This window comes from Lagopus leucura, unplaced genomic scaffold (genome assembly GCF_019238085.1).
Source record: "Lagopus leucura isolate 7727_CA_CO unplaced genomic scaffold, USGS_WTPT01 Super-Scaffold_100001, whole genome shotgun sequence".
Taxonomy (NCBI): domain Eukaryota; kingdom Metazoa; phylum Chordata; class Aves; order Galliformes; family Phasianidae; genus Lagopus; species Lagopus leucura.
The window spans coordinates 98,793,813-98,923,373 of NW_024962262.1; the positions used below are offsets into that span (position 1 = coordinate 98,793,813).

The 129,561-nt window shown below is 47.2% G+C and overlaps 4 protein-coding genes across 5 annotated transcripts in view; all 4 read right to left on the reverse strand.

Moving 5' to 3' along the window:
* GSK3B (glycogen synthase kinase 3 beta) overlaps positions 1-15,313 on the reverse strand; it is a 141,469-nt gene extending 126,156 nt beyond the window's left edge. Inside the window, exon 1 of the mRNA XM_042866578.1 lies at positions 15,093-15,313. Coding sequence (XP_042722512.1) covers positions 15,093-15,180 — 88 coding nt within the window. The 5' untranslated portion in view covers positions 15,181-15,313. The remainder of the gene's footprint in view (positions 1-15,092) is intronic.
* A 17,662-nt stretch (positions 15,314-32,975) lies between these two features.
* GPR156 (G protein-coupled receptor 156) lies at positions 32,976-41,071 on the reverse strand. 2 transcript variants are annotated; one of them, XM_042868039.1, is made up of 9 exons: positions 40,799-41,071; positions 40,047-40,183; positions 39,710-39,845; positions 39,468-39,578; positions 39,248-39,373; positions 38,680-38,775; positions 36,066-36,302; positions 35,034-35,192; positions 32,976-34,775 (listed from the first exon to the last, which is right to left on the reverse strand). In XM_042868039.1, the coding sequence occupies exons 1-9, from the start codon at positions 40,904-40,906 to the stop codon at positions 33,588-33,590; spliced, it is 2,298 nt and encodes a 765-aa protein (XP_042723973.1). In that variant the 5' UTR covers positions 40,907-41,071; the 3' UTR covers positions 32,976-33,587. The 2 variants fall into 2 exon arrangements, with proteins under 2 accessions (XP_042723973.1, XP_042723974.1); XM_042868040.1 differs by lacking the exon at positions 36,066-36,302.
* A 12,378-nt stretch (positions 41,072-53,449) lies between these two features.
* Positions 53,450-69,100, reverse strand: LRRC58 (leucine rich repeat containing 58). The gene is made up of 4 exons (XM_042867921.1): positions 68,607-69,100; positions 61,324-61,452; positions 59,784-60,061; positions 53,450-58,423 (listed from the first exon to the last, which is right to left on the reverse strand). The coding sequence occupies exons 1-4, from the start codon at positions 69,098-69,100 to the stop codon at positions 58,215-58,217; spliced, it is 1,110 nt and encodes a 369-aa protein (XP_042723855.1). The 3' UTR covers positions 53,450-58,214.
* A 1,985-nt stretch (positions 69,101-71,085) lies between these two features.
* On the reverse strand, positions 71,086-114,290 carry FSTL1 (follistatin like 1). The gene is made up of 11 exons (XM_042867923.1): positions 114,172-114,290; positions 114,011-114,070; positions 85,143-85,247; positions 83,879-84,008; positions 82,802-82,834; positions 81,127-81,257; positions 78,352-78,470; positions 77,430-77,542; positions 76,146-76,256; positions 74,488-74,585; positions 71,086-74,223 (listed from the first exon to the last, which is right to left on the reverse strand). Exons 1-11 carry the CDS (start codon positions 114,172-114,174, stop codon positions 74,179-74,181), a joined length of 948 nt encoding a protein of 315 aa, XP_042723857.1. The 5' UTR covers positions 114,175-114,290; the 3' UTR covers positions 71,086-74,178.
* Positions 114,291-129,561: the final 15,271 nt, after the last annotated feature.

Consider the following 129,561-nt stretch of genomic DNA (forward strand, 5'->3'; position numbering starts at 1 on the left):
TTAAACCAGACCAATTTTCAAGTTTATCATTTCCACTTGCCCTTTAACCTCAAAAATGTCTTTTTTAATATTTGTAAAGCACATTTGCATAAAATTGAAACCCATACACAATGTTACAGTAAAATCAACTAAAATCTGGCATTACAAACCATGAATACAACATTTTCAAGAGCTGTGGTTCCATGTGACTTCAAGCAAAAATATAGAAAAATTAAAATAAGAAAGATGCAATTACAAGCAAGTGATACACGACCATTTAAACCTACAGTCTTTATGGATAGAGAAGTTTCTACTATTTTGACAAATACAGAAGCTGAGGAATCAGTGCTTCTCTCTCATTTTTCCTCATCATGTTGCTTCAATAACAGATGTGCACTAACTTATGAATTTCAGCTAGCGTACCAATTCAACTCAGCTGCTGCACTACTAACCCCAATGAGCTCAGGGATGGGAGAGTTCTGTTGTTTGCTTGCGTTACAAACCCCACTGGTTCTCAGAAAGCTCAATTCATCCAAGTGATTCCCATCAGGAAAAAAGACCACTTGGTGAGGCTGTGCCACACTTCTCTTCTCGTGGCTGTTTCTGATGCCAGGTTACTCTGACAACTTGACACCATCACAGTTCCGAAGCTAAAGAGTATCCACAGAAGCGCCCCAGCCTCTCACAGCTATCAGCAGGGAAGAGGAACAAATTTTCCACAATACCAAAGTTGTAAACTATTCCATCGTTCATAAGATGACAGCTGCAGACAAAAAAAGATCTGCATGCCCCTGATGCTCTAAGCCATCTAAGAGACTGACTATTTTGTGCATGTCAAATTCAGAGCAACCGCTATCTAGAGTCTTAAGCAAAGTACTGCAGTCTCGAGCAAGAGCCTCAGCTCTTACAGCTAAAGGCCGGATCCTTTTATCAGCCAAAGATTTAAAGGGGAGGGAAAAAAAGGCATTCTGCACTATTACTATACCATAGGAGAAGCCCTGCATAAAGCTTCAGGGTTATCCTATCTCCTCTTCCATTTGAGCAGATTAAGAAGGAAAAAAAATGAAAATTACATCTACGTGTTTCTGAATATTAAAATCACATGGAATAAAGACGACATCAGTTTTAAAAAATGAAATAATTGTAGAAGCTGTACTAACAGTAGTTCAGGATTTCAGCTTTCCACAGTAGCCTGGTATGTACACAGCCTATGACTGAAGCTTGGTGAGGCACAGGAGAGGAAGTGTTTGCCTAGTACAACTCCTCGAAGTTTCAGCACCAAAGTGGAAGCCGCTTACCACTAGAGATAATCAGTTTTACTTTGAAGCATCTTAAGCTCTCATGAGAGAACTCTAGAGTTTCATACTTTCCTCTTGTTTGTATAACAAGTAGTTAGGTATAAGCCAAGTGAAAACCCTAAAAGAGTTAGGATTACAATGGCAAATGACAATGCTTTGATTTTCAAAGTCCACATCATATCTTCTACATTTGAACTAGAGAACTCTAACAAAATTGGAAGAATGTACACTGCACGTTTACAGCAAACCAACAAATTCTCTCCTTTCTTGGCTTATATTCTAAGCAACATCTGGTTTCAACACAGAATTTTCAGACATGCCTATTTATTTAGTAGAAACTGAAGTGACAACTGCAATTAGAAAGCTATAATAGGACAAACGTTCTTCGTGCACTGGCATTAGACACCAAAGTTATCTGCTTACACTCCAGCTCTCTCGGGCATATACCCCTATCATAAGATTGATACTCAGATAGCTACTGCAATACAGTCCCGGTTTACATTTGAAGCTCTGAGCAGTTCTTTATTTGCACTAAATTCTTTGGTGTTGAAGCAAAAACCACAAGACCAAAACTTGAAGGAAAGAATTGTTTTCCTTAGGGACCATACAAAGCAAGATGGAGATCCCCTGTAGAAATTCCGCGGCTCTCGACTGCAGTGCAGGAGGCCAAAACTACAGCAAACTTTCAGGTGAACAGAACTTAAGTCAAATACAAAATTCAGAGCTGACTTAAGCCTCTAGATAAACTAAAAACCTTCCCAATCAGATTAAACCCTTCCAAATCTCATACACTTACCTCAACTCCAAGGGTAACGAGATTCTTTCAGAATGAGTTACGTGTCAAGGGTAAGACAAAGCACTGCATACAGTATGTTCCCAAACTGAAACAACTCTAAGACGACACAACCATAAGTGCTGTAAGTCTGAAAGCTATGGCACATTTCACAGACCCTTGCCTCCACATCCATCAACTTCCAGCAAGCTGCCAGCAGCACTAGCCTACCCCAGCCCAAACAGAAGAAATGGGAACAGGACCAGTGGGCTACAATTGAAATCCATTCCAAGACCATGCAGAACTAACCAGAACGATAGAAAATATGGCTCGAATGGACTACCAGCTGCCTTAATTCAAATCTATGCAAACTTTATATTAAAACTACTGGGAAAACTTCTCAATTTTTAAGACAGCCACTGCTGAAAATCTAACAGGTTTCCTAGTAGATCACAACTGAATGCGCATTTGCTGCTGAAGTTTAAGCCTATAACTTGTCTTGTCTGCAATGGAGAAGAAAAGCTTGACGCTTAGCTGCAGGTCTTCTTTGCAGATCTCATGCCTTCCCAGGTATCCTCACCTTGTCATTTGCACAGCTAAGTCTCACTAAAATCTGATAGACCGCATCCGTTCATGCTAAACTGCATCCTACTTTACATGCCATGCTTTGTCCATTTGTCAAGAACATTTCAAACATATGAGCTGAAGTATTTGGAGTTTCTCGGAAGGGAGTGCAACCTGATAATCTAGAAAGTTTGCTCAAATTAGCTAAAAACAAAATAAAACAAAAAAACCCTACTGCTAAGAAAACCTTCAGAATCCCCCTGACCCATCCTCCTAGTTTGATCACAAATTTTAACTGATCTCAAAAAAACCATTTATTTTACAATGGTTACGTACATCTGTTAGACAAACAAAAGCCCGAGGCTCTGTCCAGATACACAAAAGAGTTAACAGTATGAAAGTGAGCACAGACAACAGGAAGGCTACATTTCACATGTAAGAACTGACCTATTGGGTTAGGTAAGGGTCTCATCTCATTGCCTTCTCTATCTTAATATGCAGCTGTAAGTAAACACTCAGAAAAGAGTAACATCACTCATAGGGTACATACATACGCAAAAAACATGTATTATTATACCATATTATTGTGTTTAAAGCACATCAGTAGCTTTACCAAGAAATAGAAGTGCTGGAGAACAGCTTAATTATCTCACTGCCCATGTCCAGTTTACGTAAACAAAGGGCTCTCAGCTGCGTAAAGCCAAAAAGAAATGAAAACAATGCTGTGACTGAATTACTGGAGGAAAAATTAACAGCCTTCCATAGAAATACACATTTGAATATTTTTAGCAGACGGTATATTTTTAAATGAGCACTTTCATGCTCCACAGTTGACTCCATTTACCAACACGTTCCAGGGCTGATTTCCTTTTAAGAGGTTTTAGTTCTGCGGTCTACATATTCTTTTCTTCAAAGAGCAGCCATGGGTGGGTCACTCTTAAGAATCTGAACATTACCACACTTTTTTGTTTTGTTTTGTTTTCTGAAGAGCAGTTCTGAACAACTTCTAAAGGATTTCAGCAATTTCTCTTTTATAGCACAAAGGAATATTTTCCTTAATACTACAGCAAGATGAAACAAAAGTGATTTATAATTGCACCAGACTCATTGCATTCTACAGGAGAAAATACACTCTTGAACCTTCAGGGGTAGCAGCATTGACTCCTCAGTCAGGTCATCTCGCTTTCATCCATCACTGCAGTTGAGCTCCATTTTTCATGCCATTGGAAGAGCTGTATATTATGTACTTGGCTGCAGGATGTCCAAAGAGGTACAGTTTACATAAGAGATCAGTTTGCACATAATTTAGAAACTTGGTGAAATGCTGGTACCATTGCATTAGCTTTTCACATATTTGTTTTAAAAAAATAGGGAAAGGGCACAATGCCATACTTGTATTTAACATTCAGTGACTTATTTTCCACCAATGTATGAAAACTAGCAATAAAGAGCAGAGCTGCTTTCATACAGAGAGAGATTTCGTACAGCAGGGTTTAAGCAAGTGTCACAAAACATCTGCCATGTTGCCAGAGAATCATGGAACGGCCTGGGTTGAAAAGGACCACAACGATTATCTAGTTTCAACCCCCCTGCTATGTACAGGGCTGCCAACCACCAGATCAAAACAGAGGAGATGCATCTCTACCTAACTCACTGCATGGTTTTATACCAACAGAATTATTAATTGAAGAAAAACAGCATAACAGGTGCCTAGGGAACTTACTAGAATTCAGGGGATTTCAACCAACAAATCTCCAGAAGTTCAATCTGCTTTCTTTAGGGTCAGATGGAATTTCATTATTCCTCTTCACATGTAGACAAATTCTCCATCTTTTCATTAACTGATTTTCCTGGAAAAGTCCAGGACATTACCTGAATTTTTATAAACATTTCCTTTTGTTTCCTTCTACATTCAAAAATAACAGGTCTTTCAAATATGCTATAGTATTAAAAAAAAAAAAAAAAGGCATTCATAGCCTCAATAAAAAACTGTAGTACCTACAAAACCAACCTACCCAAAACACCAAATCAGTGATAGCAAAGGTACAGTAAGAAAGCTTCACTGTAATGCTCGAATATTTTCAGATAGTGAAAACAGTGGCATAGACTGTAAGTTTTTCATAAACATGAACACCTACGATAGGTGTAAGTTTGTGACTGGTTTGAGACTGGCTTTTCCCTCCGTTCCACCTACCCCCCACCCCAAGTCCTCTAGACAAATAGTCCTCTCGTCCTATAGACAAATAGATCCTGAAAAATCCTCAGGTGTTGAATCCTGCCCCTCAGAGCACATTGTTATAGCGACTATATTCTTACTTGAAAATTCATTTCTTAAGAGTTTTAAAGAATACTCAGCTTTACAACCACATGCGCAAAACTGACAATTCATCAATGTGAGAACTCCTATTTCCTACCTTATCATAACGTTCTTTAAGAATTGGTTTGCTGACCACCTAAGGCAAAAGTTTACAGACAGGTGGTTGGACTCAGTGACCTCTAGAGGTCCCTCCCAACCCCTACAATTTTGTGAAAAGCCTCCCATAGTCACCACAGTCAAGGAGAAAAAAAAAAAAAAGCTATCTGAAATCACAGAAGGCAGCACACTAAATTGCAGTGCAGCTTCTTCCAGAGTTCCCTTATCAGCATCAAAATTAAGTGCTAATGCCAGTGGGATAGGACATTACCGAGTCTCAAAATGCATTCATGAGAAGTCAAATGAGAAGGAGAAGCAGGTTCACTATTCCTGACAAAACAATTATTGTTCAAGTATTAAAATAGTACTCCCAAACTTGGCCTGCAGAAATGTACTTAGTTGACCCAGATTTGACAGGATGTTTTACAGGAGTGTTTAAAGGCTTTAAAGCTGAAGTGCTAAAGCAAAGCCTTCACACATGGTCTAGGTTTAAAGTCCAGATCCCAGAAGCACAGACTATGGCCTGCCCTTCCAACCAAGTTTCTGACAGTGCATACACGCCTCTTTTCTCTGGTCCTCGTTCTACATCACAAATACATGTAAAAAGTAATAAAGTACTACATTTCATTGAATTTTAAATGCCCCTCAATGCCTAAACTAAGAAGTATATATAACTACAACCACCACCTCGGAATGAAAATTAGATTTTCACCATTCATTTTGAGATGTGGGGGTATCGTTCCCTTGATACGAGCACCTCTTATGTATCATAATTACTAAAAGTTACGGATGTAGCATAAACATACCTGCACCATCCTTTTTTAGAATTGGTCCTCTATCAAAGTGTATAGCAACAACTACCTGCTCAGACATTGCCACTGAAAAAATAATACAGTGGACTATAAAAATTTCCACTGGTTGTTGCATAAACCCAAAGCACTAACACCACACAAGAAGTATTGTTTCTCACCTCATGAATATCTGGCTTCTGTAAAGATGAGGGCTGCTTCATTCAAGGCTTTTCCACCTGTCCTCAAAATCCCAGACATATGTCATGGACGCCACTTGGGAAAATAGCCACAACACTTTTGCTGTCACAGATCCCTGCAAAGCCCTTTTCAGCACCCACAAATACTCAAAGACAATACCTCCACATGAAGAGAAGTCCATCGCAAAACACAAAAGACTTGCCAATTCAGTTACGTTCGTTTCCCTAAAATGAACTTCTATTAAGCCAATTAAATTTCCTAAAGCACCGACCGAATGACACGCAGATAATCTGCTGGTGAACTCTGTTGTTCAGACATGTCAAGAATCCAGCAAACACACATAACTGCCAGCCCCACGCCACACAGTCTTCAAAGTAACCCAATAAGGAGCAGCAGGCTCAAAGCTCAACTCAACCAAAAAATAGTCCGCTACCTTTACTTCTGTTGTCCTGAAGCTCAGGCCCCAGATTTCTGGAAAAGCAAAGCTCTTCCATTCTGTACAACCTTTGTGCTTCTGGCTCAGTTACATTCACCAGCTGATACTCCAAAACAAAGAGGAAACAAACATCTGACTTTTAAAGCGTTTCCCAAGATTCAAACCAACTCCTGCAGTTGATACATACTCCAAAACCAACAGTTATGGGAAACATGTTTCAAAGTCACTGCAATTGAAATTTGATTATTAAGATTGTTCTACTCTTAAAGCGTTTCAAGTAGACTCTGTTTCTACTACACTGTATTATGCTTTATGTAGCTGCAGCTGCCAAGCCAGCACATATAACTTGGGAGCAAGATTGCAAGACTGGAAGTGAAATGGCCAACAGATACAATCTTCTCAAGGACAACATTATTTTCCACTTCTGCCAGTTTCAATTGCGCAATTGGACATGTAGAGAAAAACCATTCCAGAAGCCTTACATCTACTCACCTGCAAAAAGCATGCCTTGCCAGAAAGCCTTCATTCTCTCAGCAAGGCACGAAACATTCTTTCTGATGCTGATACTCAGCCTCCCACAAACGTGTGGAAATTCACTTCGGCCGCGGACTTCATTTGTGGGGGTACATATCTGTGCCAAATGATTCATGTTTACTTGGCCAACAATCAAAGATTCTGTTCATTTAGACTGATGAGTTTGTGTCCCCTTCCTCCCTCCCTCAAGGAAACCCACTCATACAGGTCAATTCATGGTGCTACTTTTTTAAAACACCTAAACCACATGAAGCATGTGAGGAGGTGGGATACAAGCAATAACATAGGCTCTGTGCAACTGTTTACAGTAAGGCGTGAATCGAGAAAACCAAAGGGATTAACTCTATCAACTGCAGCTATGTGATTTCTCTTTTTCTTGTGCTGCAAAGACAATCGAGCCTTGCTTTGCAGCAACAGTCAAATTTTAGTTTATCTTTGGGCAAAGCATATTCTCAGCCTGTCTAAAAATTAAACAATTGCTTGCATTCCTGGCAAAGGACAGTTCTTTGAAGCACAGGGCTTGTAGCTGACAAGAATTATATTCCTACTAAAAAAGTCAAAACAGATGATGTTCTATAGTTGCAGCTCTAAGAAGTCTGCCTTGGTTGGAAAAATTCAGTTGCTGTTTCCCTTCTGGTTTGGAAGGGAACTTTGGAGCCAACACCCAAATTCTATCTAAGAGCTTGGATCCAACTCCTGCAGCTACATCAGATACTTCTCTTTACATGTGCAGAGTAGTACCTATCTCATACACCCCTGTTGGCATTACTTATCCAGTGGGGCTGATCAGGAGCATCCTTCTTTCCCCTTCTAATCAGAACGGCTCCTTGAATAAGCTGTAGCACTCCTGCTGTCAGACAACAGACTGCTAGCAGGGTTCTCCAAATCTGCTCAACTGCCTGAAGAGACATGTCAAGCAACACAACTATGCCACTTCACATTCCTGCCATGAATTACACGTTAAGAGTTGCCTTCCACGTACATACACACACAATCAACAGAAGCTACCTAAACAAAAATATATTAGTGGCTATCTAATCTCATCATAATACTTGCATAATAGTAGTCCAGTACTTTCAACACAACTTCATAGGTCATTATACGAAGCAGAAGGCATTTGGCCTCATTCAGGCCAATTACAAAGTTAGAAAACTATTTTTCATAGCCTCAAGTTTTCTTACAAGCAAGAAAGTGAATTTGCTATCACAGACACCAAGGTGCCCTGCAAACCCAGTGCCACTCCCCTTCAGCTGAGCTGACTCCACATCATTCCATGCAGAAACCCAGCAAAACACCAAGAAATCGCTCAAGTGGAAAAGAGCTGCAATGGACTTTGTCTCACTTCACATCAAGTGGAGGTGTGCAATGCCCACATTAAGAGAAAAAGCACTGATGCCAAGCACACAGTGCCTAAGATGGTGAGGCTACATCAGAAAATACAGAGCCCACTGCTGCGGAGAAGTAGCAATGCTCACAAGGAGGACAGGTTAGGGTTAGGATCAGGAATATCCGTTGCTGCTCCTTTTTGTTTAAGGAAAAAAGCTTTTGGTGCTCGACATTGAAAAGCTATCATAGCACTGTCCTTCCTTCCACTGTAAGAAAGGCAAGAGTGAGAACACAAATTGCAGTAAATGCTTAGATTTACTTCCTGTCTGCACAAGATGAAAGTACAGAATGAACTGCTTTATTTCCTTTTCTGAACAACAGACAACACATCTGTGGCAAGAGCACCTAATGAAAAGATTCTTTGATAGCACTGATCAGACAAAAATCACTGTCCACTTCTTTTAGAGGCATGTCAGAACAACTTCTGGGCATTCAGGTTTTTGATAACTCTCAGAGGCTGATGTAAAAATGCTTTCAGTAAGATCTCCAACGCGTGTTTTTTTGTTGAAACCACTGTCTCTCCTACTACACAGCCATAACTTTAAAGGGTAGCACTGCTACAGCATATAGGATCCAGCTGAACTCGTGCTGCCTCATGAACTACACTAAGACGATTTACCCCCTCTCTCAATACAACAAGCCAAAACCAGTGCGAGCAGAAGATTCTGTGAAAATAACGTCTTTTCCCTATGGTTGCTATCCAAACCTTGCTTGAAGCAGCTTTGGAAAGAGTTTAGGCTTCTGCTTATCCAGCTACTACAGCACTGACCAGGAACACTTCATCTAATTGTGACTGATGTAGCTGCATCTCACGGGAGTGCACCTTGTTACCACCACTCACCTTTCTCACCTTCACACTAGCTAACTGCAATGCACCCACTACAGATAGCTACACTATAAATCAATTAAACAATACCAGCTGGCATTGACCATCGTGACTCCCAAACTTGTATCTTCTCCCAGTACGTAGCACTTCAGGTTTCATCTCCATCAAATGCCAAAGGGAGTCCTGGCTTTTTATCTAAAGGAATAGGTTTTGGTCTGTCCAGCACCAAATGGATTTGAGTCTTTCTGCTTACAGGATTATCTTTTCTCACCACACTGCAGAAGTTGTAATTAGCCCTTACTTTCAATGCACATAACTAAAAATAAATGGGAATCTATACAGAGAGCTAATCAAAGGAAGTTGTGACAACATGAAATTCTGGATTTGATAAAGGCTTGGGTGAGGCCTTTAAGCTTTCAGTGAACTCCTTTTCACAGCTGTTTCACCTTAAAATGTGTTGGTCTTTTAAGGCTGAGATGGGCTGCTTAATGACTTCAAGAAGCTGCCAAGTGCCCCACCAGCCATAGAACTGCAGGAGATGGCCACCTCGGCGCACAGCACACAAGTTACAGCTGACCAGAAGTCCTTAAGAGTAAAGATTTTTGTCAAGAACAAAGAGGAAGGCAGTCCAGAAAAGCACTCAATGAGCAAGCCTGCAGAAATTTCTGGAAATCATCATCATCTTTTGACTTAAAATGGGAGACAATAGACCATTTGAAACAAAAAGACTCCAAGAGCTCCAACAAGAAGGCTGCATGTGTTCTCCAACCACCTTGAGTGTTATTAGCTCATGTACAAATAATAGCCAATGGAAAATGCTGGAATTCTTCCAGCACAGAGCTTCCACTGCAGCCTTTTTGTGGACATGGACTCCTCACTGATGTTCAGAGCCTGTATCATTCATCCAGGCAGTTCAAGGAGGAGCACAGGGTAGAGGGGCAGCAACAGCCAATAACCCAAATTTTGGAATTATGAACTGTGATGAGTACATTAGACATCAATACTGGGAAGTCATTTAAATAAAGAGCTATTTAAAATAGCACTTGCAGATACAATACATCAAAATTAGAGAGCTTTAGGAGCAGTAGCGGAAAACCCTTCAGCCAGGGAGGTGGTCTTTAGGTACAGATCTCAAGGAAATACTTGTCTTATCCTTCAAGAGATCAAAGTATATAAACACATACTGTGTGATACCTACAAGACCCTATCAAGTTCAGGGATGGAGTGGAATAACAACTTCCAGAACCAGGATGCATGTAGGTACGAAACACAGCCATAAAATCTCACAGGGCATAAGAAAAAGGTGAATGAGATGGTATTGCTAAGAAATAGAAAAGGTAAATCGAGTGATAATACAACAGGAAATCACCTCCAGAATACAGTGCAGGGAAGAAGCAGCGTGCAGATTAGTGACAGAAGGTTAGTGATACAAGAGGGGAAAAAAAAAAATGAACCCACACACCTAAGACGTGGGGACACAGAGGAAGAATTAATGAAATTATTATTTGGCAGGTTCCATTGGGCAGGCTTCATTTTCGTAATAGGTTCTTCTTCTGCTCAACTACCCCTAACAACAGGAGTAAAGAGAAAATAGCCAGCGTTAGAATGAGGTACCACAGACAGCCGTCAGTCTCCTGGTCAGGCTGCAAGGCATGACTTTGGGGCACCGCAGTACACGTGGCCATCAGCAGACCTCAGCTGGTCCCATTTTTATTGTTACCATTTCTAAGTGTCGGGCGGGAGGAAAGCCACTCCTGCTGCAGCAGCAGCCAGAAAGCTGGACAGGGCTAGGCACAGCCGCACAGCTCTCAGCAGGCTTCTGGAAGGGAGTGCTCTTCCTCTCTCCAGCAAGGAGAGCAGGATGGGCGGCTTCCAGTTTCAGAAACCAATTAGGCAGAAACTGCTATCAAAGCAACAGAGAGGGCCCTACCCTAACTACGTTGAGAAACAAGGCAGCGCTATCCCAGCCATTGGGCCAGTTTCATCAGTCCCACTCGTTCCTCTCGCTGGAGCTGCCCAGGGTGCTTTTCCAACCTATCTTCCTACAGCTCAACTTGAGCATCGTCTAGTATTAAACACCACATTGCACCTGAAAAAAGCAGCCAAACATTTATGTACTGGTTTACGAGTGGAGTAACCAATTCCCAGGCTTTAATCCTTCAAGGGAGTTTCTGAAAGCACCACTGTACTGAGAGATGCATCAGGTTCACACATCAGCAGTTCTACCATGTACAAATGGAGGGTTACCATCCTACTGTCCTGTTGGAATAGCATACAACACACACACACACACACACACACACACACACACACACACACACAAATAGAACAACAACAAAAACAACATGGAATCTAGAAGGAATATAAAAATGTCAGCAAAATCCTTTTTGGGATCAGTATAACATTCTTCTAGAGAGTCCAAAATGAGTTACTGCAAAACCGTCCTTCAGATTTTGCAACTAAAATTAGGCATACAACGTGAGAACTAACTAAAGCAAATAAACTTGTCTTCCTCACCTTCTACATTAACAAATTCTGCATAAACTGTTACAAAGCCATGGTACTCAAACCATGGAGCAAAGAGGCAAGGTTAGCCATGAGCCTTTAAGTCATGCCTAGCAGATAACAGTACTTGTAATTGCAGCAGATTTTGTTGGTCTGCAGTAAACACTTTCCAGAAGCTCAAGAAAAGGGGGAGGGGAGGGACAGGGAAAAAAAAAAAAAAAAAGAATCAATTCCACGGTCATTAGATGAAAATTTGCAAACCAAACTTTGGGACTTCTATTTTTATAGATATTTTGGGTCATGTGTTGCATGACTACCCTTTGTTTCTCAGTATTATTTTTGTCCAATTTGGGAAATGACATCCAATGCAAGAACACCTAGATGAGGAACAAAAGCAAGCTTTAAGTTCATACCTCTTCTCTTATGCTATAATAAGCAGGTAGATAGCATCAGCATGTGGAGAACTGCAAGCTTCTGATTTACATATTCATCACCTGATTTTGAAGTTGATTTCTTACACTATTAGACATTAAGATAACAGCTACACTCTCACAACCATGATCTTTGCCATACCACGCACTTCCTACGGGCTCAACCTAAAAACACACATTTTTTTTGTGCAAAGAAAAACCTACAAAGCCAGCAACAAAGACTTGAACAGAGAATAAGCTACTTGGGAATTACTTCAGCACAGAAACCCATATGGTGGGGTGCAAAGAAACACGGAACGATTTAAAAACCACCAAAAATATAAATACCAAAAAAGAGGCAGATCTCATAGGGACTCTTGATGCTGGTACACCTTGAAAGAGATATGGTAAGGCCACGGGGTTCCTATTCTTGCAACAACTGTAAAATACTTATAACTAACAACTATTACAGAGCAATGAGAGCAGCATGCCTGGGTAGTCACCTTCTTCAGAAGCCAGAGGACAAGAACCTGCTGGGAATCCCCTCCCATTCAAGGCTCGGGCTTCTCATCAACTTCTGAGCACAGAGTCTAATAAGATGGGAAAGACAATGCCTGCTCATCCCTTCCCCCTGCATACCCTGAGCAGAAGAGCAACCACCACACTCCGGGCACTCCAACTCTCTCAACACAAAGTCCAGCAAGCCCTCCTCCACTCCTTCAGCAGTGCTTCCACCTCATCTTTTGAGTCCTTTCTTCCTAGGGAACTACTGCCAGGCTCAACCAGAAGGTTATCACCAAAGCAGGCATGACCTCACCGCATCATTTCACCACTACTCCAGCCCTTACAAAGGAGAGCAACGAGGTTGGCATCGAGCAGCCTAGGTTTTTGCTTCCTGGTGATCCAGAGAAGGTCTGAACCAAGATGGAGATACAAAAGCTGCCTACAAGACTCAAAGAAGAGCAATCCATCCATTTCCACCTGCTTCACAAGGAATCTTTTATCCCAGCTTTCACTCAAAAGGGTACAGAATGTTATTAAGTATCGGTATGAACACACATTAAAATGAAAGAGGCCAGCAAAATCTCTGTACACCACACCAGGCTTTTTTTCAAAGCAGTCAACAGCAGTAACAATGGCTTGCTCCATCATTCCACCAGGTGCTACCGAAACTCAAGAGAACAAGAAAAATATTTCCCTTTCTGGCAACCAGCAGGGCCTCTCTCTTACAAAGGGAAAAAAAAAAAAAAAAAAGTTTAAACTTCCTGCACTGTCTTACACAGATAGATTAATTGAAAATATGAACTGCTTTTCCCACAGAGTCCTTGCATGTGGTTCTCCTGCTTTGTTCTGACATTTTTTTCCAGACAGCAGAAGGACCAGGAGCACATGACTAGAGCGACTGGGGGGGGGGGGGGGGGGGGGTATCACAAGTGCGTGTGCTTTATGCTACGGCCTTTGTTTCTCCCTCAGTGTTATACACTTGGGATCAAATCGTATTTGCAAACTTGTTAGTCTGCATCAGTTAGCACCCGCTTTACAGGCAAGCATCTGTCTAGTCTCTGACCTCAAACAAACAGGAAAGGAGCATCAATGACCTTTCAAGAATTGAGCCGTAGAACCTGAATAAGGCAAATTCAGCTTCGGAGCATGGCAGGGCCAGGTCTGGCTAGCGTTAGACAGCCACCTGCAGAAATACCCATCAACAAAACCTGCTTCCTATTCCACATTCACACGAAGTAAATCAATAAATTAAAATGGAGTCATACATATCTTTCCCCCCAGTGTGAATTAAGATCTTTAATACACTTTAACCAGATCATACATAACCCATATTAGCAGCATAGGAGTATAAAGGGCACTCCGTGTTTTTCAGAGTGCAGCAGGCACACCGATCATGCAGATACAAAGCAGCTCTAGAACCTCAGCCCAACATTTTCTTCAAGGCTTCAACCGCAGCGGAAGTACATTTCGGTGCAGAAAAACGTCAGAATTTCTCATCTGTCAAAAAGCCCACAGCCAGGCAGAGTCCCGGCGTGAAAAGCCTCCAACACCAAGAAACACACACACACACAGCAGTGTCAAGTGTGATCAGATGCGATATCGAACCATCGAGCCCTCCAGGTCCCATAAAGATCCTGCCCTATGTTTCCATAGAGAAAAAAAAGGGGAATATTACTGAAAACAAAGCCCATAGCACGAATTGGCAACGACTGGGCTGTTAACAGGCACATATTCAAAAGAGGCCTTCAGAAATCATTTGCCATTCCGGATACATAGTTAATCATAGGTGACCCAGAGCCGGGCCTTTCTCCGGTCATACAGAGAAGCGATGCCCATTCTCCATTCACATAGCATGGCCGAGCCCACCAGCTGCGACACGATGGATGGGCACGTATCAAGCACTGATCATTTCCAGCATGCCCATGCAGAATAAAGCACAGGCCTCATTCTCAAAAATATTCCCCTCGAGGAAACCTGGAGAAGGCATCCTCAGCCCCAAACAACCACTCACATGCAACAATGAGGATCTCCCTATTCCCTCCATCGGGGATCGTTAGCAGCGTACCAGACAGCCTTTGTAACCCCCTCAGACAGCCTTTGTAATCCCCCCCTTTCTCTCCCCAGCCATTTCTTTCCCTTTTAACAGGCCGGGCCGTGGCTCGCCCACACCCCATACACAGCTCTCCCCACACCTCTCCCATCTCCCTCCTTCAGAGGGCACAAAACACCTCAACGGGGACGAACGTCACGGCCGTACCCGCGTGCCCCGTCATTCATCCCCTCCTCCCCGAGGCACAAAGCCCAAACGGGGCGGCGGGAGCCCCGAGGAGCCCCCCTCGCAGGCACGGCCCGCAGGGACCGAGGGCAGGGCCGGGAACGGCCTTTTTACGTCCCGCAGGCCCGGCCGAGCCCGCGGCCCACCCAAGCCGAACGCGGGGCAGGGCCGGAGGGCGGCTGGGAGCGGCCCGATACTCACGGCTGACTTTCATGCTGCCGAACGCCGAGGGCTGCTGCACCGGCTTGCAGCTCTCCGCGAAGGAGGTGGTCCTGGGCCGCCCGGACATGGTCTCCGGTTCCGGCTGCGTCCCGACGGGTTGTCCGCCTCCTCCGCTCTCCTTTGGGGCTGGCTGCGGGGCGCTCGGCTGCGGGCTCAGCGGGAGGCGAAGGGCGAGCTGTGCCACATGAACCGCCGGCCCCTTCCCCCCCGGGGAAGCCCCCTCCCCTCGCTCTCTGCCCCGCCGGCCTTTCCGCGCGTCTCCTTTCTTCTCTCGCCGCGCTCCTCCTCGCCGCCCGGCGCTCACAGAGCCATCCTCCCGCCGCGCCGGTGAGCTCCGAGAGCCGCCTCCGCCCAGCCGCAGCCCCCCGGGCCGGCCGCGAGCAGCGGGGGTGTGCTAGGCCTCGCTGCCCCCACCCTCAGCCCAGTCACATGGGGCGGAGGCTCGCGGCCCGGCTCCTCCGATCCTGCCGCTCGGCTTCTCTTCTTCTTCTTCCCTTCCTTTCCCCTTTCTGTCTTTTTCCTTTTTTTTTTTTTTCTCTGTTTTTGTGTTTTGTTTTGTTTGGGCTTTTTTTTTTTTTGTCTCTCTCCTTTCTTTCCCTCCTGCCCTCTCCTCTCCTTCCCCCCTCGCCTCTAAGGGAGGCGGCGGGACTACTTTTCCCCCGGCGGAGGGATCTCGGGGCTCCTCGATCTGCCGACGGGAGGCGATGCGACCGCGCGCAAGGGGATCCGGCAGCGGCGGCGGGATCCGCGGCGGGAGGAGTGGGGTGAAGCGGTGCGGGCGGCCTCGCTCCCTCGCTGGCTGAAGCCTCTCAGTGCGGCGCTGAGGCGGCGGCTTCGGCGCGGCTCCTCATTGCGCCCGCAGGGGCAGCTGGCGGCGGCTCAGGCTGGACAGGCTGCAGTGCGGGTGGTGGCCGGCGGCGGCGGCGCGGGCCATGGCGGCGGCGGCTCCCAGCTCCTCCTCGGCCGGCTTCAGAGCGCCGGCGGCTCTCGCTGTTGCTTTCCCGGGCGTCCGAGGCGCATGGGAGCCGTCCGCCCGGCTGAAGGCTCCTGCCGCTCCCTCCTGGCGCCGGCTGCCTCTCGCCGGGCCCCCCTCCCCGTTTCTGTTGATCGGTCCCTTTGTCCCCGCTGCTGCCTCCGCTGCGTGCCCGGCTCCCGCTGCTGCGCTCTCTGTGTGCGCTAAAGCCGCGCAGCCGCCTATGCCCGTCGCCGCCCTACGCTGCGGAACGGCCCTAAGCACCTTCTGTGAATAGCCAGCCGAAGCGCCCGACGCACTCGTTAGCCCCCAGCCCGAGGCCCTTACGGAAATACCCGAGCCTCGTCGGGACCAATCCTAAGGCCGTTACGGAAATGCCTGTGACGGGTCGTAACCAATCGGGAAGCCCTTACGGGCGCACCCGAATCTCCCCGAAGAGATGCACAGGCCCAATCGGAAAGCGCTGCCACCGCCCTAGCAGCGCGGTCGGGCGGCCAATAGGAAGAAGGTCTCTCTTCCGGCTATTACCGGGCCAACCCGAAGAGTGCCGAAGCGGGAGAGCCAATCGCGGGGCGTTCTGTCTCGATTACACAGCCCTGGGACGGTTTCAAGCCGCAGCCCGAGGCGGAGAGCGGGCCCTAGCTGCGATTGGCTCGCGCGACGGAGAGCTGCGATTGGTTCACGGCGATGAGGCGGCCCGAAGACGGCAGCTAGCTGCCAGCTCTCGACCAATCCCCAGGCCGGGCCGGCACCAGAGCCGGCTCCCATTGGGGCACGGCAGTGGCGGGCGCCGCCCCTCTCACCTTCATGACCTCACCGGCTGCGCAGGGCGGGGATGCGGGCCGAGGGCGCATGCTCGGGCCTGTGGGGCGGGGGATGGGGTTTGATCGCCGCCGCCCTTGGGCATGGGGGTCTGCGGTATCCTTCGCGGGACTGAGAATTGCGAGTGGTGGCTCCTTGCGTGAAAACAGCCGGGTGACCCTCGGGAGCTAGTCACGGCTCCGGGAGAGAGGCCGTTAAGTGGTGCAGACGTGGTGAACACCTGCTTAATGGGCGTCGGGCGGCCCTCGCCTCAGGGGCTTGGCGGCACCGGGGTTCCAGTCAGGAAGGGGCGGCGGCGCCGGCTCCGTGCGGCTGCTGTGACCGTTCAGCCGCTGTGACCAGGTGTCCTGCCCGTGCAGTTAGAGCGAGGTGTGAAGCTGGATCCAGACGAGCTGTGCGAAAAGAGAGCCTTGAGAATGCCACTGTGCTTGTAAACCACCAGGTGATATGCCATCATCCTCCGGGTGGGAGCACAAAGCTTTCCCTCGTGGTTCTGCTACGCATGTAAAATGAAAAGCTTTACACCCTCCCGAGTGCTGTTGCATTGAGTGTTGTGGCTTTAAGTCTTGGGTACGTTTGGCTAGAAAAATCCCTGGCCATGGAATATAATTGCTTCTTTTAAAAGGCGGTTCGCACCGTGACTGTGTTAGCAAGGCCAGAAATCACCTTGAGGTTATGAACAGAAAGGACGCGTGGTGGTAAACCTGCAATAGCAGAAAGCCAGTTGAGGGAAGGGGGAAGAAGGTGAGGATGTGCAAAGTCCTCTCAGCTCAGCCACCGCTAGCAAATAGGAAACACAGTTTACATCAGAGCCACTAAAATGGCCCTGTGTCCATGTCTTGGTGCCACCATGAGAGGGTTTTGCTTGGCGCTGGCCAATGTCCAGGCAGTGCTGTGACCTCTGGAGAAGCCTGTCCTTCCTCGGGGCCTGGGGGCTTCCACAGGGCAGCAGCTGGGGCAGAGCAGGAGCTGGAGTGCTGCTACTGCTGTGACCTCAGTAAAATCACTCGGCAGCCCTCAGCAAAAATTGAGTCCCACTTGCTTATACTGTTCTAAAAAAGCGTGTTCTTGCCAGAATAGTTTGTACCACAAACAAAATAACTTGGGCTAGCAGCAGCACTTTTTGCCAGAGACTCTAAACAAACTGCTCCTTTCTTTTCAAGGTATCAACATATTGCCAGATATTTTTTCCCCCCAGTCCCATTTTAAATGACATCGCTATGTGAGAAAACAAAGATCTGGCCAATAGCAGCTAAAATTTATCCTTTAAAACAGCTTTGTTCCAAAGCAAAAAAACAACTTAGCCTCTCAAAACAGCCCTGTTCAGTGCTCTGCTCACCCTGGCTAGAGCCTTTTTCCTGCCTGATAGGCGATGAATTATTTTACCTACTACAAAGGACTTCGGACTTTTAAGGTTTGATTCATTGTGAGCTTCCAATGCAGCAGGGGAACTGGAAGCAGAGAGCGCCATGCCCTAGCAAAAAGTAGACTGTCTGAAATGAGAGTTCTCATGGTACTGCCACACCCCACGGTACCTTACTGTACTCATTATGCATCAAATGTCCCTGAGACGTGGTCTCAACAAGCTGCCAATGTCCACAATGGTATTTTTGGCCCATTTTAGTAGAGCTGCTTACCCCAGCCAAAATTAGTCAGGGAGGGAGCTTAGTTCTCTAAAGAGCGATCTTGCATAAGATGATAAAGAGGCCATGGAAGGAGGCAGCATCCAGCCTTCCTCTATCTGAAATGCACCAGCAGGCATTCCAGTCATCTTTTAGAGCTGAGCTTAAAATTGGGGCTTTTTTGGTTTTGAGCACCAATGCCAACGCAATTCTCTCTTTCTTATTTACTGACAAAATTCTTTAGAAAAACCATATAAATGGTGGCACTGACTTAAGAGAGATAGCCAAGCTTTGTGTCTTGACAAAGTGGGTGGGCAGAAAAATATCATGAGGAGAAGGAGCTCTTTGTAATAATAGTATATAAAAACCAAGCCCATGTGTACTTTACCCTGCTGATATCTATGTGAAAAACGTCCTTTTTATGGTGAGTCTGCAAGCTGGTAATACAAATGGAAAATCAACTTCATGCACATGCAGAGAACAAGGCCAATTCTGGAAAATGCTTCATGTTTACACTCCTTTGTGTGGCGCAGCCCTTCACTAAAACCACCCATCTCCCTGTACCAAAAACAGACCACATCAAACCCCAACTCCCAGTTAGTGGTACTCCTGCTTTTCTAAAACACCAACCCTGCCCATCCACTTGGGGAATGCACTACTGATATCCCAGTAGTTCTTCTTCCTTTATAGGCAGTCCTGCCCATATTTCACTGTAATAGCAGTGAACTCTCAAAACCCTATTTCAGTCATATTGTCTTCTCATCTAGAATGAAACCACGCATGTATATTTAACAGTAGGATTATTATTTATTTGAAGAGACAAAAAGCTATTGGCTATCTCCAATTTCTGTTTATCTTTTCATGGATTATCTCCTTAGCTAGGGCTGCTGTCAGAAAAACCATTAACACATAAGGAAGGGTATCTGCTAAGCTTTCATCCTCAATGTCAGAAATGCACTGAATTAAATTCGTTTGGGGAAGTCATGAGTGAGCTAGTGGCTTTTTTAGATTGAAAGATTCTCTTTTGATAACATTGCAAAGTTTGTATTTATTTTTGGCCCCTTGGCTGATGAAATGACCTCCCTTTAGAATCCGCAAATATAAATAGAATTGAAGCTTTAATGATCAGTTTTCACAAGCAAGAATAATCCTGTGTCTTAGGCATTAATATTGTTCCAAATCTGGATGCAAAGGGCGGTTTTACAGCTGCAGTGATTCAAAATCAAAGCGTTCCTGTCACATCCAAGTTCTCAGAGAGGGTGCCTGAAAACACGAAGCATCTGATGGAAATTATTGAAGTGTTAGCTCTCCAAAATGCCATAAGGTGGCAGTGAATTAGAAAATTGGTACTATTTGTGGGGAGAACAAAGCTTTTAAAAGCTCAGTGGCAATGATGGAGAGGCTTTTTTGTTTGTCTAATTTGTCTGCTTACATTTCATGTATCACCATCAAATTCAAATCCAATCACCTTAAGAATACGCTGCATAGATCTGCTCCAACATTCATGAGCAGCCAGTGGACATGTTCCTGCACGGGGAATTCCTGCTTTTTCTTTCTCCTCAGTTTCCTCTTCAATTAATCAGCAAGAAATTTTTCTGTTGCCTTTCTGTTTGCTTATCTTGCAGCTATTGCTGTGTCATTCCAACATCTGCCGTGCTAAGAGGGCAGGAGGGTAGTGTTTTATACTTCCGTTTGGCTGATAAGGGTGAAATCATTCAAGGTTTCTTTGCACTTTGATACACTAGTGATTGAAACTGATACTGATAATCTACCAGCTTCGCATCCAGTTCTTTAATATTGCCAACTGAATTATAAAAAAATAATGGGATATTGTAATGGTTTGCCTCTTGGTTAATTGGCACGGGCAGAGTTGATGGCTATAGTTGAATTTTAACTTTTTTTATTTTTTTTCTAGTGGAGAAACAGAGATTCTCTGACTGCTCAGGCATTAATTATTAGACAATAACTCCCAAAGATTGGTTCTGATTTTTATCCCGGAACAAAATCCAAATCCACGTGAATCTATGTTTAGAATGTACCGGTTACGTTTATTTTTCTGAGCAGAACAGCCACTTTCAGTCCCGAGAAGCCAGCATTTTGCAATGATTTCCTGTCACAAAACATGTCATCACCAACAATTGCTTCAGAGACCAGCCGATGTTTAGCTGATCTGGGTGTGCGTGGGTGCACCTAGGTCTTGTAGGACACCAGGTAGATTCGCTAGAATCAATAGAGCCAGGTGCTCTGAACATGGTGTGTATTGTAACAGGAGATAAAGACAGCTTCTGTTTCCCAATTTTGCAGCACGGCAGAACAAGACAAGCTGTCCAGTGAAGGTTCACAGCAACACTGCAACACACTGAAAACGGTGACTCATGATGCAGGCTGTTGCACCCATCTATGGAAGTCCTGTCCACCAATGCTCTGGAGAGGTTTAAGGTTGCTCCTATTCACTGAGAGAGACATCAGGTGTCACAGGGTGACAGAAAATGTCCAGCCACACCCTGTTCCTTGATAGCCCTGAATAAACAGCACCCAGAGCCAGAAAAGCCGTGTTGCTTAGATGAGCCTTTGACAAGCCCTCCAGACATTTGTTCTCTTGAAATCAAGAATGATGCACATTTCCTCAGCAGTTTGAAAAGGTTCAAATCTAGAAAATTATTGGGCCCTTCTCACATCTTTAGATTCACTCCAGCAGCCAAAGACATTCATCCATCTGCTTTCTATTGTATTTCCCAGTGCTGCCAGCAGACCTGCCTGTTTCTGCAAAGGGCATACCAAGGAGCAGATGGGGCACTCTCTCAGCAAGAAATTAAAACAATCTCAGTAGGATTGTGATTAAAAAAAAAAATTGTTCTAACCACTTACTAGGAGCTCTCTGAATGGCAGTATTTGTGGAAGGGCCCATGCATGCCGCACACTCACTGTTTTCCTACCTCCTCAGCCAACCTCCAGCCTAGCTGTCCAAATACAAAGAAAGACAGCATGCAATCCATTTAGGAAAGTCTTGTGGGTACAGTAAGCCTTGGCTTGATAACAGGAAGCCAGGCACAGACCTCTAGTGGCACAGAGTGCCTGGGATGCTGGCCTCACTATGAAGATTCTCTGCAAGCTGAGGTTGCCATCTGTAGCTGCAATGAAATGTTCACCCAACCATTGCTGTTCTTACTCATAATAGCACAAGTCTCCCTGTAGGAAAAAGAAGATTGCTTTTGGTGGGCTACAGGCACTCTTGATACCACAAGACAGGCTGTGGGGAGTTTGATGTACTTATGTCTGCATAAGAAGTGGTCACTGTGCACTGTACTTTGAGCAATATATAACAGGACAGTGATAACAACATGTGGCAAAATGGTGGAGAAGGGCCGTGAAGAAGCCTTGGTCACTGTGTACATCTGTCATAGCAGTGAACTTGCAATATCATTGCATGTACTTCCTGGGTTCTGAGATCTTTGACTTGCAGCCCACATTAAAGGTGGTGACTGTCCTCAGTTTTGTCCTTTTTTAAAAGGGGACAGAATGGAGAGTGAGTAGAACCTGTGAGAAAATGCATAGATAATTATGAAGTGGCTGAAACTGTAACAGTATTTCCATTTTGCTCACTGAGTTTTTGCCAAGCAGTCTAATTAATTTAATGATCCCTGTCCCTGGCTGCTCACTAATGACCATTGCATACTGCTTCCTTCGTATTTGGCTTGCAAATAGTTACTAATTGTTGCTGTGCCTTGCATTGTACGTCTGGTGTTGACAGCTGTCACGGGCCTGAAATGGGGACAGATGTTGCTAAAGAGAAGCTCCCTCCCAGATCTCTAAAACATCTACAAAAGTGTGGAATTGATTTGCATTGCTGAATATAAAAACTTATCATATACATGCATTGGGTAAAGAGAAGAGGTCTGCAAACACAAAAATTAAAAGTAGGCGGTGGAATAAGATCTGAAGAGGCTCACTGTTGTGTCTATAAAACAATGGATTTTTGCTATAAGAAATTCCTATTTCCCCTAATTCCACATTGACTGCTTGGCATAGCAAAGTCTTTTATACCCTTCACAACAGAGCACACCTCCTAATTTGATCAGAAAAACAGCCTGTATTGCTTTTGCTTCAGCTTATTAGACACAGTCCAAAAACCTTTTCTTCAAGAAGGGACTCAAGATCAGGCTTACAGATCTAACAGGCTGGGAACAAGAAACCAGCAGCATGAAAGCACCGAAAAGCCTTAGAAATCAATGGAAACAATTGCAATCCTTAAAAAAATAATAATCCAGAATCTCATTTCCTCCTGAACATTTTGTAACTGAGATTGTTACAAGCAACCTACTTTTTTTTTCCCCCTCCGTTTGTTTAGCCTATTTAGCAGCGCTGAGCGTCCAGGCCATTGTTTTGCTAAGGGCCAACAATGCTTATCTCCAGATCTCACCCAACTGGCTGGCTGCACTGTGAGACTTGGATGAGCTCTTGTCTCAGACCAAGCAAGAGGCTGCAAACCAGCAGCAGCAGAGCTGCACACAACGGGCAGCAATGAGCAAGCAAGTAAGGAAGCAGAAAGGAAATGGCTGAGCTCAAGCAAGGTTAGCGTGACTGGAGCAGCAGTCACTCCAAACAACTCTGAGAAAAGAGCCAACAACCATAAAAACCCTGGTGGGATTAACAGTGCCTTTCTGTAAAGGAGTCGTTTCAGGACAACTGACTTAAGGGAAGTGCTACAGTTACTTGTTTTTTAATTAGACTGGATTCAAGCCATATCTGGCTGATGATGCCATTCTGAGTTCACAGGGACCTTCCCATTGCCTCATGGCACAGGAGCAAGAGAACAATGCAATTGATGGGAATGATGGCACTTTTAAAAGCAACAGAAAGAAATTGTTTTAAATGTGGCTATTGTGCAGGCTGGGATATTTTTTCTTGTCCCTGGAAGGTGAAAGTTCCAGGAGATGTTTCAAGTTCTCAAATGGGGTTGCTCTAGAAGTTCATGAGGAGGAGACTCTTCTCCATAGCTAGTAAGGGAGCTGTGGGGTAAGAAACCTCCCTTTAGGTGACGGAAGACAATCTTTGTCTGTAGACAGCCTCTGAAATCACTGGTGCAAGATATCATGGATACAGAAGAATTTGTAGTAATAATGGTAGAATCTGGACAAGTACTGGGTAATACCTCTGAAGGAGGTAATGTTAAACCTACTTTTATTTTTTTGTGTGTGATGTGAAATTGCAGTTTGAACACAACCTTCTAATTCTACAGAGAGGACCATACACCAGCCTTTCAAGTATGGTAAAATTTATAAAACACTCTGAATCATCTTGCCCTGACCACAGTCGAACAAGATATTGGACTCCAAATCAGGGCCTGAGCAATTTGATATTCCAGGATCACCTCCTCTGAGCTCCTGAGTGATTCATCCTGCATAGGAGATCAAGCAAAGGCAGCAGGAAGCCTGTGTGGATGAACAAGAAGCCCCTGTCTGAACTCTGGCATGAAAAGGAAGTACACAGAAGGTAAAAGCAGGGTGAAGTGACCCAGGAAGAAGCTTTGACTTGTGGCACTGTCTTCTGGCAATTCCAGATCCCTGAGGGGGGCCCCATGAGTGCTGAGGAAGCTGGCTGATGTCACTGAGAGGCCGTGCTTTGAAAGATCATGGAGATCAAGAGAGGTTCTTGAGGCCTGGAGGCATACAAATTATGACAGAATCATAGAACATCCTGAGTTGGAAGGAAACAACAAAGATCAGCGAATCCAACTCCTGGCTCCACACAGCACCACCCAAAATCCAAATCCTATCTCTAAGAGTGGTATCCAAGTGGTCCTTCAACGCTGGCAGCTTGGGGCCATGCCCACTGCCCTGGCAGCCTGTTCCAGGGCTCTACCACTCATGGTAAAGAACCTTTTCATAACTTCCAATCTGGCTCTCTCCTGATACAGCTCCGTGTCACTCCTGTTTTCAGGATGGGCAAGAAGGAGGAACTGGGGAACTATAGGCCAGTCAGCCTCACCTCACCTCTGAAAAGGTAATGAAGCAACAACTAATGGAATCTGTTTCTAGACTCATGAAGAGCAAAGAAGGTGACTGGGAGCAGCCAGCATGGATTTACAAAGGTGAAATCAGGCTCAATCTACCTGACAGATTTCTAGAGTGAGTTGACTGGCTTGGTGGATAGATAGAGAACAGTGGATGTCATTTACTTCAAGTTTAGTAGGCCTTTTTACACTGGTCTCCCATAATACCCCTTGGACCACTCAGTGAAGCATGGGTTAGATTAGTAAACAGTGGGGTGGGTCAAAAAGTGGCTTAATATCCAGACCTACAGCACCATACTAAGTAGCAAGAAGTCCAGCTAGAGGACAGTCATTAGTGGTATGTCCTAGGGGTCAGTATCAAGTCTTTTACTGTTCAACATCTTCAGCAAAGATCTGAATGATGTGATGGAGTACACCTGAAACAATTTTGTACGTTATACAAAGCTGGGAGGAGGTGTGGGCTGTCATTCAGAAGGAACTGAACAGTCTGGGTACTGGGCAGAGAGCAACCTATGAAGTTCAAGAGTCCTGCACCTGGGGAGGAACAATTCCATGCCCAAATACAAACTGGCCACCAGCAGTCTGGAAGCAAGCTCTGCAGAGAGAGACCCATGTTCATGTGAACATCAAGCAGCTCTGCTACTCAGGAAAGAAGGTCCTACACAGTGTCAGTTCCTATGCATTTTGCTAAACTCTATTTTTCCTTGAGGTAATTACAGGTATTACTGATATTATTAGCTACACGGAATACATATACCTCTAAGGATGAGGTGATTTCAGTGAATCTTGAACTCAATAAAACAGACAGAACTGTCCTTAAAATACAAGATTTGGGGATCGTCACTCATGGCTGAGATTTGATACGTGAGCTTTCAGCAGAATAAGCAAAGTGTGGGCAGATGGAGGCTGGCAGAGCACACAGGGCAATGTCAGATGAGAAGTGGGAGATAAGTGACTTAGGACAGCCAGTGCTGAGTACTGCATGAAAGAACTTCAGTTGCATTTTCCAGTCTACGACAATATGGGCTGGGCTGGTTGTGTGGTGGAAGTAGTAAAGTTAAAGCACTGTATCGAGACAATGCGCCAAAAGGGCAATTAAGTCAGAGGCAATATTTTCAAGCTGAGCACCCCCATAAAATAGAGAAAATGGAATTAATGACTGCCTGGGAGAAGTCTGACTTAAATGGCCACCCAGGAACTTGGAAGCAAAGGCGGCTCTCCAGGGCAGAGGTCAGCAAGCTGAACCACAAACTGGCCTTTCTCTTGCTGAGTTCCCTGTCTCCTTCATGGCACGGTCCTGGTTTATTTTATGCACTGAGGCAGGATCCCATTAAGAAAAAGTATGCGATCATGTCATTAATGTCTGCCTTGAAAGAGAAGATTAGAGAAACATTTGTCAAGAATGGTCTAGGAATAATTGGTCCTGCCTCAGGGCAAAGAGATGGGCTGGAATCCCCAGCTGGCTCCTTAAGATCCCTTCCAGGGCTGTTTTCCACGAAATCATACATGCTCTAGAAAGCCAAATTAAGTTCACACAAATTGCTTAAATTCCAGGCTCCCCTAACTTCTGAGTTTTGATTTCAGAAACATTTTGGCATAGATTATGGCATGCTGTCTTTTAGGATCCTGGCTGGTTTGTTTTAAAGCAAACTCGACCTAGCAAGAATACCACAATGTGCACATCTACAAGGTCCCTCCAAAGCTTGTAAGAGTTAGATCAACCACAGGAATATCTTCCAAGGACTGGCTGGGGCAATTGTGCCCCCTCCAACTGTCCAGGGTAAGGGTGGCCGTAAGCAGAGGCCACTGTGCTGCTGGACAGCCTTGATGCCAAATCCATGTGCTGACAGCAGATGAGAGACAAGGGTGCCTGAGTTCCTTCCCAGACTGTAGAGGGCAACATGTGCCACCAGGAAATTTTTCTGTCCATGTTTCTCTCATTTCCATTTTTTTCCAGACCCTTGAAAACAAGCAGCCCGTCACCTTTTTCCCAGCAGCTCCTAGATCCAGAATCCTTGGTGGCTTAATCCATTCTACCCTCACTCAGAAAATGAAGTTCTCCATCCTCCCCCCTCCAGCTATTCCAGCCCAAGACACAACACATTCTTCAGTCAGATTTACCTCTTCCATTCACAACTGGCTTTCACATCTGCTACTTCTGCCATCTTGCTTCAATACTGGCATGGTGATCATTGCACGACTGAAAAAAACACTGCTTCCCTGCCAGCTCAGTGCCCCATTTCACAACGTGATGCAATGACTTGCAGGTGGAGCATGCTTGGTCACCACCTGCAGAAAGCCTGGCAGCTGCAAGGAGATGGAGCATGCTCTGAAGGGGCTTTCAAGGGATGATTTGGAGATGGCTTTTTGTCTGCTGAATCCCAAGACCCATAAAAATGTCAAAAGCCATAAAAGTTACACTTGCAGTTTGTGTGGTGTGAGGGAGATGAAGTGTCTCAGACAAAAAAGAAAAAAAGAAAAAAAAGGAAAAAAAAAAAGGAAAAGAAATCCTGGCAGATGTGCTGGAAATGAGGGAAAATACTTTTTTTTTTAGACTTGGTCTTGGAAACATCCTGAATCATATTCACTTTAGTTCTTCCAGAACACTCGGCATGAAAATTTTGGTATAACGCTTAGATTTTTAGGAAATGGCAGGCAAGTGAATCCAGGATATTTTTATGGAAAATGCAGCCTTAATATGCACTGGGATGTTAATGCTAGATAATGAAGTAATAAGTATTTCATCTTCTTTCGCTCTTGCTTTTCTCCTTTCCATTCTCACTCATTGTCAAAAAACTGCTAATTGCTGCACACTCTGGGCATCTTACATTTTAGTCTTCATTGGAGACCTTTTTGCTGCAGAACAAATTCCTCGTTATCTGGAACATCTAAATTAATTGATTCCGCTGGTTACTGCAGAGTCATAAAAACAGCGGTATTAAATTGGGGACAAAAGTCAAAGGCAGAGCAGCAGTGTGCTCAAGCAGCTGAAGTGTTCTGAGCACCATCCTTGGACTTCTCTTAAACAGATGGCTTTATTTTGTAAAGACAATATTCTGCCTTATTAAGTTAATTGATGTTATCCTGGGCTTGGGCACGCCTGCTGAGCTGCTGAGAAATGCCACCAGGTTTATGTTACAGGTGGAAGCCACTGTACTCTGTTCCACAGACACAGCTGCCAAGAGACGGCTATTGCTGCCTAAATGACATGAGCAAATTCATGTCTCATAGCTGTTTTGGTCATCCCAGCAGTTCCTTTTATACTCTACAGGTAGGTTGCAAACTTGCAAAAAAACAATGAGGCAGTGGAAATTTTGCTGTAATGAAAGCATGGCTCTGAACACTTCCAGACACGTTGCAGCAGAACAAAGCTGTGACCTGTTCTTTCATCTGTCACCCTAAGGGCAGGAAGATCTTTAAAAGTCAATGCCTCATTTCTGAGTGTGCATTAGAACAGCCTAAACTGGTCACAGGGGGAAATTATTTTATAACAATCCTGTAAAGGGAGAGACGAACACTCAGTTGCTCAGCTTTCAGCAACACGCATCTCAGCACCCATGCAGAAATCCAATGAGTAAGTTTTGGAACAACGTTGTCCCTATCTTTCCAGCTGCCCTGTGAGGTGGGTGGCCAGTGCAAAATCGACCTTATCTCCTGTTGCTGCTGCGGGACTGATGGCCGTCCGGACCGGGAGGAGAACGGCTCAGTGTTTCAAAGTAAATAGACCCCTGCTGGGACTGACTTAAGAGCATCTCCCCTTCTAGTAGGACAGCGCCCCCCACAGCCCAGCTTCTGAGTGCATAGCACGATGCCTTTTTTTTTTTTAAGCACTTCAGTGACATTGCCTCACTTGTGGGGTTGTTTCTAATGTTGCCATTATCTAGAAATATCTCCATTGAGTAGTAGAAATCTCATGCTTATTTCAGCAGATGTTTGAATTTCTGATGGAGAGAAGAATTCTTGGCTCTTTCTAATTTGCGACTGTCAAATTCCAGTTAATTCCTGGTGGGGTGTTTCTGGGAAATTGGGATGTTTCCTCTTTGTGGGAGGACACAAATATATGCAAGAGCATGCACAAAACTATGATTTGATTCACTAAAACCATCTGTTTGAACAAATCATCCAAATACAGCAAATACTGATTACTCAACAGCAACATCAGTCTTCATCACGTGCGTCGCAGACCATTGCCTGATCTCCTTCCTCCCTTCCCTGTCTCAACCATGTTTTCCAGAGGAGTTGGGATTCATGCTGGGGTTCAAGCCTTGCTGATTCAGAAAGCCACAAGGGCTGGAAGTATTGGCTCTCATTTTCCTGTTCACTGAACGGTTGACCCGCCTCTCTGGCCCTCCTCGGGAAGCACTCAAAGGCTTTTTGTAAATACATATTAAGGAAGCCTGAATGTATCTCAGGGAGGTGGCCCTGCGTCCACTTGAATCACTTGAATGACAGCTGAATGAGACCTCTCTGCCAGGGAGTCACAAAGAATGGGTCACAGGAAAGCACTAAATGTGTTTCTGTAACTGGTATGAAAAATGCTGTAATAGCGAGAAAACGAGCTGACACTTGTAAAAGCATAATCCACCATCAAACGAAAGATTCACCTGTCACAGGAATAGTCTTTATCCAGCACCTCTATTTGGGAACTGTTTAAAGAAACACAGCTGCTTTCAAACAAGAACTTGCATCTTCTGTAACCACTTACAGTATATCCCACTGCCCATGGATCTGCCTACAGCTGAGCTTTAAATGCAAGGTGTGATTGCATCAGCTAATGACATTCCTGCTGTGCTCTTTGTTTTGAAATATTGCCCTGATAATTGGAGCTAGATACAAGGTGAAACTGCCTGGAAAGCAGCACACACCTCTGGGAGGGTGTCTTGCTGGTTGCATTCACTGTATCCAATAAAAAGTGAATGACAATCATGGCTTGTGTTGGAAGGGACCTTGAAGCCCATGCAGTTCCAACCCACCATTGAAAGCAGGGCTGTCACTCAATAGGTCAGGTTTCCTTAGGTCCCATCCAACCAGACCTTGAATGCCTCCAGGCATGGGGCATCCATAGCTTCTCTGGGCATCTGGACAACTTCTTTGGGCAAACTGAACATTCTTGTGTCATCAGCGTCATGTCATCAGGACATTGCACAGGGTATGCCTTTGTTTTCCCTGACAGTGGCTCCTTTGAGAGGTACCAAGGGCTTCCTAAGAAATTTGGGTCCCTATGGGTATCCTGAGCCATGGGAAGCTCCAACAAACAAAGGCTCTTCAGGACCAGGTACAGGTGCACCTCCTGGTACTTGCAGGAGGTGTGCCAGAAGGAAACATCAGCATATGAGGGATAAACAGGCCTCCCTCTGCAAGTACATTGCTGTTGGTAAATCCAGCACTTGATAGGTACCAGCACCCCCTGGTCCATTACAAGACTTTAGAGAAAATGTTTCTGCTGATCCCCAGGAAAGCTGCCTGCCTCTGGCATGCCTTTCTGGTGCCCTAACTACTGATGAGTATTTCTTCTTGTCTTCTTTCTGAAAGGTGAGCGTGGTCCTGTTCTTGTGCTTGACAAGCTCTTTAGAGGAAGAGCAGAAGCCATGGGCTGCCAGAAGGAACTAGAAATAGAAGATCTATTGTCTGAGTAGACAAGTGATTCTGGGAAGCAAAGCCCCACTCTCTATCAGCATATAAGACAGTAGGTTAAAGAAGGAAGAAAAGCTATTAACAAGAAGGCAGCACTGGCATGAAAACAAATAGATAAAAATAGGCTCAGAAAAAAATGTGGGCTGGAAATCAGAACAAGTTTCCTCAGTGTCAGAGTGAGGCTATGGAATAACCTGCCAAGAAAACTCTTAGCGACTTCTGAGATGGACTGTGATAAATTAAAAAGAGGGACTTCATGACTCAGTGCTTGTCACAGCAAGGGAACATGACAGTGACTTGGAGAGCCCTCCTAGTCCCACATTCCTGTTGATATGATAACAGAGGAATCTGTGCAAGGCGCAGTAAATGCTGAATCACTGAGCGCTTTATATAGCTGCCTGGCAAACAAAGTCCCTTGCTCCCATCCTGTCTGCAAGAAGCTCTAGGACAAAAAAAGAGAAAAACAAATCCTTACGTAAATGGTTGCGCTCTGACAGCGAAAAGCATAAAGCTGCAGGTGCCTGAGCTAGAAGAAAAACAGCACAGCTCAGCTGCAGGCTCCTGCACAGTGGAGAGAGCTAGTGGTGTGGACATGAAAGCAAGAGACCTCGCTGGGAGAGGGCGTGCCTGGAGGTGAGTGTGCCCCAACAGCTTCAATCCATAACTTATAACACACGAAGGAAACTCAGTGCTTCAAGCTGTGTGTGCATATCCCGTGTGCTTCCTGCAGCATGTGCATGGAGGGGATCATTTCCACAATGGAAATGGTCATATAATGCAGTAGAAATTTATTTAACATCAACTGCTGAAGCAGCCACGTTTCTCCTACCATCTCAGGACCCACTGATTTTTGTATGGTGCTTTTTTATTGTCCCTTGAGTATGGGATCACTTTCTGAAGCACAAGGCTGTGGTCAGGGTGCTGCTTGCACCCATGGGTTTAATGCCTTACAGATGGACAGCTACAGCTTATCTGTCCTTGGCTTTAAGAGCAGACTATGGGATAAGATCAGCAGCTGCAGTTGGAGGAGTACATAGAGGTAGAAGACAAGAAGGAGGCATGTGTGAAGAATGGGGTAAGGTAAGAGACTGATCTGGTGTTTGGGCTCAGGAAAGCAAGAGTGTTCAGGAGAGAGCTTCACTGAAGCCCTCATGGCTGTTGGACATGCTTTCACAGCTTCTTTCAGACCTGTGGAGGCGCCCCTATGGATGTTGGTGCTCTCTCACCTTCTCAAAACCTCAAGCCCACTCTGTCTAGAGAAGCATCAGCTGTTGCTCCTCACATTACCACAAGAATGTCCCATCCTTAGCAACACTTCTTTTTCTCTCTGCAGATTGGGGAAAGGTCCTTCATGGGTCACCTGTGGAAGATTTCTTGTGGCACTGTCCATAGAAGGGCAAGCATGCTGGCTGAGACAGTCTCACTATCTCTTCCTATGAGCATTGTATAGTTTGGAGACAGCAGATGGAAACATGGCTCATGACTTGGAGACATAGATCAGGAAGCTAGAAACATTCAGAGGACATCACTGCTTGTGTGGGGACATTGATGCTACAGGCCCCGACATGTGAGATGGCTCTCACTGAGCTCTCTTCTGTAGATGCTGGCAACAAAATCCACATCAGGGATGTGGGCTGCCAGAGCTCTCAGTCTGCCTTTCCACCATGGCAGCATGTGCACCCCTGTTCCCACAATTGCTCAGAAACCTTGGGCTCTGGGCAAAGTCCTCATTAAGGTACTTTGAATTAGCTAACAAGGAGTCGGGCTCCTGCAAAGGCTGCGTACAAGGAGCTGTGGGGCAATGAAATACTATGTACTAAATACCAAATACTAAAGATAAGCAGCAGGAAGGCATGCAGTGCACAATGCCCAATGCAACAATCCCCATAACATTAAGGGCAATAAAAGGCAGCCCATCATCTCTCTCTGTTCTCTCCTCTCATGCGCAGGCAGCATGGTTCATCACACGGAGTTTTGGCTCTTCCCCTGTGGATTCAGCATGTGTTCTTTGCTGGATATGGGAGAAGGCTGGAGCTGGGATCCACCAAAAGCACTAGTCATTGCTCACAACACCCTCTCCACCTTGTTGGTACCCCTTTCCTTCCCCACACCCCACCCTCCCTTCAGGGATCCCATAGCAGGCAGAGCCTCCATCTCCCTGCATCCCACAAGGGCAACAAACCCCATAGAGCCAAGTCCAGCCCCTTCAGCACTGTCTCCACAATTGGCCGCCCTCTCAGCTGGGAAAGGGTCCACCAGGGCCTCAAGAATACATTGGCCTTGGGGATTGGGATCACACTCTGGAGTGTTTCCATTTCAGGACCAAGGTGGAGCTGGGGGAATACTGTTCCCCTCAAGATTATTAACACGGCCGGCTGGTGGAGGAAAGGAGTTGTCCTACTCCGCTCTGTGCTTTGTGGCTTCACCTTCTGCACTGAGTGCAGCTGTGCCACAATGTAAGAAGGACATAAAACTGTGAGAGAGCATCCAAAAGAAGGCTATGAAAATGTGGAAAGTTCTGGAGGGTAAAGTGTGTGAGGAGCAGCTGAGGTCCCATGGTGTGCATGGCCTGAGTGCCAGAGTGCAAGGAGTGTTTTGGACATCGCTCTCAAACATAGGGATTGGATTTTGTATGGTGCTTTTTGTGGGGCCAGGAGTTGGACTTGATCCCTGTGGGTCCCTTCCAACTGTGGATATTGTATGATTCTGTGATTATTGGGTCCAGTGATTTGTTCCCGAGCCATAACCTTCAGCAAATCTGGAAAAAGCAGGGAAGAAAAGGCAATGATGGTGAGGGGGTTCACCCTCAGAAAGGTGAAAGTTCACCCTCCAGCTCTCAGTGCTCCTTCTTTCTCCAGTGGTGGCAGCCACACACTGAAATGCCTTCACACGTATCCCAGCAGAAGTAGGAACACCACATTTACTGCGCATGGTATTTCTCAGATGAAAATTAAACAAACCGCATTAATTTAAACAAACCTAAACCATTCCAGACTATTTCACCCACCACAAAGGCATACATCAGGGCACAGAAGCCCCAGGAAAAAAAAAAGGGGGGAAAAAAAAAAAAAGGACCTTTTCAGATCCTCTTTTAAGGCTGTTTGTTTCTCCTTCCCTTCAGCGCTGACCTGAGTGTAACCTATGACCATGCAACCGAGCCACACAAAACACAGGGACGCATCCAGAAGTGTCACCTTTGGACTCCACGCTTAAATTCAGATACTACTGAGCCTTAACAACAGAGAGCCTCCAACATGCCCTGGGCCACAAGGCTCAGAGATGGGACAGGCTGTGAGCTCTCCTGCCATCCCCATCCCAGAGGGATGCACTTCTGCATTGCTGTGTTGCCTCTAGCATGGTGCGTTTTGGGAGGAAGGAGGCACTCGCCTTTGAGGCATGGGTGCTTGTGGTCACACAAACGTGGGTTTCAGATCTTCTTTGAAGTTCACAACAGGCTGAGTCTTGCCCTGGGGCTCCAGCCAGCATCCCACGGCTCCGCCAGGCTCCGTATCTGTCTCTGTGCTGCTGCTGCTGCTGCTGCTGCTGCCCAGAGAGCCACGGGGACTCTGCAGGCATAGCTGGCAACACGGCCTGTGGCAGCAGGGAAATACCTCCTCGGAGCTGCTGCTGGAGTCCGAGTCTGGGTAGTGGTACAGCGAGTGCAGAATGGGATGTGCCGGCACCCCCAGGCTACTCCACTGCCGCCAGTCCTGCAGGGAAATGTTGCGGCAACCCTCTAGTTCTGTGCCGCTCACCGCCCAGCCCCGCGGCCCTGGCCAGCCCTTGGCAGGGATGGAAGGAGAGGACAGCGATGGCTGGGGGAGCCCCCTGCCGGCCCCCTCACCTTCCCTAGCCGGCCCAAGGCCCGCTGGCTCCCCGTGGCTCCGGGTGCCCGGCCTGCTGCCCGCTGTGCACCAGGCACGAGGGGATGCAGGGAGGCCAATGGAGGTGGGAGGCAGCAGGACACGTCGCCGCCGTCGGGTCAGGTAGGGGCTGAGGGAGCTGCGGATGGTTGGGTGCCCTCCCTGTGCCCCACACATCCCGCCTGTGTGTGTAGGGAAGGCCGGGCTGCAGGTTCTGCTGTCCAGGCTGAGCTCCTGCAAGACTTCCTGCAGCTTCTCACTGCTTACATAGCTGACCTTCGGGGGATGCTCTCCAGCCACACCAGCTGAGGCATCCTGCTCCAGAGGATGCTTCCCAGCAAGCATTCCACACTCCTGGACATGTTCTGGGCTGCGTTCAAGGCTGTTTCCCGTGTCAAAAAACAGTGTTGGTGAACACTCAGGCTCCTCCATTAGTTCATGCTCGTGGCTCACATGTTTCCAGAGGTCCTGAGCGTTGCTGCTAAGGGGCATGGGACTGTGAGGCAGTGCACGCAGCACAGATGAAGTTTGCTGCCCATCTTTTTCTGTATCCAGGGGCCAGTGCTCCCTGGGCACATCCCCAGTGCTGCTGCACTTCTTGCAATGCTGCCCTGTGCTCTGGGTGCAGGGATTTGGCACTTCAGGGCTGCAGCCACCCTCTGCTGACATCAGCCTCATCAGCTTCTCCTTGGCGTTGTTCACTTGCTCCTGCAGGCTCTCAATCATGGCGTTTTTCTGCATCAAACAAACAAATGTGTCAAGCTTCTCTGCTCTCATTCCACCTCTGCGTTTCTTTCTTTTTCTTTTTTTTTTTCTTTTTTTTTTCTTTAAATAGGAAAACAGATTATGCCCCAGTTTTGACACTTCAGGACGAGGATGCAGAATGACAGAACAAAACAAACCAGCTTGTCCTCTCAGGAGGGGGGACGGAGGTGTAATGAGGGGCTGCCCACCCCACCAAGCTGGGAGTAGAGAGGCCATGAAGTCCTTTACCTCTGTCAGCAGCTGCTTCATGGAGTTCTTCTCCCCTATCAGCTGGTAGAGCTGCTCCTCACTGTACACTGAGTGGTAGCTCCTGCTCGGGCTGCTGAAATATTTTGCCATGTGGCTCAGAGTCTGGTTTTCTTCTTCAAAGGCCTTCCACTGCCTGAGCTGCAGGCACAAGGAGCTGTTACTGGGGGGAGGCAGCCATAGCAGGGAGAAGGAGACAATAGGACGGGGCATGGGGGACAAAGGCTGTGATAGATATGCATGGAGACAGGCCATGAAGTGATGCTGCTGGGAGCATCCTGCACAGCCGCACCCTGCCTGCTCCTTGGCTTTGCTTTCTGCTTCTAACAATCAAGACAGTCAGCTCCTGCCTGTGCTGCAGCCTTCAAGCATGCAGCAAAAGCCCCCTCCCCCCCCCTCCAACCCTGTAACAAAGAGAACTGCACACAGCCTTGGCCCCAAATTGCTGGTGACAAGCCATCAACTGACAGTGCTTCAGGTATGTTTTCTTGTCTAGTGCTCTGCACAGCCCAGTTCACACCACTCATCGATCTCAAGCGAGCAATAGAAGAGCAAGCCCATTAGGAGAAACAAGGTGATGAATTAAAAGACACGGGATAAATAAAATGCTTGAGGCTCCCAGGCTGCAGCGATGGAACAGCAGAGGCAGAAGGCACAAAGCAGCACAGCTCAGCCACTCGTCCTTGCTCAGAGAGCACGAGCAGGCGTGGAGCTCCTCAGGGGCTGCTAACACAGGGGTTGGGGCTCTGTGCTTACGTGGCACTGATCAGCTGCAGGAGGATCACCAAGGCAGGCAGTGACCTTTTTCCCCTCAGGTATTTGTACACCTGGATGAGATCCTTCAACTCTCGCACAGATCTGCTCTTTCTTCAGCTTCACCTCTTCCTCCCTTCCTCACCTCATTTCCTCGAGCCCTAACATCCCTGCAAACCCAACTCCAAGCAAACAGCTGTTTCCTCTCACTGTGACAATGGGAGCATTTTTTCCCATAATGGCACAGAGCTGGCACAGTACCTGGGGGACAAAGATGAAGCAGTTGATTGTCGTCGTACACACAAAGATGCCTCCAGAGGTGAAACCGAAGAGCAAGTTGTGCCAAGCGCGGAAGAAGCGGTGAATCAAGACAACGGTGCCGGCCACCAGGAAGATGAGGTTGACCCCCACGATGAGCGTTAGGGACTGGTTGACTGGCGGAGAGCTGACGCTGTCAGTCAGGCCGGCCAGGTACGTCCCATACAGCAGCAGCACGCTCTGGAAGCAGAAGCCAGGGCCTGCCTTCAGCACAGATGCTGGCAGAGCATGGAAAATGACATCCTGAGGCCAGCTCCCACCCCATGCCAAGACACTTGCTGCCATCCTGATTAAGGCTCCCTGATGCATCCTGCAGCCTGTGTGCGTGCAGCAGGTGCTCCGCAGAGAGCAGCAGCCGCAGGACAGGGATGCTGTGTCAGCATCAGCTGGGCAGGAAGGCAGCAGGACCTGTGGCAGCGATGGGACCGGCGATGCTATGGGGCAGGGTACGGCCTGGAGAGGGGGAAAAATTTCTCCAGCATGCTGCAATGGGAGCAGCCAAGGCAGATGAGAGATACAAGTCCCTTCAGGGATGTTCTGCAACAACATGGGGATGAGGCACTGGGGGACATTCTGCAACAACACACCTCTGATGGAGCAGAAAGGAGCCTCAGAAGGATGTGCAGAAGGAAACAGCAGGACGGAAGAAGAAGGGGGGTAGGCTGGAGAGGAGAGGATGTCCTTGGTGCCTCTAAATAGAAATCCGGGAAACCAGTCAGTTCAATTCTTTTCCCTTCCCTGCTTCCTGCCCGACTCCAGTGGTGGTGCTGGGGCTGGAGAAAGGCTCTGCACACAGCAGCCCCCTCCCTGCTCACACTGGCAGGCAGCACTGAGTGTTTTTGCCTTCCTCTCTATCTCAGGGCATGATCTGCCATAAGCATCCTTTGGAAATGCCATCTAACACATTCCTTGCTAATGCAAAGACCCAAACAATGGGAATGTGACTCCTACATTACCCCTGTGGCACCCAGCAAGTGCAGCTGTCAGCGTTTTGCTGCTAATAAATATTAAATTGTTATCTGGCCATCGAGAAGAGCTTTGTGGCCAGTGCTGCACATATTCTGTAGACTCTCAATCTGAGAGCACTGTGAATTATCACAGGGAGCAGCGGTGGTGATAGAGCATGGAATTAGGCAGATACTCAGACCTGCTCCATAGGAGCATGTGAGTCCTAACTGGACCACAACCACATTCACTGGATCGTAACAGCACTCACCACAGGGCACCTCCAAACATACATCCTGAGGGCAAGGACCAAAATGCCATTTAAAATTCACACAGTCTGCCAGGGACACAGACAAAAACATTGCCATCTGGTAAACTGGAACTTTAAATAAGCACAGGGCTAAGTTTTATTGTTGTTGTTTTAAATCCTGAGCCTAGGACTGCACTCCTCATTCAATTGATGACCTTGGCAAGCCATTGCTGCCTATTGCTGTGAGCCAGTAAAAGCGGGATAATTCACTGAGTGGCTTCACAAAGGGCCGAGCACAGTAATGCCTTGGAAGATAAGAAGTGCTACATACACATGGAGATGGAGCCTGCTCTCCCCTCAGTATAAGTCCTGATTAACTCCAAAGAAATGCCTGCTCTAGATAGGATCGGGGTCAGGCTGAAGGCACCGCTAATTAAGATTAACTATGAGCGAAAAAGTTTTATTGTGAATGGAGGAACAAAAACAGTCTACAGGTAAGGCGTTCCCTTAGCCCTGAAGAAGCCTAACTCTACTGGAGACAACGTCAGGAATGGAGACACAGCACTGAAAGTGGCTGCCCACAGGAGGTCTGAAGTCCACAGCACCAAAAGCCTTTTAAGGCTAGGCTAGGTAAGCTGATGTGTCAAAAATGGAGTGTAGGGGGGAGAAGGACAGTGTCTTGAGGCCTCTGTCTACTCTTTTTCCTATAGTTCCTGGTAGCTGGTCAGTGAGTCAGAAGCAGATGAAGCCATGCACAAGAGCAGGCTGTGATCTCACCAAAATCTTCTTGCTGAAGTGCTTCCAGCCTCTGCCAGAGACACATGAGACCATGGATAATTACAGCTATAATTACACTTACATAGTTACATCAGTATAACTAACTCTCCTGGAATATGAATGGCCACGTACAACAGTGAAAGTGAGCTTCAGTGGTATAATTAAGCCGATAAACATCCTGTACAGGTAGGCACCAAGCACCTGTCGTCAGCACCTCACCTCCCTGATGTGGTGGCAGAGGACTCAGGGGCACGGTGCATCACTGGGGTGGGCGGTCAAGCGAAGCCTCATGGAAAAAGTGAGCTTTGGAAAACATTAAGGCAGAAGTTCTAAAGAGGAAGAGAGATGAGGTGTGAGTGGTTACAAGGTGAGAACCGGAGAGACAGCAGGGATAGAGTGGTTAACAGGGAATGCAAGAGGGAAGGAATAGAGATGAGAGGATTTCAGGGTGAATAGGAGCAGCTGAGATCTTCAGCTCACATGTGGCTTGGGAGGGCAGTGAAGTAACAAATACTGCTGAACAGTTTAGGCTGTAAGATCAGAACAGTGAGATACATTGTAAGAATCAATAAATCGGTTACGTACCTTAAACCCTAAAATGAGAACGAGCCAAAGATCGGAATAAAGAGATGCACAGGACTGCATCCGGCTCACTGAGCAGGTCATGCCTTTCTCTGTGACCTACAAGGCAATGGGAAGGCAGAAGTGAAGACTGCTGCCCTGCCCAGGAGCAACCAGACCAATGGGCAAATTGGTCTGCACACTCCTAAAGGGAAATGCCAAACTTGGTGCTGCTGAGGAAGACAGTTAAAGGGAAGTTGTGTTATTCCAATTTCAACAGGGCTGGTTACACCTTTTCCTAGAGCAGCTGCAGATGGCAAGGAGCTCTCCTGTGGCACCCAGGTGACCTGCACAGACTGGCCTTGGTCATTCATCAGGACCCCACTACTCAGCCAGGCAGAGCTCTGCTAACAGATACCGCTTCCAGGTCTGTGGCTGATACTTCTCTATGTAATAGGCCATAGACACAAGCCTAGCCTAAAGCATCCAGAAGGCTCCACAGCTCATCTCTCTGTCTGGTTTTCAAACAGCCCCTCCAAATGCTTTGCCGACTGAACACAGGACACAGCACAGCACTGCACCATCGCATTACCCGCAATGAGACACTGCGGCTCCGGAAGCACTGGACCGGGTCGGAGAAAACCCATGTGAAGAGCAGCACAGCATCTGCCAACACCAACACCGCCACCATTGCCAGCAGCTGGAGGTCTTTGATAATCTGCAAATATGTGAAAATGTTACAGGAGAGTGATGTGATGATAGCAACAGCTATCCCAAACTGCTGCATGCTGTTCTGGGCACTTGTTACTCACCACCCGCTTGTCCGGCACCCGCTGAGTGAACACCTTGTAAAGCCTCCAGCTCTTCCCCAGGATGGGCCCAAACACCAGGGAGGTTCCCACACACAGCAGGCAGAGTCGCAACTGCAGGCAGGGAAAGGAGCTGGACTGGGGACGTGTCTATAGAGCCCCAGCTGACGCTCGTGTCCAGCTCCCACCCGTATCCATGCATGTGGACACGTGTGAGGGCACCCATCCTGGCAATCCCTGCTCACCTGGATGAGCATTTCCACCGATTTCCCTGATGACAGGCTCTGCTCCTGAATCCCAAAGAGGTAAGCACTAGTGTAGGTCAAGCCACTGCCCAGCAGGGTCACAACATTCAGATTGGGGCTGGACATCTTCACGATCCTCCAGGAGACAAAGCAGGGAAGTGGTGACAGTTACTGAGAGCAGCGGCCCAGCAGCACCGGAACGAGGTCCCCTTGCAGGGATGAGGGTGGCCTTGCTTGCCTCGTGCTGTCCCTCAGGCTCGCCCCTGCCATACTGTGTGCCCTCAGCACTGACCCTGAGCCCTGGGGAAGACCTTGCAGCAGGAAGGGAGGCTCTCACCTGTTTTTCCTGAAGCGGATGGTGAAGGCAAGGAAGAAAAGCGCAAGCAGGACTCCTCCAGTCAGAAATGTCCACACAACTCCCAGGAGGGCAGCAGAGAAGGATGGGGGGCTCTTCCCACTGCGGTCAGATGATGTCTGAGAAAGGTGGAAGGGGTGAGGAGGAAGAGGACATCTCTGGGGCTCCCAGTGAGGGAGGTCCCTTCACTGGCATGGCTGCTCAGCCCCGAAGGACATGCAACCATGCTTACCAAACTCCTCTCTCTTTCACATACACACACACATACAAAACAGCTGCTGTTTCCCTGGACATCATCGGCCTGTGACTGTGTGAAGTTGATGGAGCACTTTGTTTACCACTGAGCAGAGTAAATCCTTGCCTTAGCAGGGGGAATATTAATTGTAGCAAAGCTGCCAGGGCCGAGGAGCCAAGCAGCTTATGGCCCTCTCATTAAGGGCCGCGCTCGGCCAGTCCCTGCGGCAGCCTCACATGGAGCCAAACGCCTGCACATGCGTCACCAAGTTGTTCCTGCTGGCCCAGCAGTGGGGACAGGTGCCTCATATTGCAGATGGTGACTTTTAATTAAATGCTGCTCTATTAATATTTCAAAAGCCCTTTGAAGTGGCAGGAGGTGGGAAAGGCCAAGGGCAGAGAAGGACACCCAGCGTGCAGCCTCTAGCAGGAGGGGACCGTGTTGCCCCATGCCCCTCTCCATCCCTCCTCCCAAATCCCCTTCCCCGGAGAAAACGTACAATGGTGACAGTGCAGAGCTCCTGCAGCATCCGCTGCTGCTGCTGCTCCTGGTCGCTGAAGCCAGGCTGGCCATTGCAAAGGTCAGAGCAGTTGAAACTCAGCTCCATAGCACATCCTCAGCCTTCATCCAGAACGGCCTCTGATTCAGCGCAGGGTGCCCGGGTGACACAGTGCCATCCCGCACCGTCCTGCCCAGCCCCTCGGGGTGCCCTGCAGACCAACATGGAGTGGGTGTCATTGCGGCCTCCAGCACCCAATGCCGAGCCGAGGCCAGGCGTGTGCCAGTCCTGGCACCCCGGCCCCTGTGCACTCTCACTGCCTCCTTTGCTCCTCTTCTGTGGGGGTTTTAATAGGCCTCATTACCATTTTAGACATGAGGTCATACTTATACTCAAGCATCCCTACCCAATTACCATTGTCACTGGTTTTAATTAGCTTCCCGTACATGGCCCTAAACGAGGCTCCTGCCGCCAGCAGCTGGGGAGGACGCGTGAAAGCTCTGTCCCTGTGCTCTGGTAGTGGCAGGCAGGCAAAAACTCATTCCAGGAGTGTTCCTGGGGGCTGCCCCCAGCACATGAACCCTGAGCTCAGACCCCAAACATCGCTAAAGGGCCTCGCACCACCATTCCCCTTCCTCAGGTGCACCTCATGGGCCAGAAGCTCCTGGTAAGGAAAAGCTGCCACCACCATATGCACAGCAAAAGGCCGGCACCACGTGAGGCTCTCCCACCGCTCACAGATGGACAGGCGTCTGAAAGGAGCTTGTGGGGCAACTCTGGATGAACTCAGTAATGTCCAGCCACCCCTCAAGGAGTGGCACCAAGAGCCAGTGCATCTCCACATGAAGCTGCCCCTCGGAAACACTTTGGATAAAGGCAATTTGCATTCAACTCAGTGTCTCTGGGGTTGACAAACTGCTTCTTTAGATTCTCCAAGACCCAAGATGACTTGTCTGCTGATGCTGAGCAACTGTACGCAGGTGTATAAACATCCTTCAACAACATTGCTCATGTCTAATTGAAAATCTCCACTCTCTCAAAGTTTCTCCTTGCCTTCAGACCCTTTTTTGAAAAAGCAAAGGAACAAAACCCCGAACTTAAAGAAGCTGAAAAATCTATGCAAAATGCCTGAGCCCAAAGTAGGCACAATGAAGGTTTCACCTGAACTAATTATTTTTCATCTAGCGTTGAAAGAGACTTTTTCCCCCAAAAAACAAGGCAGTGTCACAGTATGATGAATCCAAAGGTGGAAAACTAAAGAAGTCAATTTGCAAACAACAGAACAATCTCCACATTTCTTGAACACCTCCAGGGATGGTGAGTCCATCACCTCCTGGGCAGCTGTGCCACTGCCTCACCACTCCTTCTGAGAAGACATTTTTCCTAATATCCAAACTGAGAGAGACCAAAAAGGAGACCTCTGCTAATCTGTGGAGCTTATGCTCCCACTGATGAGAGATGGGGACTACTGGTGGGGAGCCATCCCAGCAGGACAGGATGCTGGACCCCACACTTAAACCACCAAGCCTTTTGATAGCTTTTCCTGTAGGATGAATGACATGAGATGGGTTTTGCAATTCAGAAAACTCTGGCGCTTCTGAGAAAGATTCATGCTGCTCCCTTCTGCCATTCTTGCCCAACAAGATCCCTTCTCGTTTGACCTGAGAAACCTGCAGCATTGCCAACCCCAAGGCGACCAAAAAAATCCCAAGCTACATTTACTGCAGCACCCCCAAACACAGCTATTCAAAAATTGCCTCTTCCTCTCTCCTCTCAGCTTTCCCATACACCATTTCCAGCCACCATTACAAAATGTGCCATGCATTCATCCTCATCCACATTCCAGATATGGAAGTGTTGTTGGGTGCCCATCCGTGCTGCCGATGCCATCACTTCCTGCTTCCATCCCCACTGAAGGCTCCCCTCTTTGCAAATCTGCCTCTTCCCAGCCATTCCCATTCAAATCCTATCCCAACACGTCACTCTGAGCCATGGCCCCGAGCTGCAGCAGTGGTGGCCTCCAGGCACTCGCACTGTTGGCAGCCACAGGGAGGCACAGCCTTCACTGCTCTCCATAACTGCACCCAAAAAAGCCATCCAGCTATTTACAGGAGCAATTCAACCGGTGGCTGATGTGTGGGATTTAATTAAAATAGAGGTTCTCTCCTCGCTGCTGAGCTGTGGAAGTGCAGAGGGAGAGGCCGCAGCGGGACGTTTCCATGAGGCTGTGCTGCAGGTGGAGGCTGTCCCCCAGGAGCTCACCATTTCAGGAGCTGGCAGAGAGGAGTTCTTGCAATCAGACACTGGCCCTGTGCAGCCCCATAGCCGTGTGCTCCTGCAGGTCGGGTGAGAGTGGCAGCACTGCAAAGCCGGGCAGCGGGGATGCTGCCAACCCAAAAAAGCTCGCCATCATTTTTATTATTTTCGCCTTTTAACATTAGACGGGAGCTTGGAAATGAGATGACAGGTTCCGACCCTGAAACAGGAGGCAGAGCAGTCTCTGGGGCCTCCTGGGCAGGGCCTCCCGTGGGTCAGAGCCACGCCAGCTCCCACCGGGCTCGCCCTGGCACGGTGCAGGCGAGGCGATGCCGGCACATCAAGGGCGCCAAGAAACGCCAGCTGCAACTCAACACGGGCTGCGGGCGGATGACGGCTGCCAGTTTCCAGGGATCTGGTTTCCCTGCTCTCCTCCGAGCCCCGCTCAGGCTGCAGGGTGGCCGTAGGGCAGTGGAAAATGCACGGCCCGGGCTGTTTGCAACGCTGACGTCCAGCTGAAGCCGAGTGGGATGTCATGAGCCACTCCCGGCACGCTGCCCCCGAGCAAATGAGGCAGGAGCGGGGGTGCAGCGCTGCAGGGCCAAGCAGGACCCTCTGCCCTGCTGAGGGGTTGGGCACAGACTTTCTTCCCTTTGCTCCTTCCACTCCAATGAAACCCCGTGGGTTCCGGGGAGCGAGCTCATCGGGGCCACAACTTCCCATCCCCGTATCCCACAGCCGACCCGCTCCTGCTCAGCATCCCCCTGCACGGCACGGCTTGCAGGGTGCTGGGACTTTCAAAAGAGAGAAAAAAAAAAAAAAAAAAAACACCGTCTTACGCCCACCACCGTTACGAGGCCGGAGGTGACCTGCAGGCACCGTGCCGCACCCCGAGCGCGGAGCAACCCGAGCGCGGAGCGCTGCGAGCACGGAGCCCACATCCCCGAAGCGGGGCCCCGAAGCCTCTCGCCCCCCGCTGCCCCGCTGCAGCCCCCGACCCACCTGCACCGGCCCGAGGCTCTGCGGAGCACCGCCGAGATGCGAACCTCGGGGCTGGCGGCGGCTGCGCCCGGCTCGGCTCCGCACGGCGCGGCACGGCTCAGCGCGGTGGAGGCGGGCGGCGGGGAGGGGCCGGGGCGGCCCCGCTCCTCCCGCCCGGCTCGGCGCCTCTCCGCCGGGGTCCAGGCTTAAACCCGGGGGCCGGGAGCTCCGCGTCCCGCCGACGGACCCTGCGGCCCCCGGCATCCCCTCTCCTTCTCTTTCCCTCTCGTCTCCCGCAGCCCCGAAGGCCGCGTTAACTTCCCAGCATCTCCCCTCTCTGTTTGACCGGGTTTTCTTCCCCGGCTCCTTTAGCCGAAAAGCCTTCTCCCCACCAGCTCTCATATTCCCGGCCCGGCCTCAGAGCACTTCTGGAAAGCTCTGCTCTTGGCCGAACGGCTGTTCTCTTCCCCTACACCCCATTACCTCGGTGGCTGCTCCCACTGCCTCTGATCCCCAAAGCCTCGGCCCTGCAGGACCTGGGGAGGTGGGCAACGGCTCTTTCAACTATGGCTTTGGTCACCTGCTGAACTCTCCATAAACTACTCAATTTTCAGTCAAAGTTTCCTTCGGGATAAACTGCATTTTGTATTTTCTTCGGTTTGGGGAAAATCAGATTCTTCAGAAATCCAGATTCCTATCTGAGTGTTTCCTGAGATGTCCATCCTGGCCCCACTCACTGAGCTCATCGGTCACACGCGTGCATGGAGCATTCCCTTGTGGTTTTGCTCATGAGCATCAATACACACACAGTCTGCACCAAGGTACCTAAATCCTAAATCATGGACATTTGTGATTGACATAAAGCACTGTGCCTATCTGTTGTTTGCCATCTTCTCAGTGTGTGGCAGCCAGCAACTGCAACATCTCCACTAAAGCAAGGGGGAATGGAGTTAAACTGAAAGAGAGGAGATTTAGGTTAGATGTTAGGCAGAAATTCTTCACTCAGAGAGCAGTGAGGCAACTGGCACAGACTGCCCAGAGAGCTGTGTGTGCCCCATCTCTGGAGGTGTTCAAGGCTAGGTAGGATGGGGCCCTGGGCAGCCTGAGCTGATGGGTGGCAGCCCTGACAACAGCAAAGAGTTGGGACTGGGGGAGTTTTGGGTCCCTTCCAACCCATTCTTTTCAAACACTCGACCCACTTAGCCCACAGTCCCCTGACTTTAAATTGCTGAGGCTTTGGCCCATTTGGGTGGTCATTCGGATATTCTTTTTCTCTGAGGCTCTTGACACCTTTTCTACTCTCTTGTTATTCCCACACCATCCTGTTGGCTTTGTGACCCTTCTGAAATTGTCTCTAGTGACATAGAATCATGGAATCATTTGAATCGGAAGGGACTTTAAAGCTCATAGAGTCCAGACCCCTTTAATGGACAGGAACATCTGCAGCTTGATCTTGTTGCTCAGAGCCCTGTCTGGCCTGACTTTAAATGTCTCCATGGACGGGGCAACCTCCATCTCCCTTGGCAACCTGTTCCAGTGCTTCACCACACTTATCCTAAAAAAACCCTTTTTCCTAATATCCAGTTAAATCTCCCTCTTTTGTTTTGAAACCATTTCCTCTTGTCCTGTCACTGCAGACCCTGCTAAAGAGTCTGTCCCCTTTATCCTTCTTATAGCCCTCTTTTAGATACTGAAAGGCCACTCTCAGGTCTCTCCAGAGTCTTCTCTTCTCCAGGCTGAACAGCCCCATCTCTCTCAGGATAGATGTTCCATCCCTTGGATCATTTTTTCTGGCCCTCCTCTGGACGCACTCCAACATGTCCATGTCTCCCCTGTACTGAGGACTCCACATCTGGATGCAGTACTCCAGCTGAGGTCTCACCAGCACAGAGTAAAGGGGCAGGCTCACCTCCCTGACCTGCTGGCCAAGTTTCCTTTGATGCAGCCCAGAATCTGGTTGGCTTTCTGGGCTGTGAGGGCACATTGCTGGCTCATGTCCAACTGCCATCCACCAGTACCCCCAGAACCTTTATGGCAGGGCTGTGTTCCATCCTTACATCCTGCAGCTTGTACCAATAGTGGAGACCTATAACCCATGTAAGCTGAAGCTATGGCGCAGTCTGAAGCAAGAATTTCAGTTCCAGAGTGGCTTCCACTGTGCTCAGAATCCAAGTTTACTCCCACCAGTGGAAACTGGTTTGCGAGCAACACCCTGCTCACCTATCCTGTCTCCTATGCAAACAAGGCTGATCCCAGATTCACCTGACAGGAGGTCAGACAGGTATGGAGGGCAGGGGCCTGAGACATCATTCAGCCCCCGTTTGGCCATTTCCCCACAGTCAACAAGCTGCCAGTGGACAGGCAGTGCGTTCAACTCTTCCTGACCCATTCCGCTCCACCTGCTATGCGGAACCATGAAAGTGTTAAAAAACAGTGCAGTTCTGCAGACTTCATGCACCCTGCCAGCAGCACGGCTGGATGGGGACCACATCAGGACAAAGGGTGGCAGGGCAGAGTTTGTAAGAAAGCAGGAGGTCGGCTCTGCAGCAACTTGGTCAGAGCACAGGGGCTGTGATCAGCCTTGATGAGGAGGCACCAGACACCTGGCAACAACGATGCAGATTCTGTCCTGGGAATCTGAGACAAACAGTTGCCTCATCTTTGACAAGAACCTCTCCAACTCGTTGGGATCATTTCATTTCTTAAGAGTGATATCCTGAGGGAATGAAGCTTATTCAGAGTGCATTCAAGTGCCCATTGTCCCCGCTTTAGCAATATTTAAACCTTCTGGCAAACTGCAATGAATATAACAGTGGGAGGAGACTCTCAAAGCTGGGAAGTTTTGACAAGTTTCTGTGGCAGGGCAGAGAAAGAAACAGCAAATCTTGGAAAAGGCTGCCCACAGAAGCTGTGGATGCCTCATCCCTGGAGGCATTCAGGGCCAGGTTGGAGGGGCCCTGGGCAGCCTGAGCTGGTGGGTGGTGACTCTTTTGGTGAATGAATGATTGAATGACCGAATTCCTCCAAAGCTTGTTAGTGCTTCACGAAGGACCATGCTGGTGTGCCATAGCAATGCTCCATACAGACCTCCGAGGACAGTGCTCCTGAGGAATCCAGCTGGGCTTTGCACAGGCCCCAGTACATGCCCACACAGGATACCAGGAGTTCAGCTAATTTATGTAGGCGACTGCTCATGTCCAGTGTGTCCAATAATCCAGCCTGCTCTTTCCTGTAATACTGAGTCCTCGTGTATTATTGTTATTAAAGGTTTAGCATGACCTGGAACCCAGGGAAAGCGGCCAGCTTCTTTGATGCTAATGTGAACCACCAAAGCTTTCAGGGTTCACCCGCTGTGGCCAGCAACACCCAAGCCTGGCAGCACTTAGTGGTCTCAGGAGGTATCTCAGCCTCGCAGGATTTGATAAGGAAACAACAAAGTCTCCTGCAGTGCTGTGTTTCAGCTGTGCCCGTCTGCTAAATAACAGGTGGTAAATGATGGTTTCCTTCAATTGTAGCGGTCTGTGACTACCTATGAAGTCACACAGTGACCTCAGCTCAGTCCTTCGCTGCTACTTTGTACTACTTCGGTGCTGTGAAGATGTTTTTCTTTCTAACAATAGAGAATAAAAACAAAAACAAAACCCTTTCTATTAATGCAGAGCTAACTCGCATCCAAGGCACAACAGAAGCACTCTTTTTTCTGGCTCTAGCTACGAATCTGAAGCACTTTGCTGATTACAGTCCTTCTCAGGTTGTCCTTTGTTGTAGCAGGGACCTGAGGCTCGCCTTGCTGCTGCTGAGTGCTGTGCTGGCAGGAAGGATCCCTGGCAGAGCATTGAAAGGGAAAAGGGGTACCATGGGTCTCAGAAAAATTCCTTACGTGCAACTGAACGATGAGAGATGAAAGGGGGTGCTGAGGGTAAAGTGAGTTATGAGAAACAGGGTCAGGAAATGACTACTGTCCACACTTTGAGTGGATTCAAAGGTCAAAAATAATTTAAGAAATGACTTTAGGGAAGGGACCAGGCAGGTGGAAAGGTAAAAAGTATATGAGTATCTCTGAAGGATCTGACACTTGGAGCCATGTGCCTGGTAGCCAGTATCTTAAAGAAATCCGTCAAGTCAGAAAATTAGTGTGTCTGAAGAACAGCAAATGCAGAGAGGATGAGCTGCAGGGAAATACATACCTTTATGGCATCAGCACAAGATGCAGGATGGAGGACTCACCTAACGGGGAAGATAAGCGTGTCATGGAGAAAGAATAGGTTGAGCCTCAGGGTGTGAGTGCTGAAGCACCACCAGCTGTAAGGGTCATGCTTCGAGATGTAAGCCAGGAGCATGAAGCTGAATGTAGGAAAGAAAGTGGGGCAGGAACAGGAGAAGGAGCGATGAGTGTGACATAAAAAGGTAAATCAATCCAGGCAAGCAAGGAGCCAATTACCTCTAACTCTTCATAGAAGGCAGTAGAAATACATTCTGAAAGTAAAACGACTGTTTCAAATGCAGATCCACAGCATCTTTCTGCAGATACAGAATCACAGAATCACAGAATTGCAGGGGTTGGAAGGGACCTCCAGAGATCATCGAGTCCAACCCCCCTGCCAAAGCAGGTTCCCTACAGCAGGTCGCACAGGTCGGCATCCAGGCAGGATGTTAACACCCACAACACCCACAACACCCAATTTAGCAACTCCTTCTATACAGTGACAGCGATGGGCACTGATCTAAATATGTCAATATCATACACCTAAAAGTCATGTGACAGATTTCCCATGTCCATTAAGGCTGAGTCAAGCCCAGGATCACTAGTACAGAATGTAAAGCACTCACACAAATACGTTTGCCACTTCATTGCCTCTAAGAAACTTGAAGCAGTGACTGCAGATTGCTTTACCCAAACTTTAGAAACTGAGATGGGAAAATTTTTTACAACCGCAGCAGCTTTTGGTGTGAGAGGTTGCTGTCATTTAAAAGCATTATAATCACCTACTTCATAGAGCTACACACACCAGCCCGACGTTGTTAACTCTGCAGTCTCTCTGAAGCTTTGAAAGCCATTCATCCTGGACTCCTTTAAAACTAAAAGAAACACACCCTTCTTTTTTTTTTCTTAAGAAAAGGAGCCTTTGAAAAAGTTTATGAATAGATGTTTACCCATGAAATCCGCATAGAGAAGACAATTATTACTAGATAAAAGATCATGAAGATATTTGACAGCTTTTTTCAACCTAAAGAATTAAAAAAAAAAAAAAAAAGTGAATGACGAAAGCAACGTGACTTTCAGGTTTGAAAACACCATTTCTGTAAAAGGAAAAGGGGGAAGAGAATGCTAATGCTGAAATGGTTGGGCTGCCATGTAAATCCAACACTCAGGTGGAAACCTCTTAGGCTTGCGATGTTCAGGCACATTAGTGCAAGGAGAATGGATGAGCAATGGTGGGATTTTATCACTCTAACCAATAGTGCCAGTGTCAACACTTTCTCATAAAACTCAACTCAGCTCCTGCAGTGATTGGTCAAACCCAAGGGTTCCCCCATACTTCTGGAAACAGGCTTGGGAAAATACACAGTCCTGGCACCTGAAGCAGAAGCTGAAGATGACCAGAACAGTCTTATTTTCAAGTGCCATTTGAGCCTTTTTGATGCCGGGCTATTATTCTGGATTTCAGGAATGAATGTGCTGCCTGAACAAAGCCGCCACAGACCCACGTCCACTCCTGTGGTTGTCTTGACCAGGACTACTGCTATTACAGTCGTCTGAAAAGAAGTCTCTGGAAAGATGAAAGGGTTTTCCCTGGGTGACGAATCAGCCATTAGCCGGATTTGCTGGTTCACGATACCTGTGAATTTCCCCATCATCCCAGATGCACTGGGGGACTCATCTGACAGTGCATTAATACGATCAGTGGGAAATAACCATCTGTGAGGCATGTTTCCCTATTTCTGACATGCTATATCCCCACCCGTTGGGAAAGAGCTGCCTGTTACCTTTACACACCATAAAGTATGTTATGCCTTATCCGTAGGCATCACCGCTGCTCATTTCAGTAACATCTGGACCAGAATGTGTATGACTCATTTTGTCCCAGCAAAGCATCATTAGGCTTCACATTTGTCCCCAGCAGCTTCAAGAAATAAACTTCTGGATGCAAACACTCAACTGTGTAATGGTAAAGCCAAGTTCATTTTTCCATGCTGAAGGTAGACAAGCCCTGCTAATCCTCTCCTGTGCAAATGGCATTGCGTGGGGCCATTTACGTGCAATGAGGACAAAGTGAGCAAGGAGAAGGCTGGCCTCATGTGGTGAGCATGGTCTCCCTCTGCCCTCTTTCCTGGAGGAAGGCACTCGCCACAGCCAGCTGCTCGGCACTGAGAGGCCAGGAGCTGGGAGGAGGAGGAGCCCTCACCAGGGCTCTGCCAACCACTCTAACACAGGCTAAGTTTACAGCAATAAATCAGAGCACAAACATACTTCTGTACTTCACACAGGGTGAAATGCCCACGGCACTCTATCAAGGCCCTCCTGGATGCGCTCCACAGCAGCTCTCGCCCTTGTGGCTGACTGCCGAAGAGCCCTCAGAGCTCAGGGCTGTAAACACCCCCTGCCGTAACAAGCCCAGAGCACGCAGGTTGGCAGCAGCTGACTGAGGAAGGCTTTTGGCTCTTAAGGCCACACGTCTCCCCTCCACGTGCTCAGCCATCCAGGTCTGTGGGCAGGGTTCCCGGAGAGGGGCAGGCCATGGCACTGGGCACAGCCAACGTTGGGGCTGCTCCTTCCCTAGGAACCATCACCGAGGGTTATCTTCGGGCAGGGCTTTGAAAGAGTACAGTGGGCAGATGAGGTTGCAAGCTGAGAAAACCAAAAATAGTTTCAAACTTTCCCGAATTGTTTAAAACATGTTTCAACCGGCCCAGTCACGTGAGGCTTCTGCAAGGCCTTTCATGATTGCATCTCTCCACAGAAGTCTGCTGCTGCTTTAAAGAGAGACACAAACAAACAGACACAGTTTAACAGTTAACACAGATACGTGGAGAGAATAAGTGGGGAACATAACTTTGCAAAGCACGGTGCTGGGTTTGTTTGAAGATGAAAACACTGCGCTCAGTTTTGAATCAGCCCTTCACTGCTGTTCCTGATAGAGGCAATAAAGGGTGCTTGATTACGTTCACCCAAGTGGGTGTTTTAAAATCCTCCGGTCTGTTCTTTCTAACAGTGTTGCACAGAACAGAACACAAAGCACTGAGTTCAGCTGGTGCTTTCAGGTACTAAGCCCACATGGAGAAACTGTGCTGCCCTGGGCAGCAAAAATGGATCCACGACAGAGGCACGGAAGATCCAGTGACCTGTTTGCTTGACACGAAGGACGTTCCCAAAGCCAGGTGTCTCCCATCTCCAAAAAAGACCTGCTGTCCTTAAGGCAGAGAGCCATGAAGGGAAGCAGAAGGCCCTTCATGTCTGTTGTCCAACCCCGTTCCACACTGCTCCCATGGTCTGGTTGGCAAAGACTTGGTCAATGCTTTTCTTCTTACACAGCTCTTCTTCCTGAAGAGCAGTGGGACAGCCCTCCCCAGTGTAAATGCCATTTTATAAACAAATTAAGTCCATGGACAACAACCACATAACATCATCCAGCACAAAGCACAGCTTGTGTTTTCTCAACATTATTACACACGCTTGTTATAAAGCCACTTTTACTATGGACACCAGGACACCCACGAATAATGGAAAATCATTATTAATAAGGTGGAATTTTCCTACCCATTTGCAAAGGCCTGCAGATGAAATTTGCTCTGAGCACCCTGATGTGGCTGTGGATGTCCCTGTTCACTGCAGGAGAGTTGGACTAGATGACCCTTAAAGGTCTTTTCCAACTAAAACAATGCTATGAATTCACTTTTTTAGAGACTCCCCAGAATAAATAAAACATAATCCTGCACCTGCCCTACAGCTCCTTCTCCCAGCAGTAGCTGTTTGTTCCCCTGACTGTGCAAAGGGTGATGCTCCAACCTGTCAGACTCCAGCTTGTGAGCCACCACATCCCCACACAGACTAAGTGTTTGCTTCCCTCCCAGCCTAGCAGCTCCCCAGTGGCTGTGTCAGAGCACAGGCAGGGGCTTTGTAACACACCTGTTCTTCACTCCTTTACATAAACAGCTGGCAAGCAGCTAGGCTTGGTGAAATCATATGCCGCCAAATGCAGCAGTAGTGCTCTTCTGAGATGTGCAAATGGCAGTCTGTCTTGCAGGGCTTTGAGGCTCTTTGGTCCAAGTGTAACATTTGGGATAAGTATACCTGCTTGTTTGGTACTGCTGACTTCAGGCCCTATTGCTTCCACAGAGCCAAAGGAGGAGTTACAGACAGGGCATCTGGACAGCACTTTGACCACACGTTAAACCTTTGGCAGTCTGACAGCATGCCTTGAGCTGCCACCAGTGCAGCATCCAGGCCAGGACAAAGACGAGGGTGAAGGGATCTGCACACAGTGTTCCCTGCAAACAACCACTGAACCAAAACTGGAGTAGCACTCACTCCCACCACAAAATACTGGTCAGAAGTGGGACTTGGTCTGTATCGTGGATTACTTTCCTCTCTATCCTGAAAGGACGTCAACTGCTGTTAAAACTTCATGTCAAAAAATTCCCACTTCACTCACTGGTGGGAGCTGCTGCAGCAGCAAGCTCTTCTACACAAACACAAGCACTCATATCTCATCTGAGAAATCAGAGAGCTATCGGGGAGGGATACAGACACAGCACATCTCTAGACTGCGAATCAAGGTTGCAGATGAGGCTGGTCCTTTTCACTGCAAGCTGTGGGGAGCACCAGGACTGCCTTTCTTTCAGTAAATTCAATTGGTGAGTGCAACGGAAAAGGCGCATGCATCTAGCTCCAGTTTTCTGGGACACAAGGAAATGTACATCTCCACTTCATGATACTCACTTCCACAGTATCAACAGAACGCTCCCTTTTAGCTCCGAGCAGTTCTATGTGAGACTAAAATGCCAATCTGACATTCTGAGCATCTGCTTCAAGCATCTACGTACCTCAAGCTTCATTTACACTTCTTACTTCATAAGTGCTAAAAGGTAAGGAAGTTTAAGAGCTGTGATTCATTCCTTGAGAGCAGAAGAGGGGAGGTCAGAAAGATGTTGAACATCTGGAGATTTCTGCACTAGGAGATTGCAGCACTAAAGCCCAGGCAGACAGTGGACTCTTTGTCACTGGAGGTTTCTGACACAGCTTAGACAAACCCACCATGACCTGAACCAGCGTTTGCAATTTCCTCCATAAATGGAGAGGGTGGACTGGAGACCACCAGAGGCTCCTTTGGAGTAGGTATTTCTACAAAGGTGTAGAAGAGGGTGTCTTGTGTCTTTGCATTAGCCACAAAAACAGGCAAGGACATTCCCAGGTTGGTTACTACAGGCAAGGTCACTGGATTCCTCAGTGTTTTATTTGGAATGGAGCTGCTGCACCATTTGACAGGTTTTCATTACACTTGAAGTCGAACCATGTCTGAGGTAGTTCCTGATTAAGTTAATATCAAGTAATTCTTGTTTTACATTGTCCAGTTTTCCAATATACCACATTCCTGCACTGACATCTGGTAATTGCACAGCAGGATCTGAGACATTTTGGCAACAGAACACAAAAAACTATTAAGGATGTAGAAGGGAACACGGCATTACACAAGAAATGGGAACACAGTACACGATCAGAAAATCACATTTGAAAAATGATTTACAGGTCTCTGAGCGCATTAGGAAGAGGGAAAAACAATTCAAGAACTTCACTAGCGTTGTTCCAGATTGCTAGAAAACTCTATCATGCACTGCCCTCTCTTGTGCTTAGGTTGATCCTGCCATTTAATTACCTCTATCTTTATACAGTGGAGTTAGACGTTGGGAACACAGGCAAAATAAGGTCCTGCTTATGACATTCTCTGATGTGTTACAAACGAGCTCCAATAGCCGAGAGTTTCAGCAGTCCTTCTGGAATTTTCACCTACTGTTGGTTTTACACAGCACAGAACAGACCTAATCCATTCCCAGACTGTGTACAGCCCCATTTGTGATGTACACAGCTCTGCAAGCGTTCTGCTACAGTAATACCGAGAGTCGAGATGTCGGCAAATAACGGACACACACAGCTGTAGAAATAACATTTTTGGTTTAGTCTTTACAGTTTGTCTTACAGCTCATAATGAAATAATGTTAGAGATATTCTACATTCAGACATTTTTAGCAAAATACATTTTAAAAAAACATAAGGCACTTTAAGGCTTCCTGAAACAACTGCTCACAAGAAAAATTCAACAGGAGGGCTAGATGCGAACCCTTTCTCGCCTTAATGCTCAGGTCAGTAAAAGACCAATTCTCTAGTCAGTCAGGCAAATGAAATAATCAATGGAAGCTTCCAAGATAGAGTTACTGCTGCATTAGTGTGCATTCTGAAGTAGTCCACTTGAAATATCTTCAGTTGGGGGTGGCGATGGCAGAAATTCATCTGCCCGGCGTGAATAAGATGCATTAAAAATAGTTCTTTGAACTGGTTAACAAAGACACAGTGCAGGGATTAAGTTTCATTACTTTCATTGGATTAAATTCCTTCCATTCATTATTGCCAACGAGGGTAAGAAACAAAAAGGAGCTGGTTTTCCTCTCCCTCCCCCCTACTCCCATTATAATTCAACACAAGATTTCAAAGACTCAAAATGACCAGGACAGAAGCCCATGAAAAACTGCATCTGGCCACTTCAGAGTACGTTTAAATATTCATTACTGACTTCCTCAAGTCTCACCTCTTATTAAAGAATAACAAACATAAAAGAACTGGCAACTGTAGAAATTGTTCCCAGTCAAGTTGATATTTTGCTTCTCTTCCCCGTGATCTCACTGTTCCTGCTAAGTACCTGCATTCAGAAGCATCAGCTCCCCTTGGCAAGGAGATGGTGACACAAGAGGAACAATGCAGGCAGGGCCCTAGACCCTGTGGGGAAGATGGAATGAGCAACTTTCCTTCACACACTTGTGTCTCAGTTTAAGAACATTTTCAAAAGCCAGACATGCTGGGCTGCTGTAGCAACAAGGGGAATGATACCAAAACACTGACTGAAGACTGCAGCCAGAGGCGCATCGGAAGCAACTGAAATGCACTATTAAAATTTGGCAAAAAAGAAAAAGAGCTACAAGACAGAGCACTGGTAAAACCAGGGCCTGCTTCCCAGGGCCTCCAAGGAAGGGATGGTAGGAACCTACCATCCATCAGCAAATATTCAAGTTTCATCTTACCTATTTTATTGTCCAGTACCTTTTCCAGTCTTTGGGGGCTAAAATTGCTGAAAATGTGGATTTCAGGGAGGCTCAGTATGTTAGGCACGGCAAGTACCGACCTGCATCCCTAGTGCTCTCACATCCACCTCCACGGGGAAAAGAAAACAACTAACGAGTCATATCTCTTACGAGTCCCTGATTGTTTTAAATTCTGACTTCTTGAATTGCACTTTAAATCCCAGCAGCACAAAGAAAAATCATTAGCTATATTCACAAATACATATATATTTTTAAGAGACGTTTTATCAAGTTGAAAATGTAGATATCCACTGCATAAGCTGTCAACTTTTGACTCGGCTACAGCAAAGCAGCTACAAAAACAGATTAGTCTATTAGCATTATTAGAATGGGGGTAGAGATGGGCTGCTTGCTTGGTTAGGCAAGAAAATGCACCTGAGGAAGGAGCTAAATGAGAACCAGCCACCACTCACCTTGGTCTGTCACACAGATAGGTATTACTGTGCAAACAGGAACCGTGGCAGCAAAGTGGCTGTGAAATCTGACTTTGTCAAATGAAAAAGACATCATTTCAAGAGAGCTGCTACTCAAGAGAAGAAAGGCAGGCAGTACTCCACAGCCCTGAGCTCAAAAGATCTTGGAATCTCAGTTTACGTGGTTCACTGTAACTGGCAAAAAAGCCACATTCCTGATCATGCAGTTACTCCCTACTGTTAAAATCAGCAGTAAACTTCAAATTGTGGCTCTGCAATCAGTTTACCCTCCATTAGCATTTGTATGACAAGATTCAACCAGGACACGAAGAAGCATCAGAAAGAAGAGATGAAGAAAACGTCCACCACTCACTAATCCCTATTTCACCAACAGCATGCAGTTGTTCTCTTTTCAAAATGGAGGGTTTGTCTTTCTAAGCAAACCTCGTGAAATTTCCTAAAGTGATACCCAGTTGCTTTGTACGTGCACCTGTCTTAAAAACACACTTGTGAAAATGACTGGGAAAGGCACAGAGCACGTGTCATTCAATTCCTTATATACTTGTTGGTTGCACGATTTAGACTAAGTTGCAATAGTTAATAAGCAGATAATTTCTTTCAAATTCAAGTTCTCTGCAAAGGAACCAGGGAAGCAATCAGTACCATTGAGGAAGTGCAAGGCAAGAAGTTAAACCTGCACACTGAGACAGACTGGAATGCATAAAGTTTCACAGACCTTGTTTGTCAGGTAACATTAAAAGGAAAATTCTAGCTTAAAAAAAAATAATCACTAAAGCTAATTACAATGAGTAGAATTATCAAAGTGCTTTAATAAAGTGTCAAGCATAATTAAACAGGACCATTAGCACAGAGCTGCCATAAGATATCCTAACAGGCACATGTGTTTTCCAAATGCAAGAAAGAAGTACAGGTTTTTAATTACCCCCTTAGGACCAAAGTGGGTTAAGTAAAGTTACGCTTGTTCATTTTGCTTCTTAACATGAAATATTTGCTCTGCTCGTGCATTCAAAGGCACAGCTGGATTTGCCATACTGAGGCTGCAACAAAAGCACTGTCTGCTGGAAATACTGAGAGGAGCAGCTCTCACTAAGCAAAACACTGACAGGTGTCATACTTCAAAATTCTGATTTTTTTTTCTGTGGATTTCCTTTCAACATAGCTTAAGATAAGCAAATGTGTTACTTGAATAATCCAACAGACTGCCAGTTCCACCACAGCAAGAGCAAATGCAAATAAGGAAGGGGCTTCAAAACCACCCCCAGCAAGATGCTCAGACAAGGTGTGCTATGTTTTTTTTACTGGCTTTTCCTCTGTGTTAAGAATAAGAAAAAAAATCCAAAAACTGTTCTTTGCAGCACGTCTCTCAGCACCTCCAATTCACTAAGGTGCTCTCTGCTTTAAATAGATGAGCTTAAAGATGGATGGTAGCCCTGCAGCAAGCACAGGAGAGCTGGCTGCTGCAGCACAGGAACATGGTTGCTTAAGGAAAGGAAACGTCAATTAAGACCTTTCCTGCAATTCAGATATAAAAGTAGATTAGCTTCAGCAAGCTGAGACCCAAACATATGTTAGAGAGCATCACATCTGGTCCCGTGCACAGGCACACGCGGCCACAGGTCTGAGATAATATCAAGTCTCAACAGAACAACTGATCCATATTCTGAAGGCATCAGAAAAAAGCAGCACTCCAAGTGTAACAGGAAGAGGCAGAAGGAGGAAAAAAAATGAATATTGTTAGGAGGAAGCACTAAGGGCAGCCTGGTGTAATGAAAGAGAAAAAAAGGTGGCTCAGTTGTATGGCTATAATGTCTGCAGCAGCACAGAAACCCTGTGCCTCCAGGCAAAGGAGCAGTTTGGAAAATCTACTCCAGAATATCAAAAAAACAAAAAAAACCCAACTCTCATATTTGGTGAATGGGTTCAAGATCCGTAAATGAAATCAAAGGAGACAGAAAGGAATCAAAATGCTATACAAAACACTGGGATGCACGCATACCCACGTGGAATCATTAGCCTGTTCCCAATTTACGACAGTATTCAAGGATCTGGCCAGCCTCCTTTGCTCTGCAGGAAGACTGAAGTCCTGTGAAGTGACACATTAAATGCTTCTTGACCTGCCAGTCAGGACAAAGCCCCTCCCCAGCCCACACGAGGGGGTCACCCAGACAGCAGACATCTCTAACAACCCCAGGTACCCTACAGGCAGTATCCACTGAGTTAGTTCTCCTAAGTAGCGCTGCAGCAAGCAAGCCAGGGCTTGCTAAGGTGCTCTGCCCTCTACAAGGACTCGAGGAAAGTTTCTTGTGAGCCCCTCTGGCCAAGGGCTCGTGCTTTGCTGTTCCATTATTACTTTTCAAACACTTTTCCTTCCTGTCTTCTTGTTTTGTTCTCTGTTATCCCAGAAGGACTTTCTGCATCCTGCGTGCAGCAACGCTGGCTTCGTCCTCGGAGTCAGACTCACTCTGGGAAGTGGAGCTCTGGGAGGCAGAGCTGCAGGGCGAGGAGCATTCCGGGGAGCACAGGTAGTGCATCAGCGGGATGCGGTACTTCCCACAGAAGTCAACAAACTTGATTTGTCTGACACAGCTGTCAAAGTAGACACCTGTAAAGGCAGAGGGCACAGTAACAACATGTGAGACTGCGTGAGGAGTAATTCATGCGCTCCGTGAGGTTGTTGCACGTAGTCCAAATGGCTTAAGTTAGGATTTAACACGGCACTCGATGTGGAAGTGGAGGGGATACTGGAGAAAGAAGGGACCAGAGGACCTATGGAAACATAGAACTTCTCTCCTTGGTGCATTTCTCCTTGGTAAAAACCTCAGGCTGGGAATTTGCAAGCTTCTCCTTAAACGCTGAATTAATTCACCCACTCTGTTTACAAATCTGTGAAGCCACTTCTACCAGCTAGCAAAAATGTGTCCACAAATAGACCCTCTCTCTTTCATGGCTCCACTTCTATTCTGCCTGAGTGAAGTCACCACGCTGAGTTTGGATGCTGTTTGCCATGGCAACAGCATTGCTGTAATGCACAATTACCTTCTCTTCCTGTCACAGAGAGTGATTTTAGACACTGACATTTTCAGAAGTTTCCAGCAGTCTTTCAAGTCCTGGCTGGTATGGAGCAATCTTTTCTCCTGCAGTGTCACAGCAACACTGCAGTGCTATGCTAATTCATGAGGAAAAGCAAGAAAAGAGGAAAACCAATCCACTGTTATTCTAGGCCCGTTCAAAGCTCTAAAAAAGGAAATATTTATTTCTCTTCCAACACACAAGTTGCAGCCCTTCATCTTTTCTTACTGAACCTGTTTTGATATTGTCCCACATGGAGATAAGATAACAAACTGCACAATGACTGCAAGGTGTGTATTAATGATTTTCCTTAATCTTCTCAAGGCTAAATGCACAGATCATTTACTGTGAATAAAGCTTAGGCATTAAGCCAAATTAAGCCCAAGGATTTCGGGCTTATCAACAAGTCCTCTTCATACAGGTACTACTATCCAAGCAAGAGCTAAAAAGATGCTCTTGTTAACCACCAAGCACTACAGCTCCCCTCTTTTTCCGCCTGGAAAGGAAGCTTGCTGTTCAGCAGCCCAATTTTAGAAGTTTGCCAAAGTTCTCCTGTCAGTTACTCAGACTGAGTTATTTTAGAGCAGAAGGGTCAGAAAATTCAGAACATAAAAGCACAGTGGAGTGCTGCGATGAGCTGTCGATGCTCCAACGGAAACACTGTCTGACATTTCCATGTAATTGTAGTAAACCAGTGCTAGAACTTTAAACGCCATTCCTAAGAAGAGTGAGTGAATCAGGATCCCTCAAGACATGTTTCAGGAGAGCTAGAGCCAATGAATTTGATGCGACAGCATACCTAGACTGGCTGAGCTATGAGAGACGTGGCAAGTCAAGGGGAAAGAAAACCCATCAGGTAAAAGCAAGCAACAGAGCAGCGAAGGTAAACTTACCCCCACATTTAGGGTTGGGACAGTTGCTGGCCAAGCTCAGATAGCGGACAAGATTCTCCGGGAGATCACTGGGAGCGTAGGGAACATTGCGAGTTTTAATTGTGCGTCCTGCCAATTCCTGAAGGCTTGGGGGGTTGTAGGTCAGGTCGCGGACGAAGCGAACCACCAGCGGGTTCCCTCGCAAACTCAGCTCCTCCAGGTGAACCAGGTTAAGAATCTCCCGAGGGAGGTAAGTCAGCAGGTTATTGTGCAGGCTGAGGGAACGCAGGGAATGCAGCCTAAGGACGGAGATGGAAACGCAGTCAGGATGTGCAAGAAAAGTCATTCCACACCTGCATTACATACAGATCTGATTTCTGTCCTTTCTCCTGACAGTTTCTTCCCTTTGGATTTTCTTCTTTCTAAAGCATAAATTCATGCTAAAGGTGATGCTGCTACTCCAGCACTCACAATGCTCTAGAAAGCTTGGCTCAGCTCTTGAATGCCTGCTGAAGAAAGTCTTCCATATGCTGTGTGCCTCTCAGTACACAGCCCACAGTCCCCCTCATCCGCTAAAAAAGTAGAAGTATAGAGACTGGCTGCTTTCAGCAGGAGATAATTTTTCCTTGTACCCAGTGCATGCACCAAAAATGGTTCCGTGCAATATTTTGAATAAGTCACCTGCTCTCCCTCATGCATTAAAGATGAATGCTGGTAGGCAGCCAGTTCTGTGAAGCCCCACGTTTTCATTGCTTGCAGCTGCATCATCCTGTGCTGTGATACACCAGATCTTAAAAGCTTAGCAAGGTCAGGCCAGGCTAGTGTCTGCTTGGGTGACAAGAGTACCCTGGCTTTCAGAAGGCATGTTTCAGCACAATGTCCAGGCATACCTCAAGTTAGTACAAGTTACAAGACACCTGGAGTCATTAAGCATTGTACATCAAGAATAATCCCAATAAGCCATCAAATTCCAATTGAGAAAACTCCATGCTGCCATCCATCTGCTTCTGGGGTTACAACCACACACTGAATTTTTCACCTCCCATCTTAGACTATCCATACAGCATTTGAAGCGTCCTCTTCTCCCCATTATGCAAGACTTAATAAAGCACTATCTCATTCTCTAGGATTGTGTTGTAGGATTTAATGAATGCTAAAACTTTCTCAGATCACAGAATAAGAAATGCCAAGGGAACACAAGGGATGGTACAGAACAAAGGCAAACAAAGGAAGGCTTTGGCTAAAACAAAACAAATCAAGCATTCATCGCTAAGAACACAGCAGCATGGCAGCTATTTATTCTCAGTTGCCCAGGTACTCCTCAGAGTTCCCTGCACAAATCTATAGGTTCACTTAGCAGTGTACAGTTGGTGATTTCTTTCCCACAACACTTTGATTGAGATTTCCACATTGTATCTTTGCAGTCTGCCTGCAGCACTAAGGATCTCCACGTTGACACTGAAGGACAAATAGGTCCTCCCACTTGCTTTTACCCACAAAAGCAGAAGGAGGAGTTCAAAGGGTTAATTGCAGCTGTTGGCTGATGACAGTAAATACTCACTGTGCCAGCTGAGGTGGAATGCTCTGAATCTTGTTGTCACATAGCACTAGAGAGCTCAGAGAAGGCAGGTTTGCTAACTCAGGTGGAATTGAAGTAATGAAATTCCCTCCAAGGTACAGAAACTCCAAACTGAAAAAGAGAAAGCACTGCATTATTTCATTAAGGTCATTTCCAGCCTCATTTAACAGCAGGTCTTCCCATCTCACGCATTTCTTAAAGAGAACTTACAGCTGACTAAGTGTGAAATAATTTGCTGAGGGGAAAGAAGAAACTGTTACACATCACAATTACAATAGAGCTGCTGTTTTGCAACAGATAAGGTTGAGCTTTAAGTCCAGACACCCACACCAACCGTTACATCTGCAGACAGGCACAAGACATCAGCTCTACACGCAAAGCTCCTGCTCGCCCTTCCAAGGAGGAGCAACCTACACTCAGTCTGCACCACTGACACAGCTCCTGCTGCTGCCAGCATGAGTTCTCAGTTTCAACAGGAGTAAAGCAAAGTGGCTCCCCCTGAAAAAGTCCACTGGTACTGGCCCTGCATGAGGGCTGGTCACACTGCGATGCCATCTGACTCCTCGGTGTCTAACTGCAGCCTTTCAGAAGTCAGACGCATCCCATCCCACTCTGATACAACTCACTTACCCACAGCACTCCAGCTGCAAGAGCACAAGGTACACTACAGTCACGCAAGCACACACACATGTCAAACAGACTGATTTCAGTACAGCCATGTCACGGAGCCCAAAGCTACTAGGGACACCAGCTGTACTAGCTGCAGCTTGAGTCTAAATAATAAAAACACCTCCCTGCCAAAACTCAGCAGATGGGAGACAGGACTGAGCAGAATCCTCCAACCAACTGGAGTGTCCATTATTCACCATGCGCTTCCACCCTTTCTGGACAGAAGATGTTAGACAGCAACTAATCATTGACTTCTCTTCCATACAATCTCTGCAAGGCCCCATGGAATGGAGTCAGAGAGTCTTCCTCACCCGTTCTCAACCATGTGCAAGAGAAACAGAGGAAGACTCAGCTTTTCTGGCTGGGAAGGGACCCCACCACAAATTGTGGTACACGCTCAGCTATGACAAAGCAGCTACAAAACAAAGCCACTTCTAAGCCTTAAACTGAACCTGACCATCTGAAACAAAGGAATGAATCTTGCTTCACCTAAGAGATCAAGTGGGACAGCATTTGTGGAGGCCATGCTCAACATGCAAGGGAACACGCAGAGCAAAACCAGACACCATTCAAGAATAGCCTCTCTTCAACGTGGACAACCTGTAGGTGGGGGTGGAGGGGGGGCAGGAGGGAGGCTGTTGTGCAGATAGTACAAGGGGAGAACATGTTTAATTAAATTTTGATCCCCTAACAAAGGAATTTCAACCAAAATTCCTCCAGCCTCCATTGTTTCCCAAGGTGGACTTAGGCTGCTTGGGCCTCATTAGGCATTAACTGCTGACAGTACAGTTCCTTTGCATATTTTAACTCTGTGCCATTGCTGGAGCTCATGTTGAAAAGTGTTGGGCAAGGGAATTTCAGTAATGTGGATTTCAATGTTTAAATAAGCTTTAGATGTGTACAGGTCTCTATGTCCTAGGAAAAGTGAATAATTAACTCTTTGTCCTCTGTGCTTGAAGACACAACCACTACAAACTCATTCTACTGGGGAAGGGAAAAAGGGAAGCAAAATATGCAGTAAACGTTTTCAAAATCCCTTTCAAGCCATAAAACACATTTCAAGATCAGCTTACTGCACGTACTTAGCGTGCAAAACACTGCCAACAGACTTAGAGCTTTCAAGTCCATTCTTTTTAAGGGCTGCGTAATGAGGGCACTGTGACTAGCTAAGATACAAAGCCCCAGCACCAGGCTACAAAGTGTTGCTAAGAATTCACCAAATAGTCTTTCACTGGCAGCAGAGGGCTTCTGAAAAATTGTTCTCCTTTTACCTACCTTCTGGGTCACTTTTTAGAGGTCTGCAGATTAGTAACTGGGACTAGTCTTGTGCTTACAATTTGGAATTTATCCCATACATTTAAGGCATGAAGTAGGTCAGTTCTGAGATTACTTTTTCCTCACTAGGAAGGATTCAGTCTCTCATCTTGGCTGAGTAAGACCGAGGAATTCCTAACAGCCATTTCTGAAGCCAAATCAAGTCAAAAGAACTGTTTGAGCAAAGCTCACCACGACCCAGACCAGGATTTCAAAGAGACACAAGCGTTTTGTAATTAGAATTAGGCTGACCACACCACAGGTCACGGGTTGCTGCTCACCTACTCCTGTTCTCACTCCACATTGCACTAAGCCCCAACCTGGAGGCTACGGCAATGCTGGCTCTCCAGCAGCCCTGCTCGAGGAGGCATGCCTGACCAGGCTGAGCAGTGCAGTGACACAGTGGCTGGCCACAATAAGAGCTGTCCCTTTTGGAGCAAGGAGACGAGGTCAGGGAGCTTGTCTGGCTGCAGAGCACCCGGGTAGCAAACCCCTAACCGTGCCACAACCAGCAGCTTGTGGAACAGCCTGCAATAAAGCAACACGTGTTTGTCACAGCTTTCCATAGGAGGACCATAGCTTGGTGGCTGCGCTAAGTAACCTCTCAAACCTGGTTCATAACCTTTCACAACCAGACCAGACCCAGATTTTCTGAGGAGCATTAACCTGCACAATCACAGGGCCGGCCAGCTAAGGTCTCTTGCATCAACGCACACACAGAGGGAGAGATCAATTTTTTCCTCTATTTCCAAAAGCCAGTCTAGGAACTTAGAAAAGCCAGATGTATGTAAGTGCTCTTACATATAGGAAGGGAGTGGGGCAAAGCTCACAGCCATGAAGCGGATCAGGTGGTGGCAACAAAGCATACATACAAGATGCCAAGAGACTGCACGTGCCTGCTGGAATATGTCTTGATGTTTCCAGGTTGTCCTGTACCACAAAACAAACCCAAACACTTGGTAACTACGAAAAGCCCACTCAAAGCACAAGAGCTATTTTTAAATGCCCTGTCAATTCCCAGAACACTTCCACATCACACTTCAAGGGGAAAACGTTTTCTGGTGCAGAAGATGGACAAAATTTCAACCCATCCAGTTTCCCCATAGATGCTTCTCTGGGTAACATTTAACAGCCGACATCAAACAGATGCATCTAAATAGGTAATCTAAAAAGAAACGGTGACCCTGAAATAGCTCCAGGTCTGTTTAGGATAAATTTTTTTAGCAAGGAATTTCCACAGCAGCTGGAGGCTCATGCAAGGGAGGATTTTAAAAGCAACCCACAGTACACTCCTGTTCACCCTGTTCTACGGATTTGTTAATTCCTGGGAGAAGAGCACTGCCTTTGCTGACATGCAAATTCAAGATCAAACAGTTGTCTAAAAACTATTTGCAAAACGTTTGAAGAGGGGAAGAAAAAGGGAGGCAGCAAGCAGATTTCCTAACGCCGTATCTTTATCAAAGCTTCATTTGCTGTGTTTCCCACACTGTAAGAACCACTCTTAAGTGTATGCTTGTCTGACATGATTAATATTCGCCATGAATAAAAGCAAATACTCTGGTTTTCATTGCATCTAAGCCTTGACACAGACCTTGGATGAATCCAGTGATGAGCTCGAGGCCTTTGATCCCAGTCTTTGTATAACTGGGCTTTGCTACATGTTTCTAAGCAAGAAGGAAAGGAACACATATGGCAGATGCCTGGAAAGAGCCTGCTGCTTTTCTGTGCTCTTCTGCTTGCTCCTGGTGCTCCAATGCACACGGATATTAACTGAAAGAGGAACGCTGAATTTGAAACTCACATCAGGAGATTCAGGGGAGCAAAGGCATTTCACTGAGTTCCTAAGGATTCTTCCCTTTAAAGCGCAACACGCCCCCCAAAGCACACAGCCATGAGGACAACGTGCATCAGTAAACCAAAACCCACAGTGCAGCAGAGCTGCACTTTGACAGCCTGCCTCACCAAAGACATTTCATCCAAACCCAGCAGAAGCAGATGATGGCACTTCTAACTCACCAGCCATATTACATGACAGTTCATCGTGTGTCCCTAGCTGGACCAGCAGCAGTGAGATGTCTGTGATGCTCATCACACGGAGGAGCTGCTGGGGCTACAAGCCAAGCCAGAGACAGAACATGTGACCATCTCACACTGCAAACACAGCAAGGTCCATGCTGGAGGGAGAGCTGCAGAAGAGATGATGCTTAGAACCACTGACATTAAACTCACCTTTTTTGGGGCAACAAACACAAAAACAATGCAAAAAGGGTTGCTCTCACCAGCTAGTGCACTTTCTACCCTAAATTCACAGCAACAACCAATGCTGCAATCCTTGTACAATGCAGTCTTGCACTGTACCCACACTGCTTGCTGACAGAATCTGGGGGCAGCAGGAGGAGCTGGCTCAGCCACAATATCATTGAAAAATCCCTCAGTAGGGCTCACATTTATTTCTCAAAAATTTAAAAAGCTGTTCCAGATCACCACAGACTAGAGATCATGGAATCTGTAGGAAAGAGCAGCACTGCATTTTCTAAACATCTCTGACAGAAAACAAGAAGCAAATGCTTTATCCTTGGTGTCGGCTTGCTATGACCAGCACCACCCTGCTGCCATCACTACAGCAATCATGGTCACCCATTCTAGAACCCTCAAACACAAGGACATCAGCAGACACTCCTTCTGAAACAGCCTAGGAGGTAACACGATCAGCTGAAAACTGCCCACTTTCAACGCAGGATCTTGTGCAGCACCCAAGGGACAAGGACAGGGCAGATGGCTGAGGCTGGAAGCAGTAAGACAGCAGGACTGGCTGTGGTTCTCATCCATCACAGTTCATTACCTCACCAAGTCCCAGGGAACATGCTAAGACGACCTGACACCATCAAAGCCCGGACGTTCTCTTGAAATGAGAAGTATTTTTAGATCTCTGCAATTCAGCTCAGCTCTATAATCAGAGGCTGGAGCAGGTGAGAACTGCTAACCCTGGGAACTGCAGTACCAACAGAAGGAACATGTCAGTTAAAGTGCTACCTGCTTTTCTCTGTGGTCATGGAGATCAATGAGACATGAGGAAAAAAAATATTTTATGGGAAGTGGGACATGGAAGAAGAGTCAATGCCTTAGTTTGCCAGCAGCAGTGAGATGGACATCTTGTAGCTTGAGCTGTGTGATTAGTTCCTATGCCAGGCCCCTGCTGGAATTCAGAAACTAGCAGATTCCTCCATCCCACAGCAGCCAGTCCTGCTCTGCTCCTCCTCAGGTTTGCTTTACCTACTTCAATGCCAGGCATGCTCCCTTCACCGACACCTCTCTCATTGGCAGGTGAGTCTGACAGCAGCTTCTCTCTCTATTCCCTTTTTGATAAGGGCGTTAGGTCACCAGCTACCTGGCTCCAGTGATCCCATTCAAGATCCCCTGCAGAGGAATATTAAGTTATGAAGTACTGCTTTTTCCAGCTCTGGCAAGTAAGTGTGCTCCTCCTTTTTGTTATTCAAGCAGTCTCAAATGCAGAAGGGTTGCTGATGGCGAAGAAGCTGACAATCCTGGAGGAGCAGGGGTTTACTATCTTGAGCTAAAGTTCAATTTTATTACAGTGACACATTAGCAGAAGTTCAACAAGTTAACGGCGATTACACAGGAGGCAGACACAAGCTGGGTCTAGTTTAGTTTTTCTACCTGACGCATCACTTTGCAACGATAAACCCACAGCTCAATAGCTTTGTCCGCATTTGCCCTCTCAGAATTGTCGGTCTGGGGCTCATGCATGACCAGTGAAAGAAAATCCACAGGACAGGACAAACAGGAATCCTGCTTCAGGGCAGGCTAGAGGAAGAAAGTAGCGGTAGCTTGACAGCAATGTTGCACAGAGCACAGTCCGCTGGGGCACCACATGCTGTGTGTGTGACGCAGCCAGGTGCTTTCCTGGGGTCAGCTGCGTGACAAAAACCGGGCTGGAGGCTTGTTTTGTTAGAAGAAAAATAAAATGAGACAGAGAACCATATCCACAGTTGAGAGCATGCAAGGGGCAGCAGAAGCCTCTGCCTCAGAGGTAGCCACAACCGGATTCCAAGCACAACCCAGTCAGTTACCATGGATGCTATTGGAGGCAACACAGGTCATCTCTGACATCGGCCTCCTTTCCTACGCAGGTGGTGCCGCTGTGCTCATGTTCTCTGTTGCCCCTGAAGCAATGGCTCCTGAAGAGCTAAAAAGCTGAGACTCCCCCTCGATGCGCCAACCCCAACCCAGGATGTAGTCCAACTCAAAATGCATCAAAGCACCTCTCAATCCCAGCTTAGCACTGCTCCTCAACAAGAGCATGTTGTGCCATACCAAACTGCATTATGTTGCAGTGGACAAAACCATTTCCCTCCAGCGTTCCAGTAGCTCTACCATGCTCAGCTACAACTGTGGGATGTAGCACCCCATGCACTCAAGCTTCCGCTCTGCTGAGCCCACCAGGATGAACCCAGTCTTGTAGGGTCAAGGTTGCTGGAACTTGCGTCAGAGAGAGGCTGCTTCCAGCAAGGCTCAGCAAAGGGCCAGGGTGAGGAGAGGTCAGTCTCAAAAAGCACAGGGTTGGTCTGAGGCCCTGAAGACCAGCAGAACTCACTGAGGTGCCCGCATGACACCGACGAGTCAGAACACTGCCCGCAGCTTGTGGCAGGCCTCAGAGGCACCCGTCCCAGGTCAACACAGGCAGCCAATAAATACCACATGGACGCTACATAAGATCTCTTCCCACCCTAAAAATGTTCTCGGTTACCATGATTCAGCCCTCAATCTCTGCGTCACTGGCCTGCAGCAGTCTGATCAGGCCCCGGCACCAGATGTGCCATGACCCCGAGGCGCAGCCCAGGGCTCTACGCTTCAGACCCATCAGATCCATACAAATTAGATGGGTGGAGAGAAATAATACCAAAACACAAGTAAGCACCCTAATGAGACTGCTGCTGCATCAGCAAAGAGGCCCTGGCATTTGCATAAGCCACAATCAGATCTTCATCCTCCCGCGCTGCCCATCAGCCATGAGCTACACCAGACCTGAGGCTCGGCTTCTCTCTCCCCCGGAGGTATTAAAACCAAAACACGGAGCTCATACCAACCACACTGCCATCAGTGTGGCCCGCACCGAAGGCCGGGGCTTCGACGGGCTGCGGAACAGCGAAAGCACGGCAGAGCACGGCACAGCTCGGCACAGCACGGCGACACGAGGCGCAGAGGTGCCCGAGGACAGCCGAGCCCACCGCCCGCGCCGCTCCGGGGCCGCGGCCGCATACCTGCGGAGCTCCTGGATGTCGGGCGGGATGCCGTGCAGGCGGTTGCCGCCGAGGCTGAGGCTCTGCAACCCCCGGAGGCCCAGCAGGGCGGGCGGCAGCTCGGCGAAGCGGTTGCCGCTGAGGTTGAGGACGCGCAGGGAGCGGCTCAGCGGGGCCTGCCCCAGCGCCTTGGGCAGCGAGCCGGGCCCGCCCAGCCGGTTGTTCTTGGCCAGCAACGTGTGCAGGCGCGGTAGGGCCAGCAGCTCCTCGCCCAGCTCCGCCAGCCCCGTCCCGCTCACGTCCAGCACCTCCAGCGCCGGGAACCACTGCGACAGCCCGGCGGGCAGCGGGCCCCACAGCCGCCGCGGCGACAGCACCAGCCGTCGCGCCTCCGCGCTGCGCCGCGCCGCCAGCTCGGCAGCCAGCTCAGCCGCCGCCGCCTCCTCGCCCTCCGCCGGGCCCCGCCGAGGCGGCTCCAGCTGCGGCTCCGCGGCCGCACCGCCCGCCGCCGCCATCCCGCTCGCCGTCCCCGAGCGCCCCTCCGCTCCGTCCGCCCAGGAACCTGAATAGCACCGCCACTCTCTAAGGCCGTGCTCGATCCCGGGCCCGCCGCCCGCTGAGGGGGGAGTGGCGACCGAGGCCGAAGGGGCCAGAGCATTCGTATTCATGTTTCGGGGCTTCCGCCGGCCGCCGCAGGGGAGGCGGAGACCCTGCCGCCGGCCCGGAGCGAGCATGCGAGGGAGGAGCGCCTGAGGAGAGGCGTGCGGGGTGGGATGCCGTTAGCGCCGAGGGACGGCGTTACAAGCCCTTCGTTACAGCCCAGGCATCCTTGCAGCGTGCCCCCGGCCGGCCAGGCACGGAGCGCCTCGTCTAGGAACCGCGTCCGCATGGTGTTTTTGTATCTTCAGGGATGTCCTCGCCTGCGCCTTATAGCGCAGCTTTACTCCTAGGACGTTAGCAGGTCTTAACCCACGAGGCTTCCGTCTGTAGAAATGCCAGGTTACAGAGTGATACCGAACTGAGCCGGCTGGTACCACATATTACATGCACGAGCAACATGAGATTCCCATTTTCAGTTTGTTTGAAGCTCAACTGCAATGTGATGAAGTGCACATAGCCACGCAGTACAGTTACTCACCAATACTCATATGTGGTTTACTGCCTAAAACAGCAGCTCAGAGCTTGCCAGGCTTCTGCTAGAGGTGGGCAACAGGCTTCTTGTTCTACATCCCCTCCACAGCCAAAATCACTTAGCCTTGCTAAGCATGCGTGTTGCACATGGCAAAGTATTTATAGTAGAATCCAGCCAGATTTGTAGCAGACACTTCCTTCTCGTCCACCTTAAAATCCTGGGAGTTCTAGAAGCAGAGATTAAAGTCAGAAAATAGACCTATCTAACAGCTGAGCACTGAATGCCCAGTGAATATCAGCACTAAGACAGCGTGCAGAGCAGCTCATAGAATAAGGATGTCCTGTGAGCATTATTTGGTACAGTGTGAAAAGAGCAGAACCTAACCGAAGACAAACACTGCGAGCTTTTCTTCTTGACTAGTTCAATGCTTCTTAACTAGCCCAAGGCTTCTGATCCGTCCTTGTAAGACAAGTTTACAATACTTTTACTCATTATTATTACTTCTGAGTTTTCCACTTGGTCCGTCTGTTTTGTGAAATGCACTGCCCAAATCAGAAGGTTCTGAGACCTCTCCAATGCCTCATGGACAGAGTGACTGCACCAAGCTTTATGGCCTGTATCCCTGCATGCTTCCAGGTACGTTTTGCTCTCTCTCATCAGCATGACCCTAACTCACCTTCACCTTGTGATCTGCTGTAACACCAGTCTTTTCCTCTGGAACACTCCCTTATATACCTGCCTGCATGAAGCAGGAGAAATCAAGTCCACAGAGGGCAGAACCCTGATCTGACACTGTGCACTGTGCGGTACAAACAGAGAATCACAGAATGACAGAATGGCCCAGGTTGGAAGGGACCTCAAGGATCATGAATCTCCAACCCCCCTGCCACAGGCAGGGCCACCAACCTCCCCATTTAATACCAGACCAGGCTGCCCAGGGCCCCATCCAACCTGGCCTTGAACACCTCCAGGGATGGGGCATCCACAACCTCTCTGGGAGCCTGTTCCAGCACCTCACCACTCTCATAGTAAAGAACTTGAACACGTAACAGATGGACAGCTGCTAGGGGAGCAAAAAGAATTCTGAGTTGATTATAAATCCCATTGCTCAAAGTGCACGGCTGGGAGGTAGTTGTGGCTGCAGGCAGTGCCTCTGCCACTGGCTTAGCTTGTGGTTGCGGCTTTCCACTTCTCTTTACAGTTTCACCAGCTGGAAACCACAGAGGGTTTGTATCTTACATTTGTCAAATGCATGGAGATCTGTGTACAAATGCCACCACAGGATGTGCGAAATGCAGCTGTTTTTTGTTTGTTTGGTTGGTTTTGGGAGATGAAAATGAGGAATTGAGGTAAAAAATCAAACAAGTGTTCTTTTTTAAATTTTATTTGGCAGTAATATCCAACCCCCCGCCCCTGCTTCAAAATATTACAAAATCAAGTAAAATAAGTGCACTAAGGAAACCTACAGAATACTGATAAACGTCACACACATACAGGAGGGAATATAGAGGGAAGAGTAGGACTTGTTTGTTTGTTGCTTAAATTTGTTTTTTTAAAATAGTGCCTTCCCTGCCACTTGCAGTCTCTACAGCAATTGTCCCAGAGGGCAACACCTGGAACTCAGCACTGCCTTCCTCAACAGCCAAGTCACCCTGCAGATGACAGCTGACCCCCCTACCTGTTGTGAGTAGGCCAGATGAGAATCTCCAAGGATATCCAAGGCAGGTGTCTCATGTGGTTACCAGTTAGCCTTTCCAACCACCATCATTCTCCACAGTCACATATTCCCTCTGGGGGTACAAGGAGGGAAAAGCTACCCTGGTAGCACTTCTTTCCATAGGGGCACATTCACTGCACCCCGACACCACACTGTCCTAGGCTATGTTACATGGCTTGTTAAGAGAGCTTAGCTTGCCTTGCCTGAAGGAGCAGCCAACCCCTGGCCTCAGTCCAAGTGCAAGCTCTGTGAATCTTGACTGCTAGCATACAACTCCCCAGCCTACCCCAGCAGGCATCCTCACAGACTGCAACATCTGCAGGAAGCAGGAAAGGGACTGGAAAATTAAGCCTACAGAAGCCTTTCTGCATAGATGTCTCCTGCACCATGCTTTGCTTCTCCCAGTTGGAGATCTTCCTGCCTGGACAATGAGATGTTCTTCCCATCCAGGGAAAGCCTTTAAGGCAAGCTGTTGTGTTTTTTTCTAAGGCACTTCAATGATCCAAGCTGCAAGGTAGTGAGCTGGGAGGCATGAATTGGGGCAGAATAAAGCAAAACATTTATTAACTATGTTCCTGTGACTCCAGAACCAGCACATGATGCTGCTTTGTCCCTCTCTAAGGGAGGAGCTAGGAGATGTCTAATGAGTACTCCTGTTCCACCAAACATCTCCTTCAGGGCCACCAGAACACAGTGACTCGCAGTGTAGTCCTGCATTATTTGCAGCTCCTAAGGACTCATTCACTCAAATCACAGGTCCTAGCTTCTCAAATCTGGATCTTCATGAGAGAAGAACCCCTGCAAGAACCAGCCCCATTCTGCACTTACTGTGTCAAAACATCCAAACGTGGCACAGTAAGTTATGATTCCCACAGCAGATGTGGCACTGCATCAGTCAATGGAAATCCTCTGGATTAACATCAAGGACACAGCTCAAAGACCAGACAACTTTGAATAATCATGGTTCTCAGGAGAGACCACAGGAGGGATCAAGCTCTCTTCTTTTCCTACGTTTGCAAGACACCAACTCAGTCTTCTTCTTCAAGGAAAACACTGTGCCAGCAAAGAAAGGTGGAGATGCAAGCCCTGCTGATCTCCTCTCAAGCAGAACGTGCTTCTGCTGATGCAGGCTGAGTTTCGCTTCAGTAAGCACTATGGACTGCAAGACACCTGGCAACAATTGCTGAAGTTGTTCAGAAACAGGAAGATAGAAGTCACAGGCAGTCCTCTTGATTCAGGGATGTGCCACTGCTTGGGATGCACAGCAGGGACATGAAGGGAATGTGGACAGAGGATGCTTACGTGTGTAAGTATATGAAGTACACTAGACAACTGCAGGAGAAAATCAGCTGGTTGTGAGGCTAGAGAGGTGACTGTCAACAAAACAGCTGTTCATTTTTAACTAGGACCAATGCTCTGAGAAACAAGATACTTGAAAATGATCCGCCAAAGGTAGTAAAAAATGGTCTGATCAGAGACACTGAAAACTGTGTCAGTAGGAAGGGTTCTAGCCCTGACCCTGAACACACACTGGAATTAAAGATGAACGCTTCTGCCTTATCCCAGAGGGAGATGGAAAACCCAAGATGATGGCTAACAGCTCAAACTTCAATTGAACAGTTTTCTATGCAGTTAACCTACTGATGGCATGCCTCGTCCCTCTGTCTCTAGACTACCCTAGGTCCCTCTGGGCACTTTAAGACTCTGGGCATGCGGTCAGTGCTAGCCAGGGGAGCAAAAGCCAAAGAAAGCTGCAGTGTCAACCTGTGTCTAGCAGAAATTACATCCAGCCCTGCCTCTTTGCTCATTGAGGGACGCTGCAATGCCCAAGTGAGAAATACCCTGTAGCGTAGGGCTCACAAGTTGCTTGCTTGTGGTGACTTGAGTGCAGTGTGATACAAATTGTGCACGGGGCATTACAGCACTGTCACTAACAAAAACCCACAGGCTGGGTTTTCGTGAAAGATCTAGAACTACGAAACATACAAATGCTGAATCACTACCATAGGAAATAAAGTAATAAAAAACAAAACAAAAAGGGGAGTCAGCATGTGAATGTGATAAGAAAAAATACGATAGCACCTTTAAGGAGGGGGCAAGGAGAGTCAAGAGTGAGATGAGGTCAAAAGGAACTGTGTTGTGTTGTAGCCCACAATGTACTGGAGGAGCTGCTGGGGACAGTCTGGTGGAAAGTAAGGAGGAATGTGCTGGACTCCTGCCAGCAGCATGGCACCATGACTTCCAGGTGTCACATGAGGCTGACCAGCTTTGAGGAGCTCAAATCAAAGTGGAGGGTAAGCGGGGCAATGCCCTTTGCTAATTATGCCCTGCAGCACATATGCTCAGCCAAAAAACTGCCAGGCCTGTGCTGGTGCTGACAACTGTGAATTGAAGACCCCCCTCTTCTATCCAGCACTGACCTCCATCCTTTCCCCAGATCTAGGGGAACAAGAAATCCCCATTAGCTCCTGTGAGAAACCACTGTGGAAGTGTCCCAGGGACTGCTGTAGCTTCGCCCCAGCCTTCCAAGGCCCCAGCAACGAAGCTCCCTGACCTGGTGGGCTCTGCTCCCCTTTCCTGGCCCCATTCTCTGTGTATTACAAAACAAATAACCCATCGCTATACAATGTAAATATCTGTGACTGGGCAACTGTAGCAGACACTTGTGCATATTGAGATCAGAACTGGAGGACAGGGCAGCAGGTTGGGCCCATCCTCCTGGGCTCCTCCGATATGGAGGCCCCTTACATCTCCTTGGTGCTCATCTTCTTGGTCTTCTCAGCCGTCTCCTGAAGAAAGAAAGCACAAAATTGAAGCTTTGCACTGACATGGTTTGGCAGTGCCCTGACATTCTTTGGTCCATCCATGAGCAGTGACAACACTGTTATATTCCTCTAAGCCCCACGCTTGTATCTCTTCCCTCAGACAACTCAGATGTCTCCTTGCCGAGTTCCTCCATCTAACAGAAGCCTCCACATGGCAGAAGCAGAGGGAATACCTCAAACAAGGAGAGACATTTGTAAGCAGATCAATCTTCCCAGCCTCATACTAACCTGATGCTTTTGCAGCTCTTGAACATATCTAGCTAGCTCCTCCTCAGTCAAGTCTTGACCAGGCTGTTGTCTGTGAGCAGTCACCTTCTCATTCTTCCCTGCAAACAGAAATGGAATTCAGTTTTATCACAAATGCAAATTTCATGGACAGAACCATGGAAAACAAAAAGAAGCAGACCAGCAAGAGTATGCCTCAGGCCATAGCACACCTCAAGTTTAATGAGGCTTTACATAGTCTGGCCAGATCTTCCTTGAAAGAAAATCAGTGTGTGGCTACCTTGGACTTCAGAACCTGGGCTTCTAGACTGTCCCCCTATTGACCTACACCATGATAACAACGTGATAAGAAAGAGGCTGCACTCTGCTCTCCTCTGCTGTTATTTAAAAAGTAGCACCTCTAATAAACTCAAACATTTTGGCTTCTTGTAGGGAATACATAGAAGCTCAGTGCTACACAAGTACAATGGTGCTTAATGAAAAGGTAATTTTGCTTAGTGGAGATGCATCTTGCTGATGTATCTGATCTGATTCTTTGGCTTCATTATCTGTCTAACAATAACCTCTGACCCTTCTACTGCTCTGACACAGGCAGAAAGTGAAAAAATTGCTGTCCAACTGTGTGCTTCTGTCACGGATGCAAGGAATTAGGTAGGCATCAACACTGGGTGTAACACTGCAACTTTGAAGATTGTTTCTGGGCAGGCAGAAAAGAGTCTCTCATTTGGTTGCTTAACCTCTCACAGCTCCGCAGGCAACTCTATGAAGTAAAACAGTTATCTTTTCTGAGGTGAATTCCTGCTGCAGCAGCCTAGTCCAAGCTGAGAGAATCCCAAAGCTTGCGCTGCAGACTAACAGAAAAACATGAAAGAAACACTGCACATACAAACCCGATGCTGTTTTCCTCTCTCCTCTCCTGCCCAAGCTATGAGATTCTGGCTGGCTATAGATCTGAACGTGCTGCTGACAACTCCAGCACAGCACTGCAAACAAAGCTCATACAAAACTTCGGTTTCTGGGGAAGAAGGCCAGAAAAATGCAGTGCAGTGCTGCGATGGTGAATTTCATTGTGAACTTTTAAAAACAGCCCTCCAGGTGAAGAACAGATAGACCAACAACCCTGCCTTTACTACAAACACTACCTCCCTTCATCTCTGTCACAATTCTTCTGCTTTACAGTTCTTAATGCAAGAAGCTAAAGCGCTTTTCTGACATCACTGGATTAAGTCTCATTTATCCATTCCTGGGGCATGACTCCTGTTTTTCAGATACTATAAATATAAATACAGTGAGGATACATATAGGATACAGCTGCCCTGCTCACACCCACACATAAGGTTGCAGACAGGAATCTACTTGGTTTGTGCACGCCCCAAGCCAGCAGGATGCAAAGCAGCTCTGGTCTGGAATATCTGCTGCTGAATTTTCATGATATCAAGCTCAACCTACAAAGCCCAATACCATTGTTCCCAACTCAGTTACACACTTTCTGATCTCTAGAACAGAACCAACTTGGGTCTGGCCATCTTGGAGCAAAGGATGATGGGAGAACCACCAACAGAGAAGGTAACAAAGAACATTAGCGAGCCCCTACAAAGCTGGAAAATAAAAATCCCTTTGCACAAAACCAAATACAATCATCCTCTGGAAAGCATACAGACCTTCACACGTCATTGCAGTGCACACCCAGTTCCCACAGGCACAGACGCAGCGGTTGCACTCCACCTGGGTCTCTGCTCCATCCTCGTAGGTTTCATCTTCCAGGGCACACTCTAGAAAAGCACAGAACAGGGATAATAGTTGTACCCTACAGATCCAGGAGATAATTAGAGAGAGGAGGTACAATCTCACTCTCAAAGAGAAGCTGGGAGATACCTTTGGAAGAGGCCAGCAATACACCAAAGATTTCAGGTGGACCACTATGACAGAAATATTCACACTGAATTCACGTGTGTGAAATTAGCTCCAAAACAATTACTTGGGAAAGTCATACACTTTGCTTTGTTTCCTCAAAAGCACGCATTTCAAGTTCTCAATCCCAAATGAGATCTTGATATTGGGTTTGCTTAAATGTCCTGACCTGCTGTATGCAGAAGAGAGCACCCAAAGTGAAAGTTTTGGTTACTGTGAAACGAATCCCTGTTCCAACAGGGTAGTTGCTGGGGAAAGCGTGTGTGTTTGCAGTAGCCCTAAGAAAGGAAGGAAATAAGAAAAGCTCTCTCATTTTAGCTCACATTTCTTCTCTATTATATAACCATATAACTATAATCCTCAAAGCACTTAATTGTGGTGGTTCAGTGAAAACCATGCCCTCAGGGATAGAGATGGCATCTCTGGCTTCCTACTCAATATCCCCTAGAAGCACAGCTTGGTGTCACTGCAGTGGATGTAAATCCAGCACCTTTGGACCAGCAGGCGAAAGCACCCCCTGAGGAGATGATTAGATGAATGGCTTGGCACGCCTGGTCAGCAGAACACTAAGCTGATTCCACGTAGCACTGAGCAGGATTTGGAAGGATAGCGAACTTTGAGACGCTCGTCAGGGAGGGTTTCTGTGTGAAAGGCAGAGCACAGCAGGACTTTGTTCTGGTCCAACTTTTCTAAGTTATCCAGACATTAACTCTTCACATGATTCATATCCGTGCTGTTAAATACATGCCTTGACGATCAAAGCATACCTTATCCATTTGACCTACGTCCCTGCTTCTAAAATCCAAACCTTTTAAATCACATGAGCTCTGGGCGCTCTGGGGGAAACAGCACTATGTTTGACAATTTAGGGATGGGAGAACAAGGGGTGCTGTGGGATAGCAGGTAGGGCACATATCAACATCAACTCTGGGAATGGAGTTACAGCATCCAATGGCTGGCTCAAACTGGTCCCTTTTCTCTGTTCCCTTACCGGGACCCCCACTAGTTCCCCAATACAACTGAGGAATTCCTACTTTTCTCCGGTGGATTAAAGGATGGGCTGAGGCACTTGAGAAATTCATTGAAGCTGAGCTTCCAGTCAGCATTTTCATCTGACAGCTCGATGAGGGCATCTATGCAGAGTCCCCTAAAAGGAAACACAGAGGCATGTTCTGCACAGGGCTGTACCAAGTCGTTCCTTCCTCTACTGGCTTCGGAGTACAAACAAGTTAAACCAGTCACTGGCCTCAGAGTATGGATGAGTTGAACTAGGAAAACTAGGAAGGTTCTGAGATGCCAGGAACAAATGTCTTCTGCAAGAAAATCTCCCTGGTGTAAACAGAAGAAAAACAGACACCTTTCTCATGGCTCCTGAGGTGTGCAGGGGCTGGTATTCAGAACAAATCAGGTAGCAGGAATAGCACCCTGCTGACATCTACATGCTGTCACACAAGTACAGATGAAAGCACAGTTCAATCACAAGCAGTCATTGTCTTGCACACAGGGGCACAGAAAAAGGGAAAGTTCTGAAGCTATGATTTCATGTGATGGTTGCACCAGTTCTAATTACGGGCTCTCCATGAACTCTGTTCTCCCACCATCTTCCTTGCTCTGGATATAGCTATCAGTCAAGAGGCAAGCATGGAAAAGCCACTGGAAAGCCAAATCACTAGGAAATAAAAAAGACAAATTTTCTCTCATCCAACTCACCTCCTGGCTTCAAAACTATTAAGTCCAGTGCAAAAGAGAGTTGGAATGTATGGCCCAACCTGAAGGCTAAGGGTAGGACTGCTCCTTTTGGTGGCATTCATATCTAATTAAGTTAGAAGCCATTTCACATACAGTTAGATTTGCTGATTCTGTTTTTCTACCTGCTATTTTCCACACTTGTTTTTTTTCATCCCCCCTTTTTACCATATCTGCTCCTGTCCTTCTGGCATCCTGCCCATTGCCCACCTGAGCAGCTTGTTGGTCTCCTGGTCCACGTAGGTTGTGATGTTGACAGCAGTCTCATTCTGCTCCACAAACTTCAGGAATTCGGTAGAGTCCAGGCGAGAATCGCCATCATCAAAGTTCTGTGGGGAAAGATGGAAAGATGTGAGAGGGTCTCATCTGCCAACTCAAAGTACCCCTTCCTTATTGCTCTTCCATAGGTAATTAGCATTTTTGAAGCACTAATGAAGCGGGTTGCATCATCCCTGTTTTTCACAAAGAACAGAGGCTCAGATAAAAACAACATATCCACACTAGCATCAGAAATGGGAGACCTGGCTCTAGCTTCCTGCTCGCTGGTAAGCTACACTGCCTCTCATTCACCTCCTGTTGCTTGATTTATGGCTCTAACCCCATTCTTTCTCTTTGTTCCAGCCAGCTCCCAGCTTTCTTATATACCTCCTGCCTTAAAGCAGACCAGTTGTGCTAAAGAAGGTGTCAGCTTTCCAACATGTGTAAATCCAAAGCTGCATACGGACTGTGACAGTGACAAAAGGGAAAATCACAGGAAGCAATTTTCTGCTGATCCCAAAGAAGGAACAATTTAATGCAACAGCTAAACACCTTGCCACCAGCTTCGTAGGGTCCTGACAGGACTCCTGGCACTGATGGGCAGGATTTTTAGCCCCGATGTCCTGGCTGTACTCCCACTACAGTGATTGCATTCTGCATCCCTGTTTGGAGATGTCATATCACAGCGTGGGGCACGCAGCAGGAACTGCTGGGCCCCCTCAGAGACAGCTGCATTGCAGTGAAGGGAAAATGAATCCTGCAGGCAGACTCCTGCACGAGATGCTGGTCAGCCTCTGCCATATGACTTAGGGCAGGTCACTGTACCTCCCTGAGTAGGGCTTCCAGGAATGCTCAAACACTGTCTGATGCTATCTCTGGTTCAGGAGAAGCATGTAGGGCTAGGAAAATATCCGCCTGTGCTGAAGCTTATATATAACTGCCCCACTAATATATTTCAGCTTCTGCAAGATGTTGAAGTCTTTCTCCCTGTTTATTTTGAAAGTGGCCATGGCTCTCTTAATGACCCAAACTGGGTTAAGGTAGTTTGCTTGGCTTTCAAGAAGACAGTATGCATTTACCTGATCCCCAAGAGACACTCTAAGCCACGGCAGTTTTTCACTATTGGTCTAATCTCTAATGCAGGGTCCTTCAAGGCCAAGGCCTGCCTGGCGTTTGACCCACATCCCAGTGACTCGCACAACGCACGATTCCAGAAGGGAGAGAGCAACATGCCACATCTGCAAGCTCCTCTGGTCAAGGAGAAAAGGGAAAACCTTCACCTCCTCCTTGCCTGCAGTGTTTATTGCCTGCAGGGCAGGAGTCAGGCCATTTGCGGGGCAGCACGGGGAGCTGTGGGCTGGGCGAGGCAGGCAGCTCAGGCGAAACAAATCTGAGTGCGCGTGAGTTCATTTAGCTTGCATTACTTATATATCTCCAACTTGCTCCAAGCCTTGAGTTCTGCTTTAAATGTATTTCAAAGCTACTTGGCTGTTGACATGGAGGATTACCTTCTGACAGAGAAGGAAACTTGGTCCAGGAAACGGCACGGCTTTGTGATGGAAACTTTTGCCCCCTTGTGCCTGGGATCACTGCTCCACAAAAAGGCGGAAAATAAGGGAACGTGAAGCTGTCTGCCTCTGAGCTGTGGGTTTTCAGCAGCGGGTGGCTGACAGAGGATGAGTGGGCTGTGCACAGCAGTGGAGCAAGCCCAGGGCTGGCTCATGTGTTTAGACAAACCCTGTGGCCTGAGCAGGTCCCCTGCAATAGAGGTTGAGGACAGCACGTGTGTGAGGGTATGCCAGGGTGCTGGCAGATGCCCGCAGGGTGCCTGAAGCAGTGGCTTCAAGTGAGTTTCCACAGAAGGGGTAGAATTAATGGCTACAAAGGTGAAGATTCCCTCTGTAGTGCAAGGACTGGCTCCTCTGCCTCACCAGGGGGTGCCATTGCCATGGCAAATTTGCTTGCAGCGCCAACTCCTGTCAGGCACCATTAATCTCTCACTGTCAACAGCTTATGATTTAAACACTCTCCCCCTTTCCCCACCTGCTCCTCCAGCTCCATCTTGAATGCTTTGAAGTCTTTATCAGGAGCCGGGTGTGAGGGGGAGGGAGGCAGCAGCGCATGCGGCAGGAGCATGGCAGAAGCGTGTGATCTATGGGTTATAAAAGGGGTGGGGATAGGATGAGGTTGACAGGGAAGCATTATTGCTGGGGGCTCACAGGCAGTTCCATCTCCCTGCAGAGCACCAGGAAACCACCAGCTCCCTGCCACAACTGGGCCACAATCCACACAGGCACATATTCCCCTTGAAGCCCCCAAGCACCCCTTACTTCCACCTCAATGTGACCTTGAGGCTCTCAGGAACAAAGGATCAGCAGCACTGCCACAGCTCCCTGCTCCTTCTATCTGTATTGCCAGCACTCCCAGCACTCATCTTTCCTCCTCTGGCAGTCCTTTGCCTCTACGATCAGTTCTTCCGTCTCTTACTATGGGCATACTGGGCCTATCCATGTTCCTTTTCCTGGGACACATTGGATGACAGAAGACAGAGGTGCTCCAGGTCATGTGCTAGTGGATTTGTCAGTAGCTGCTGCAGGGAGCACAATGTAGGACACAGCAGGCCTCTCTGGCTCCTGTGTCATCAGGCACATCTCAATACTCCAGCTTCTTTCATGGCAGCACTGCTGCTTTACAATGACAGGTCAAGAAATGGCAGGCTCTACTTGCCTTGAAGTACTTGTCCAGGACTTCACTATAGTTGCTGCCCTTGGAAAACCAGCCGTCTGGGATAATTTCTGCTTCCAGCCACTGGATGACACGGCGACGAAGCTCATCCCTGTCCGACTGGTAACAGACAACTGTCGGGAGAGAAAGCGAGGATAAGAGCAACAATGTTGGCAGGGATATCATAGAGAGATTACGAGAAATAAAAGCCAAGCAGACAGTCCTGATGGCAGTCTGCAGGCCCCTTGAAGATGATCCGTGGCCAGATTAAAGGAAGGCTGCCATGTGCTGAACGGTGGATGGGCTGTGGGTGACACCATGTGGCAAAGCCCAAAAACGACACTCCTGCCAAGCTGCCTTCCAGTACATGATACCTGAGGTATGGAACCTAGGACCAGCTGACTCATCTCAGATTGAGGGAGGAATGCAAATGACTGGCTCTGGTCACAATGTCCCTGGGTTTTTCGATGCCAAGCACTCAGCCATGAGCCCTCAGATACTAAAACCCCACTCATCTCCAACATCAAAGACCAGACTGAGTGAGCCTTCACCTATGCCCTTCCCAAATCTTGAATTTTAGGGCCTACGTCTCAGGAGATTTTGCTTCTTCAAAATCCTGGCTTGTCCACTGTAAATTACAGGGGGTCAAGTTGTGTTTTTTTCTCAGAGCTCTCCAGTCACAGGTATCGTTTTGTATGCTAGTTACAAACGTGGTATTCAGAAGCAAAATTGAAAGATTATCCAGCTTATTTGCACTGTCACACCTGTCCAGAAGTCAATGGAGAGACAAGGGGAATCTCTGTGCACTCGTGCCACTTACACACACTCATGATTTCCTTATGAATCCAGTGACTACAATCACAACTGGATGGATCAATAAAAACAAAAACCTACAGGGTATTTGTTTAATTTTGTGTTTGTGGTGTTTAATTTTGAACACCTTAAAACTGAGGTGATGGCTAGGTTCTGACACAGTCCTTTGCCTTAGGCTTGTATGAGGGTTTGCTTTCATTTCTCCTAGGAAGCTGATGTTGATGATTTTACAGCTCCAGGATTGATAAGCCATGGATACGAAAAGGATCCCTTGGTGGAGCACAGGTCATGGCCCCAAAATCTATAGTCTAGGTACACAAGCAAGAGATAAGGAGAGAAATCAGGCACAGGGAACCAGACAGCTGATGAGTGGTGGTTCAGTTACACCTCCTGATTCCCCAACAATATCCCATTCATTATGCAGTGCTGCCCCTCTGCCACTGGGCCCGTCAGTTACCTGCTCCTGAAACAAAGCTTCCTTTTATAAGAGTGCTCCTGGAGCTGGGGAGGACAGTAGCACAATTCCTGAATCTTTGATCCCTAAGGAACTATGTATCTCGTTCCTCAGTCTGGATGATGAACACAGCTTGTGCCCCTAGGGGCAAATTCACACTTCACCTTGTATGCTCCCAGAGTCCCTAAGACTCTTCAGCGCATTTAGGAGTCCAGGAGTACCCAAGAGTGAGGACTAAAAAGGTCCCTGAGAGTAAGGACCAAAAAGGTACCCAAGAGCGAGGACCCAAGCCCTCTTATTTCTGCTCATCTATCATCTCAGGCTCTGCTACAGCCAGTGCAGAAGTACTCAGAGCCAGTTCTCTTCCCAAATACACACAGATTCCAGCCAGACAAGGAGATGGCTTCTTACCTGGACTCGCAGCTGGTTTCTCAGACTTCTTCTCTGTTAAAGGAAAGACAGAAGAGAACATTTCTGATTCAACATGAAGAATTATGAACTTCTTCCTATCCTGAGTGCCATTTGGGTAAGAGCAGATGAACATGGGAGCTTTTGGAAACAAGAGGAACACAGAGATTATGAAGGGACTGGAGCAACTGTTATATGAGGGGAGGAAGGCTGTGACTTTTCATCATGGTACAAAGATGGTAAAGGTTCTGAAGGATAAAGTGTGTGAGGAGCAGCTGAGGTCCCGTGTGTGCTCAGCCCAAAGCACAGGAGCTGAGGGGAGGCCCGATGGCGGCTGCAGCTCCTCACAGGGAGCGGAGGGGCAGCGCTGAGCTCTGCTCTGTGTGACAGCGACAGGGCCCGAGGGAACGGCGTGGAGCTGTCAGGGGAGGGCAGCTGGGGGTCAGGGACAGGGTCTGCACCACAGGGCGCTGGGCATGGAACAGCCTGCCTAGGGCTGTGGGCACAGCACCAAGTGCCAGAGAGCAAGGAGTGTTTGGACACAGCTTTCAGAGATAGGGTTTGGATTTCCTGTGGTGCTATGTGGGGTCAAGAGTTGGAACTGGTGATTCTTGTCCCTTCCAACTCAAAATATGATGATTCTATCCCTTAGTTCCTTGTCCTTGTCTGAGATTATGTTGTAGATATGTCTGCCCCCAGCTCTGCTGCCAGCATTCCTTTATTTGGCCACAGATTTTGTTGATCCTTGCCCTCATCTTGGGACTACCTTCTCACCTTGTTATCTCTATGGACTTGCCTGGAAATTCTGATCTATGGACCCTGGTTACCACCACCACATCTGATACTGACCCGATGTCATGGCTCAGCTCAGACCTAGTTCATCATAACAATTGTGCCTGGGGATTTGGTATCAGTTGAACCTGGGTACCTTTTCCAGGCTTGCCCTGTTTACCTTGGCTGGCAGTTTCGGAACAGGGTCCTGGCTGGCAAGGCCTGTGCCTTGCCCTGTTATCACACAACGCTCTCAGCTCTCTGCCCTTTAGAATAGCTGTTCCTTGCTGCTCCTGGGCACAGGGTTACCTTTACAATGGCCATCGTAATCCACTTGGATCTTGGAGCCAGTGAGGCAGGCATCTCGGTGCAGCTCACAATGGTTCAGGTACGTCTTGCCATTGCTACCACACACAGGCCTCTTGTGAGGTTTGCATTGCTGTGAGAAAGCCAGAGATGAGAGCTTTTACCTGCCTCTTGGAGGCAGCAATGAGGAGGAGGCACATCCCAGGTTCAGCCCAGCCCAAAAAGCCTCTCACTGTCTCCCCAGGAAAAGCCACATGGATTAGACTGTAGATGTGGATTCAAAGGCTTCCCTGCATCCCATCCCCAGTCAGCAATATCACCGCAGGACTATCCGAGAAGTGGAGCACAGCAGAAAAATCAAAACTTGGTATAAACACTGAATGCAGTCCTACAGCTGCAGCTCTATGTGCAGTGAATGTGTCTGTCTCAAGGTTTGCCCCTCTGCTTGCTCAGCTCTGCTACAGCTCTCTGTAGGATCTGCTCCACCTTTCAGCATCTGAATTTAGACCACGTTGCCAGCCAGCAGCAGACAGCTCAACCTACAGAAAAGTGAGAGCTCACCAGTGCCATCAAGCAAGGTGCAAGCTTCTTTCTTCTGCATCATTCAGCCTGGCCAAGCCTGGCCAGTCAACAGTCTCCCTACTTGCTAAGGGACCAATTCTCTTCCCAGAGCTCGGGCTGGCTGTGTCTGAGCTGTGGGCTGAGAGGGAGGTAGGAGCAGAGAGCCCAATCCCAGGAGCCAGGCAGGAGCAGTTTGAAAACATGGAGCAGAGCAGAGCAGGGAGACCTTGTCTCCACAGCTGGGAAAGGCTTTTCTAATCATCACTGGCTCCCTGCTGGAGGAAACTATTCATGCTCACAGCACTCCACCACAATTATTTCCATTTTACAAAAGCTGATTTTTTAGTAGGGTGCTTGTACCCTCCACAAACAAGCCTCTGGGCAGGGAAAGCTGTCTTGGAGCTTTCTGACTCTCCTTCAGTGCCCTCCACAGCCAGCTGGATATCAATACCCCACTAGGCTCTACCAACAAAAGACCTCCAGCCAAGTCTGCCATGCCTGTTAAAGATGTGCGAGCATCACAGCTGCAAGTCCCAGACAATGTACATGCTGCAGGGCTCTTCCCTCACACCATGCAGCGAAAGGCCCTGCTGTTTGAAGAGCTGCTATGAATTTGCAGCTGCTCCAAACCAGTGTTTGTGATGCTCCCAGTGACTGAAGTGCAGCCCAAGGGCTGGGCGGTGCAGGAGCTGTTCTGTCCCCATACCTCAATGCAGAGGCAGGTTGGCTCTCCTTTCTCTGTCACTGCACATTCCCGCCCAGCTCCGCAGAAAACATTGGCACAGATTTTGGATTTGCTCCTTGGCTCTTCCTGCAAGACATAAAAAAAGAGGCACAGAATACATCAAGTCACCCAAATCAGCAGCAGCTGTAAAATATAATATATGTAACTTCTGTGCTGGAACACAGAGCACCAAGCCGGTAAGGCACAGATGACAGAACAGGACAGACATGATGGCAGAAGATGGATGGCTCAGACAACAACCAGGGGCAGAAACAGGAGCTGTGGCCACAGCCCCAGCAATAAAGGCTTTCCTTGGGGTCAATCCTGGAAAATCACCTAGGAGAACTGGAGCGAACATGAGCAAAAGAACGGCTAGCAAAAACGGCAAGAGTAATGCCCTCGAGTCAAGGACTGCTGCCTTCAAATATTCTCCATGGAGGGCAGGCAGCAGAAATGTCTTTGCTCAAAACATTTAAGAAGGTGAACATGACCCTGGAGAAAGGTGTGATACCGAACAGAAGGAAGAAATTGCCATCAGGCACCAGATAACGCCCCTGTCACAAAAGAGCAACACAGATCTGCAAGGCCCATTATCTTGCCCCCACAGGCCAAGACTTAAATGCTTCAGAGAAGAAACACTGCTGTGGATAATTATAAAGTAACCTTCCCACGGAGGAGTTCTTCCTGGTCTCTGACAGCTAGCAGTTGACTCCTGCCCTGCAGCACAAATTTTGCACTTCACAGTTTTCTCCCAGTTGTCACAAAACTCCTGTTGTTTGTACCAATGTCAAATCCTTTTTTTTTTTTCTTTTTCTTTTTTTTTTCCAAGTACCACTGCATTCCTTAGCTGCCGACAGCTACCAGGGAAGATTCCCACACGTTAACCACGTTATCAAAAATAACACCATTTCTTTTCACCAGTTTATGGTCTCTTTTTACTTAGACTCTGAAAGGAGAAAATGGTTCCAGGGGCTCTGATTTGGAGACTGTGATTTTAACTCATGCCTTGCTATTCATTTATTTTGTGACTTTTATTTTATCCCACAATTCCCACCTATAAGTGTCTGGTTCAGGGCTGCCATCTACCTTCCACAAGAGTTTGGCATCAGTCAGAAATACGAGGAATGTAAAATAACCAATGAGACAACTTGATCCCATCTGCTCTCTAATACACAAAGACTTTTCCCCTTCCCATCTGAGAATCATTCTTCAGAGAACCTCTGCTCATTCTGTTATCTTCATACTTCCAACATATATCTTTGCAAATAGATGATATAGATGATGAAAGAGGAGCAGAATCTGCCTGAAGAGCATTACTGATACGTACAATGACAAACGCTGAGCACATCTTTTTTCTCCTGCTGCCTCTTTATCCCAACAACTTTTTAACTTTTTGCTTTCAAAGCACAATTTCATAGCAAGTTGCTGCTCTCACTGAACAGCCTCCAGTGATAGCTGGAGCATTACCTGAGTGACCTTGCCCTGGCCTTCAGAATAATCCACCTGCTAGCCTGCTGCGCACTCATCCAGCCAGGGAGCACACAGCTGGGACAGTAACCAAGACAGTGTTGAAAGAATGGAGGACAACAGTGGGGACTGTGAGTGAGGCTCTACAACCTCCACCCAGACTCTCTGGTGGCCTCACAAGCGCTACCAGCCTCTCCAACCACGCCATGCTGGCTTTCTATAAAGCTCCCCTCGTTGGAGCCATGTGATCCCAGACAGCAAGGGTAAGGCACAGGAGCAACGGGCATAGAGTGAGGATGCTTCATCAGGAGCAGAAAGCTTTTCTGCTATCAGCAGCAATTCTTTTTTCCTCTTTTGGTATCACCATGTAGAAATCTGCAAAACAACTGGAACCCTCATATTATGTTGTCCCATTTCTGGACACACTCAAGGTCGGGCTGGACCCGGGGGTAAGAGCAACGTGAGCTGTAGGTGGCCCTGTTCCTTGCAGGGAGTTGGACTAGATGATCTTTAAGGGTCCCTTCCAACTCTAACGATTCTATGATTCTATAATGCTCTGTGTGCTCAAGGCTTTGCACTTTTGCCCTGCCTGATGTGCAAGGAAATCAAAGCTCTGTGGAGCACTAACACAAAAGTTCCTCTGGGAAGCAGTTTGATACATTATACAAGCCTGGGCACTTCATCGATAAGGAAAACTAAACAGCAACAGGATTATGCCTGGGATTGCAGAACTCACATGAATTCTTGTGCCATAGACTGACAAAGGGGTATGGATGTAAGGTGTGCCACTGGCTAACAGCGCTGCCTGCACAGCTCCCAATCCAACTCATTATCACCCTTCACCCACAAAACTTGACGCTTCATCAGCTGTTGTCTTTGCAATGCCTCCTCCCTAACACTGAAAGATCTGGAGACACAAGGCACAGAAAACTACAAGAAGCCACAGCTCCTGACTGCCAAGACCTCTCTCCTTGCTGTTGTGAGGCTGCAGGGAGAAACATGATGTGTTGCAGCAATCAAAGAGAGAGCTGAGTGTTGAGAAAAAACTTAGTTTGTGCATTCCATCCCATTGCCCAAGCGTGCTCTGGGCAAAACAGCTTTTGCAGAGGTGCTGGGAGAGTAGGTCCCATGTACACTGGGGGGAGCACAGAGCATGTGGTCTGTCACCTGAAGCCATTTGTGCTTCTGGCTCTGGCAGCACATTTCTCCCACTGCTCTCATTTGGGACTAACGAGCAAACCTGACCTAATTCCTGTGGCATCCCTTGGGTCTCTAATGCTCTGGTGTGACAGGGCGGAAATCTGGCAGCAGCATAAATGGAACAGATAAGAAGGAAACAAGCAAGCATCCCCAGCATTAGGATGACCGTGAACAGGCAGTCCAATAAGCACGGCGATTTCTCTTTCTTAGGGCTACTGCTTCAGGGCATCTACAGAGCTCTGGAAGAAACCCTGCACAAACTACCTTTAAGTCTCACCTAGGTTTGTTTTCAATCATCAGAGATAAGCTCAGTGCATGGGTTTTGAATCATGAATACTATATTACACCACATCGAAATCTGCACAATGTATCTCCCCAGGCAACATCACTGTTAGGAGTATAGAGGGCTGCAAAGCAATCTCTATGCCCTGCTTTGGAAGGAAACCTGCCATCAAGTCACAGAAGCCATCACATCACGACCCAGCTGTACCGTCCCTCAGCTCTCTACTACCTGGCCCCAAGGCAAAACCAACTGCATCCACAGCCATCCTGAAAAGCCTCTCTCTCTGGCTTCCGGGAGGCACAGGGTGCATGTCTGGCAGCTCAGAGCAGCAGAGGCATCCATGGGCAGCTCAGAAGGCCTGAAAATGGGCAGTCCCCAAAGCAATGAGGCAAAGAAAAAAGGATAAAAGGTCAGGTTTGTGAGACAGATCCCAGGCCAGTGATGCATTCCTCAGGGGACTGCAACCAGACACACTGGTTCCCAACACTGACAACAACCTACTGAAAAGGTGTCAGCATGAGCTCTGCACAAGATGTAAAGGGGCCCAGAGCCATTAAACTTTCAGGCGCCCTGCTCCTCCACCTCCCTGCGGTTCCAAAGCCCTTCTGTGAGTAGCAGAACTAATGAAGCCCAGCCTCCAGCAGCTCTCTGCACAGCCTGTCAGCCAGCACAGGGCAGCTCATGAGCTCCTTCCTCAGGGACTGATCCATGGGTCCCTCTCATTAAGCCGGTCACCCAGAGCCACAGGAACAGCTGGGTCCTGTCATCTCGGAGGCCTCAACCGCTCCATCTGTGGCAGTGGAAACTGGCTGATGGATTGGAGAGCCGTTGGAGGTGAGGGGCAGGAGAGCACTGACAGCATCCCAGCACCTCTGCCTCCTGGGGGATCTGGGAGAAAAGTTTCCTTTGCAGTTTCACTAACGGGAAACAAGCTGGAGCATATATTTCCACCTGTGCTGGATACACGGCGTGTTCCCGGAAAACCTATGTGTGAGAGGAGGGGGCCTGCAGCTCCTGCAGCTTAGAAGAGCACACCAGGGTGCAGAGATTGAAGCTAAGCATACCCCAAATACAGTGCAGGCTGTGTGACAGGGAGCACAGCCCAGCACAGAAGCCAGGCCTCCCTCGTGTCCCACATGAGCAGGCAGGAGCCAACAAGGAGGAGGCAGGAACTGCAGGAAGGAGGCTTTTCTCCTGGTAACCTAAGAAAGAGGACAAAGTCATCTGCCAAACAGCTGATTTCTCTTCCAGCAAGATGCTGCTAGCTAGCAGCAGCAGCCAGGCACACCTCTCACAGGGATTCCTCCTTGCTCGGGCTGTTTTCCCTTTTAAGCTGTAAGGAATGTCTGCGCTCTGGCCCCTACAACCTCTTATTTTCCATCACAAGGCAATGACCGGTGAGGCCCCATAAGGGGAACAATGACATGGGAGTCTGGGAAAGAGGAAATCTCTGTCACAAACAAGTCTGGAAAATGGCTGCTGGAAGGCAGAAAGGCTGTGCTGGCATTGCTCTCGCTGTAGAACCTCGCTCTGCCGCTCACCCTAAAAACCCCTTTGCGGTCATAGCCTTGAACACAACACAGACCAAAACCACGCTGCCTCGCAGCGCTCATCCCTCTGCCCATCCCCACTGCCCTCCTGGAGCAGGGACTGGATTCCCTAGTGCCACAGTCCTCGGCCTGCGGCCCCCATAACTGAAATTAATGAAGTTAATCTCATGGGGGCTGTGAGGTGAGATTGGTATCCTCACCCTCCCAGGACAGACTGGAAAAGAGAGGACCGTGGGAGGAGATCTGCTCAAGAGCTGGGCTCAGCACCCCTCTCTTCCTGGTCTGGGGCCAGGACCATGCTGCGACGTGACAGACAAACCACAATCCCTGCTGGGGCACAACCCTCCTTCCCAGACCCCAAATGCCCAAGGCCAAGCTATGTTTTGTTACAGCTGGACTTCTGGGAACCACAATTCTCCATCCTGTTTTGCTTAAATCATAAAAGCAAGGCAGCATTAATTTCTGAATGTCAGCAGGAGGGGACAGCATACAGAGAAAGCCACAGCACCTAGGAGCAGGCAGAGGAAGCCCCTGCTGTCAGGGGAATGAAGAAGAGGAGGAGGAGGTCAGTCTCCTTGGGGCAGGCAGGGATGGAGCATTTGTCCCTGGCTTCCCAACCCAAGCAGCTCGTAACTCCTCCTGTTAAGAAGCACAGACCGCATCCTCTACACCCCCTCTCCAAGCACACCTGGGCTCAGCAGTAAAAGGAAGTTTTCTCTGTTGGCAGCATTTTCCCAAAGAAAAAGGTGCTTTCCAGTCCCTGCCCAAAAAGCTCAGTACCAGAGCCCTAACACTCTCTGCCCCATTTTGAGGAGCACTCACTTTGTGGTCCTTCTTTGCTACTCAATGTGAGGCTGTTCACACCATATACAACCAATCTCACATACTCTCTTTAGCCCCTAAGGTTCTGGTGGGCTGCAGTTTTTTCTGTGATAGGCAGCCCTTCTTTTATCCTTCAGCATCTCCATTTCCACACTCTCACAAGCTACTGGGATGGTGTGTGTATGCAGTGATTAATTTCCAAACAGGACCCAGATCTGCCACATTTCTCAGCCATCATCTGGCTCCAAACAGAGGGAAGAGTGAGACAAGCAAGTCAGCATTTACTACCCTATGGCATCTCCACACCTCTTCCAGAAAGTGGAAGCACAAGAGGAACACGGAGTGCTGAAAGTGCTGAGGTTTGCTAGCAGCCTTGGGCTTCTTGTAAAAGAGACCTCAGTAGTTTTATTCCCATCACTGACACAATGCTCTTATGATCCTCATTCCCAGCTCCGTGCCTTGATCCTGCTTTACCCAACTCCTGCCACAGCTCATTACAAAAAGCAATGGAAACTGCTATGGAATGGAGGGAAGCACTGAGTCAACCTGTGTGGGAAGGAGGTGAGAATAGCACTGGGCACAAGCCAGTTTCATACTTCCCATTTTCTAGCCTTGGTCGCAGACTTGCTCAGCTCCTTGCTGATGCAAAGCCAATTTGGGGTGGTTATCAGACTAACAAGGAAATCTGAAAGCAGAAGCAGAGTAAAACAAAGCTGCAAGGAGCCTGCTTATCTATCTACCTTGCCAAAAAGGCACAGCTCCATGAGAAGTTAAACAGTGTCCCCATTGCCAGAGCAAGCTGAAAGCAAGTCAGCCAAAACTCTGCTATCTCAGAACCTTCAAAGTGCAAACCAGGGTCTCAGGAGGTTGGCAGATGCCAAAAAAGTTCTCCAGATTCTTGTAACCTCTGTTTTTACTACCAAATACCTGACAGCTGGCAGAAGATCATGTGTGACTCCTTGTCGGTACTGGAAAGAGGAGTGGAAAAAAACACTGTAAAAATGAAGTCAAAATCTTTTCTACAGGAGGAAGGAGGGGAGGGTTGAGCAAGTACATGATCTGCAGTGAATGGCAGTGCACATGCAATGAGGACAATCCTCTGATTAAGAAGCAAGAGAAGCGATCAACAACTTCCTATAGTTCCTAAGGCTGGGTAATGCTTTTCAGACAGAGGGATCATTCACTGGGAAATGCAATCTGAGGCAAATTTGTACCTAACTGGGGCAACAGTCTCAATCCCAAAGCATTTTCTAAATTGAACTGTTCTTTTTTTTTTTAAATGTGCTTCATGAAGTGAAGAAAGCAAAAAAAGTTAAAGAAAGCAAAACAAAACCACATTTTGGTGAGATTAACTTCTTTTTGTTTGACCAGCTCTGGTTTATGTTGAGAATAAAAGAAGAATTTCAACTGATCTGAAATAAATTTTTTGTTTTGCTTCTTTGATTCAGCTAAAGAATTAGAAAAAGTCAATTATTCCCATGGCTTTACTCCTAAAATATCACCGCTTATTGTCTAAAGCAACTTATTCTTCCCGTTCTTTCATCTCCTTCCATCTGGCCCTTTGTGACAGTGTCTGGAAATAACGAAGAACTGTTGCAGACATCCCTTGCCCCGCTCTCTGCAATCATGGAATTTTTTTCTGTCTAGCTTGGAGGACTGTTGATGCTGACTCCCATGGCTTGACTTTGAAAAAACAAACAGAAAGACAAAGCCGCAGTTCCCTTTGGTGGCTACATTAACCCAAATAGATGCTGCTGTGGGGAAAGCATCCTCTCCTCTGAGTCACTCCAGCAAAGCAAACAGCGCTGATTTAATGAGGCAGCTCTCAGACAGGATTTTACTGGGGAAAACTCCCCTCTTCACCTGCTCTGCTCAACCCCTTTCTGACGCTCAGCACCGTCTCATCGGTCCTGTTCCTCAAAGGTGAGCAGCCTGTGCCCATCTCACTCTTGGCAGCAACCCAAGCACTCGCCTGCCCCTTTTTCCACTGCTCAGGAGGCAGTAAGGAGGTTGTGGGGACTTGCTACCAGTCCCTGGGCTAGAGGGAGAGGCGGCACTGCAAGTGACCCTGAGGCTCTCTGCTCTTCCTGGAGCCCCTGCTCCTGGAAGAGAGATCACTGCCTGAACTGCCTCCAAAAACACAAACTCTTCTCTAGCACTTCTTGAACTCAGCCCAGGATGTTTTGCTTTCTGCCCTGCGGCCTGGCCAGGCTGTGTTTTGGAGATGAAAAGCTATGAGCATGCACAGCTCCAACATCCTTATGCATTCCTGGCTTGCTGGCTTTCCTCAAAATCACTGTGGGTGTGTGCTGTAGGGCAGAGCTGCCTGCCTGCCCAGCAAGAGGGCTGTGGCTCTGTCAGACAGCATGCCGTGGAAGTGTTTGGGCAGTCCTTTAAATCCTTGTTATGTTTAGGATAAGAATTTGGGGTTTGGTTTTTTTGGTCAAAAGGAAATTTAAGAAATCTCCATTGTTTTTCACTTGAACAACATGCCCGTGGTTCACTCTAAGAAACTGAGGTGCTGCTCTCCTAAGGCACTGCTCTTAGCTGCCCTCCCACAACACTCTTCACCATGAACACTTGCCATTAGGTGACACAGTCCTTGCAAGGCTCGCCATGAGATCACAAAAGGGACAGAGAGGCGCCTCCTGGATCATCTTCCATCCCCAAGCTGCCAGTGGCCCTTCTGCATACAGCTCCACTTTCATGATACTACATAAACTATATTATTTTTTGCCTTTCTCGTACACATGGAAAGACTGGCTTCAAAACCCTCTCACAGCAATGAACTTTCCCCTGATGTTGTCTGACTGTATTCATAACCAACTCACACCTATTTGCTCATAGACTACTTCTAAACTTTGACTTAAATAACGCATCTCTCTCTTGACATTTCACTCCCCCATCATAACCACTATGAAGTAGGAAAACATATAGTAACAGATATCTATCTTAATAAATAATGCTCTTCTATAAAAGTAGTATGTTTTGACTGTTATCAATAACATTTTTAAAGAAGCAGGGGATAGAAAAATCTTCTATTGTAATGGAAACACAGGAGACTGGACAAACTAAGGATGAAAATGTGCAGTGTAACCTCATTTTATAGTCAGAAGAGGGCCAATAAAAATTTCATAACTGCATTCATTATTTTTGCTATGACGCAAGCTTACCCAGGATGACAATCAGGAAGATAAGTCACGTCTGCCAAATTCCAGATTTCTTCCAGAAGGAATCCTTCATACAACAAGACGTCACATAAGATTAGGGATGAAGACAAGTAGAATGGATTTGCCCTTTGGTTACATCCATCCACCTAGGAATGAAGAGAATGACAGCTGCTTGCGGGAGGCAGCTTCAGCTGTGTTTGAGAGCTTTGAAAGGAACAATTCCTTTTGTGCAGGCATTTGTAAAGCTCTTTTTTCTTCATTGGGATCACACATTCACTCTCCTCTTCTTCCCTCCAAAACTCCTCACGATTTTGCTTCCCAGAAAGATGGTGAAGCGCAGAGCACCGGTTCTCTGTCTCAAGAAGGTGTCCCATGCGCCTGCTCAGCATGGGACCTGGCCCTAAGCAGCCAGCAGGCTTCAACAGATGTCCCCAGCTGAAGGGAGCAGACGGCACACACTTAGCTGTCCTCTCCCAGCTGAGCTGGGTCTCTTCAGGACAAAGGTGAATTCCATTCTGGGAATGCAGGAGGGATGCAGAAGATGGACTGGGAAGGGATGGAGGGATTGCACTGTTGCCTCCGCTGCTTTCTGCAATTTGGGTAAGTAATGGACTTCTGTCTCTAGGGCTGCTAATCTGCTTTAAATGCCCTCAAAGAAAGCAAACAACGGCACAAGAAGAAGGCCTGCAAACAAATCCATTTCATAATAAATTCATTTTGTTTTCATTCCATTTCTGCTGCTAGTAAAAAATTTAGGTGAAGGTAAGCACTTTTTTTTCCCAGCAATCTCTGTTGGCAGTTGGCTAACGGAACAGAAAGTTAAGCTTCTGCCATTAAAATTCCACAGTATTAAATGCCTGAGCAATGCAGAATTGTCCTTGAAGTTGTGGGTGTAGGAATTTTACATGGGAAGATAGGAAGACAAGAGGAACTTTCATAGATGTATTTTACTGCACAGATTTCCACCGCTCAGAAATACAGATATTTTGAACCAGAGACACAACCTGTACGCCAGATAAAGTGAGTTATATGGGCTTTTGATTCCACGCTGTAGTTTTGGCTTAGTGTCACTAATAGCCAGAAATTGTACCCATTCAAAGATTCCTCAGTGGCATGCATGAAGGACCTCAGTGTCAGCCCATCTCTGTGCTAATGTCCATAACAAACCCATCAGCAATACCTGGAACTGCTCATCAAAAAGCAAGGAGTAAGACTTGAGTTCAGAGTACTAGAGTGAATTTAAAGCAGAGAAGCAGAGGGCTAAGATTCACCAGGTATTTCAATAATCTTCCACGTCTACGCTAATCCTAGCAAAGCCATTTGAAGTTCAGTGGGTGACAGCCATACCCTAGGGCGGCTGCAAAAGCCACAAAATGGCTGACTGAAAGCATACCCTTACTGAACACTATGTAGGAAGGGAAAACGGGAGGAGCTCAGCAATTCTGGGCCCCAGAACCATGTGGAGCAGGAGCACGGCCCAGGGTGGTTCAGCACAGACCCACCAGCAGCAAGGTCTCAGATGTGGCTGAGAGCTTAGCAGTGACCACTTGTAGAAAGAGCTACTTCACATGCAACCATCCTCACCAGGAGGTAAGACTGGGTAACAGCATAGTGGTGAGCCAGCAGTAAAGATGTCAGCCCCGTTATGGGTGGAATGAGTAGCACCCAACACTGAAAAGCAGCTGGACATTTCCCCTTACAAAACCATCTTTTCCACTGCTGAAAACTTTGCCAGCACTGAATTGCTGAGGTTGAAATTTTCCATGCCAGGTGTCTGCCCCAGGCTGACTTTTCCTTTTTTCAAGTGTCAACAGAAAAAGGTCAGTGGTTTCTGAGAACAAGATTAAGTTATTTTGTGCGTGTTCGAGGAATTGTTGATGCTGTTTTGCTAAAAACACTGAATGATTCTTGGTGTCACTGCAAGAGCCTGAGTCGGGCAGGGGAGTCACCTTGGTGTCTCTTGCCTGAGAAAAGCTACTCACATCTGTAGTGTCTGTGCTCAGACTCTTCTCTAGAGTCTGTTGACACTCCTGAATTTTCAGTCACTTCTAAGAATAATCCTGTACTTTACAGCTCTACAGATCCTGACCACTCTGCCCAAGCACTGGCTGAAAGCAGTGACCACGCTAGCACTGCTGTAAGACTTCTCAGTTTAAAGCAGGATTTGACAGGCAGCTGCTGCCTGAGGTACAGTGAGGAGCTATGAGATGAAAAACAGGACCTCACTGCATTCTACGTACCACTTTGCAGGTCATCAGCTGTTACAGGCAGCACAGCTGATGCCAGAAGAAAATGGTAATGGAAGACAAAGAGTTAAAGGGTGGAAAAATGAATTAGATGGTTGCATAGAAGAGGCAGGCATAGGATGCGACTAAGATGAATGAGAAGAAGGCAGGGCAGGTAGGACTTGACCATCCTTTGGAGCTAAGGCCTGATCGATGGGGAACTTGGATTCTGTGACAGCAAGTCCCAGTGTATTTAGTTTCCTCACCTAGCAAGCTGCATGGTGGGATACAGCTCAGAGGCTGGATGCTCATCAGCGTCAATCAGATGTGCATCACTCAGCGCTGCCAGCCAGGAGAGGGAAGTGATTGTCCCACTCTGCTCACCCTCACCTCAAGAACTGTGTGCAGCTTTGGTTGTCATAACGTAAGAAGGACATAAAACCGTGACAGAGCATCCAAAGGAGGGCTATGAAGGTGATGAAGGGTCTGCAGGGCAAGGTGTGTGAGGAGCGGCTGAGGTGCCATGGTGTGCTCAGCCCAGAGCAGAGGAGCTGAGGGGAGGCCTGATGGCAGCTGCAGCTCCGAGCTGCGTCAGGGGAGGGTAACAATGAGGGTTAGGAAAAGGTACTGCATCAGAGGGTGGTGGGGCCCTGGCAGTGGGCACAGCCCCAAGCTGTCTGACTGCAAGGAGTATTTGGACACTGCTTGAATTTTGTGTGGTCCCATGGAGCCAAGAGCTGGACTCAATGATCCCTGTGGTTCCCATTCAACTTGGGATATTCTGTGATTCTATGATACTACAGACCCTCTACGTGTGATGGTGGTTGTATCTTGCCACTCACTACCACTGCTCTTGGAAAAGAATTACAGCTTTACATTTACAGAATTACAGAATTACTGTTGCTCGTTAGGGATATGGACCCTGTGATTGCAGCCACATCTTTAGAAGAAGCATAAAGAGGTGATGACTTTGTTTGCTTGTTTGTGTCTGTGGTAAGAAGGATGTAACAACTCTTACTGTAAAGTTTGATAGCTTCTCGAGTAATTAAGCAGCAGGTGCCCTAATAGGCAGAGACAGATGATGAAGCAGAAGGCAAAATGTAATTACAGATTCCCTGCATCACAAAGGCAGACAGTATTGAGAAATGCCAAACCAAGCTTGGCCCCACTGGTCCCAGGCCTCCTCTTTCCCAACACCCACTGCTGTGCTTACTCCTGAAGGGTCAGAGTCTCTGGGCACAAAACGTTGCCTCCAAGTGTCACTTGCTTTGATCACCCAAGCAACCGCCATCCAAGCAGCACCCATCCTTCAGCAGAAATTAAATGTTCATGGCAGCTGGAGCTGCAGCTCAGTAAATTCACACCCTGGAGCTCAGCAACATGTGATGGGGGGCATCCAAAGTGAAAGAAAGGCAACGGCACAAGACAAGTGACAGGGTAGAAGCTCATGGAGGAGTGGTACCTGCACAGCAACCATTGCTTCCTGAGCAATGCAAGTTATTGCACCAGTCCTTGGGAAACACCTCCAGAAATCTGAAAGCTTATGGTGGCAGGGGAAGATAAGATCTCTGCACAGAAAACAGATCCCCTAGGAAGACAGACTTGTTCAGCCTGGAGAAAAAAAGGCTGCGGGGTGACCCTACTGCAGCCTTTCAGTACCTGAAGGGAGCCTACAAACAGGAGGAGAGTCAACTCTTAACAAGGGTAGATGATGGCAGGACAAGGGGAAATGGTTTTAAGTTGAGGGAGTGAAGATTTAGGTAGGATATTAGGGGGAAGTTCTTTACCAAGAGAGTGGTGAGGTGCTGGAACAGGCTGCCCAGAGAGGTTGTGGATGCCCCGTCCCTGGAGGTGTTCAAGGCCAGGCTGGATGGGGCTCTGGGTAACCTGGTCTAGTATGAGATATGGAGGTTGGTGGCCCTGCATGCAGCAGGGGGGCTGGAGCTTGGTGATCCCTGAGGTCCCTTCCAAACCAGGTCATTCCAAGATTCTACGATTTCTGATTGCCAAAGCCAACTCATTTGGCTTAAGGACAAGTTATTTCCATGGGATTTTTGGCTTGTTTCCCCAATTTTTTTTTTTTTTCTTTTCTTTTTTTTTTTCCTCTCTGTTTTCCTCAAATAACAAGAAGCCAGATGTCAGGAAGCTTTGTTAGGCACCTCTAATCAGACAGAGTATCTGAGATGTGGCTTGCAACTTTATTAATGCTTTCAGCCACTGAGTTTCCCCATGTACTCATCAACAGCTTGGCTGATCACCTCAGGTTGGCCTCTTAAGAACCATGTTATAGATTACTGACATTCTTCTATTTCCCTCTCCTATCCCCCACCACATTCTTCCTTCCAACTTCCCTTCTTGAAGAGAAACTCATTAGAAATGCTCTGGTTCTTTGGCCAGGGCTGACCTTCCCCCCGAACAGCCTAGCACTCAGTGATGCTGAAAACACACAGAAATCTGGAAGGGAAGAAAAGTCTTCAGCCTTGCAGGAAACCCAGCCCACAGTATCTGTGTGACACAGCCTGAAAATATCATCCTGGTAATATCCTGGGGCACTTAGATCCACAAGAAGATCTCAGCAGTCAGGTTCTTCCTTCACACCAGTGATAGAGAAATGGCAGAGTTGATGTTCCTCTAAGAACCCTTTGTTTGTGGAACTGTACAGACATTTCATTCGTGGCAGGCTGAAACCTGGTGTTCTGCATGCTTTATGTCAAAATCATGTCAAAGGCAGGGGGAGAACACTGAGTGTGGATGTATTTTAAGTTAAACAAGCACAAAATATTTGGTGAGTTTCCCTTGCTTTAATGCAGTGTAAACAATTTTGGTATTCAACAGAAAATTTCCCTTTTAATGAACATAACTGAGAAAAAAGGTGACACAATTTTTGCTATTTCAGCTAAGAGCAGGAGAGCCTCAGCTTGCTCTGCACTGTTAGCAGAGTGCACAGGGTCAGGCAGCCTTGCACAGCCAGGGCTGCAGCATGGACATGAAAGATGTCCCAGCAAGACTGCACGCTGTGCAGCATCCAGGGAAGACAAATGGATCTTTGCCATTACTTCCAAAAGGAAAAATGAACTCTCAGGGATGTACAACCGAAGCAGACTAAGGGCTTCAGAAGGCAGACTCTGGCAAATCCAAGTGGAAGACGTTAGCTTTCACAGCTGTCTGCCAGCCTTGGCTGTCCACCTTGCCAACCTAGAAGAATTTATTGCTCCTCTAATAAAGTCAGCAGAAGAAAAACACACTTGTGCCTCAGCTGCTGCAGCTCACAGCCCAGTGTACTAGCCCGAGCTGCTGATGATCATGGGTTTTCAGCAAGATCACAGACTTGCAGCCACGTATCCAGAGAGGTAAAGAACAGACAGGAATTGAACAAAATGTCTCCCTAGCTGCGAGCAGCTTGGAAGAAAATGGGTACGTGAAAGGGCTGAAGGGCTAATGAAAAATGCTTCTTCTAAAGAAATCACTGCTGTGCCTCGATTTAGAGTCCTTTGCTGTGTGAAAGACTGGTTTGGCTACCTACTGCTTGTACCAGGGGAAGAGAGCTGCTGGTAAAAACAGGTCTGCAGGAGTTGCCACGATGATCACATTCCCAGAAGTCCTGACTCCCTGTAAGAGAAAGGAGCACCTTCCTTTTCCTAAAGTAACCAGACCCTCTTCTCCTGTGCACAGGAGAGATTTCAGTGGTAAAATGGTATGCATAGAAAGAAGTTAAGATAGGAAACTCAGAAGGGACAAAAGCTTTTCTTTTTCAACACAGATTTTAGAAAACCCAGGAAATCTACACACCCAGAGCATTTATTAAAATGTGTTCCTAGAGCTGGCTTTGACTCAAGCACACCAGGAAATCCATGGCAGCCTTTTGAACACTGAGAACAAATTGCTTAAGTAGACTCATCACGTATGTGTAGCCATTATTCTCATGCACTTGATACTGCACTGGCTGTGCTTAAAGTTACACTAGATGCTACTTGTACAAATGTACAGGCTGTAGGAAACAAATACAGCACGATCTGTTTTCCCCTACATGTGATTTCATAAGCATTACTGATGTTATAATAATGTACTAAGTCATGATAAACATGAGGATATACTGCAGGACACCCTGGGGTGTTGCAATTATGGGAAGTCTAATGCTGTGCAATGAAACATTTGGTAACACAACTCCGCCTTTCAGTTTTTGAGTAGAATCTCTTGATTGGTTTTCTGAAGAAAACTTTTTGGATCTCCAACAACTTGGGCTAGCTTAGTGTAAAATAAAAAATGGAAAACAAACAAACCACCTCTACCCAAAGGAGGGCAAACAGCTCCTCATTGCAGGTCTTACAGCTCTCCTAGGATAAAAGCTGCCATATCTCCCAGTCTTTCCTTTCCAAGTGCCCAGACAGTGTGAAGGTGTAGAGATTTTGAAGTGTACCCAACATGCTGGCAGCTTTTAACATACCAGCTCTAAAAGTCATCCCACTGAGCTGAAGGATGGCATGCATGTGCACCTTTAGCCTACGGCAATAGCAAAGTAAGGTAAATAACTGTAGCCTGCAGTGAACGATTTGCTAGAATTCACATTACCTTACCATCTTTAGACAACCTCTGCCAATCCAACTGCTGACTGCACATCCTTTCTTTTCCTCTAAGTGCTCCAGCACTTGTAAAATGTGAGTCATTTCAACAACCCAGAAGAAAACAGCCCTGAACAAAAAGGGCCAAGTATCTTACAGTGAACACATGCGGGTATCGCATCTGTGATGATCTGTAACAGCTTTTCCCTCTTGGAGACTTGACACTAATTCTCACTTACCATAGGAACCACCAAATCCTTACCAATAGCAAGCATTGCTTGCTCTTGCACTTAACTCCATGAAACACACACAGATTAGTTTCAGCCTCTTGTAAGGGACTGCAATACGAGAAGCCTTTCACATCACAGTCAGCAGCATCAAGCTCAGGGTGCAGCAACAGACTCAAATGAAGTATATAAAAGGGACACTGTTTCTGGCTGCTTGCATCTCCCCTCCAAGAGCAAACACTCACTCTACAGCAGGAACAGCCAAAAGGTGGTGAAGCAGCACCTGGCCTGTCATTGCTTACTGTTTCCTCTCCCACAGTAAAGCCAAATTTACTCTGTCAATTCACACCTTGCAACCTGCCCAGCTATTCCTGCTGCATGATGGCAATTCCAGCCAAATGAAGGAGCAGGCATCTATGATCACTAAGCACCTCAGCTGCCCCAAGTTTAATCCTCTACGACATGCAAATCTAAGCCCTTTGTGACAGCCCACACTAATGACTTTCAGGAGCCTCATATCCTCCAAAGCACCAGGATGTCAGGACAGCTCTATCATAGCGACCCTGCTCCTTCAGTTGAATCAATGCCCCATTAAATCTTGTAATTTCTTCCCCTCCTTATAACACACTGAGCAACAGCCCGTGAGACATAGTCCTACATGGTCCATGCATGGAATTTACTGCATTTCTTCATATCACCTGAGTTTTGTACCTTTGTCTCAGCCAAGACATTGTCATTTCCCCCCTTCTTCCTTCTCTGTTGGAAACCATGCAGCTGCAGAGGGATCAGCCTAAATTACCACTGGGATAGCTGCTGGCAGTACACAGCGTGCCTAAATTTTAACAGCTAAATCTCATAAAAAATAATGAAGCAAACACAGGCACTTCTCCCCAAGACATTCTACTGCTTTCAGCAAACACTTAGGAACACATAACGCTGCAGAATGGGTCTGATGCAGGAAGGAACAAACTTGTGACTTCTGGTGCTTACTGTGTGAACACCCACTTGGCTAAATTAGAAGCCCTAGTTGTTAAAAGCCAAGACAGCTGTACACACATTCTTTAAAACCCAATGCAGAGCACTGACTGTAAAAGAAGATAAGCAGGATGGATAGCGGTGGGGTGGGTGGAGGGTCATAGCCCCATAGCCCTGCACTGTCCAGAAGCCTAAGTACAGCCCTGATCCAGAGCCACCACTTCTCACAAAAAGACATAGTTTTGGTGTGAGGGGACATAATCAGGACAGCACTCTGCTAAGAAAGAGTCAACACTCCGTGTTTCAAAGGGAAGGACTGGCCAGTGAAGGGGCCTCTCTCCTGAGGGTAGCAGGGGATGGGGCAGGGCAGAAAGCACCTCCTGTATTCCTCCTCTCATACAGCCTTCAAGCCTCGCGCTGCGACCCATCTGCCACGACCCAGTGAGCTCAGCCCTGTGATGGGGCGGAGAGATGGAGCATCCACTGGATGCAGGGATCAGACAGAACCCAAGAGGAGAGCACCCATATCCTGCCTTAAGTCTCAGCTTTGTGTCCTGAGATAGTCTCCAGCCATGGCTGCATAGGTGGTCTGGCCCTTTCCCCTCCCTGAGCTCAGCCTGTGCAGGGACAATGAATGAAAAGCTGAGAGATTATCCCTCCCTGCATCAGCTGGTGGCTTTTTGTTGTTTTTTTTGTTTTTTGTTTTTTGGAGTATGGTTCAGTTTTCAGTTGCCTGGTGGCACAGAAGCCAGAATAGAGGAGGTGGAGGAGGGAGCCGTAGCCACAGCATGGGAGCTGCTCACCTTTTTCCACAGCACCCACAGTGAAGCCTCTCTTTCAGGTGTACGTCACAAGAATATTTGGCTCTGAGTTTAAAAACCACAGCCCTGGGGTACGCAGGAGTTTGTAGCTTTGATTACAAAATGGGCTTTGAGCTGAAGGCAGAACATAGAATGAAAAGACAAGCAAACTATCTCCTCTCACCTCCCATCAGCTACTAAAATCAAAAAAAGTTCCAATCAGTCTGCCCACAGAAAAAGTGCATGAGCTCTCTTTGAATGCCTCACAGAAAGGTTCCTGCACAAACCTGGAAGCACAAACCTGCACCCCTGTGTACTCAGCCTTCCTGAGATGTGAACTGGAAAGGACTCAAGAACAAGAAATGCACAGAACTTTCTACTTTCTTTCAGAGAAGAGAAAGACTGCAAACACCCATATTTAAAGACAACACTGGAGCAACAAAAAAAACACATCTGAATCTTTAATTACACACTTAAAGTACCAAAGTGTCCCAAGGCCCAGGTCAAGATGCAGCCCAGTTTGTGCCAAGCCCTGTACAAGCACATCTCGGAACAGAACCCATGCCCTTGGGACAGCAAGCAAGCAAGATTCATTCTTGGAAGAAATTCCTGTATTGTTAGCTGGCTAGAAAATCATTTTCTTAGAAGGGTGGAGCAAACAGCAAGAAAGCTGGCTGTCTCCACCTCTGAATGTAGCCAGTTTGGGTCAGAATTGCTGGTAACAGCTTGAGATTTCTAAAGCAGGGCAAACAGCTTGCTTGCTGCACCCCTCAGTCCCAGGACCAATGACCACATGTGAACCAAACCAAGTTGCATCCATAAATAGACACACCCTCCAGCACCAGGGAGAGTAGTTCCTCCCATCAGTGCTTATCTAGCTGTAAGAAACAGTGCACTAAGCAGAGAAACAAAGAACACGCTGGCATCCACAAGGGACCTTATAGTGCTCTGTTTGCTTGCACGGAGACACTGATGCCAGTAATGCAGTCTTTTACAGCTCTGAGGCCCCAGAACAGCAAACCAGAGCTGATCTGCTGAGGTATGTGAGTGCAGCCTTCCCTTGCTGCTGGGCCTATGCCTCACCTGTCAGCAGCTAATGTGGCCATCCCAACTTTCTGAGGTTAACAAGCATGAACTCTCTCAACCTAAATAAAGTTGTGCTGCTGGATTTCTTGCTCTTCTTTGTACAATTTGCATTGCCCATGGCTGTACAGATGTGGAGATGCCCTGTTACCACAAGGCAGGAGCAAGCACTCCACAGGCAGCATGAAAGGGCTAGGAAAGGGGTCTGTGCAGACCCAGGGAACCATCTTCTGCAGTCAGTCCTCTTTAATATCTTTATTAAATGATCCGAACAAGGGAACTGAATGCACCCTCAGCAGATGCTCTAGAAGAGTGTAGCTAGCAGGAGCAAACAGGTAATCATCCATCTGTGCTCAGCATTGGTGAGGCAACATCTCAAGCATTATGTTCAGATCTGGACCCCTCACTGCCAGAAAGATATTGAGGCCCCGGAGCATCTCAAGAGGAGGGCATCTGAGCTGGTTAGGAGTCTACAGCACAGGTTTTATGAGGAACAGCTAAGGGAACAGGGATTGTTTAGTCTGAAGAAGAGGAGGCCCAGGGAAAATGTTACTGCTGTCTGTAACTCCCTGAACGAAGGCGGTGGCAAGGTGGGGGGGTCAGCCTCTTCTTTCAGGTAACAGTAATAAGGAAAGAGGGAATGACCTCAGGTTGTGCCAGGGGAGGTTCAGGCTGGGTATGGGAAAAATGTCTTCTCAGGAAGAGTGGTGAGGCACTGGAATGGGCTGCCCAGATAAGAGGTGGAGTCACCATCCCCAGAGGTGTTTAGAAAACACGTAGATGTGGTACTGAGGGAGATGGCTTAGTGGGCACATTGGGGATGGGTTTGTGGTTGGAATACAAGATCACAGAGGTCTTTTCCAACCTTAATGAGCCTATGATTCTATCTGTGGTCCTGCACAGGGGGACAGTTCGGCTTTCCAAAGGCAAGAGCGGGACCAATCTTCGCTGCAGATCACGCTTTTACTAATGGGGAATACTCACATGGTACAAAAGATCTCTTCTGTCACCACCCACAGATCAAAACTAGACAACTAGAAGCTAGAAATGAGGTGCAACAGCATGAGGATAATTAACCACTGCAACAACATGCCAAACGCAGTGGTATTTTCCATTTGTGGTAATTACTTAATCAAGACTAGATGTATTACAGGACATGCGTTAGAGTCCAGAGCAAATGGAATTAATCACAAGACTGGATATATGGGCTGCATTAGGCAAGAGGACAGAAGATGCAAAGCATAATAGCTCCTTATGGCCTTATCACCTACTAATCAACAGGGAAAAATTGCTCCTTTTAGCATCAGTAGAGTTGGTAGACAGCCATATTTTTAGTGACAAGATATGCTGTTGTTTACACAAAACAGAGACATTACTAAGTTGAGTTTCATCCTGACCTATAATCTGGAATTCTCGAAGCTCTTTATCCTCACCGCGTCAGTAAGCTTGACAGCTCACCGGCTGATAAACTGTCATTATTATTCCCTGTTCATCCAGCCTGAAACTTGTTAGAGTAGCTGATCATCCACTCCCATGGCAAACAGCACTCACCCTACCTGCAACTTTGGGCACCTCACTGTTTCGTGAACAGATGCTTATGGGGGAGCCTTGCAGAACAGCCTCGAGAAGAGGCCCAGCTGCCCAGCTGCTACCTGCTCCCAGTCTTCATCCCCAGTGCAAAAACTCTCATAGCTTCCCGAGAAAAACAGAGATAACATACTGATTAAGATCAGAAGTCAGCAGTTAATATTAAAAAGAAACAGACAAATATGTTTCCTAGTTCTTTTAACAAACACCTTCATATATGACAGACAAAGGAAAAAAAAAAAAGTGATTTCCATTAGTTGCCATGACAACCAATGGAAATCACTAACCCATCTCCTCTCTCTCATCAGTGTCCTACAGACCAGTCAGGAGCAGCAGGCAAGCATGCCTTGTGCCAGAGCCCAGGCTCATCCACACTGTGTGGCTACAGGGAGCCCTTGCTTACCCTGCCAAAGGCTCATCATTACTGCCTGTCAATGAACTACTTGTTGACAGTTCTGCTCCAAACACTGTCTCCATCTTCCTGGCTATCGCTACTGTTGTTGATAAGGGTAATAATGCTCTGCAATGCCAGCCGCATCTTCCAACTGAGAGCTTTAAACTTTTCTTAAGAGGAATGCATTCAGCCTCATAAACCTTTCTGTGAGGCACAGCACAGCTGCTACTCCTATTTTACAGATGTGAACACTGCAGTTCAGAGGAATTAGATGCTTTGCCCAAAGCCTGTGTATAAATCATGGTGTGATGGTAGCAGCAAGAACAAACAGACCTGGAGAGAGCTGTTTGCATTCTACTTATGCCATAGGCTCTGAACCACATCTGCTCAGAAACGTCTTTAATCTGTCCCCCACCAACCCTCTACAGCAAATAAGCAATGATCTGGGAAAAAAAGCAAACAGTTTTGTATGTTTAATGCTAGTTTATCACTGACCTTGTGGCTACAGCTAGGACATCCTAACTTACCCCAGCCCCTGGATATAGGCAGCTGCACTGCAGAGCAGCTTGGCAACGATTTGCGAGGACGCATTCATGCCCAGCTGTTCTCCCATCCCCTCAGCTTTCCCATGCACCAAGTCAGAAGCAGCCCCAGGCACTGCAGTGACACCATACAGTTTAGGGCTACATACATACTACTGCCAGACTCAGCATTCACCCATGAAAATCAGAAATCCAGAAGGAACCTGCATCAATTGCAAATTTCGCTCTGCTCTCCCATCCCAGGTCTTGGTTGCTGGAGTTATTGGCAAGTTACCCTACAAAAAGGTTGGTTCTCTGTATGTATGTACATGCATACGCATGCATCAGGTAACAAACCACATCCTGTGCTCCCCAATGAAGCACATGTAGACTCAGTTTCCTCCACAACACAATTTTGCAGCAATGAAAAGTCAAAGAGTGAAGGTTAAACCACAAAGTGCAAAGAACAGCTACAAGAAGCTGTTCTCCAAGGTGTTTCCTACAAATTCATCTCTAGAGGCCAATTGTATTCAATGACTAAGGTACAAACTCCACCCAAAGGGGAATGCTCATGAAATGCCCCTCATGTCCACAGTGAAAGGTGAGCTCACATTGGAGCTTTTCCCTTGGAAAGGGCAGTGAAAGAGTCTTTCTACCCTACCAATCTTTATTTTTACAAAACAGAAAGGAACACAGTACCTCGTAGGAACCTGATCTCTTTTGCTAAACATGGCTGAAACTGGCAGTTGTGCTTAGAAGTTATTTGAGGAGGTTCAAAGGCGCCAGTACACAGAGAATAAAAATCACATAAAGCTCTGTTTCTTCAGGCAGCCAGGGAAGAATGTTCTGCTTTGACAGGAGGAAGGGAGCTAGGAGGAGATGAAAAGAGATGGGCCCAGCACAGAGCACAGGGGCCCCATCAACCTGCTATCTATGTGCAACCACACAGGGGAGGCACTGATTATCACCAAGCACAGGGCACAATTAGGACTGCTGGGACAGAACAACAAGATTAATGGTCTGCTTGTTCGTGGAAAAGGAGCATCAAGATAAACTTAGTGACTTTGAGATACTCCAGAGCACGGTATCATTTTTCACAGAACAGGAAGGGGACATCACATAGCAGGGATGTGTAAGACTGGATTTGCAAGACACTAATGGCTTTGGGTTGTACAAGCAGCAACTAATCCTAGGGCAGACAGCAATACTATGTGGAAGAATCAGTCTGTTCTACGAGTGCTATAAAGGATCCCAAAAGAGCACCTCTGAAAGCACTAACTGCTCCAGCTTGGACTGCAGGGAATAACATCTGCAAGCATGTGTGCAAGGCTTTAATTGTGGGCAGGGCATAAATCAGGTAATTTAAAACAAACAACAGAAAAATAGTACTCCTTCCTCACCCTACTCACTGTCACATCATTCTCTACCAGTGCATTCTGTCCCTAGTCCTGGGGACAGCAGAACGGATCTCCACCAGAAACTGTGCCTCAGTCACCACAGTGGTGCCAGATAAGGGGTATCAATTGAGGAAGATGAGGTGGACATCACTCAGTGTTTGTTACCTGGGGGCTGGAACAGCCCAGAATTTTTCCCTGACACAGAGTGAGCATGCCATCCTCAGCCGGGAACACCAGGGCTTTTCTGCCAAGTTCACGCCTCAGCCTCAGATGTGAGCGTTTGGTCTCCTGCCACCTCAATCTTCCAGCCTTCTGGGTTTGAATGAGTGTGCTGCAGAGTGGAGCTGGGTCACAACCTTTTCCGGTTATCCCTGAGGAATTTTACTCACCCAGACAACTAAACGATCCAGACATAATAAAAATCCCCTGAGGCACTCTCTTCTTCCTGCATATAGGAAACGAGACAGTAATTCCAATCCCTCGTATGTCAGCTTCCTCAAACATAAACATGAAAAAGTGGCCAAAACACAAGAGGAAAAAGAAAGTCCCTGAGCAGCAAAGAGTACATATGTGAAACATTACATCATGCAGAAGGAAAGAAAGCTCTTGGCTCCAGGCTACGATTACCAGTGCTGAAATGGCAGGGGCTGCTCCAGCACACAGGGGCCCCACAGGCACTGTGCTAGAGATCAATTCCTTGTTGGAAAACAGCAACAAGCTCCAGAACCAAACCTGGCCCTGTGGCTCTAAGGCTGAGGGCTTCTTAGTCAGGATGTGCCTCCAGCAGAGGCTAACAGCTTTGCTGGCCCATCCTGTCACTCCACTCCCGCTCACCTGTCATCCAAGGCTTTAACTCCCTTTTCTCTTCTTATGGTCTGATTTTTGGGTGGTCCTATGTAGAGCTAAGAGTTGGACTCAATCATTATGGATCACCTCCAACTTACGATATTCTGTGATTCTCCCCTTCCCAGACTGGAAAGGCTTGAGGACAGTACCAGGCTCGTCTCTCGGTTCCACCACAGGTACTGCTGCAGCAAGTCTTTTTACTACCTCCCTAGGTCCCCTCACAGATAAAGAACCAAAGAAGTTGTCTCTGGCTGTAGGTAACTTCTGAAGCTATCATTATTTCTTGCAATCTTTCACTGTGAGGAAAAATCAATTAAGAAATAAGGAGGGAAAGCTCCACCAGCATCCATTCATCTCAGGCCTCTTGATCTTGTCTATGTCCATCACATAGTATGACAGTATCAAGAGAAAGCAGGTGGAGTTTCATCTCTGGGACAGCAGCTGGCAGAGCACAGCCATGAGAAACTCTACACAGGGATCTGCCCTGTGACAGCCATACAGAGGAGAGCTCCAACAAGTCTTTCTGTCTCCTTCATATTCATATGTTCCTTTTCCTCAAAAGTACAGGGAAATGAGCACCCAGTAAGACTAACAGCCTTCAAGCAGCAGTTAGTTTCTTCTGCCAAAACGTGTATTTATGTGTCAAACAGTGGAAACACGATCCACCTACAGCTGAGCTAATAAGATACCAAATCCCCACCTATTCAGTCATCCACACCAAACCTCTCGTTCCTTCCAAGCCTGTTTACCCAAAAGGAGCCTCCAGAATTTTTTGAGATTATATTCCCTTTGATGCGCTTCACAAGGGGTGCTGTCTCAAGAAATCCCACACATGCACACTGGAGCACAAAGCTTGCTTTCCATCATTACCACGGGAAACCTGGATCTAAGGGCACTGTCCCAAGCAACTATAGATAACACTGTTAAAATGGGAGAAACATGGTGTAACCAATGAGATCTCAGGTTAGAGCAGACAATAAGATTTCATAGATAATTCTGGATGGCCAGTTTACATGGCAGAGAACAGATGTAATCTTAGGTAACTGCCAACTGGTGTCTTCAGCCCAGTGTGTACTGGAACGAAAGGAGCTGCTCACCAAACTGGAGCACATTTCAAAGCAAGCAGAAAGAAAATGCTATGCAGTCACTGCTCATGCAGCATTTATCTGTGCTTAAACACAGCACTGAAGCCTCCAGGGCAGTTCATTTGCCATTTGTTTCTTTAGACCAATGATGCCTAGAAGTTGCAATCAGAGCCCCACAGAGCATGAGCAAACAAGCCCCTGCTCTAACAAGTTCATACCTAACCTAATACACCAACTGTGGCAGAATCTGCAACCTCTGGGAAAGCTGACGTATATATCCCAGTGTCTGCCACGCAGAGCTGGCTCTGTAAGGTGCTTCACAGCATAACAGCATTCCAGTCTTTTCTTCTGCTAAGCTTGGAGACAATGATTTGAGGGATTAATCTGTCCAGAGAGGTGCTGGTTATTCACAGTGTAGCTCAGACATGTCAGTGCAGCAGAAGCTGACACCTCTGTGAAGGCAGATGCTGCAACCCAGCTATATGAGGCACTTGTGAGAACCCATCTCGTTTAACTTACAGGATGTGTGAGCTAAAGCAGCCTAGTTAACATGAGTCTCGTGAGCCTGAAGAACTCATCTGGCTGAGGTTTGTCATAAACTCTCTTCTGCACAAAGAGAAACATTCCTCAGCTCATGTAATACCATGCAAGAAAGATCAAAGGTGCCCCCATGCCTCCTGATGGGCACGCAGCTGTACCAATAACAGCAGCTGGAGAACGCAACAGGCAAGAAAAGCCTTTCAGCCAGCCTTATGTTAATTACCAGCAAGGAATTTGCACCTTGGCAGATAAAGTCATTCACTCAACCACAGTGAATTTGCAGAAAGCAGCTCAAGACCAATGGCAAACTACAGCTCCATCTGCAGAGCAGCATCAGGGCGTCACATGCACCTGAGCACTGCACATCACTCCTGTGTCACAGCTTGCACCACAGATGCTGCTGCTCAGAGGTTATGGTCCCTGTAGAAAGAAACATGAGGCATCTGGCCAGGGAGTTCAACACGAGGTGTCCTAAATGAACTATGTGCTTTATCTGCCAGCACCCAAGCTCTCAAATCATCCACAGCACACCCATTAAAAACCTTAGAAGCACCCTTTCTTTCCACTGCCCTATCGCAGAGCCTTTACTAATAAATTCCAGAGGGAAACAGACATTTCTTAAAACAATAGCTTGAGGTCCAAATTACAGCTTTGTCCTAGAGCTATGCAAGTACACCAGGATCTCGGCTGTAATTCATTAAGCGTAATTTATTAAGACAGCAGTTTTTTCGTTTCCATCAGTGCAAGAACGTGGGAAAAGCGTAATGAAAGCAAGCTGTTGGTGCTGGCCAGGCCCTGCAAGCAGCCCAATGGGAGGAAGCACACCCAGCTTTATGGAGACCAGCTGAACAACCAGCCCCATATCTGCAGGGCACAGAGGCTCTGTGCTGGAAGAGTGACACAGGACCCTGGAGGGAGGGGAGTGTGGTTGTCGTTATGTACAGGAGTCAAGCTGGATGAAGAGGAAGAGCTCAGGTGAGTTACACAAACAGAACTTGGCTGGAAACTTGGTCTTTTCTGCCCTCCAACACCTCTTTTCAGCTTTTCGTGTGGAAAGATTATACAGAGGGAAAAGGAGGTGGGGTGAAAAAATTAATCCCAGGGTTACAACAGATGTGCAGTGTTTGCAGCGCGCACTATTAGAAAAGGTTATAAATCTGGTCCCAAATGCTTGTCATCACTGTGCTGCCTGGGGGTTGTAACCCCTCAGATCTGTCAGTAGATCTTCTCGTGACAAGAGATCCTCTAGACCGCCTCCTCCAGTCATTTCTGGCCAAAGTGAGCTAAATCAACTCACACTGTTTACAGAATGCCTTCCAAAGGCAGTCTCATTCGGCCAGAAATGGTTTAAGGATAGGTCAGGGGAGTAGCTACAGGTCTTAGGTATTAATCTGAATGAATAGCAAACAGGCAAACGTCCACCCACAGCTTGCATCAATATACCCATACTGGCATAAATCTCATCATTAACATTTAAAATTCACGCTGAAAAGCAAGTATCCTGATGGGACGTATGATGACACCGGTGTAAGCATGGTGTTCCCACACACCAACCTACAGACCTCCCGGGCCCAGTTCAACAGTGAGCAGACTCCTTTCCAGCACTAACTCGGTAACTGCTCCAGCAGGAAACGCCTGATCGATTGCGTTACAGCCCTACCGATTCACCTGCAATGCATTCATCAGACATTCTGAGCCTCTCCCTTTTCCTCTGTTGTGATGGATGATTCCCTCAGATCACTGTCTGCTCACTAAAGACCCAGCTGAGAACACAACTGCCTCACATCCACAGGACCCCACTGATACCAGCAAATGGCCTCCTCTGACAGTATGACCCAGGAAGAGAGACACACAACACACCGCTTGGGGCTGGTGGCTGGCCTCTGGCCGAGGCACACAGTTCACCATCTATTGCTCTTGTGACTATTACTGAACTGGGCCAAGAAAAGCTCCCACATTTTGGCATGTCTCAGATTTTCCAGTCTGCACAAAGTCATGCCAAGAACATCGACTGAAGCAATTTCTTTCTTTCTTTCAAGACTTGAATTATGCACCTAACATTGTAGAAATGAGCCCTGGAACAAAAGCCAGTAATGTTCAGATATGGTTTTGCCTACAAATGGATTAGAAGCTCAAGGCTCAGCGTTAATATTCAAAACATACTGAAAGGCGTTAAGTGCAGATTGCAGCAGGAACAGAAGAAATAGCGCCATCACTTTCAAAATCTAGGAGAGGGGAAACACCACATGAATCTTGCTAAATGCCAGGGACACAGGGGTGAAATCAAGAACATCTAGAGGGGGCTAACAGCCAAAGGTGCCTCTGAATGCGAGCAGCCCACCTTGAAGCACAGCCCACTTTCCTCAGACAACAAGAAGGTCCCAATATCCCAGGTGGTAGTTCCTGCAAGTTAGCTGGTGCTCACCACCCAGCAGCAAGGGAATCCTAACAGAAAAGTTGTTTGAGGCATCGGTTCTCCCCTCTAAAGTTATTCTGAACTTGAGCCAAAACATTCACGGCTTTGACACACGGATCATCATCTCTGAGAGCAGCCAAGTCACTTTTTCTCTCAGAGAGTGGTCAGGCACTGGAATGGCTGCCCAGGGAGGTGGTGGAGTCACTGTCTCTGGTAGCGTTCAAGAGGCGTCTGGATGAGGAGCTATGAGATATGGGTTAGTGGCTTGTGGTAGCAAGGGTAATGGGAGAACAGTTGGATTAGATGATCTTGTAGGTCTTTTCCAGCCTTGTGATTCTATGATTAATGTATCAGCTCAGGCACCAACCAGCCTTTACAACCAAGTTTTGAGCACAACAGCTCACATTTGTCTTACTCTCGGTTTGCAAATGAGGACACTGACGGTTTGGAAATGTTAGCATGATTATACTTGGGCCACCTTCTAGATTCTCACAACTGGAGTATAGTAGATGAAAAACAGCTAAAATTTCAACTGAGTCAACACAACTGGTGAAATCAGAAACTAGAGGCCAGACACATCCTTGCCACATTTCTGCAAATCACTGACTGCAACACACTTCACTCAGAGCCCTGTCACTGCTCCACAGCTGTAGACGTCCCTGTTCATTGCAGAAGAGTTGGACTAGACTCCCTTTAAGGATCTCCTCCAACTCAAATGATTCTGTGACCTTATGGAAGCACTACTGACACTTCCTTTCTTCAGAGGTTTCACTACACTGACCACAACCAGTTAAGGCTTGTTTATGGCTTTATTCCGGCTTTTTCAGGACAGCACACACAAACACCGACTATGTTAGTATGCCATGCCTACAGCAGAAAGTCCCTTACAATGTGACAAGGTATGTGCAGCCAAAACACCGGCCCACCCTACCGCTTGGTCCCTCAGTCTCCTTGAGGGCTGCAATGGGAGTCGAACGGGGCCAGCGCTCGTGGGGACTTCAATGGGCGCTCCTCATCCCTGCCACAAGGCGGGCAGAGCGGCACGGGGCTGGGAGGCAGAGAAAGGCAACTCTCTGTAGGAAACCAGAAGTGTTTATACATTTTTGCGCGGAGCCAAGCTGCGATGCTGGAGGGCGGGGCCGGCCATCTGGGAGAAATATGTAGGGAGAAAAAATGCGCGCGGGAAGCCGCCCCAGTCCGTCCCCCCCGCCGGGACCGCTTCGCCGAGCAGAGCACGCCCGGCCGCCCCCCCGGCCCAGCTTGTGTTCATTTGCTCCAAATCACTTCCACATTTCCCTGCCACAATTATCGAATATTTTATTCCTGACCTCACTTTTACGGAGCCTGCAGTGCCGGGAATTCAGGCACCGTTTATTTTCTGTCAACAGACCTTTGGGTTTACGAGTTTGGGGGCTAATGGCTTTCGCTGCCTGAAAAAGGTCATTGCAGTAAGCGAGGGGAAGGGAAAAAAAAAAAAAAAAAAGAAAAAAAAAAAAAAAAAAAAAATAAGAAGGAAGAAAGAAAGAAAGAAAGAAAGAGAAAGAAGGAAAGGGAGACGGAGCGGCAGGGGGCTCCCAGCTCGCGCCCGGCGCTCTCAGCCCGCAACCCCCGTCCCGCCGGCCGTCCCCTCCTCCGGCCTCGACCCCGCCGCCATCCGGCCCGGGAGAAGCCCGGCGGAGCCCCCCGCCCCGGCCCCCGCCTACCTCCGCTCGCAGCCGGGCGACGGCCAGCAGGGCACAGAGCAGCGGGAGAGTTTTCCAGATCTGCAAGAGAGGAGCGGGGAGGGCTGGCGGTGAGCGCGGGTCGGGAGGGGACACCGCCGCCACCGCCAAACTTCCCGCCGGCTGGCCGGGCGGCCCCTCACCATGCTGCGGGCTGGCGGCACCGGTGGGGCACGAGGAGTCGCGGAGGCGCCTTCTCCGGCTCGCTCAGCAAGGGAAGGGGAAGTCTCCCCCTCGCCCCGACCCGCCAGCCCGCGGCTCCACCCCCGGCCCGACCCCCGCCCCTACCCCCGCCCCGGGCCCGGCCCCTCCTCGGCCCGCCCGCTGCCACCGCGCCGCGGGGCGGGGCGGGATGGCGGCCCCCTGGAGGGGGAAGTGGGCTTCGTCCCGAAGCGGAGTGCCTGGTCCGACCTCGGGCGGGCCGGAGTGTTGCTGTAGGCTGTTATGCAGGGACGCGGGGAGGTCTACAGTCGTTATGAGAGTCCGTGTCCATACAGCGTTAGTGGAGGGAACAGCGGTCTGCCAGCGCCGTGGGCTGGGCTGTCCCACCTGGAAAGGCTGGCAGTGGTCCTCTGCATGTAAATACCTGTGATCCTCTTAGTATCTTTAGCTTGAAGTTCCCAGCCCAGGGGCAGGACCTGGCGGCACGGACTGGCTGTCCAATGGAGAAGAGCCTGGTGCAGAAACGAATCACAGAATCACTCAGGTTGGAAAAGGCCTTAAACATCGAGTCCAATGAGTTCATTAGTTCAAACCAAAAATCTAATCCTTAATGTCCAAGGAGCATTTGATATATGAACACTCATTTAACCCCTAAACAGGCCAGTCTCGGGAAATAAAGAAGACGGGCTGTTGGAGTCTGTTAACATTCAGTGCAAAAACAAGGCTTTTAGAAAAAAATGAACTTCAGAATGTGTGACTTTCACATCTTATCTGTTCAAAGTGGGCAAACAGGCCAAATCACTTCTGCTGTTCTTACTGCAGGGCATTTGATCATCTACAGTATATGCTACGCAAAATGTTTATGCAGAATAATGCCTACGGATGTGGTGGGGTCATTGTCTCTGGAGGTATTCCAGAACTGGAGATGTGACACTGAGGGATGTGGTTAGTGGGCATGGTGGGGATGATTTGGGCTTGGACTTGTTGATCTTAGAGGTCTTTTCCAACTTTAATGATTCTATGATTCTAAAACACAGAAATATCTGCTGTTACAGCAAGTGACATCAGTTGTCAAGGGCTGTTCCCTGGGTTTTGAGGTTGGTTGTAACCGAAAGCTGTGCCCTGAGTGCAAGTATGTGCTGTGGAGGATGCTGGTAGGAGGTGCTGGTATGTGCTCCCAGGACCAGAGATAATCCCAGTGCCCTGCTGGAAGGGACAAGCTCTAGAAAAGAGTTATCCTGGATGGGGCTAGCTCTGTGCTCTCTCGCTGTGCTCACTCAAGCCTGGTGGTCTTGCTCTGTTTTGATTTTAGGAGTACGCTTTCATAAAGCATCCCCCCCAGCATGTTCTGATTTTGTCTGAGGGTGGTACTGGCCTGTAAATCCAGCCTAAGAGATGTTAACTATTCCACTGCTGATGCTGAGCAGCGTGGTTCTCAGTGTCTTTTTTTTTTTTTTAAGCTCACCTTTGTTTTGGAATCGGTTGATTCCCTGGATAGGCAGATTCATCTGAATTCAGTCATTCTCACAAGTAGCATTAGATCAGGCTTACCCACATATCTGATAAACTGTTTGCTTTTGTTCCAACAAACTTGCTTTTAACATTTTTAAATGTAAACTGCAAAGGAATAATGTGTACTAGCTAAGCAATAAGAATTCTGTCAGGAATCACTGCTCTTTCATGATGGAACCCCAAGAAGGGGTTTGAACCAGAAGCACTAGAATAAGGGGTTAGCTAATGCATTCACAGTTCTGGTTTTGAACTGTGGTCGTACTGAAGATGGTGATTCATCATTGCTGGCTATACAACTAAAGTTGTACTATAAAACTCTTCCAGTGAAAAGCTCTTCTATAAGGTTGAATGATGCTTGCCTGAGACTTTGAAGGTTGCAGTGCTCTGGTGGACCAAAAAAAATGGGAACCATTGCTCCATGGAAAAGATATTATTCTATTACGTACATTAATATTTTCATTCCTGCTGACACTCAGTTCCCAGTTACCACCACTTCTATACCGAACGTTTTGTTTTACGTACAGGATTGCAAATTTTGGGATACAAACATGTATGCCAAGTGGCTGTGTGACCAAAATAAGGTAACAAGCTGTTGCTTCAGTAGAGCAAATGAATCGTGGACTGATGCTAGTATACATGGGTGGATACATTCTTTGTCATTTAATAAACCAAAGCTTTCTGCATTCTTGGGGCATTGTAAATATCACTCCTTTGGGCTCTCCGGTGCCTAATAAGGATTACTCAAAAGCTGCAGCCTCTCCCTCATTACAGCATGTGCACACATATACACCCAGTGTGACCGTATAAGCCTCGTTTCCTAAGGAAACCCAAGCTAAACTTGTGCCAATAAATAACTTCTGAAGCTCTCGCCCATACCATGATATCACCCTCTCCACATTACTTCATTGCTACCCACCACCCACATCACTCACGTCTCCTTTCTCCACTGCTGTACCAGACACACAGCCATTCACAGAGGCTCTAAGGGATAAATGTCCTTGCAGTGCTGAGCTCAAGTCAATGAGCACCATGCCTGCAGTGTGTTTAGATGGCCATTCAAGTCACTGAGTGGTACATAAGTGAAAAAGCAGCTTCTTACCCTTAATGTTGGGAAGAGGCAGTGGAGGAAGCCCATTATCACAGGTTCACCACAGTACCGAGACAGTGAGTAAGACTCTCAAACTGCAATAAGATGAAATGGGATAAACTTCCAGCACATATACACACGTGGGTGAACTACATCAGATTTAATGCTTCTTTGACTCCAAGAGACTAGCTCAGGGAGCTACTTTGCTAACCAAAATAAAACAAAGAGGTAACTGTGGTTAACTGTGATGTGAGGATACATGACACAAATTATTTAAGCACCTTTTTTTTTTTTTTTTTAAATGATGTTATTTCTTATGTCTGTTTCACTTTCCTGTAATTTGGTGACCTTCCAGGCTGCATTTTGTTAAATACAGTTCTTACATTTGTTTTGTTTTGTTTTGTTTCCCTTCTCTTCTTTGCTCTTGTAATTGTCTTTCTCACTGTGGTTCCTCCATTCTTTGCTCCTGCCTCAGCTGCAGCGTGTCTACTTACTATGATTGCTTAAAGCTCTGTTTCTTTGCAGACCTGATGCAGCTCAGTGCTGTAGTTTTTTCCTCTGTCCCTCAGCAGATGGTCCGCATTTTGGAGGTGTTACTGGGGACACTGCCAACCGAAGGGCACACGAGTCTGGCACTAGCTGACCAAGTGACTTGTATAAAATGCATTCACTAATGGCTAATGCATTTGATGGGCTTTTGGATATTTCATTGTCTAGAGCAGTAAAATGCCTAAATGCCATTGACAACCTGGCCCTTAAGACTTTACCCTTGATATCCCTTATTTAAGGAAAAATTATTAGGTTTTCTAACCTAAAAGAGGCATAATTTTCTCACATTTTTCACCCAGGACTTAGCACCCAGGTAAGCCACACCCAGTATGCAAAGCATGAAAGCATGCCCGTGTCCAGCCCATGTAAACACAGCCACTTAGCGTTTGCCACTGCTCCAGACCACAGCTTGGTCAACTATGACTGCCATTCTTAGCATCTTCTGGACTTGAATTACACTCAGATCCAAGTTGTAGAGCAAGAAAGGATCAAAGAATCATATGAAGATCATGCAGCTTCAACTCCCTTGCGATAGGCAGGGACACCTCCCACTAGACCAGGTTGCTCAAAAGCCCCATCCAGCCTGGACTTGAATGCCTCCAGGGAGGGGGCATCCACAACCTCCCTGGGCAACCTGTTCCAATGTTTCACCACGCTCACCATAATGCCCCATCATCTAGTGAAATGCTCCTGCTTTTGACTCTACAGTTGTTGAAGAAAGCTGCAGAAATGCCTGGAGCTACTGGAACAGGGTGAAAGGACTTTCTGACCTTCTGACACAGACGTCTTGCCTGTATCAGTGACCCTCATAGGACACAGTAGCCCCCCAGGAAGTATCAGATAGGTCACCATGGTCAGTTAAGAAACATAACAAGAACAAATACGAAGTCTTGCACCTGGGAAGACAGAGACAACACAAGGTAGAGAATGCCTACCTGTGTGTGAGGAATCTTTCCTCAAAAGGAGATTTTTCTACTGCAGTGGACAGTTGCTGGCAAAATAGGTCTTGAGAATGGCATCAAGATAAGATAAGTCATCCATCGTGCAGGCTACGTCACAAACCAGCATACAGATACGTACTGCCATGGAGAAACACTTGAAGATGGAGTCCTGACTCATCTCCATACCTACAAATATTGTGTGCATTTCACAGCACATGCTGTTAAATACAACATTATTCTCCATAAGTGAGGAAACAATCATCACTTCATTCTACTTCTTCCCCGTTATCTTCCTCACTTTGCAGACATGCTTACAGAGAAATTCCTAAGGTCACTTCTGGAAGGGGATATGGTCAAACCCAGGACTTTTCTACAACAGCATGAAATTTCAGCAGCTTTATCTTTCCTATATCAATGAACTATGTCACATACTGGACTGCCATTTTCCATGCGATAAGCCCAGGCACACCATTCCCAGCAAGCTACTGCTATGCAGCAAACAGTTGTTTACCACTGGCAAATCCTGCTTCACACCATTAAGAGCACTTTCACCATTAGCTCAAACAGCAGTGTGTTTGTGCTCATAGGTGTAGCAGGAAATCAACCCAGGGATGTCTTGAGCTCAGATGCGCATTCTGATCTATCGATTAGAATGTAATGTGCAATGAAACACAGGTCTTCCATGAGCCACGTTCACTTCTCTCACCTACAAAACGCTGTTCTCACACAGGGGCAAGCTTAACGTTTGACAGAGAGATCCTGATGAATTCTCCAGAGAGGTACTAATACCTGCCGTCCCACTGTACAGAAGCAGGCTCCAACCAAAGATCATCACTGGTGGCTTGGCTGTGGAACTTGCAGCTCTGGCCTACCAAATACTAGAGCCAAGAGCCAGAAGGCCTTTCAAGGGTATGTGTTGATTAACCCTCCTCCCATGTTTTTGCAGCCATGACTTTCTCCCCTCCCTGCAGCATTTAAAACCCCCTCCAGCTCTGCTTCCAACTAAAGCTGAAGAGTTGTTTCATTGCTGAGCAGAGGAGGTACTGTGGAAGAGCCTTTGGACAATGCTTCTTCAGAAAGCAGTCTGCTGGGGAGGACAGTTTGCTCAGGGATATCAGATAAGGATGCTGGTAATTAAGGTGTGCCAGATGTCCCATAGCTGAGGTATCAGAGCGTCTGTGTTAATATGATCTCTACGTAGCATACTGGAGTATGTGGAGACAGGTCCCAGGCAGGGAGAGTATGGAAGCAAAGTTAATGAGCCCAGTGAGATCTGGGATGACCTTGTGTGGAGGTAGTTGTATGTCTCAGCACCATGCAATCCAGTTGTGACAAATGGGAGCTCAGAGACCTGCGGGGTCTGTGCAGAGGTTCCTCTGCACAGCAGCTCTGGCTGGGGATGTCTCCTAACTTCAAGGTATCCCCAGCTCATTCAAAAAATAGCTTTAGCATGTCCTGGCTTTCAACACCGTTACAGAACTGTCAGAGAATCTCAAACTCACTCCCTGTAGCCAACTGCTCCTTACCCTTACACTATGCTTGTACAAAAACATCTTCTAAACCGCTTGCAGGTCAGGTCTATGGCCCATAGGACAGCTGTTCCAAGGTTCTCCCACCCACACTCTGAGTAACGGTGCTATTTCTCATCTTAAAGCATGGGCAACCTGCTAGCACAGAACATGCTCAAACACGTTTAGCTATTTGTCCCATACCTCAGCAGACCTTGAGATGATTGCTAGAAGATGTTTTAGGAATTTCACTGCATGGGATGTATTCGGGTCGTGTGAGTTGTGCCTGGGTCAGTTGGGGCTGGGTGTGGAACAGCAGTTCTGTGAGTCACTATGCATCTGTGAGATTGGGAAGTGAGGTCTACACAGTCTTATTGAACTACAGACAGTTGAAGTATTCAGGACACAGATTTGGGGTGGCTGTTCTGGTTGTCCACGAAAAAGCTTGAGAGTTGGCAGGGTGAGTCTGGGCATCTGATCTAGAACACAAACATTACCTCAGGACTCTTATAAAATGAGAAACTGTTCTGTTAAGCCAGAAAAATGTGCAATGTGTTAGTAAATACAGCTCACCCTAGAGACCAGCTCTTGTCATTGCTTAGCAATGTTATGAAATCATACATTCCCCTCCCAGCACTGGGCTAAGCAGTGGAAACCAAAGGGTTTTAACTTTCCCCCACACAGAGGCCCAATGCTATCATTCCAGTCCAAGCTATCATTCCCCAGGAGATGATAAGCACCCTCTGCTTTACCACAGAAGTGGCAAATGTAGTTGCTGAGCTCTTGCAAGTCAGGCTATTGCATTATGTTTTAAAAACAGGCAAAATGCTTGACTTCAGACATCTGCATTCGAACATGTTGGCCTTAAATTGCTGCAGCCAGGTTGTCCCTGTGGGTCAGGATTTATGCCAGACCTTTTACGTGCAAGAACAGGATAAATAGCTGTACACAAAGCTGTAAAGAAAGCTAATCCAAAAGAAAAGGTCATTGATTTCAATCTGCGTGAGAAAAAGCTTTTGGACTGGAAATGTTAGTGACAAAAGACAAAATGGATAATTTGTTGTCATTGCAAGCTGGACAACTTATCCCAGGAGAGTAGAAACTGGAAGACTGGGACGGAGAGCTCTGATGTTGTGCTACCTTCTCAGGGCCACTGCAGTGCGGCAGAGAGACTGCTGAACTGTTTGATGACATGGCAGAGGGGAAGGCAGATTCCTTTCTGGCAGCACAACAGGCTGTGATAGATGAACAAAAGGAAAGGACAAAAGGTCTGTAAGAGGGCTTGGGAAGGGGGACAGGCAGGTTCCAGCTGAAAGGCACAGATTCACAAGGGCTTGCTCAAGACAGAACACCTGCCTTAACAGTTTTGGCTCCTGTTGGTACCTCTCTTGGTTGCATGTCCCAGCTGAGGAGGAAACAAGTCATTTGTCTCAACAGGTAGGTGACATATGCTAGGCAGGATGGAGCCGTGCTTTATCAGCTCTGTCCCCATGCATATCTGTACATGGGATATGCTAGATCTGGTGAGAATCTCTGGGGCCAGGGTATTAAGAGGCCTTTCACACTGCCCTGCTCCTCATGAAACCCAAATCTGTCAAAGGCGTGGCTGAGTTTGTGCTGCCCCTGGAAACGACAAATTAACATTAGCTGTGAATCTAAATTCCTTTCAGCCATTTATGGCCTTATCTGAGCCATAGTCCCTGGAAAAGCTGGTCCTGTTTGTCAGTGAGACATTCCAGAGAAAACATCATGTGTTCGTTTCACAAAGTGAAACAAGAGCTTTGTTCTGCATGCTTTCCCCCCCCCCTCCCCTTTTCTGAATGAGGCAGTTTTGTCCAGGGATTACAAGCCAATGTTCCAATCCTTCACAGACGTTTCCCATTATCAGCGCTGCCTCTTGTCCTCCAAACCATTTTCCACAAGCCTTCTGTAACTTAGGCTGGGAAACAAAGCCAGGAGCTTTGAAGAAAGGACCCTATTCCAGCCTGCTGACAACACTGAAAAATGCTGCAGGGTGTAGCCGGGACCACCCAGACTGAAGCACCCTCAGCAGGGGACCAGCTGAAAAAGATGCTAGTGGTGTGAGGAGGCTCACTAAATGCTGTACAGCCATTTAAACAGCTTGGTAAATTAGCTTTGATGAGGTATAATTGCATTGTGTAGAACTAGTTAAAGACTGCTGATAGACAACTGCGACTGATTATTAACCCTGCAGCATGCAGCAGAAAAGCTCCTTGTGTTGCATTCCTGAGACCTCCTCACAACCAGTGAGACCCCAGTATCTGGGAGGCCAAATTACCGCAGCTGTGGAAAGCTACTGAAGTGGGTTGGAGGAAGGTAAGGAAAAAGTGGGGCTTTTTCTTTGCATTGTTTTTCTCCCCATCAAAGCATCATCCTCTTCTCAGAGGAGCTGGACCACCTACTTACTGCACAAACGCAAACAAGTCCCTTCCAAACAGAAACCATCAAATGGCACAGCATCAGGCTCTGTTCCACGGATCCCCCTCCCACTGAGCTCAACTACAGCCGGGTTCATTAGGCTGGATGGACCCCAGCAGCCTCCTCAGTGTTGCCATGTTTGCACACTCCTTCGGGGCATTCAGAGATACTTTTCTGAAAATTTACAGAGAGATGCAGTAATTTAATCAAAGGTGAGACGCCTCGAATTAATTTCCCGACCTCAGTACAGATCCTGGTGCACATTCTGTTCTTTTAAGCCAGACACTAGTGAACTGAAATACAGCTGTCAGCCGTTCTGAGAAACTTCCTGAAGCTGGATAGATCTTGAGTTTAGATAGCCTGAATCAATCCCTAAGACATTGGTACTATGGTCTACAGAACACTGAGAATTAGCTTGAATTTAGGCTATGACTCCAAATTAGGAGTTATGGTCATCATAATATTTCGTGTTCAGTACTTAGCATAAACTCTCTACAACTCTAATGCTGACTGAAAATGCATAAATAACACATTCTTTCTTTCCTACAATTTTTTCCACTTTCATTTCTTTCATGATTGTGAATAAATATGCATTTGACTGCACAGAGACACCTCCTGCTTCTGTTCCCCTGTTCTGATCAGCACAAGGTTCTCTAAAGGCCTCTTCTCTTTATTTTTGAGCGCAGACACAGTAAAAGAAGGAAAACCTGGCAATTTTAGCATAGACTAATGGTGTACTGTTTCACCCAGTTGATTTACTCTCCCCTTTGGGGCTCCTATCTGTTCTTCCTTTTCTTGTAAACATTATACTGCAATGGTAAACAAAATTAAAAACAACTTAGTTACATCGTTCAGTCAGAGCAAAGATCAGGCAATTTCCCTAAAGCCATGGTGATTTTTCTGTGGCTGCCAAGATACGCTGCCCAAGTGAAATCTGTTCTGAACAGATGAGACACTCTGCTAAGGAAGCAATGGATTAGTTGTCAGCTCACACATGTTAAAGTAGAGATACCGGATGCCCAGGGAGAGATATCAGCTTTTGCAACCAAGAAAAAAGAAAAGGGGACATGGAAAAAGCAAAGAAACACTGATGTTTGAAGAAACATGACAGAACTGAAGCAGATAAACTGGGAAAATTCAGATCTGGAGGGATGCATCAGAGAGTGCTAAGACTGAATGGGTGATAAAAGCCATGGAAAGAAAATAATTTTAAAAACGTTATCTGCCCTTCAGTGGGAAGGTGATACCTAGTCATGTAAGAGAGTAATTAATATAGGAGTGTTTCCTTGGTGTAAGTTACACATGAATGCCTGCATGGCATGGTTTTCTTCTCAAAAATTGGTGTTTGTTTGCATTTCAATGTCTTTTAATCACTGCTCCTGGTGGAAAAAGTTAGGGTTGAGGTTATAGTATCCTTTCGAGTTGTGGAGTGAATATCCAGAAGATCTTTACAAAGCCATCTGCAGAGCAACTTCTACAGTAGCTGTGGACCAGGAATTGCCTCTCTCTTGGGAAAACACTTCTGGCAACACATTTCTTAGGCAGCTTATAGGGAGCCAGAATTGCTTTTGCTTCTGGACAGAGGCGCAACTTCTCTGAATCTCAGAGATGCTGGACTGTGCAGACAGCAAGACAGCAGAGGGCACACTGCAGTCAGTCACTGCAGGTACAGGATATCAGAACAGTCTGAGAAAAGATCACACAAAAAGCATACACAGATGTCTTCTGAGGTGCTGTTCAATGAGAAGATCAATGTCCTGATGGTTTGAAGCATTTCAACTTGGCAACATTCTCACCTGTCCTTTCTGAGTTTTTCAGAACACAGTAAAAAACATTAAAACAACAGCAACAATAAAATTCCATGCTGTGGTATCAGATGGATAAGTACCAAGGACAACAGTGAGGCTGGAGCCTTTACCAAAAGATATTAAGCATCAGTCTTTAAAATAGGCCAACACGAGGAGAGGATGCTGTCCATGTGCCTAGTGTGTCCCACAGATACCTGTAGACAGAGGAGGAGTGACTGTGCAGGAACAGGCCCTGGAAGCTCCTACTGACAGCATGACCCAGCCTTGTGTTCCCAGTCAGATTTTATTTCTGCCTTGCCTCCTTGTTCCCCATGGCTGGTTTCTTCTTCCAGTCCCCTTTTCCCTCTGGTCATTGTCTCTCAGTCTTGGCCTCTGGTCTTTGTTCACTCACTCCCCAAAGCATCTGCCTACCTGAGCTCTGAGGCACACTCTCCCTCCTCTCTGGCATTTCCCCAGATACACATTTCCTGCTACCAGTGCCCCTTCTCAAGCTCCTCAGGCAGTTCAAGGTCCCTAAACTGCTTCCAACTTTATCCCTCCACTCCTCCCACGGTCCAGATTCTACCATTCCTATCCTACATATTCCTGGTCACTCCACGCTACGCAGAGTCACTGCCTTTTCTCTATTTCAGTGTAAGGAAGCTTGTACCAATATAACACCTTTAATTCCCATCTTGTCCTTAACTCTCTGTTCTGCATTGAAGGTAAATGCCCTCCCTTCTCTAAGATGCTTCGGCAACTGACAAAAGCAACCTAGGAGTACAGAAAGGACAGGCTCCCAACCTCCAGCTGTGAATCAAATGGGTAAACTTGTCCACCTTGTGAAGAAACTCATGCTGATGGCTTCTGCCCTCCAAGATGTGAGGTGGCACCTACACACCCACCCAGGGTGCAGGAAGTGCACAGGCAATCTCAGTGGCCTTCAGCTGATAGGATGACACAAATATAAGCCATCAGCTCCATTTTATCATCTCGTTGATTACCTTTCAAATAAAAATGCTGTTCTGTTGTAGAAAGGCTGAATTTCAGTGTTTGTGTACTGAAATGTAACAAATCATCTGTGTATCCTTGGGAAAAGCAACGGATTATCTCCAGCTATATTTACATCTTTGGGTCATTTCCTAATGGGAGATGGGAAAGGCTGTGAAACGTGGTTGCAGTCTAACATTCCTAATGACAGAAATTAGTATCAACTTACCTTCCTTACAGACTGATAAGGTTGCACTAAAGCTTCCCATCATCTCCAGGCCTTTTAGAGTGAAGAAAACTCAAGCTAAGGCCATTTGTTTCCCTTTCCATACTGCTTGTAAGACTGATCCTGGTTAAAATAAAGGCAGAAAGAAGCGGGCTGTAGCTTGGAAGGCTGAATACAGCAGGGGGAAGAAAAGCTTGAGGCTGAAGAGCTTGGCTATGGCTAGGACAAGAGAAAGGCTGAGAAGGTGGGGACAGACATACTGGGCTCTGTCTGAAAACTAACTGATACTTTTCCACTATATTTCCTGCAAAAGAAAAAACATTCCAACAGGCACACTTTTATTCCTTAAAAATGTGGCTGTTGGTGCCAACAAGACAACCCCTCTCTTACAGTGTATTAAAAAACCCTGTCAGCTCCCAACTGCTAAAAACTCACTGTTTTTACTGAAATTTTCCATTCTTGCTCTCTGCCTCAGACATGTACTTCCTTTTAAGTTCTTACAGAAATAGCATCATTGCTTTCTGAAAGAGGACTTGGGAAAAGAATAGTTTTAACAGCACAGACTTGTTTTTCCAACCATTCCAGAAAGGGGTAGAAATTCGGAGAGCTGTAACAAGAGCTTTAGATTACAGAGAGGAGACATCTCCTTCATTCTTTTTTCTTGGATCCTTGAGTGACCATGTCAAGAACTTGTGTTTGAATTTATCAGCACAAATACTAGTCTTTTTGAGCTACAGCTACATGATTGCTAACTGCTAACTGGTAGAAAAAAAACACAGGAGAACCTGGTTAAAAATTGTGGATTCTGATTCCTCTGATTTTACAGAGGAGTTCACACTCCTAAATCTTGGCAGCCCCACACATTCCTTAAGATAAAATAAAAAACTCCTCCCCCTTCCTTTTGTGACTTTCCTCTTTTTCTTTCCATACTTGCAGCAAGACTATGAAATTTGGCAGGATACTTAAATCAGGGTGAGAACTTTTTTTTTTTTTTTTTGATGTAGTCTCATGAAAATCTGTTCAGATTTTGGGTTGAAGTACAAAATGTCACAAGTTTTCACTTCCCATCTGTGATTGGCATAGCACAGCTTGCAGTTCTGGCCACATGCCATAACTCCCTGACAGTTTTACTGCCATGTGCAAGTCCTGGCCCTGTGTCTCATTCTACCACTTTCTAGAGAGCTTTACTCCAGCTGATCTGTTGCCAGCAGAGAAGATGTGGCCAAATGTGATACAGGAGAACTCTAGGATGGCTGACGTCTAGATGCATATGTATTTCTCCCCAAGCAAAACACTTGTTGGATTACTGGAAAACTGGCCAACGTGGGGAGTTATGGACTAGTGGGTGGACTACAAAGTGGGAGAAGCAGGCTGGACAAGTGGGCTCAAAATGTTGTGGTCAACATTTCAAAGTCTACTAGGAAGCCAATTGCAAGTAATATTTCTCAGAGGGTTAATTCTGAGACTGGTTATCATATAACATACTCATCTACACTGTGGAAAAGGGGGTAGAGAACACCTTGAAGAGTTCACAGATATCAAAACTCAGAGAGGTGGTGGACGCACTGGAGGGAAGGGCTGCCTTAATAAGCTGGAGAAGCAGGCTGGGAAAAACTGCATGAGGTTCAATATTGATAAAACGGGTGTCTTGCGAAGCCTCCAGTTCCCAGTGCAGGCTGGATCTCTGCCTAGAAGGCAACTTTGTAGAAAAAGGCCTCAGGCTCCTGATGGACAGCAGTTGACAATACCCAGAAGTATGCCTTGGCAGAAATAGGCTAAAAGCATACTAGGCTGCGGAGGCAAGAGGGCAAACTAGGCAAGTGATCGTTCCCTTTTGTCAAGTGCTCATGAGGCTGCATCTGGGACAGTTTCCATTTCTGGTTTTCCCTGGTCATGAGAGATATCAATATACTGAGCTGGGTCCTCCAAGAAGATCAGGTATCTGAAATATGTAGAAAGAGAGGCGAGGGACCTGAATTTTTGGCCTGGAGAAGAGAAGGTTGTGGGGGACTCAATTGCTATCTCAGACTGTAGAAAAGGCTATGAGAAAGTCAGACACTCCATAAAGGTCCAGATTGAAAGAGTGAGAGGAAATGAATACATGTTGCAGCAAAGGAAATTCCAACTAGACTTAACACACACACACAAAATCCCATCAGCAGAGCCAAGGCAAGTGGCTCAGAATTGGGATTTTAGGACTCATTTGAACATTAGCAACCTTATCTAACTTTAGAATTAGGCCTGCTGGGAATAAGGGAATGGATTTGAGACTCAAGTGGTCTCTCCCAAGCTGTCCTCTGATTCTATGAATACAGCAGTAGCAATTCACAAACAATAGGACTGACATTTGCTTGAACTGACCTTCAGGGTTGGAGACTGGCACGTAGTTAAGACTGGGTAACCTATAACTCAGAACTACAAAACCTCTCAGCTCCCACTGTCCTGAGCATTCACCTTGTAATTGATTAAAGCATCTTGACTTGCAGAAAGGAAATACAGAGTATTCATCATTCTTCCCTCTTACATGACATCCATTCTGGGTATATGGACCCTCTTGCTCACAAACTCTGCTTCCTCAAATCATTATTGGAGACATCTGAGCCCTCCTGCTTAAGTAGTGCATTCTCTGGGAGCTCAACCTGTAGACACCTGTTGGCCAAACCCTTCAAAGACAAGTGCAGCAGGCCTGACGGTAATGGAAGTCCTCACAAAGGAACTCCTTAAATCCCATGAAAGAGCTTGCATTTCTCAGTGTCTTAAGTTACAGACTTTAGGAAACAAAAAAAAAAAAGCCTTAGGAAGCACTGCTACGCATTTAGTGAGCCTGGCCCTCCAGAACTCACTTGTTTTTTCAAATGGAGATTGAATATGATGTTGGTTACCTAGGTATCAAGAATGAGACCTAGAGCGCGCAGTCCTGCTGCCCATCTTTTTCCCCGTGCAAAATCATTTCAATTCTGTTGAGATGGACCAATAATTAGATGGCAGCTGTCACAGACAAAAAGCACAGTTCAGCAATCAAAGGCAAAGTAAAATCCTTACTTCTTTCTTCCAACACCTATAGCACGTGAATGGCTACTCTTGTTTCAGTGCTTGTTTTGCCCTCTCATGGAAGTGTGGGAAATCTGAGGCCTGCTTCATGCTGAGTTGTCTGAAAAAAAAACCAGAAAAGTTGGCAAAGTCATTCTTTTGTCCTTGATTCTAGATGGGACAATTTTTTTGGTTTAAAACTCTATTTCTTCTTGGAATTAATGGATGTCTAAGTCCTGACAAAATTAAAGGAATCAGAGACTGATAGTTTTGGTACCACATTAAACACCCAAAGTCTTACGTTGTCTTAGCTGTGGTTGCCCACAGTAGTAATCAGCATTTAATGAAGATAACATTTCAAGCTGCCCTCCCACTGCTCAGTTCATCTACACAGATGTACAGATGTACACATACACGAGGAAATTGGATCCCAGAATCACTTTCTATGTCTCTCTTAAAACTTACTTCCCCATCTTTACATCCCCTCTACAAAAAAAAAAAGGGCTTAGATCATAACATATAGTGATATTTGATTAAAAAAAGGGGCAACAGGAGGAGGCAGTGGACAGAAGAGAAAGAGCTTGTTACAGCATATAAACTCTATTTGTTTCATTTGATGAGCACAACCCCTTGGGCTTAAATGGCCTTCCTGCTGGTGACAGTGTTTCTAAGGCCAGCTCAGAAACTGTAAATCATAATATGTATGATCTTGTATAGCAGTTGAGTACATGTCTTCATCAAGTGCATTTTGTTGGCAACTCCACCCATGACAGAGGAGTTGAAAGTCGATGATCTTTAAGGTCTCTTCCAACCTAAGCCATTCTATGATTTTATGAGTCTGTGATCAATAGCAGGCTTCCCAGTTCCTCACAACCCCATGACACATTAATTACACAGGCAGCACATGATGTTCCAGGGACGTCTCCTAAACCATCTTACTCCACTACCTTTTTCTGAAGAACTGCAGACATGATTCTATACTAAGTGAATACTGTCTTTGTGGTATTTGCCACGGTGCAGGAAAATTTGTAAGCTAACAGGGTAGCTAAACGAGACCTAACTTCTAATGATAAATCACAATTAGCAGGCTGTGGTATCTCTTGTATTGAATGCATTGATTGTCAGCTGCTGCCAATAACACAAAAGATGATTCATTCCTTGCGGTTCTGTTTCCATTAGAGCAACAGCATCTGATATTTCCTTCTACCTGAGCCTTCAAGCCATGACAAAACATTATATTTACTTTTTACTTTCTTTCTGCAAAGCACTATAGTAAAAATGCCCTTACCAATCCTTTTTTTC

Excerpts from the sequence above, each read along its gene's own strand:
- FSTL1 (XM_042867923.1), bottom strand. Across the intron at positions 81,258-82,801 it reads GAAACCAGCTGCGAGTCCAG|TTGTCTGTTACCAGTCGGAC; the intron begins GTAAGAAGCCAT and ends CTCTCCCGACAG. Across the intron at positions 78,471-81,126 it reads TCCTGGACAAGTACTTCAAG|AACTTTGATGATGGCGATTC; the intron begins GCAAGTAGAGCC and ends CTTTCCCCACAG.
- LRRC58 (XM_042867921.1), bottom strand. The coding sequence starts at position 69,100 with ATGGCGGCGGCGGGCGGTGCGGCCGCGGAGCCGCAGCTGGAGCCGCCT. Across the intron at positions 60,062-61,323 it reads ATTCCACCTCAGCTGGCACA|GCTGCATTCCCTGCGTTCCC; the intron begins GTGAGTATTTAC and ends CTCCGTCCTTAG. Across the intron at positions 58,424-59,783 it reads TCCCAACCCTAAATGTGGGG|GTGTCTACTTTGACAGCTGT; the intron begins GTAAGTTTACCT and ends CTGCCTTTACAG.
- GPR156 (XM_042868039.1), bottom strand. The coding sequence starts at position 40,906 with ATGGAGCTGAGTTTCAACTGCTCTGACCTTTGCAATGGCCAGCCTGGC. Across the intron at positions 39,374-39,467 it reads GGGTGCCGGACAAGCGGGTG|ATTATCAAAGACCTCCAGCT; the intron begins GTGAGTAACAAG and ends ACATATTTGCAG. Across the intron at positions 34,776-35,033 it reads TGAAGCAGCTGCTGACAGAG|AAAAACGCCATGATTGAGAG; the intron begins GTAAAGGACTTC and ends TGTTTGATGCAG.